Source organism: Camellia sinensis, chromosome 13 (assembly GCF_055761805.1).
Source record: "Camellia sinensis isolate YWXY chromosome 13, ASM5576180v1, whole genome shotgun sequence".
NCBI classification, from domain to species: Eukaryota; Viridiplantae; Streptophyta; class Magnoliopsida; order Ericales; family Theaceae; genus Camellia; species Camellia sinensis.
Genome location: NC_138973.1, coordinates 123,461,272 through 123,605,450, shown reverse-complemented (window position 1 = coordinate 123,605,450; position 144,179 = coordinate 123,461,272). Strand labels below are relative to the sequence as shown.

Below are 144,179 nucleotides of genomic sequence, written 5' to 3'. Positions count from 1 at the left end.
TTCAGAGTGTGTAATTCAGTACATGTTCACTTTGTAACTGTGTAGGTTACACGCTGCAAGACGTCTGACTTGCCATTCCGTCTGTGTTGCCTTGAAGCCATCTGTTAATTGTGACTAATAACTTTGTAAAGCTATGTTCAACATATAAGTATTTTCTGAATGATATAAGATGATTTGCTTTCTAAAATATTATTTTTTTGTATGAATGAATGGTTGTTCAATGTTTCTAAAATGTGCTCGTGGCATCATTAGCTTCAGATGACATCTGTTATCTGTTCTATTATGCCCAATTATGGGCCAACTATATGTCTCATGAGCCAACAGTACCGTCTCCGTACACGTGAGTCAACTGTGTGCCTTTATGGCCATCCCTTTATGGGTCAACTGGTTCTGTTAGGGCTAATGAATGTACCACGTATGATCATCTGCAAATTCTGATATTATGTATGAAACTGAATCTGTTTCTGTTATGAACTCTGATTTCTGAACATGATCATGAACCTATTTCTATTAACTACTGATTTCTGTTTTCTGTAACTGTTTTGGACAGCATTCATTAAAACCCTTTACTTGGTTATTATTCACTAGGCTCCTACTCACCATTTATATTATGTATGTAAGTAATTAGGCACGCGACCAGACCCAGGGTTGATGGCCTAGAATCCTATTTTGTCATCCACCTTTTACGCCTCCCGAGGATGTTCCCGCTCAAGTCAAGCCATGTGGCGATGTTTTATGAACATGTAAAACCTTGTTTACTTTTAGGTTGTGAATAGTTTTTATTTGGTGATCTGTACATGGAGTGGCATTTAATTACTGTATCTATGCAACGTCACATATACATTTTTAAAAGCTTATAAAAATTATTTTTGTCCCATGTATGCCTGCACAGCTCAATGGACGTTGTACTTTGTATATTGCTTCCTCAACCCCTAATTATATGTTATTCTATCCAGAGGCCTTTGGTAATCCAAGGATTACTGGCCGGTTACGACGCTAAACTCATAGAGGCGGGTTTGGGTCGTGACAGAGTGGTATCAGAGCACGTGTTATATCGCACACACGAGCCCATACGAGCTATAGGATGTTCTAGAAAAGACTTATGGACATTTCATCTGCATACTAATGTCTGTAAATATGGAAATTGAATCTGACCTTGAATACATGAAATAGAAATGAATGGACCGTGATTGGATGATCTAAACATAGTGAAAAGAATTATTGGCCTATGTTTATTATTTCTTTGTTTACCTACAGCAATATGGAGAATGCAAGGGGAAATGACACAAGTGAATCTTCTGAGGCTCGAATGAGCCAGATGGAACAAATGCTCGTATCCCTGACTGATGTATTGATCAACAACAAAGGCAACAACCTTTGATCCCTCCACTTCCATCAGTACAGCATGAGTCAGATAACAATGATATGATCAACCTGACACAGAAATTCATGAAGATGAAACCACTAACTTTCCTCGGTGGTATTGAACCACTCAAAGCTGAGACATGGTTGTTAGAAATGGAGAAATTATTCAAAGTATTTCCCTGTTCTGAGAATCAGAAAGTTCTTTTAGCCACCTATACACTAAAAGATGAAGCCCGGAGATGGTGGTTTTTTACCTGAAATAGCAATGAGAACATGACATGGGCTCAATTTAATGTGATCTTCTATGACAAGTACTTCCCTCAATGCTTTCGGGACAGAAAGGTTTCAGAATTTTAGGAACTCAAGCAAGGCAACATGTCCGTCACCGAGTACAAGGCTAAATTTACTGAATTGGCTTGCTTTGCTCCTCACATGGTAGATGCGGACTACAAGAAAGCACGAAAATTTGAAGGAGGATTGGAGTTGGATGTATTTGATCGGGTAGACGTCTTGAAGCTGTCCACATATGTAGACGTACTTGATAAAGCTCTTATGGTTGAAGCGAACCTAACTGCAAAGAAGCAGGCAAAAACTTCAACAACTGAATGGAAAGGGAAAAGACCTAGATTCAATTTCAAGAAGGGTCATTCATTTGCTATGAATAATAAACAAAACACGGGATCTTCTAGCAGCTCAAGTCAAAGCAGTGGCTCTGCACCTGTGTGTACTCAATGTGGAAGAAGACATAGAGGAGTTTTCCATCAAGTATCAGGTGCTTGTTTTCGATGTGCAAGACGGGTCACATGATAAGGGATTGTCCAATCGGGTCTGAGAATACCAACCGTCCTATAGCAAGTTTAGCAGGATCTGCTTCTGGATCAAGAACAAATACTTGAACTAATATGGGAAAAGAACCCTTGAGATATGGTATAGTTTTTGCACTTGTGTCTGGCGACGTACAGAATACCGAATCCGTAGTGTCAGATATAATTTCTATCTGTGCTCAAAATGCTTATGTGTTGATAGACTCTAGTTCCACGCATTCCTTTGTGTCGCATGCTTTTTCTCAGAAATTAACTAGACCATTAGAACCTAAGAACTGTTTATTATCTGTGTCTACACCATCTACAGTCTCTATGGTATGTACTTATGTATATCCGCATGTGATGTAATGATTGGTGATACGATATTGTATGCTAATCTGCTACCATTGAGTATTGCTTATTTTGATTGTATTTTGGGAATGGATTGGTTGACGAAATACTGTGCCACCATTGATTGTGTGAGTAAATCTATCATGTTTAGACCACCTAGCATGCCTGTGTTTGTTTTCACTGGGAATGGGATAGTTCCCCTACCATACTTGATTTCATTTATGAAAACTAGAAAATTGTTAAGAACAGGTTGTCGGAGCTCCTTGTGTAGTGTATTGACTGAGTTTTCGGATAGTGCCAATGTGGAAATTATTCCTGTGGTTTGTGACTTTCCTGATGTGTTTCCTAACGACTTACCTGGGGAGTTAATTGATAGGAAAATTGAGTTCACCATTGATGTTGTACCTAAGACAGCCGATATCTAAAACTCCATACAGAATGTCCACTATTGAACTAAAAGAATTGAAAGTCCAACTCCAAGAACTTTTAGATAAGAAGTTCATCCACCCGAGCACATCACCTTGGGGTGCTCCAGTTTTGTTTGTAAAGAAGAAGGATGGGTCGTTGAGATTATGTATAGATTACCGTGAATTGAACAAAGTAACTATGAAGAACAAATACCCCTTACCCCAAATAGATGACCTATTCGACCAACTCCAGGGAGCCCAAATGTTATCTAAAATTGACCTTAGATCCGGGTATCACCAACTAAAGGTCAAAGCAGAAGATGTTAAGAAAACCGCTTTTCGAACTAGATATGGGCATTATGAATTCCTAGTCATGCCATTTGGGGTAACTAATGCACCTGCAACACTCATTGACTTAATGAACAGGGTTTAAACAATTCCTTGATGAGTTTATTGTTGTGTTCATAGATGATATATTGTTTTATTCTAAAAACAGGGAAGAACATGAGAATCATCTGAGAATTGCTTTACAGATCTTAAGGGAAAGGAAATTATACGCCAAATTCTCCAAATGTGAATTCTGGTTTGACAGTGTGGCATTTTTGGGACATATAATCAACAAGGACGGTATCTCTGTTGACCCTCAAAAAATTGAAGCTATTGTGGACTAGCCAAGACTAACTAATGTGTTAGAAGTTAGAAGTTTTCTGGGACTTGCAGGTTACTACAGAAGATTTATAAAAGACTTCTCAAAACTGGCTATGCCACTGACCCAATTGACACGGAAGAATGTACCATTTGATTGGAATAATCAGCGGGAATCGGCTTTTCAAGAATTAAAAACCAGATTAGTGACTACACCAATTTTAACTTTGCCTAATAGTATTGATGGGTTCCAAATTTACAGTGATGCTTCCTATAAAGGCTTGAGGTGTGTCTTAATGTAAAATGGGAAAGTGATTGCTTATGCTTCTTGGCAACTCCGACCTTATGAAAAGAACTATCTAACCCATGACCTTGAATTAGCCGCTGTAATTTTTGCTTTAAAAATTTGGCACCATTATCTGTATGGAGTGACTTGTGAAGTATACACAGATCATAAAAGTTTAAAATACTTCTTTACCCAAAAGGAACTGAACATGAGACAAAGAATGTGGCTAGAATTGATCAAAGACTATGACCTGCAAATTTTGTATCATCCAGGGAAGGCAAATACCGTTGCAAATGCGTTGAGCTGAAAATCCATTAGGAATTTGTCATGTTTGCTCACTGGCCAGAAAGAATTATTATGTGTGACAACCCTTACTTCTAATTAGTGCTAATCTATGATTAAACATGATAAGTAACTGATAAGAATGAAATTCTAAACTGATTGTATGAGTGTATTGTTTTGAATACATTTCTATCTGTTTGATTTCTGAATGAATCTGTTCATGTTTTAACTTTGGACTGCGAATTGAAGGCCTTATCGGTGACCGAATCTGAAATTGATTAGTGTTATATGCTAATTAGGATTTATGTGATTTTATCGTAGGTTTAATTAAATGTCAATTTGGAATAATTAAATTGGATTAAATAAAGTTAAATTATATTAGTTTGCATTTACTACCAATTTGCCATTGAGTGGATTATGCTAGGCCACTACTTCTCTCACCCTTTACATTGTTTAGCATCTTTCTTCACTTCATCTTCTTGAGACCAAAACCGAGAGAGAGGGAGGCTTGGAAGAAAAATTGTTTTCAACAAGAATTAGCTTGGAGATTTAGAGGAATTGAAGGAGATTGCAAAAATTGAGCTTCCATACCTAGAATTCAAGGCCTAAGGTAGGAAAATCATCTTCTTAATTGTGAATTCAAGTTATCTCTTGCATGTTTCATGGAAATTTGGAGTTAAAGTCAAGAATTGGTCTAAAGAGTGGAATTAAGTAGTAATTCATGCATGCATGTACATATCATAGCATTTTGAAGTTGTTTTTCATGAAGTTCTTACATGCAAGTTCATATTTTAGCTGTAGCCCATGAATTCATCATGTCTCTCTATCAAATTGCCAATTTAATCTTGGTTTGAAGTGCTGAAATTCAAGGGAGATCATGCATGTTGCATTTAAGTTTTATTCTTGGAATTTCTTTGAAATTGGTGTTCAATTGGCTTACCTTTGGGCTTGATTTTACAAATTGATCTTCAAAAACATGTTGTAGTATGAGTTTGCAAGTGTTTTCCAGAAACTTGGCCCAAAAGGTTGAGTTTTGATGTGTTGAATGCTTGGTTTGAGCTTTGAAGACAAATCTGGAAATTCCAGATTTGGCTTCTACGCTCGAGCGAAGGATTCCACGCTCGAGCGACCATCGTTTTGTTCAGAGCTCCGCTCGACCGACGGAATGCTGGCTCGAGCGTAGATTGCAAGCTCTTAGGTTTTTGGTGCACGCAGACGCACGCTCGAGCGACGAGACCTACACTCGAGTGAAGAGCTATGTCTCACGCTCAAGCGAGCATCGAGCGGGGATTTTCAACATCCAGTACTTTTGCATTTTTACAGACCGCTCGAGCGAGGAAGTCTACGCTCGAGCGACCCCTCTGTTTTGGCAAGCTCGCTCGAGCGAAGAAAGCCACGCTCGAGCGAGACCCCTGTTTTCAGCAAAATTTGAAAAGTGTTTTAAAGTGCATTTTGGCATCCTCATTCCATCCTAGGCATTCCTAGGCCAAGTTTAAGGCATCTTAATGTGGATAATGTTATAGAACCACACCAAGTCTAGATAAGGGGCTAAGTTATTGATTCCCTAGTGCGTAACTTGGTGTGTGTTCGTTCTGTAACTATGTAGGGTTAGCATCCGAGGACGCTCATTAGCCTATCTGTAGCCCAGTGCTCTTCGAGTAATAATGTTGTAAAGATATGTTCAATTATGATTATTTTTTGAATGATCAACTGTACTGCTTACTGAAATGCTATTGTTCAATGAATGAATGTTTGTCCTATTTGTAAAATGTACTCGTGGCATCCATAGCAACCTACTGTTACTGTTACTGCTACTGTTATAGAGATCTCTGTCAGTTTCCATGTTGGAACTACTACTGTTTACCGCTATGATGGCCATCAACTGACTGTTCGGTCTGTTAAGACTTACTGTACTATTTTGCTATTGGATGTACCACATATGACTGCTTTGGTTTCTAAATGACTGATATAACTGTTTAATTACTGAAAGGATATTCATTCTTAACCTCTTTACATAGCTATTATTCACTGGGCTTCAGCTCACTGTTTATATTTATATGTAGGTGTCCAGGCACCGGACCGATGTTAGGAGCGTCAAGTTAAGCTCCCGTTTGGTCAAGCCAACCACCATGCCTCACCTCGAGGTTCCGAGTCTGTTCAAGCTAAGGCTATTTTGGGGTGTCTCAGTTTCACCCTTTTGTTTCTGATCTGTAATAAATGTTTAAGCCTTGACTGCACAGTTATAGTTAGGGATTTGGTCCCTGACATGGATGTTTGTGTGTATGTCACATGTACATATATTTTGGTTATCAGGTGTGGCATGTTTATAAAAAGTCTTTTTGCATCCAGATTGTCACAGCTCATTGGGTATCTTTTATTTACTGTTTTGGCTTCCGCCAGCCCCTTTACTCTGTATTACTGTCATTACTGTTAAGCAGGCCTTCGGTAATCACGGATTACTAGCCGGTTACGGTGCTAAACCCATAGGGGCGAGTTTGGGTCGTGACATTATGTGACCTGGAAAAGAATGAAATTGAGATTGTGATGCGTGAACAGGGTGAAATTTTAGCTTCTATCTCCGTCCAGCCTGCAATCATTGAAGAAATTAAGGAGAAACAACCGCAAGATGAATTCCTGAAAAAGATCATGGATGAAATTGACTCAAAGCCAAGGCCTGGGTTCATACTTCAAAACAATGTGTTGAAATTTCAGGGTTGCCTTTATGTACCAGACTATGATGATTTGAGGAAACGTGTACTGACTGAGGCCCATAATTCCAAATTTGCTATGTATCCGGGAAACACAAAGATGTATCATGACTTGAAACAAAATTTCTAGTGGCCTGGGATGAAAAAGTGCATTGCAGACTTTGTGGCTAGATGTTTGCGTTGCCAACAAGTTAAAGCTGAACATCAGTAACCCGCCGGATTACTTCAGCCGCTCCGAATACCAGAATGGAAATGGGAGCACATCACGATGGACTTTATCATCGGATTGCCTTGCTCATCCCGAGGTATGGATTCTATCTGGGTCATTATTGATCGTTTAACTAAGTTTGTCTATTTTCTGCCTGTTAAAACTATTTATAATGTGGACAAGCTAGCTAACATGTATATGAATGAAATTGTGAGATTACATGGTGTACTAGTATCTATCGTATCTAACAGAGATTCGAAGTTTACATCAAGATTCTGGTAGAGTTTGCAACAGGCTTTGGGAACCGAATTGCAATTGAGTAGTGCCTACCACCCACACACAGACGGTCAATCCGAAAGAACCAATCAGACTTTAGAAGATATGCTGTGGATGTGTGTGTTGGACTTCCAAGGGAATTGAGAGACTTATCTTCCTTTTGCCGAGTTTGTCTACAATAGCAGCTATCATTCAAGCATCGGAATGGCTCCATATGAAGCTCTGTATGAAAGGAAATGCCATTCTCCTATCTGTTGGGCTAAGGTAGGTGACAGACCATTATTAGGCCCAGAACTTGTACAAGAAACAACTGAAAATGTGAAATTGATTCAACAGAGGTTGCAAATTGCACAAAGTTGCCAAAAGAGCTATGCAGATATCCGACGACGAGATAGAGAGTATGAAGTCGGGGATCATGTGTTTATAAAAGTGACTCCTATGAAAGGGCAAACACAGTTTGGGGTAAAAGGCAAGTTGGCACAAAGAAACATTGGGCCATATAAAATCCTTGAGAAGATTAATTCAGTAACATACCGGGTAAGCTTACCTCCGATGATGGAAAATATGCACAACGTTTTTCATGTCTCAATGCTTCGAGATTATTTACGAGATCCACTCCATGTAATTGAACTGGCTCAGGTGCTTTTGAAAGATGATTATACGTACGAAGAGAGGCCAATACAGATCATTAACCGCCGAATCAAGAGATTGAGAAACAAGGAAATTCCATTAGTAAAAGTCGATTGGCAGAATCATGGAGGGACCTAAGCAACTTGGGAGATAGAGGAAGATATAAAGAAAAGATGGCGTGAACTGTTTCCTTTGGACCCGGTATTCTTCCAGAGTGAAGGTAATTCGAGTTTGGAGGACCAAACTCTTTAAGAGGGGAAGACTGTAATAACCCCAACCTATGATAAACACTAATCCATGCTTAATTATGCCTAGTAAGTGATTAAAGTGAATTTCTGAATTATCTGCTGCCTTATTTGAGTTTATATCTGTTTAACGTAGAATGATCTGTTCATGTTTCCGTTCTGTTCTACAAATTGAAGGCCTTATCGGCATGCGATCATGAAATTAACTCAAGTTATGTGTTATTTGGAATTTTTAGAATATTATGGTGGGTTTAATTAAAATTCGATTCGGAACGAATTAATTAGAATAAATTCATGCCAAATTGATTAACTTAAGCCAAGTTTAATTAGAGCTCCTTAATCAAGCCTATATAAGGCATATGAGACCTCTAGGCTTTATTTTACACACTCACTTTCTCATCTTTGGAGTCTTCAAACGTGTGAGAAAAGGAGAGCAAGGGGGAGACTTGAGATCAACTAGAGAAATGAGTAATTACAAGTAAATTGTGGAGAAATTAGAGAAACCAAGCTAGGCTTGCTAAAATCCAAAGGAATTGCCCATTTTAGGTAAGAATTCAGCTCTAGACTTGTGACATTGAGTTAGTAACATGTGAATTCCATAGAATTGTAGGATTACATACAAGAATCAAACCCAAATAATGGAATTAGGCATGATTCATGCATACATGTGCATTTCATTACATTTGGAGTATGTCTTTCTAAGAAATTCCCTCATGCATGCACTAACTTAAGCTTAGTTGTGGGAATTCATCATGTTTTACATCCTCTTATCTCATTTGATCATGTTTTGAAGGGTTTGAATCCAAGTCAATACATGTATGGTATATATACGTTTTCTAAATTTCAAAGTTGAATTTAAACCAAATGACGATGCTTTTGGACTTAATTTTGTGAAATGATTTAGAATTCTCAATGTTTTATGATTTAGAATTCTCAATGTTTTCCAAGTTCACAGATGATTCCTCAGGTTTTTGGCCCAAATGGATGAGTTTTGTAACTTTGAAGTTGAGTTTTGGACTTGAGAGTACAATCTGGAAATTCCAGAAATTCCACCCTCCGCTCGAGCGACAGAACCTGCGCTCGAGCGACCACTCTGTGTCTCACATCTCCGCTCGAATGACCAAAGGACCGCTCGAGCATTAAATGCCTGCTCCCAGAAGTTTGCATGTTTTGCAGACCGCTCAAGCGACAATAGTTGCGCTCAAGCGAGGGCATGAGTCTTACGCTCGAGCGAGTGTCGAGCGAGCATCGAGCGGAGAAATTTAACAACCAATACTTTTGCAGATCGCTCGAGCGACCACTCACATTTTGCATGTCCGCTCAAGCGAAGGAAGTTGCGCTCAAGCGAGGACCCCTGTTTTCAGCATTTTGACTAAATGTTTTCAAATGTATTTTTGCATCCTCATTCCATCCTAGGCATTCCTAGGCCAAGATTAAGACACCATAAAAATGATAAGAAATAGAAACATGCCAAGATAAGAAAGAATTAAGTTAATGTTTCCGGGTGTGTAATTCAGTACGTGTTCACTTTGTAATTGTGTAGGTCACACGCTGCAAGATGTCTGACTTGTCATTCCGTCTGTGTTGCCTTGAAGCCATCTGTTAATTGTGACTAATAACTTTGTAAAGCTATGTTCAACATATAAGTATTTTCTAAATGATATAAGATGATCTGTTTTCTGAAATATTATTTTTTTGTATGAATGAATAGTTGTTCAATGTTTCTGAAATGTACTTGTGGCATCATTAGCTTCAGATGACATCTGTTATCTGTTCTATTATGTCCCAATTATGGGTGAACTGTACGTCTCATGAGCTAACTGTTATGGATCCTTCTGTATACGTCCCATTTATGGGCCAACTGTACGTCTCATGAGCCAACTGTACTGTCTCTGTGTACGTGAGTCAACTGTATGCCTTTATAGCCGTCCCTTTATGGGTCAACTAGTTCTATTAGGGCTAATGAATGTACCACGTATGATCATTTGCAAATTCCACTATTGAGTATGAAACTGAATCTGTTTCTGTTATGAACTCTGATTTCTGAACATGACCATGAACCTATTTCTATTAACTACTAAATTCTGTTTTGCATAACTGTTTTGGACAACATTCATTAAAATCCTTTACTTGGTTATTATTCACTGGGCTCCCGCTCACCATTTATATTATGTATGTAGGTGATCAAGCACGCGACAAGACCTAGGGTTGATGGCCTAAAATCCCGTTTTGTCAGCCACCTTTTGCGCCTCCCAAGGAGGTTCCCGATCAAGTCAAGCCATGTGGTAATGTTTTATGAGCATGTAAAACCTTGTTTACTTTTGGGTTGTGAATAGTTTTTATTTGGTGATCTATACATGGAGTGGCGAATAATTACTGTATCTATGCGACGTCACATATACGTTTGTAAAAGCTTATGAAAATTATTTTTGTCCCATGTATGTCTGCACGGCTTGATGGACGTTGTACTTTGTATATTTGCTTCCTCAGCCCCTAATTATATGTTATTTTGTCTAAAGGCCTTTGGTAATCCAAGGATTACTGGCCGGTTACGACGCTAAACCCATAGTGGCGGGTTTGGGTCGTGACATTTAGGACTTTAATTTGACTAATTTTTCTGGTATATATGTACTCTCCTTCCCCTCAATGAAACATTTAATCATAGGCGCGGATTATACTAGTAGTCCCTATAGTTTGGAGTGTATCACTTTGGTCTTGATTTTTTATTCGTGATATATTTAACCTTGAATTTTGAATCTTATTTCAAACAATGACAATAAAATATATTTCATTTGCAAACGGTTCATTTCAAAGGCAAAGTTGTTATACAACTTATTTTGTGTTGGTTAATTTGTATATTGTTTGAAATGTAAAGGCTTTTTTTTAATGAATGATGTTGGAACTTTCTTGGGTATAAAGTTCTATTTTGTTTGGTTTTTAGAATCTATTTTGAGAAATTTTTTCTAAGAAACTAAAAATTAAATTGGTGAAATTTTTTTTTAAAACACATCATTCTTATATAATTTTATCTTTTGGAAAGATAAAAATAATTTTTTAAAATATTTTTTATTTTATTTTTGTTAAATTAATTTTTATTTTTCCAAAAGTCAAACATGGTAACAACTTTAATGTCATTATTAAATCAATCCATTACATCAAAAAATCTAAAACAAAAAACATTTCATATATTAAACATATGGATTACACATTAAAAACTTAATAACCATCCATTACATAATAACCATCCAAAATTATTTATTAACAAATACAACCATCTATTACATGATAACTATCTAAAAATATCAACAAAAACAACCCCTCATTATATGATCATCATCCAAACACATATTAAAAACTAATTTGGTAAAAAAATAAAAATATAAAAGATTTATTATTTTTATGTAATTTTATCTTTAGTAGAAAAAAACCATTTTAAAAATTTAAAAATAATTTTTTGACATTTATTTTTGTCAAACTAGTTTATATTTTATTAAATTGAAAACTTTGCCCTTGAAATGAAGTAACAGTGTCTTTAATTATCCTTATTTAGAATTAGATTCGAAATTAATGGTCAAATATATTATAATTTGAAATGTCAGAAATCAAAGTGAAACAATTTCAAATTACAAAAACCATTAGTGTAATTCGTTTAATCATAATATTTATTTATTTTTGAGGTTGACGCATACTCCCAGTTAGTTTACCAGTAAATCAAGATGTCCATTTAGAGAGAGAGAGAGACAGAAAAAAAATTAAAACCGGTATTACGCAACCACCAAGGATCCTCTAAAGTATTTTTTTCCTAAAGTTTTCTAAAGTGATGTATTGTGTGGTTGAGATTTAGTGCTGAAAAATTGATGTGACTTGTCATTAAATCTCAACCACACAATGCACTACTCTAGAAAACTTTAAGAAAAAAAAACTTTAGAAGATCTTTGCTCTTATGCAACACCAGCATCACCATGACAACAACAAAAACAAATATTTATGCAGATACAAACACTTCTTGCGAGGATTTATCTTTCTGACTTTTATTTAAAGAAGTTCTTATATTTCCTTAAAATAAAAATAAAAATAAAAAAACTTCAATTGCTTGCGCAAATGTTGCAATAACTAACATACATAAAATTGAAAGACAAAAATAATGTATTCGAATTCATCATAAGTTTCCCTTAAACCTAAATATTGAGGAATATTATGCGTGACTGAGAGGGTAATTTGAGCCGTATAAATGAGCCGAGCTAAGTTTGCGTGGATCTTAGCTTTGGGCTGTGCAAATGAGCTGGGCTAAGTTTGCGTGCAAAGTGAGCCCAGCTAAGTTTGAGCCGAACTAAGTGGACTTTGTCTAGTTCTGTATGTCGTTCTAAGTTGACATGGCTTTGGGACCGTGCTAAGTTTGGAAGACTGGACAACAGTTGACAGGTTATGACAGCAAAGTTGACCACATGACTGAGCCGAACAAATGAGCTAGGTCTTACAGTTAGCACGGCGTTACGCGTTGCTCGACAGTCTTAAAGGCAAGCCTTCAGTACGGTTACTCGGTCCTTAACTAACCGGAATAACTTTCTTAGCTTGGTGGCCGAGCTAAGAGTTGTGTTATTTTACTTGCGCTTTGGAGATAAGGGTGTTGAAGGATAGACACTATCCTTTAAGAGGTAGACTCTTGATAAGACTCTACGAAGAGGACTTAGACTCCTACTAAGATTGTACCTTGCGGAATATAAAAAAGTTCAGAGATAAACTCTAGAGAGGTAATGCAATTTCATTCACAAAATACCTGAGAGTTTTTTCCATATTGATCTTAAAAACTAACTGAAGTATCGGAGAAGTTTTCTGGCATACATTCGCCATTAGCTCACTGAAGTTGTTTTGCAAGAAGAGTGTCACTGTTCGTTGGAGATTCAAGGTTGATCACAAAGAGTACACATGACGAATATTTCGTGACCGTACACTGATGATAAAGATGAACAAGCATACAAATATTTCTATTACCATATCTTCAGGAGTAAGGGAAGCTGGAGAAGGATCTCAAGTGGCTTAGTGTTTGTTACTCCTATTCAAGGATCTGGAGTGAATATTTTTGTTCTTAAAGCCCCCCTCATTCATCTTTGTTAAAAAAACAAAATCATTGAAAAGTTAGGAAACACGAGTCGTTTAATTTAAAAGTGTTCTCTAAAAAATGAAGATGTTTCATAGAACACTTTTTGGAAATAGTATTTTTGTAAAACAATTTTCCAAACGAATTAATTAAAGGAGGAAATTACATCAAAGTGCCTTCATAACAACATCCCCACAAAATGTAGCAAAATCAAGGACCCGAACTACATCTAAATATAGTAGTCAAAGAGTTCTCTATGCCATCGGCCACTGTCATCCATTGTCAAAAGAGAATAAGGTAGAACTTGAAGCTGGAATATATCAGAAAAGTCGACAAAATGAGCAAGCTTAAAGGCATTTCTTAACTGAGATCTGTAATGAAGAGAAAATTTGCAAGAGTGAAATAGTTGGGTAATATGACATACATAAAAAAATTCAAGGTGCAATGATGGTCAAGAGCCCATTTCAAGGCAATCTTAATAGCAGCAAGAGGAGCAACATTTTGATTCACAACCAGTTAATGAAAAAAAGTTCCAACTAGAGTGAAATGAGATGAATGAGGACCTCTAATTGTATGTTGTTCACAGTAGCGGGTTAAGGATTTTTGACGCCTTAGGTTAAACGCTAAAATGTGACCTTATTCGATTGTGACTGTTAAAATCTGAGGCCTTTGACAATAAGAATATTTTGATTTTTTTTTTTTTTTTGTGGGTCTTAGATGATTGACTAAGTGGTTCGTTGGTTGAGCCGCCTCTAGTTGTTCTAGGTATATAAATGATCAAGTAATTACAACAACATCATGGGGAAAGTTCCAAAATTTGGGTGTGCTCTTGTATGTCTGTTTTCAAAAAAAAATTTTATTTTTTTTTCTAGAAATAAAAATAATGTAAAGAGCACAAATACGATCACTTTTATATCAATTTGATTTTTGATTCAAATATTTTTTTAATACTTTTTAAAAATTAAAACTATTTTATAAAAAGGAAAATTATAGAAAAATGACATTCATGAAAAAAAAAATTACAAAATATATGAGAATAGTTCATAATTATAACAAGGCGTGATTTTGACTAGGGGTGCTTGTGGGTGAGAATCGATGAGTTTAGATAGAGAAAATCTCATCAGTAGTTGACACTCATGGTTTCGAAATTGACTAAGCGGGTTGAATAGATTGGTGAATGGATACTTATTGGATTGGCGGATTGAACAAATCTTAATTTTATAACAAAAAATCTAAATTTTTACTGAACAAATTATTTTTCAAAAAAGTAATAATTTTTTTAACTGAATAATGAGGAATGAGCTTTATGGTTTTATGAAAAGTAAAAAATATTCCTTTTAAGTTTCAATATATTATTTATTGAATAAATAAATAATATTATATATAAATATATATCAGAATTCCTAATTCCATTATCCGTGTGGTTGGGTTTTGTTTTGTGAAAATTTGTATCACCAAACTAAGGCTTGGTCTGACATATTTGAAAAAAGTCAAAAAGTTAAAAAGAATCTCGTTTGGAAATAGGTTAATTTAGTAATTTTTTAGCTATTTGGTTAAAATATGAGCTTAAAAAAGCTAGTATGTTTGGAATGACTTTTTGACTTTTTATGAAAAGATGTGCAAAAAGTAGGGAGAAAAGAAAATCTTTGACTTTTTTGTATGGATTGTTGACTTTTTGGTTTTTTTAGTGATTTTTTGGCTTTTTGGTTAAACAGGTCGCTTCCCAAACAAGGCCCTAAGTCTCATTATCTTATTTAAGTCACATCACCTCTTTAGCAATGTTTTCAAAACCGGACCGGTGAGCGAATCGGAAAAGGGACCGGCTGGACGAGTCACTGGTTCAACTGTCGGGTCAAAGCGGTCGAACTGTGACGTCATAATTAATATTATATAATTAAAAAATATAACTATAAATTATAAATAAATAAAAATATATATAAATAATCAAATAAAAATAAAAATTGTTGCATAGTATTTATTAATAATATTTAATAAAGTCATAATTGATAATAAAAAAAAAAGTCACTTATTTTAAAGAAATTAAATTTTTTAAACATTCCCTCCAAATAAATTGATTGAATGCTAGATTTAATTTTGGAGGGAAATGAAATTTTTAACTCTCCCTCCAATCAATATGTTTCAAATAATTTGATTAAATCTCACATAGAATTTTGTGCATTCTCTTTGAAAAATCTTTTCTTATAAATAGGAATAGACTTTCATAATCTTCTTAAGCTTTTAATGAGACTCTTCCTTATGAGAGGAGACTCTTGAAATAAGAATTTTTAGTCAAAATTTTGAAATATATTTATATATATAAATATATAAGAAAGAAAGAATAAATAATAAAAAAAAAAGAGACCGATCTAACCCTCTCGACCCGATCCGGTTCACCGGTTCTACCGGTTCGACAACTGGGTCACCTGTTTTTTCCGATTTTGGCCCCACTCCGAGTTTAGGAGGTTGATTGGACCAGAACAAGGCCCGGTTCCCGGACCAACAGGTCTGACCGGCCGGTCCGGTCCGGGTTTGAAAACATTACTCTCTAACACATCATTTCAAACCCAATCCAAATCCAACTCATATTTCATAAAAAGTCAAAAAATACATTTATTTAGATCATCCCAAACAACCCCTAAAACTCAACTTTTTTGGAAGTGTTAAATCCATATCTGTTCTTTTATTACATCGAAACTATTCATTTAAAATTAAATTGACTAGATATTTACCGAACAATAATTTTGATAAATAATTATAAAACCATAACTTTTCCGTTCCCTCCCCTCTCCTTTTTTTTTACTCCACCATTAGGATTTTTTATAATAATTTTTTAAAACACTCTTAAGTCACCTTTATAAGATTATTGCACCAAAATTATTACAAAAAAATTCTAATCCCATTAACAACCCTTACCTCATGGCGGACCATCTCTGACCTTTTCCCCCACCAAAATCTTGGGACAAGCTAGAAAAGGCAAATGTGTGATGTCAAAAATTCATTATCACCTGCTGAGGTTTTGACTTTGGACTAAGTTTCTTTTCGGTTCTTAAATAAATTGAAGAGGTATTTTTAGGTTTATTGGGTTTATTTTTAGATTTTATTTTAATAATTCGAACTGTTTGTATTTTAAGATTCATAAAGTATATTATTTCTGTAAAAAATAAATCGATTGAATAATGACAATCACGTGTTCGAATCAGTTTTGTATGAACTGTTTATTTTTTAACTATTTATTTCTTTTTTTTCTATACAAAACTGATTTAAACATGTGGTTATTGTTATTCGAACATGTATGATGTACTCAATGAATTCTAAAAATATTAACGGTTTGAATTATAGAAAAGGGACACAATAGTGGGCCCAATAAGCCCAATAACACCTCTTTAGTCCAATTAAAGACGAGAGATAAGCGCAATCCTTTGTCTTTATATCTGTTATCATTAATTCATATATAACAATTTAATTTGATATTTTATATATAAAAAAAATTAGGCTCCGTTAGTTTTGACCTAAATATTTATTCATTTTTTATTATTTGGTTGAACAAAAAGCAAATAAAACTTTCATCATTTTCTCAAAAATGACTTACCTTTAAAAATTTCGGAAATTAATTTTTATAAAGTTGACTCTTAACATTTTTAAATAAGTATCTTGACTCGTTAAAAAGTTATAAATAATATTTTATTAAATCAAAATTTCTTTTTTAGACAATAAGATATTTTTATTTCAACTATAAATCAAACTCCGAAAAACAAAAACAAAAATATTTTTTTGTATGTAAAATATTTTATGTCAACAAATGGAGCCCTTAAAAAAAATTATATTTGCACATTAAAATAATATTATGAAAATATAAATGGAGAATTTTAAAAAATAACGATAACGTGGTTGTCAGAAACCCAATTCACACACAGTAGCAGCGGCGCGAGCTGTTCTTGCGTTTTCAGACCGAGAGAGAGAGAGAGAGACGCTGTCGATTCTATCAAATCTTTACAGCATCGGACAAGTTCTCTCGGAGGCTGTTCGTATGAACATTTCTCATTTTCTATCCTCTGCATCAATTGTGTATATGTATGCATATATAGCTCTGATTCACTTCATATGTAGTTCGTAGAATTGCTCTGGTTTGCCTCATCAAATTATGGGTTTTGATTGTGGAACCCGTTTTGTTATCGTTTTAGCCAATTGGAATGTGGTTTTATATTGTCGTGGAGTTTAAATTAGGGGATCACTTGCAAGATTTTGATTAAAGCCTCATGATTTTTTAGGATTTATTTGTCAAATTAGTCATTTAAATCATGATTTCGAAGTGTTGTTAGGGTTTCGTTTGGTCTCTACAATCATCACTCGTCAGTGTGGATTCTCATGATTACCCGCCAACTGACTTTCAAAAACCTCCACAGAATACTCACACAACGGTCAAACCCATTCAAAAACTTTCACTCATATCAACATGAACACCAACCGTTCGATAAAATTACTCACCAAAAGTTCGTCTCCTTCCACCACTCCATGCTCACCTGTTTGCACAAAAAATGTCATTTCAAAGCCCTCGCCATCTTCAAGAAAAAGCTCGAGGAAGGTTTCGATAGCAACATTGATGAAGCTGCTGTTGCCATCGCTCTCAAGTCTTGCCGAGGAGACCCAAAACTCGGGTGCCAAATCCACAGCTTTGCCACGATTTCTGGGTTGGTTTCGCATCTTAGTGTCTCGAATTCTTTGATGAGCATGTATTGTAAGGCTGGTCTATTTGATCAGGCTTTGTGTGTTTTTGAGAAATTGACGAACCCCGACGTTGTTTCTTGGAACACAGTGCTTTCTGGTTTTGAAAATGTTAAGGATGCGTTGAGTTTTGCTTGTCGGATGAAATGTGTTGGAATTGTTTTTGATGCTGTGACTTATACTACTGTTCTTGCCCATTGTGCTGATCATGAAGAGTTTCTTTTTGGAATTCAATTGCACTCTCTTATACTGAAGTGCGGATTAGGTTGTGAAGTTTACATTGGGAATGCCCTTATAACAATGTATTCTAAATGGGGCCTTATAGTGGAAGCTGAAAGAGTGTTTGATGAAATGGTCCAAAAAGATTTGGTTTCATGGAATGCGATGCTCTCTGGGTACACTCAGGAGGGAAATTATGGACTAGAAGCTATTTGGGCATTTATGGAAATGGTGAGAAAAGGTATGAAACTTGATCATGTCTCTTTTACTAGTGTAGTTTCAGCTTGTGGACAAGAAAGAAAGCTGGAGCTCGGGAGACAGATACATACTTTGACCGTTAAAAAGGGATATGTGATGAATGTTTCGGTTTGTAATGTTTTGATCTCAATGTATTCCAAGTGTGAGCTTGTCAAAGATGCAACATTGGTTTTTGAGAGCATGATTGATCGCAATGTGATCTCTTGGACTACTATGCTCTCTATAAATGGAGAAAATGCTATGTCTCTATTTAATGAGATGAGGTTGGATGGAGTTTACCCAAACCATGTTACATTTGTTGGATTAATTCATGCCATAACAACCAAGAATTTGGTGGAAGAAGGTCGAATGGTTCATGGGTTTTGTTTAAAATCTAGCTTTTTGTCAGAATTGAATGTTGCTAATAGCTTTATTACCATGTATGCTAAATTTCAGTCCATGAATGACTCGAAAAATATTTTTGAGGAGCTTAAGTACAGAGTGATTGTATCATGGAATGCTTTAATTTCAGGGTATGCCCAAAATGGCTTGGGCCAAGAAGCTCTACAGAGATTCTTGTCAGCAATAATGGAGTCGGTTCCTAATCAATTCACATTTGGCAGTCTCTTAAGTGCAATTGGAGCAGCCGAGGACATATCTTTAAAACATGGCCAACGATGCCACTCGTATTTAACAAAGCTCGGATTAAACACTGACCCAATTGTTTCAGGCGCCCTCCTCGACATGTATGCAAAGCGTGGGAGCATTTCTGAATCTCTTAGTGTTTTTGGTGAGATATCTGAAAGAAGCCAAGTTGCTTGGACAGCAATAATCTCTGCTCATGCAAGGCATGGAGACTATGAATCAGTGATGAGTTTGTTCGAGGAGATGGCAAGGAGAGGTGTCAGGCCTGACACGATCACCTTCCTATCTGTACTAACTGCATGTGGTCGAAAGGGGATGGTTGATATGGGCCGCCAAGTTTTTGACTCAATGGTGAAGGAACATTTGATTGAACCATCTGCAGAGCATTATTCTTGCATGGTAGACTTGTTGGGCCGTGCAGGGAGGCTGAATGAGGCAGAAGAGTTTGTTGGTCACATTCCAGGAGGGCCGGGATTGTCTGTGCTGCAGAGCTTACTTGGTTCTTGTAGGATACATGGGAATGTGGAAATGGGTAAGAGGGTAGCCAATGCTTTGATGAAGATGGAACCGCAGGAGTCAGGTTCTTATGTATTGATCTCCAACTTGTATGCCGAGAAGGGGGATTGGGAAAAGGTGGCGAAAATAAGGAGAGGGATGAGAGATAAGGGGGTGAGAAAGGAAGTAGGATTCAGTTGGGTGGATGTGGGTGATGCTAGTGGTTCCTTGTATTTGCACGGGTTCTCATCGGATGATAAATCACATCCACAGTTTGAGGACATATACAGGATGGCAGAATACATGGGATCAGAAATGAAATTTTGGAGAGAGACGCAGAAACAGAGAGGAGAGAGTTCGTAACATTTGAAGTCAAGAGATAAAAGTACTTTTGTTTTCTTGTGTGACATTGTTGAAAAGGAGGTCATATTTTTTCATTAGAAATCCCCACCAAGAGGGTGATTCATGGCTTTCTGCTCCACTCTTCTATTACAGACAATTTTATTCCTAAACTACCGTAAAATGTGGTTAGCAATCACGTTTTTACGGCAAAGTTTTTTACTTATTATTTGATGCAGTAAACTGCCTTTTTGCACTCTATTTTACCACAAAGCACATTTAAGTTGAAGACATAGTTAGCAATGGTGATTTTCAAGAAAAAAATGTGATTGCTAACCCCAGTAATTTGAGAATAAAGTTTGCTACACTATTTATTTAATTTTGAATTTAAAGAAGAAGAAAAATACATAAAATGGTTAAAACCCCACAAAACAGTATACAAAAACAGCAGTGGGATGTAAGAGGTTGCATATATGTATATGTGTTTGCGTGTGATATTTACATATGTGTATGACATGTCAGTCATTGTTAACCTTCATTAGTGCCCTTTTTGAGCTGTTTGTAGTTGGCAGCTTGTTGAAAAAGGTCCAATATGGTTTTTGTTAGCTGCCCATCGGCCAGAGGGTATGCTTTAAGGTTTACTGCTTTGCCTATTTGCACGTATACATACACAACAAACATCGCAGATCATATATACATACATATGCATATATTGCAACTGACAAATCTTAATATGGAGAATTGAAAACAAATTTCAAACACCATTCTTTGTTTAAACTTTAGTATGTGAAATATCATATGGCATAAACTCTGAATTCCCTCTCAAACCTTGATAGTTAGTTCCTTAATTTCCTTGGTTTTCATTTTGATGAGAATGGCAGATGGTAGCCAATTATTGTTGGAAAAAATGATTTTTGGGGACTTTAATTAAATATTAAAGTGGGTCCTAACCATTTTTTGTGTTGGGTCCAAGTGAGCCAAAAACCATTGGGTTTTGAATAAGAAATTGCCAAGAAATTGTTTCATGATGTTAGATTCATGAATAGAATTTTAAAGAGTATTTATCTTTTTTCTTGGCTAAAGGGGGTGAATCCTTTGGGCATCCATACTTTTCATTTTGTAGAAAGGGGCTATGGATGCTTGGTGTTTTAATGACTAGCCTTAAAGGCTGGATGCTTTTCCTCTCTCCCCTATACATGTATAAATTGAGACCTTCCTGTCAAGTTTCTATATAGAAATTTTTGCTTCCATTTTACAAGTCAGTTTGCTTGATAGTTCCTATTGTGAGAGAGTGCTGCCATTGTTTTGTTCGCTAAGCTAGACAGATAGTGCTTCTGCCGTAGCTGGTTTTGACCGTCGTATCCTAGGAGACAGACGCCGGGTTTCCTCAAGCACTCGACCCGTGAGGCAGCGAAATCTGTTTTAAGGAAACTGCTTCCGTGCAGGTTTCGGTTTTGTCTCTTTACCCTTTATTGTTTTTTATGTATTTCTGTTGAAATTTAGTTGTAATTATCAGCATATGTTCTTGGTATATAATTTGTTTTCTTCATAAATCTATTTATTTAATTTCACAATTTTGAACAACAATTATTCCAAATTAAATTTCACTAGGGGAAAAAAATATATGTTCAAAACACTACGGCTGTGTTTGTTTGTGTTTTCAAATTAAGTTTCAACACGTGAACTCCCGCTTCACGTTTGGATAGCACGTTCAAAATATAATTCCGCGATATAATTCAAACTACAGTTTGAAAACCCGTTTGGTAGCTTATACTTCAGTTCTCCACTTTCAACGTTTCTGCCTTCTTCTTTTGATCTGAAAAGCTTCCATGTCCATCTCCATCGTCTCTGAAAATTTCACTTTCACGTGAACCTCATCTTTCTTTCTCTGTATCAAACATCAGTACTCAAGATTTGTCACAAGTAGGCTTCACTCAGACTCATTTTATAAATAATGACTCCTGTGAACCCGCTCCCTACCATCTTCCACAAATCGACTGACTTACAATTTGTGCGTTGTGGAAGATTCTTATTACGGGCAACCAAATAACGACAAGTGCGAGGTAATGATGCTCACAAATTTATTTACATATTTTGTTATAGGGAAATGATTTGAAAAATTCATCCCTAATTTTATTCAAAAAAAATTTTTTCAGATCAAATTTATCAAATCTATTGTCGAATCAGACGAGCAAAGAGTGTCACATTCAGTCAGTATACACATTCCATCACCGGCGATAACTATTCAACTCCCACTAATCTGGTAAATAAGTCATTCATCTGATATGTGCAAATGATTTCAGACGAGTCGAAATCAGTTCTGAAATGATTTTTGATAAGTGTAGCCGAGTATTTTTTTAGTTTCAGATCTGTTCTGATTTGTCTGAACTGTTTCAACCTTTTGCCAAGAAGAATAGCCACTAATCTAGTAAATAAATCCATATCTGTTATGTGCAAATGATTTCAGAGAAGTGGAAATCAGTTCTCAAATGATTTCTGAGAATTTGTAGATGAGTATTTTTTTTTTTTCAGATCTGTTGTGATAAATTCTAAACTGTTTGAACCCTTTGCGAGGAAGAGAAGTTGAGCTGGTTTACCTGGGACATCCGGCCGGTCGTCTCCTGGGTCATCCGGCTAGTCGACCGGCCGGTCGACCAATCTGTCATTCCCTTCGGCCCGTGCTTCTTCTGCTTATTTCTTCCTTACTTCTTCTTCTACTGGTTTTTTTTTTTTTTACTATTTAAAGAGAATGTTACCTGATTTTTTTATTTATTTGTGATTATATTTCTACTATTTAAATTCAAATAATCTGGTACGTATTGTTTTCCTTGAAATAAAATCATCTGCTTTTTATTTTTTATATGTGTTCTCCTTCAAACCATTTTGCTCTGTTATTCTTGTATATCCACCCCAGACTAGTTCAAATAAAATTTGTATGTTTATAGATGGACGGAAATAATTCCGATGACAATCAAGATACAAAAATGTGGACGCCCAGAATTGAAACGAAATTAATAAACATGTTGAGAGATGAGGTTAGAAAAAATCAAACAACGAGCCATACTACTTCATGGACAATTAGGCATTGGAATCATTATGCAAATCAGTTGCACGACATGTATGGATTTCGGTATACAGGAAAGCAGGTGCGACAAAAATATCAGCGATTGAAAGCTGATTACCAGACATTTAAGCGACTCCAGGCGCAGACTGGTCTGGGATGGGATCCCATTGTAGGCACTGTTGTTGCACCCGATGAATTTTGGGATAAGGTTTTTCATTAATCTGTACTACTTTGAAATTTTATTTTAAACATTTCATGATACATACAATGCTTAATTCTATATTTGTAATTGTTGTAGGTTAACAGAAATGTGAAGAAGTTTAGGACAAAAAGATTTGAATATTTCCAAGAAATGGCAGAAATTGTTGAAAATTGTTGTGCCACAGGGGCATTGTCTCGTGTATCCACACAAGGAGCCCTTGACTCAGAAGAAGAAGATGAAATGTTAAATAAATTTTGGAACCCTGATGTTGGTGGGAGTAATGTTGCTGAGGCCATTCCTGTTGACTTATTCGGAGATGAGTATATGGATCCTGCAAAGGGAAAAGGTCACAAGAGGGGCCCTACAACCAGCCAGACTGACAATGGTCGTTCCAAAAAGTCACGGTCAAGTGGGTTTGATGATGTGTGCGCAACTTTTAGATCCTATGTACAAGCAAAAACAGGACATTCACGTGCACGAGAAAATAAGACAGAGGTTGTAAGTGCAGGTGGTGATGATTATTCCCTTGATGCATGTCAAGATGCATTGCTAGAGCTTGGAGACATACCACCGTTACAATACGTTAGGGCACTGACACTGTTCAAGGATAAGGAATGGCGAAGGTTTTTTATGCGCACTCCTACCCATTTGCACGTAGCCATGATCCTCGCTTTGCAGTGAAGTGAGAAGTTATGTTTTGCTTGTGTTAGCAAATCTCCTTGTCTAAACTGTTTGATGATTTCATTATTCCTGATTTGGTTTTTATTCTTTTTTTTCATTCCATGATATCCTCTTTCCTTTTCTATCTTCGTATGTTTTTTTTTTGTTGAACTTTTAAGTAATTTCTGTTTTATTAAAAATATGTTGTGTTATTACAATATGACCACGTATTAAATAAATTTTGTTCTCGTATGAATTTTACTGTACGCTGGTAAATGACTACGGCCGACAATTCATATACTCACTTTTTAAATATGTTTCACCAATCATGCTAAGTGTTATAGCATGAATAACATATTTTATAATTATGTTTTTACTATGATGTAGACAAAACCATTTGTCATCCGACAGAGAAAACAATACAATGGAGATCTCATCAGAGGAGGATGAGGTTATTGATAATTTCATGGATTTTTTGATGATTGCTTTCATGCATGACCATATTAACGCGTCAAGTAGTCGCCGATCGCAACGAACGTGTCCATTCAAAGGTGATGATTACATCTTCGGCCTATTAAATGGCCATCCAGAAACAATGATGAACATTTTGTGAATGGATGCACACGCATTCATTTTATTGAAAGACACTTTACTCCAAAATGGCTTTATCGATACTGAACATATACATATCAGTGTGGAGGAATTGCTTGGAATTTTTTTATACACTTTTGCACAAAATGATCGCCATCGACTACTGGCAGATAGATTTCTACACTTCACGGAAACAATTTGTCGGCACATAAAAATTGTTATGCGGGCATTGTGCAAGCTTGCATCAACGGTTATCAAACCAAGTAACCAAGACGACATACTGGCAAAAATTTTAAATGACAGGAGGTTTTTTTCCTGGTTCAAGGTACGAACAATATGATTGTCCTGTAAGTTGTACATATCAATAAGGGTTAATAAATATTTTTTTTTATTATAAAAGTAATATCCAAGTTTGTTTCGCTTTTAATGTCAAACAAATATCTGTCAATTAGGATTGTGTCGGTACTATCGATGGCACATTGGCGGATGCATGGGTCCCTGCTTCAAGAAAAATACTTTCCGCGGTCGGAAATCAACGGTATCGCAAAACGTACTCGCAGCTTGCGACTTCGATATGTTGTTCACATTTATTAATTCTGGATGGGAAGGTAGCGCTCACGACAACGCTATTTTGGTTGACTCTATTACACGAGCTGATCTACAGTTCCCACACCCACCCAATGGTGACTGTCCCTAAATAACATACGGTACATTTTTTTCCTTGTCTTTTTTTGTACATATCAATTGACAGAACTGTGTATTTATTATTTGCATGTAGGCAAGTACTATTTAGTTTATGCTAGTTTCACGAACACGACTGGATTTCTTGCCTTATTTCGGTCTCAACGGTATCACTTGCAAGAGTTTCGTGGCCGTCATTATTCAGGACCTAAGGAATTGTTTAATCATCGACATTCGTCGTTATGCAATGTCATAGAAAGAACATTTGGTGTTCTGAAGAAGCGCTTCCCAATATTGCGGTCCATGCCAAATTACAAGTCTACAAGACAAGGGCCTCTCGTGATTGCATGTTGTGTAGTGCACAATTGGATCCGTTTTCATGCAGCTATGGACCCATTATTTATGGAAGCTGATAATGAAATGGTCGCAGAAGCAGAAGCAGACGGGCTTGTTGGAGACCAAGCTGACTATGTTGACATGTCACAACATGGGTTAACGTACCAATCGAACGTTAGGGATGTAATTGTTACTGCTATGTGGCAAAATCATGTTGGCCATGGATAGAAAAGTGATGTCAACAAGGCAAGTGAATATCGTACTGACTAATGGTTTTAAATGTGTAATTATTTTACTAATTTCAATCATTATGACACCTTTACTACATAACTTCACCCACTTTATATAACTGTGATTTACTGACTTCTTTTATCTTTTTGTAGGATAACTAATACTGAGGACAACGATTGGGCTAAATGCCAATGAAACGAAAGGAAACACAAAGATCATCACATGGGCAATGAAGATAATGGTTTTCTTAATAACGAAGACAATTAAATATGTTGTTCATGCAATGTGTAATATGCAATTTTATGTATAGTCTAGCAAAGACAATTAAATATGTTGTTATTAATATGCAATGTGTAATGGTTTTCTTAGTAACGAAGATAATTAAATATGTTGTTATTAAATATAGTGGGTGGTGGTGGCAGGTGAGTGCTGGGTGGTGGTGGTTGGTGGTGGCAGGTGGGTGGGTGGTGGTGGGGGGTGGTGGCAGGTGGGTGGTGGGTGGTGGTGATAGTAGCAGGTGTGTGGTGGCTGGTGGGTGGCTGGTGGGCGAAGTTATGTAATAAATGTGTCATAATGACTGAAATTAGTAAAATAATTACACCTTATTCATATCCGTCTTTTTGACTTTTTGTTAAATTGTAAATAATTTGAAGGTTTTGTTATTAATTCGGTTTATGAATTTAAAATATTTTGTTCTTTTTAACTTTCTATACACAAGTATATATTAACTTTTTTTTTTTTCCTTTTCATTAAAAAAAAGAATTTTTATTATTAATTTGTAACTTGTTTTATTTCATTTCAGAACATTAATTTAATTTTTTGTATTAATTGATACAGACAAATTATTTTTTAATTGTTTAATTTTCATTCATTTTATTGAAATGAAGGATTTGTTAGACATTTATTAAGTTCTTTTTATTAATTTTTGTACAAATAATTTTTCAATGCATAATCTAACTCACAGATTGTTATAACATTGTGACTGGTTAATTTTACAATGCAGGAAAAAAAAACACTATTTGTTATTCATTACATGAATACAAAAGTTTATTACAAAATAACAAAATCAAACAATCACAAGAAAATGAGGAAACAAATAACCAAAACAAAAAAAAAAAAAAAAAAAAAAAAAATGTAATCACTACATCTGTGAACCATTTAAACTGATTTTGGAACAAGTTAAGCATCATTGTCAGGTGGTGTTGGAGGTGGAGGGAAATAGTGATGGTACAACGAAGTGACTCGATGGCCAATCTGATCAATGCGGTTCCTTGTCACTTCATCATGTCTCCCTAAGTCTACACGAAACTCACCAAATTGTTAAATTAGTGAGTTCTGAGCGGCGAAAAATTCATCGAACCGAGTACCCAATGTATTGAGCTGATTAGCCATTTGTTGTTCCCATTGTAGACGCTGATTGTACCGTTCTTGTTTCAAGGCTAAATAATCAGTCCAGTAATGGGGTTGTTCATTTGGTGGCATGGCATTGTCATTGGGTTCTTCCTCATCAGGTATTGGTTCATTTTCAATATTAATAGAGCCTATCAAGGTGTCAGCACCACCAGCTCGGGTCAGTGTGTACTTAGAAATTGGTGAAGTGATTCTGACATATCCTTCACCTTCAAGGTTGACATCATGTGCTTTGAAAATTATGGTTAACAAAGCTCCAAAAGGTAGTGACCGGCCACTCAGAGTATCCAATTTTGCAACCATCATTTCTTTCAGTAATATGAAGCATAAATCTAATTTTTGTCCAATTTCAAACAATATAACAAATAAGCATTAAAACATGAAACAGTATCATAATGTCCTTTTTTGGGAGTGACATTTTCAACTATCCATCGATGAAGAATACGAAGGCGGGGTTTTAAATGTCTGGCTTGTAAATTAGTGCTGCTGAATCGGTTGTCACAAATTGTGGTATAAATCTGAGTGACATCATCAACAATTTTTTCTAAGGCAGACTCATTTTGAAAATAGCATTGTAAATCTCCTGTTTCAACTCCAATAATATGTGCGAAAGCACGGAGAGAGAGTGCGATTCTTTTCCCTTTAACATAAGAGGTAAGACTAAATGGTTCATTTTGTTGGTCACCAGGTGTCAAGTGAACATAAAATAATTGTACAAGACGGGAATATACCTTATTTGGTAAATTAGTTAATGGTAACCATCCCATTGTATCTAATTTGCCAAGTAAGAGTGGATCATATTGAGAAGGTAGTTTTACGTTTCTTCCCGTAACAATTGGTCGATTAATGAAATGTGAATAGGCTTGTTCATGATGATATGTGAAAAAATCATTAGTTGGATAGTCATGATGTTGTTGCTGTGGTGGTGGTACAGGGTTTGAGGATTCACCACGTTCGAGTCTGGTTCGTTTTGTTCTTGGCATGATGACTGCAAAAGTGAAAGAAAAATGTATGAAAAATGTATACTAAAACATATAAGGTAAGAAAAATGTATGAAAAATATATCAAACATTATGATGTTGGTGTGAAAAAATTGGAACAGATATGAAAAAAATTAACAGATCAAAATGGAATAGATATAAAAAAAATTAACAGATCGATAACAGATACGGAAACTGAATGCGAAGGGGGTATGGTTCCTGGGCCGGGATGACTGGCCGGTTGTCTTGGTGCTCCTCTTCGTCTTCCCTACATTCTGAAGCTAATATGAAATGTGAAGCTAAGATAAACTGGCATGAAAACTAACCTGTAATTGAATTCTTCCTTCACACGGATATACTGTATTTAATTAATGTTGTTCTCTGATGGAACTTGAGAAGGTGTTGTAATGAGATGGTGAAGTTGGTGTGGTTAAAGGAATGCAGATTCAGATTTTATAGAAGGCTGAGGTTCAAAAGGTTCAAAAGGCTGAGGTTCAAAAGGTTCAAAAGGTTGTAGTCCAGATTTTCTTATTTACTTTTCATTTCTTATCTATTTTTTTTTTTTATCCAATTTAATTCTTTAATTTAATTACATCCGTATAAGATGTTTTTTTTGCAGGTTTCTGGCATCATCTGCATCGTCTTCCTTTTTTTTTGGCCCACCACAATGTTAAACAGACAGCTACAATAGAATAGGCGGTAGGTATTGGATAAGTGAAATTACTATATTACCATTTTTATTTTGTTCTTAGGTAACAACTTCTAATTTAAATCAACAGGGGCAAAATAGTCATTTTGCACACCAATATCACCCCCAATTATATGAGCTTCACGGGTGGGAACCTTCTGCGAAGTACAATAATACATGTGAATGACTGTTACGTTTCTTTTACTAAATTAATAAAATGTAATAAATGAAAAAAAAAATTGATAATGTTTTGTAAGGTTTATGTTATGATTTGTATTTTAAAATATTAAACAGACCTATTTATGTTAATTTTTATTAATATGTATTCTTAAAAGTTGTTGACATTAACAAAATTTTAGAAAAAAAAAATATGTATTATACAAGATGTTTGTACAGGCCTAAAAAATGAATTGATAGAAAAGTTAATTGACCCAAAATAATTGACATAAAAATAAGTTAAAATGAAAAAATTATTTGAAAAAAAAATTATTCAAAAAAATTACTGAAAAACAATTAATTGAAAAAAAAATCAATTTTTAATTTCAGTATTTAAAAAATAGTTTGGTTATTACTGTTGATAAAAAATACGGATATCGATATATGAATTGTGCGTTTTATTATAAATTATTGATTGAGTTAAGTTTTGAAAACTATTTTCAAAACTCATCACCAAACAAATTTTCTTAGTTCACATGTCACATCAAACTTTCAAAACATAATTCAAAATACATCTTCAAAACACAATTCAACACTCTATTTAAAAACCATAATCAAACAAATTTTCTACACTCAAATCATAATTCCACAACTCACAAACTCAAAATACAACTCATACTCTCAAATCACATTTACAAAACTCTACCAAACGCTACCTACATTTAGAAATCTGTACTGTGTAGTGAAATCATAAGTGTATATGGAAGTTTGTTGATCTTATTTGATTTATGGATTTATAATATGGATTGGCATGTTATGTTGATTATTGCAACAATATGACTGCATTCAACTCTCTTACAACAATTCATTCACAGGTTAAATTGACTCCTCTGGTCTTTCTTAAGATTTTACTTGGCTATTGACCGACTCATTGGTGACATTTCCTAAACTTCAACCTTTAGTGTAGATTTTGGGGCGTTACAGTGATGAAACCAAAACTGCCCAAATGAAAAGAATAACAGAGTCGAACTAGCTTACCACCAACAGATCAGGAACATATCAAGAATGCATCAAGAACAGGTTGCAAACTACAAAATTTCAACAAGGAAATTGAATCGATCGCAACAATTTAGGTCCAATGTTCTTATTGCGAAATCATTTTTGAATTCAAGTCACAGAATTAGATCACAGTTATAAGTCTATCTTTGCAATCCAAGAACAACATCGTTCAAGGAACTTTGAAGTCCCACAAGGGTTGCAACCAAGAGTCGAGTTTGTGTTCACAAATTCAAAGATAGGTGTGATTTTGCAATGAAGAAATTATGTAACGCCCCCAAATAAATGACACGATAATAAAAATTCTGGTTAATCCCATTCAATCAAAATGATCTCAATTCAATAGGTTAAATCTCTATTTTTGTATTTTATATCATGTAAGAGATTTATAAAAGGAATCCACGTGCAATACATATTCAATCTTCTTAAAGTGTGAATCCATAACATGTGAGATAATTAGTACAAAGAACTAACACAAAAGAATGTCCCAAGGGCTACAAATTCCGAGGCTTAGGCCCGGTTATACAAAAGATGGTTATCAAATCTATATATATAAAGCTCGTGGCTTGCAAAAAAAAAATATAAATAAATAAATACAAGAAAAGAAAAGAGAAAGAGCCTCGTGCTCTCAAAAGATTTCCCACGTCTCTAATTAAGCGGAATCACCACATTCTTTCCTGCACAAATCCATTAGGAGTGAGCATAAAACCCAGTAGAAAGATCTCAACAAAGTATATAAGTTTAAACAGCCTTATATATATGACATGCAATGCAATGTCATGCTTCAAAATCACAAGTTCTATTATTTTGAAATTCATATCCAATGTTCCTTTCGAAAAGCTCATTATCTCAATGAAGTTCAAATATAAATACGGGGTGGTAAATAGGACTCGTGTAATCGTTAGACTGGTGCTTTTGTGCCAAAAATAATGGGTCGTGGAAATGTCAATTTTAGTAAATTTGTTTAATTCAGTTTCTTGTCTCATATATATTTCTTTGTGTATGATCATCGACTTTAAAACATAAGGTATGTACAAGATGTACAACTGTGGATATCATGAAAAAATAAAATCAATAATTGATTGCATAGAAGACTTAAAAAACAACTTGTGGACGATATGGAGTTCTCAATTAATTTTTTTGAATGTACCATAAATTATAATTTTATTTTGAGATATAATCTGTGAAAAAACATAGAGTGTATTAAGAGTAAATTATAACTCTAAATATCTTATAGTATTGAGTACCCTAAATATATTAGTTAACAAAACTTAAAACAAATTATACATTATAAATGCATTTAGTAATTATTGTTATTATTTTTTAATTTGGGCTTGAAAATACCTAAGACTATGAGCCATACATGTTCGGCCCAACATACCCAGATTCTATTGGGCTCAACCAGTAAACGTGAGGGGTCCAACCCCAAAACCTGGGTCGTAGACTCATAGCCCAACCCAACCGCTCTAACTCCAGTTACTATATAGGGAGCTTTTTTGATAAATCCACTTTCTAAGAGTTTTATTCCATTCAACCCATATTCTTTTTGACTATTCCATTAGGTCCTATTTGAGATAAGAAGACCAAAATACCCTTTTCATCTACTTATGTTCAATTTATTTCACATTATTTTCTTATGTTTTAATAAGTCCTATGGGTGACATAATTACCAAAATACCCTTAATGTGAATGTTCACACTGTCAATGTGAATGTTCATATCGTCAATGTGTAGGGCCCGGCCCATGTCGATCCTCGTGGGAGCCCAGAAAAATTCAAGTCGGGCCGGGGCGGGCCCGACCCATTGACGATGTGAATATTCACATTGATATGTTAACATTCACATTAATAGGAGTGTAAAATTGGCCCGCGTCCCGTGGCGGTGCGAAACCCGCCCGCGGCCCATGGGCGGACCGGGACGGGCCCGGTCCGGCCCGTTGACAATGTGAATATTCACATTGACATATTAACATTCACATTGATAAGAGTATAAAATTGGCCCGCGGCCCATGAGCAGCCAAAAGCCCGGCTCGTTAACAATGTGAATATTCACATTAACATGTTAACATTCACATTGATAGGAGTGTAAAATTAGCCCGCGCCCCGTGGCTGTCCGAAACCCGCCCACGGCCCTTGGGATGCCGGGGCGGGCCCGGCCCGGCCTATTGACAATGTGAATATTTACATTGACACGTTAACATTCACATTGATAAGAGTATAAAATTGGCTAGCGGCCCAGGGCTGCCTGGCCCGGCCCGGCCCGTTGACAATGTGAATATTCACATTGATATGTTAACATTCACATTGATAGGAGTATAAAATTAGCCCGTGCCTCGTGGCTGTCCGAAACCCGCCCACGGCCCGTGGGCGGCCCGGGGCGGGCCTGGCCATTTTTTTTTTAATTCTTTTTAATTTTTTCTACCAAAATTTTATTATTTTTCACAAAAAAGACACTAGGCCTTTGCGCGGGCCGAGCCTCGGACCGAGCCTTGAATGGGCCTTAACCGGGCCGATGGGCCGGGTCGGGCTTCAAAGTGATGGCCCCGGCCCTAGCCTAGGGTCTCGGACTAGGCTCGAGCCTGGGCCCAAACGAGCCTTTCCCGGGCCCGGTCGGGCCGGCCGACAGGCCAAAAAATTAGGCCCAGGCCCTAGCCCTGGCACAAGAGTATTCGAGCTTTGAACGGGCCGATGGATTGAGCCTCGGGTTGGGCTGGTGGGCCTAGGCCTAGCCTCGAGCTTAGGTCGGGCTTGGACGGGCCTGGCCATTTTTTTTTTTAATTCTTTTTAATTTTTTCTACCAAAATTTTATTATTTTCCACAAAAAAATACATTGCGCCTCGGGGCAGGCTGGGCCTCGGACCGAGCCTTGAATGGGCCTTAAGCGGGCCGATAGGCCGGGCTTCAAAGTGATAACCTAGGCCTTAACTTAGGGTCTCGGACATGCTCGGGCCCGGACCGAAACAAGCCTGCCTCGGGCCGTGGGCGGGCTTCGGGCAGCCCACGGGCCGCGGGCCAATTCTACATTCCTATCAATGTGCATTTTAACATGTCAATGTGAATATTCACATTGTCAACGGGCCTGGCCAGGCCTACCCCGGGCCGCGGGCAAGCATCGGGCAGCGGGCAAATTTTACACTCCTATCAATGTTAATGTTAACATGTCAATGTGAATATTCATATTGTCACGGGTCGAGCCAAGCCTGCCTCGGGCTGCGATCGGGCTTCAGGCCGCCCACGGGCTGCGGGCTAATTTTACACTCTTATCAATGTGAATGTTAACATGTCAATGTGAATATTCACATTGTCAATGGGCCGGGTTGGGCCCACCCTGGGCCGCTGACCAATTTTATTCTCTTATCAATGTGAATGTTAACATGTCAATATGAATATTCACATTGTCAACCGGTCGGGCTGGGCCCGCCCCGGGCCGCCCATGGGTCATAGGCTGGTTTCGGACAGCCACAAGGCGCGGGCTAATTTTACACTCCTATTAATGTGAATATTAACGTGTCAATGTGAATATTCACATTATCAACAGGCAGGGCCGGGCCCGCCCCAGGCGACAGGCGGGCTTTTGGCCGCCCATGGGCCGCGGGCCAATTTTATACTCTTATCAATGTGAATGTTAACATGTCAATGTGAATATTCACATTGTCAACAGGCCGGGCCGGAGCCGTGCCCGGGCCGCCCATGGGCCGTGGGTGGGTTTCGGGCAGCCACGAGGCGCGGGCTAATTTTACACTCTTATCAATGTGAATGTTAACATGTCAATGTGAATATTCACATTGTCAACGGGACGGGCCGGGTCGGGCCCGCCCTGGGCCGTTGGCCAATTTTATACTTTTATCAATGTGAATGTTAACATGTCAATGTGAATATTCACATTGTCAACGGGCCGGGTCGGGCTCGCCCTAGGCCACTGGCCAATTTTATACTCCTGTCAATGTGAATGTTAACATGTCAATGTGAATATTCACATTGTCAACGGGCCGGGTCGAGCCCCCCTTGGGCCGCTGGCCAATTTTATACTCCTATCAATGTGAATGTTAACATGTCAGTGTGAATATTCACATTGTCAACGGGCCGGGTCTGGCCCGCCGTAGGCCGCTGGCCAATATTATACTCTTATCAATGTGAATATTAACATGTTAATGTGAATATTCACGTTGTCAACAGGCCTGGCCGGGCCCGCCCCAGGCCGCCCATGGGCCGTGGGCGGGTTTCCGGCAGCCACGAGGCGCGGGCTAATTTTACACTCCTATCAATGTGAATGTTAACATGTCAATGTGAATATTCACATTGTCAACGGGCCGGGCCGGGCCCACCCAGGGCGACGGGCGGGCTTTTGGCTAGCCATGAGCTGCGGGCCAATTTTATACTCTTATCATTGTGAATGTTAACATGTCAATGTGAATATTCACATTGTCAACGGGCCGGACCGGGCCCGTCCCGGGCCGCTCCATGGGCCGCGGGCGGGTTTCGCGCTGCCACGGGACGCGGGCCAATTTTACACTCCCATTAATGTGAATGTTAACATGTCAATGTGAATATTCACATTGTCAACAGGCCGAGCCCGCCCCAGCTCGCGGGCGGGTTTCGGGCTGCTCACGGGCCAATTTTACATTCCTACCAATGTGAATTTTAAAATATGAATATTCACATCATAAAATTACTAACTGTTCAAAAAATATTTATAAGGGTATCAAAATTAAATATAAGGGCATAAGTGTCCAAGAAAATAGTGTAAATCAAGAAAAAAGACTTTATGGAATAAAACTATACATACATGAGACTAAATGGGTTAAAAAATTTCTTCGTGAATTTCTTGGGTTAAAACACTTCTAAATGGGATTTATCAATAATTTACCCTACTATATATATATATACACACACATCCAGCAAAACCCTAACCCAAGAATTCTCAACATCTTGTCTGCTCTCTCTCTCTCTCTCTCTATATCGCACGAAGCCTCCAGTCGAAGAAACAGCACAAGCATGGGTGAGCTCAAAATCACCGTTTCCAATCTAGGGTTTCGAATTTGTAACTTAAAAGCTATATATCTCAATCTGGATTTGATGATTTTGCAGGTAAGGTTCACGGATCGCTAGCTCGTGCCGGTAAGGTGAGAGGCCAAACTCCAAAAGTAGCCAAGCAGGACAAGAAGAAGAAGCCCCGCGGCCGTGCTCACAAGCGTATGCAGTACAATCGCCGCTTCGTCACCGCCGGTAACTTCCCTCATTCTCTCTCTCTCTCTCTCTCTCTCTCTCTCTCTCTCTACAAGTATTATAGATATATCATGTTATGAACCGCTTCAATTTTTATCGTTATGTTCGGTGATTTTAGATCTGCTAGTAGATCTGAAGTTCTCCGAAATAAGGAGCGTTTGGGTGCTGAGAAAGACCGGGAAAAATTCTCTTAATTGTGTCTGTAAATTTGTTGAGAACAAAATCAAATGATAGCATTGGCTGAGTCAGGGTTGAGAAAGTGTAGCAAAAAAAAAAAAAGAACTTTGAACAAAGGGTAAATTTTAATATAAGCTTGAAGAAAGGACAATGATAATAAGGAAAATAATAAATTTATATCAGTTGTTTCTTAATACTAATTTGAATTATTTGACAAATTTTGAGTTATACAATTAGGATATTAGCCATTTGAAGTCATTTTGTTAATTGATACAAATAAAAATTTGATCTTTATGAATAATCTAGAAAATAATTAAATTGATACTATGATATAATAAACAAATGTTTCGGGTTCGTTATTCCATATACAATATAAATTTTTTCATAAAATATGGGGTTGCCTAGATAATTTTGAAATTTTAGGGGCAGCTAACTCCTGCTAACTTTGTCCTTGGGTTAAGTGGAACTTTGTAATCTAAAACCCAAAATGTTGAAAATTTGAGATTGAATTTTATTATTACACACATATATATATGTATATATATATATATATATATATTCCCTATTCAACTCTTTTCTTCTCAGCAACAATCAGTGTTATAATTTGCTAGCCTTTAGTTTCAGCTTGGACGCTTGACTGATGACTTATGTACTTCTTGTTTGCAGTTGTTGGCTTTGGAAAGAAGAGGGGACCCAACTCTTCTGAGAAGTAAGCTCACTGTAATGAGAATTAAGCTCAAGACATGTGTACTTAATGAACTATTGGTTATTAATATGTGATAATGTTCTTAATTCCCAACTTTTGCTATTGTTGCAATTTTCTATTTTTAGGCTCCATTTGGAAAGAAAAAAGCCAGGTTTTTTTTTGGCTAAAATAGCCACAAAAAACAAAATAGGTTTTTTAACCCAATAAGACAATATCACATCCAACCTATAATCATTACATTATTTCTCTCATAAAAAAGTCAAAAGCCCTTCTCAAACAAGGCTTTTTAGTCCCAGGTTAAAATTACCAAAAAAATTAAAAAGTCAATCCATTTCCCAAACGAATCCGAATTATATTGAATTTATTATTACCTTATTAGGTAAAAAAAATTGAAATTTTGTGTTTCATTGTGTTTCAAGTTGAAGTTTTCAACGGGTTTGATCCTTCTTGATTATGTTTGTCTCAATGGAACAATTTTGAAAATTAAATTTGCCTTGGTCAATACGTGTTATCTGTAGTCACTAATGATCTTGAGAATGCAATGACGGTGGAGGACCTTTCCCATTTCTTGTTCAGGAGTTAAATATATCTCACTTCCAATATGCCTGAAAAATAGTGGCAAGTTGAGAGACAATGTGGCCTTGAAGTTCATTTGTGAGTTTGGGGATTGTGCACCAGTATTTTGGGTTGCTCATGTTTTCTGCTACCAAATGCAACAAATTCATCACAGCACCTCTTCAACTAAAATTATGAACAACAAAGTTCTTAAGAAAACAATTGGGACTTGAGTTCTTATTGACGTTGCCTATTGAAAATTTAGGAGCTTTGATTAGTGATGCATTGTGTGTTTGTGTGTGTGAAACAAGCCCAATGACTTGTAGTCTGATTTAATGTCTTTTATGTGGGAATTGACCGGAAAGGGTTTATTATAAGTTGCTAGCTGGTTGTTGCATGACAACTGTGGATGGATTATATAATTAGGGCAAGTTACAAGTTTTATATGTATGTTTAATTTTGGGCTGTTGTCATTTCAATTTCAACATTTTGTTAGGAAAATGGTGGAAAATGACTTTTTGAGTTGTGGGCACATATTTCATGTTGCTTGTCTTTTCATAACAAAATGGTAGCAAAAGTTTAGATTGAAACAAATCAAAAGATTATAAATATAAAACTTAGCAATTTTTAGTTGAAGGGAAGAAGTAACAATGGCTCATTGTTGATGGTTGTATGTGTAGTTTTTACTTATAATTACATCCATAAAAAAAAGAAAAAAGTGAATATTTGAAGTTTCTTGCTAGTAGGGAATTCAGGACCTGAATACAAGCATTGTTGTGACTAGTGTTTTAAAAGGCGCACCGAATCGCTTGCTTATGCACAAGGCTCATCGAGGCTCACCTGAGACGCCTCAGGCAGTTTGAGGCAAGATGTAGTAGGAAAGGTGCATTTGAGGTGCGTGCCTTAGGCTTAGGCGTGCGCCTCGCTTCATACAACTTGAGGCTTCATACAGCTTGAGGCGCGTAGTATTCTTTGTGTGTGTAACCTTATGGAATTACAATCCCTTTAATATAAAATGTAAACACATGTTTTGATCCCCATTTTCATATCAAAAAAAGCTCTAGACATTAAGCAAAAGCTTTGGGATTGCAAGATAGGTATATGGCTTTAGGATTCCTTTCAATGTAGTAAATTACAATAGTTTCGGGCCAATGATTGAAGCTAGGAGGCAATTTGGTTCCGATTTAAAATTAAAATCACTAAGATATTATATGATGTAAGTTCCTTGTCTAAAAATAATTGAAGCTATCAGACAATTTGATCCTGATTTAAAATTAAAATCACAAAGGTATTATATGATGTGAATTCCTTATCTAAAAAAAGAAATGAATCATGTTAATAAATTAATAAAGAAAGATAAATAGTATACGGTAAAGTAAAATTGAATGTTATTTTTGAAATTTTTTTGAAACATTGAATGCTATCTTTCATGATTTATGAAATATTGAATGTCGTTCTATTATTTATTTATTTATAACTTTAAAAATATTTATTTTATGTTAAAAACTTTGTCTATATTAATATTTTGGTTATCTTCAACAACTTGTGCCTTGCTTCGGTGAGACACGCGCCTAGCCTTGTGCCTCATGCTTAAGCTCCAAGAGATCTTAGCATCTCAATGCGTTATGTACTTGGTGTTGCAGTCATTAGTCATGCTCTAGATTGTCATTTAATGGGAGTCACTGTGTAAATAATTACTTTCTTTGTTTCCATTTCTGATTCATGTTTGTGGATTATAAATTAGAAAATGCCAATATTGACCTCTTTATCCAGTAGAATCACAAACAACATAACACTAATAGGAAGTGCAAGTAGCAAAATGATTTTGTTTTGTAGAGTGAAGCCTCTGCAAATTTGTTTGCATATATATAAATAAATTTGAGGAGTATAAATTGCAGATTATATAGTCTGATATACTAGGGGGAAAGGTGATTAAGTTTTTGGAACTTCTTGTTTTATATATTTTTTTGAAAAATTAAAAAATAATTTGACAAAAATAAACACAATAAGAATTTATGTTTTTAAATATTTTTTTCATGAATCTAATTTTTGAAATGTGTCTAGAAAATCAAAAAAAAATGTTTATTAAAAATAAATTCTAAAAACTGAATGGAAGAGAGCCCTTGGCTTTGACTTGACCAAAAGACATTTCTAAGGTTAAATGGCAAGAAAATGTCTACTGCAATTAGGAGTGTAAAAATAGCCCGCGGCCCGTGGGTGGTCCGAAGCCCTCTCGCGGCCCAGGGCGGGCTCGACCCGTTTAGGCTCGTTTGGGCCCGAGCCCTTAGGCTTGGGCCTGGGCCATCATTTTGAGGCCCGTGGGCCTGGGCTCGGCTCGTGGCCCAATCCATCGACCCGCTTAAGCCCATTCAAGGGCTCGGCCCTACCGAGACCTAGTGTTTTTTTAATGGAAAATAATAAAAGTTTGGTAGAAAAATTAAAAAAAAAAAAATTGGTTAGGCCCACCCAAGCTCGAGGCCAGGCTTAGGTCCACCAGCCCAGCCCAAGGTCCGAATACCCCTAGGCTTGTGCTTGGGCCTGAGCCTCATTTTTTGGCCCATAGGCCAGCCCGGCCTTGCCCGAATTTTGGCGAGAGCGCGCAAGGCCCGATATGGGCCAGCCTGGGCTTGGGCCCGAGCTCGAGCCCGAGTGGGCCGGACCAGATTTACACCCCTACTCAACCTCAAGTTGTGGACCTAGCAAGGTGTAATCATCAGAGGTTCTGAACATCGGTGACGCAGAAGCTCTGGAGGTACTTAACATGTTGCAAGTTGACAGAGCTAAGAACCAAAGAAAAAGATAAGGGGAACATGAGAATGGATTCGAGTTACTTGTCGAAGAAAAAAACTAGCCGCGGTGATGGTGGGAAGTTGCCGAAGAAGAACTATAACTATTATAGCGAAATGAATGAAGAGAAGAGAAACGAGAAACTGATATCTGTCATTAGGTATTGCAAGGATTCAAAATGTCGGGTTAGTGAACATCAGTCGCAATTGCACGATGCAGTAGAAATTTCAAAATATGAAAATCTTGAAGCACCATCGTGTGGTTGGATGGACATTGGGGACACAGGTTTTGAGAGACAGAAGATCCCGTGTCTGAGTGAAAAAAACTATGGGATGATCCAAATCAGGAATAGAGAGGACTGTGAATTTGAATTTAGATGGATATGACTTACATGAGTTGAAGAAGGCTAGCATTGAATCTTAAAAAGTTCGATTCGTTTTCTGATTCTTTTTGCTTGTGAGAGATTTAAATTATGTATGCTTCTAGAGAAGAAAGTTAACAAAGATGGTTGTATAGAAGCATACATAATTTAGAAAACGAATGCTTCTAAAAGTTAAATTATGTATGCTTTTGATTCGGTTTCTTATTCTTTTTGCTTGTGAGGGATCTTTGTTAAATTTCTTCTCTAGAAGCATACATAATTTAAATCTCTCAGAAGCAAAAAGAATCAGAAAACAAATCAAGTTCTTTAAGATTCAATGCTACCCTTCTTCAACTCATGTAAGCCATACCTATCTAGATTCAAATTCAGAGTCCTCTTTGTTCCTAATTTGGATCATCCCATAGTTTTTTCACTCGGACACGGGATCTTCTGTCTCTTAAAACCCGTGTCCTCAATACCTTTCTAGCCGCACGATGGTGCTTCAAAATTTTCGTATTTTTAAATTTCTACTGCATCGTGCAATTGCGACTGATGTTCACTTACCTAGCATTTTAAATCCTTGCAGTACCTAATGGCAGATATTAGTTTTTCATTCCTCTCCTCTTCATTCATTTCATTATAATAGTAACAGTTCTTTTTCGGCAACTTCTCATCATCACCGCGGCTAGTTTTCTTCTCTGATAAGTAACACGAATCCATTCTCATCTTTCCCTTATCTTTTTCTTTGGTTCCTGGCTTTGTCAACTTGCAACATGTCAAGTACCTCTTGAGTTTCCATGTCACCGATGTCCAGAACCTCTAATGATTACACCTTGCTAGGTCCACAAGTTAAGGTTGAGGAATAGATGAAACAGAGCCATTTGTGGGTTTGTGTGATGAGTTTGAATTTGAGGGCTTCACGGAGGGGAGAGAGAGCAGAGGGGTGTGAAGATTCAAAAAAAAGTTGCTCTCTAATATGCAATGATGTGTGTACGTTTTGGTGGTTTAAGTAAAGCTTGGAATTAATTTTTTTTCTTCTTTAATTTTGATCTTTCAAGGCTATAAATACGTATGTTTTTATGTATACAAGCTTCTTTGCCAAAATGGTGTATGTTTCTATGTATACAAGCATCATTAACCAAAAGACATTTCTAGGGTTAAATGGCAAGAAAATGTCGACTGCAATTAGGAGTGTAAAAATGGCCCGTTGCTCGTGGGCAGTCGAAGCCCGCCTGCGACCCAGGGTGGGCGAGCCCAACCCGTTTATGCGCGTTTGGGCTCCAGCTCGAGTCCAACCAAAGCCCTTGGGCTTGGGTCTGGGCCATCATTTTCAGGCCTGTGAACCTGGGCTTGGGCTCGTGGCCCAGTCCATCGGCCTGCTTAAACCCACTCAAGGCCCGGCCCGCCTGAGGCCTAGTGTCTTTTTTTAGTGGAAAAAAATAAAATTTTGGTACAAAAATTTTTTTTAAAAAAAATTTGGTCAGGCTCACTCGAGGCCTAGCCCACCAACCCGCCCAATGTCCGAATACCCCTGGGCTTATGCCTGGGCCTCAGCCTTATTTTTTGGCTCGTGGGCCGACTCGGCCCGGTCTGAATTTTGGCGGGAGCACGCAAGGCCCGACATAGATCAGCCCGACTAGGCTGGGCCAAATTCATACCCCATACTCAACCTCAACTTGTGGACCTAGCAAGATGTAATCACCAAAGGTTCTGGACATCGGTGACGCGGAAGCTTAAGAGGTACTTGACATGTTGCAAGCTGACAAAGTCGGGAACCAAAGAAAATGATAAGGGGAAGATAAGAATGGATTCGTGTTGCTTGTCGGAGAAGAAAACTAGCTACGGTGATTATGGGAAGTTATCGAAGAAGAATTGTAACTATTCTAGCGAAATGAATGAAGATGAGAGGAATGAGAAGTTGATATCAGCCATTAGGTATTTCAAGGATTCAAAATGCCAAGTTAGTGAACATCAGTCGCAATTGCACAATGCAGTAGAAATTTCAAAACATGAAAATCTTGAAGCACCATCGTGGGGCTGGAAGGGTATTGGGGACACAGGTTTTAAGAGACAAAAGATCCCGTGTTCGAGTGAAAAAAACTATAGGATGATCCAAATCAGGAACAGAGAGGACTGTGAATTTGAATTTGGATGGATATGGCTTACATGAGTTGAAAAAGGCTAGCATTGAATCTTAAAGAGTTTGATTCGTTTTCTGATTCTTTTTGCTTATGAGGGATTTAAGTTATGTATGCTTCTAAAGAAGAAAGTTAATAAAGATGGTTGTATAGAAGCATACATAATTCAGAAAACGAATGCTTCTGAAAGTTAAATTATATGTTTCTGATTCGTTTTTTGATTCTTTTTGCTTGTGAGGGATCTTTGTTAACTTTCTTCTCTAGAAGCATACATAATTTAAATTCCTCACAAGCAAAACGAATAAAAAAACGAATCAAACTCTTTAAGATTCAATGCTAGCCTTTTTCAACTCATGTAATACCCATCTAGATTCAAATTCACAGTCCTCTTTGTTCCTGATCTGGATCATCCCATAGTTTTTTTCACTCGGATACGGGATCTTCTGTCTCTCAAAACTCTTGTCCCCAATACCATTCCAGCCGCACAATGGTGGTTCAAGATTTTCGTATTTTGAAATTTCTTCTGCATCATGCAATTGCGACTGATGTTCACTAACCCAGCATTTTAAATCCTTGCAGTATCTAACAACAAATATCAGCTTCTCATTCCTCTCCTCTTCATTCATTTTGCTATAATAGTAACAGTTCTTCAGCAACTTCCCACCATCACCGCAGCTAGTTTTCTTCTTCGACAAATAACACGAATCCATTTTCATCTTCCCTTTATCTTTTTTTTTGGTTTCTGACTCTGTCAGCTTGCAACACGTTAAGCACTTCTTGAGCTTTCACGTCACCGATGTCCAGAACCTCTAGTATTATACCTTGCTAGGTCCACAAGTTGAGGTTGAGACATAGATGAAACAGAGCCATTTGTGGTTTAAGTTGCTCTCTAATATGCAATGATGTGTGTACGTTTTGGTGGTTTGAGGAAAGCTTGAAATTAATTTTTTCTTCTTTAATCTTGATCCTTCAAGGTTATAAATACGTATGTTTCTATGTATACAAGCTTCCTTGCCAAAATGGTGTATGTTTCTATGTATACAAGCTTCTTTGCCAAAAGTGGTTGGGGTTAAAACTTTTCAATAGGACATACATAACTTACCATGAGAGAGAAAGAGAATGGCCATGATAGCAGAACTTTCCTAATTGGCTTGCTCTATTATGTCCTGCTCTGGGAAAGGGAATAAAGAGTTTTCACAGTAATCTAGAAAACTACAAATTCAATTAATTGGGTTATTTAAATTTGCTAGAATATTTGCACTTCACTAAGAGGTCAAGGATTCAAGTTTTCGCTCACCAAACTAAAAAGCTATAGCTTCCCATGTAACAAAAATAATAAATAATGACAATAATAAGACAAATTCTTGAGGGAGATGAAGAGGAAGGAGGAGAAATAGAGATTGCACCTATGCTGTAGACCGGGCTGAGCTTAGGCTATGGGTCAAGCCCATCTTGAAAGAGTGCCTGTAGCTCTTGTGTATTTTTGGATCCGTCTAGACTCTTCTTGTCCAGTTCTCTGGTGAGTAAGGACTTTTATGGCCATGCCCAAAGAGGGTTCATATATGTTGGTTGCCCCTTTATATCCGTTTTATCCAACAAAAAGGAACCCTTATAGCTCACTAGAAACGAACCCAAATTACAACCTCTGATGTAATGAGAGAGAGAGAGAGAGAGAGTAGCCACTTGTATTGACCCCCATGCTTTCCCTTCATAATTGAAATGGGGATGAAGCATTCTGTTTTATCAAACTAAGGTGTTGTTTTCTTCCTACCTTGTTAAAACACAAAGGTTCTATGTTTCACTACTTCAAGTTGGGCAAAAATTGATAGTGTAAAAGATTGACACCAAAAACTAAAAACTTTGGAATCTAAATATATATATATATATATATATATAACAATACAAAACATATATGCCTTGCCAAAATGACTAATTAAAATCTAACCCCCCCAACCGGGGCGATTTCTGGTCTCAAATCTATGTATACATACAATTTGAGAATCAAACAACCTTACAATTCATCACGAGAGCTTCCCTTAGATGAAGCAGACTTGGGTTGTTAATATTCAAGGAGGTATCTTGTACCCAATGATGCATGAAATGCATCACCATATGGAAGTACATCTTCATTTACAGTGAAGTACAGAGAGTGCCCTGGTTCAAGCTGGCCTTAAGTCTCATTTTGCATTCCAACCATGTAGAAGTATCCCGTGCCTATCTCTGCAAAAAACGAGATGTCTTCTGCCCCCATCAATGGTTGCATCTCTAAAATGTTTTTCTCGCGTAGCATATCCCTTGCAACATTTCCAAAGTACCGATGCAACTTTTTGTTGTTTACGGTTGAGGGGTAAAGGGGCTTGTCATCGAAGTTGACAGTCGCGTTGCACCTTTGCACAGTCGCTTGTTTCGTGATGACTTGTCAATGGGCTGTGCAAAATACCGCCCAATCCGCTAAAACCGCACCAATCCGCACCACTCTAACCGCTAACCGCGGTTTAAACTTTAAAAGTTATAATCCGCCAACCGAACCACTCCGCTATAGTAAATACGTATATATTTTTTAACTTCTAATGAAATATCAATGCAAAAATGAGCGTAAGAGAGATTTACGATATGAAATTTATTACAAATTAGTGGGGATATATATGAAACATATTATGTAAAATTACTGTGTTATATATCTAAAAAATATTATACAAATTAGTGTTATATATTATGCAAATGTGTGATAATCAGTTAGAATATTCTTCAATCCGCCAATCCGCCAAAAATCGCCCAAACCGCAATTTGTCAATCCGCCAATCTGCTAACCCGCCATTCGGTTTGTAATTTTACTCTCAAACTGCTCGAACCGCACCGCGCACACCCCTACTTGTCATTTGCATTTATTTGTAATGAGATGCTATACCGAAAATAGAAAATAGAAAAAAAATAAAAAACAAACAAAAATGAATAACCAATCTTGATTTTAATTTCTCAATGATTATTTTGGTGGTCTTTATTTTGGGCTGATTCATCTTGTTCTATATTGATCAGAAGCATCCTAGAGTGCCACACCAGTTTAGAATTCGATTCTAAGAGCTAAGGCTCCCCTAATCCCCCCCTTCCCCTATGGTGTGTGGACTTGGCCTTACAGGTCCTTCACTTGTATGAAATCTTCACTCCTCATTCCTTGCTCATTAGCTTAGGGGGGTAGGGGAATTTTTTTCCTGATACATAATAAATAAGATGGATTTCTGGACGTCCGTATCACGGTGAAGGTAATGCTATGATTCTTGCTCAATCTTCCAACTACGAAAAATAAAGTGCATGTAAGTTGGCGGTTTTTAACAACTGTACCTCCTCAATTCGTTGTTTAAGTTGCATCAAACTTTCTTTTGAAAATGCCCTGAATGTTCCGCCAATTGTAACTGAATCGGGAATTACATTGAATGCAAATGCACCACCTCCTTGGAATTTTTCCACTGTCACTACCTGCAAGATGAATAAGCACACATGTGATGGTTGAAAAAAAGTAAAAGATGTGTAATTTGTGCACAAAATACTTCTCTCCTTTTTTCTTTTTTTTCTTTTTTTTTTTGTGTGTGTATGTGTATGTGTGTGCGCGCGCGTGTGCGAGGGAATAGAAAATTTGGTTTTGGTTTTGTAATTTTTGAAGTGAAGCTTGGATGCAGCATAGAAAGTAAAAGATTTCATAACTTCATATCTAAATAAAAAGACTAAACATGAAAAATCTTTACCTTAACACCGAGAGATGAAAAAGTAGATAAGAAATTACAAATATTCTTCAATGAGTGAAAGAGATATAGGTCTGTCAACCATTGAAAAAGATATAAAACTAGTTAGGTGAATTGTTTTTGAAAGGAAATACCAAAAAAGTTGTCTTCAAAATTTCAAAATACTATTTACGCACAAGAAATGAAAATGATATAAAAACAATGAGAGTTTATGAACATTTCATTGGTCTTGTTTTTGAAAACATGAAAATGAAAATGTAGAAAACAAAAACACATGCAATTCTGTTCTATATATATAATTTTTAGAAATATTCTAACCATGATGACTATGATTCAGAAAAGTGAAAAATTTGAAAACTTTGCACCTTTTAAGGAAGAAGGGTTTTGGGAATTTGACTCTTGATTTATTTTGATTCAACTATTTCAACGCATAAGAAAAACCTTCTTAGGGGTTGGGATCACACACGCATGCACATACGCATAGAGAGAGAGAGAGACTTGTGAATCCAAGGAATCGGCTTCATGCGAAACCAGATGTTGCAAACTAACAATTATATTGGCAGCTACTAAGATTGGGTCGATTGTATGTTGGGGAATGGCAACATGTCCCCTTTTCCCACTTATCACAGCCTCAAAGAAACCGCTCCCGGCCAAGATAGGACCACTCTTGCTGGGAACTATACCAATAGGAAATCTAGATAAGACGTGCAGCCCAAAGATGGCGTCAACATTCTCCAATATCCCTGCTTCTAACATCATGTTTGCTTCTCTGCCTCCTTCCTTTGCTGGTTGGAAAACCAGAATCACAGTTCCCTATTCACCCCCCAAAATGTAAGTTGTACAATTTTTCTTGTGATTATGCATATACAAGTTCACAGATACAACAACATTATTAATATTACGACGTAAGCAACAATAATTATGACTCTTTGAGAGGAAAAAAATTATAATTGAGCTTTTAATGTGAAATGGTGGACATGGGATCTCTTGTCCTACAAAAGGTGTCTATCCCCTTGTCCCATGCATTCATGGCTATGCTGTATGATTTTTAATTTAAAAGAATCAATTGGTGTAGTTGTGAGTGATTAGGCATAAGGACAAACCTTTTTGGGAACAGAGGATCATGCCCAAAAAAAGTTGTTTTATGAAACGAAATGTCACACCTGCATTATTAGATGGTGAGGCACAACTTATTGACAATGAACATCTCTCTCTCTCTCCCTCTCCCCAATTTATCACATACAACTGCAGATATATATTTATTATCTTTCTCATTTTGTTGATTGTAGATTTTATTTTGTTTCATTCAACCTCCACAGGATCCTCTATCCCTAAATCCCTTTATCTCTCTATCCCAATGTATTTTTATCTGTATGATCATGTTTCGAGATTCTCACCGCATCATGCGGTTAAGAGTGCATTGAGACATATGGACATAAAGATTTAGGGATAAAGAATGACTGGCCTATTCAACCAATTTGTATGCACGTGTATTCTATTATATATATAAAAAGTGTTAGTATTGACTAGGGGTGTTCAAGCAACCGAATCACTTGATTAAACTGACCGGACCCGACTGACCCGAAGACATTATAGACAGTTTCGAGCTTCTATTTGGTCGGGGACGAGCCTATTTTCATTTATAATTTCGGATCTCGGTTGGTTTTTGGTCTTAATCATAAAAATTCACCAAACCCGAACCGACCGAATATATTACTCATGATGCAAAATTCTAGCTCCATTACCACGTGTATTTACCTAATTGCTTTGCTAGATTACACACAACTTCCAAGGCCATATCTCTTCCCCTTTTTCATAGTCACAGATTTCAAATATATCTTTGTATCTCAAAAAACTCAATAGATAGATGATAATGAGTCTCACCAACCCCCTTTTTGTGTCTCTCCCTCTCTCACTCGGTCACATTTCAAACCATCTTTGTATCTCAAAAAAATCAAACGACAGTCTACAAATGATGATGATGATGAGCACCCACCTACCTCTTTCATCTCTCTCTCTCTCTATATATATATATATATAGTCCTCCTACTTTCTTCAGAAATCTCACAGTTGCCTTGCCTTATCTTCTCTCATCTAATGGTCTCCCAAGTTCTCATCTCTCTCTCTCTCTCTCTTTCATGAATCCTCTGTCTTTGTCTTTGAAACCCTAATGCATCATAGATTCTCTGATAGTCTCATCTCACCCATACAAAAATGAAAAATGAGTTGTTTGGGCCAATTTCCAAAACAAAACAGAACCTAATTACAAAAATGCGTTGTTTGGATGTTAAATGGGTTAAAAATAATAATAATTCATGAAGGCCCAAAACCAAAGGCCCAACCCGTTCACCCGATCCGAACCCGACTGTGGAACTGAAAATCATCAACGGGCAGTTTCGACAACCAATCCGGTCGGCAGCGGTTGAGTTTTCATTCACCCGAATTATTACGGTTTGGCAGCGGATCAGGGTCTAACCCAACCCGTGTACACCTATTGACTTTTTTTGTCACAAATGTTTTATTCCCAGATTACCTTCTGTAACTAACAATTCAGGTATAGATCTTTCTGTAATTGCCAATTCAATCTGTAACTTCTCAAGCCACATGAAAATTTCTACCACACTCCTGTGAGCGCGCACAACAGCTAGTAATATATCCATTTCCAAAGGATGTTCACAAGTGCTTGAGCAAGGTGGAACATAGATAAAATTGTTGAAAATTATACAGTGATGAACAATTATGCTATAACAAGCTTTTCAATATATAAAAAGGATTTAGAAATTCATAATCAAGTTACTAAAGATTCAGAAAAGAGATAATTGAACCTACAAATCATGACGATGCTCTTGAAGCAATTTTGTTGCACCAAGAAGCATCGCGATGTGGGCATCATGGCCATAACCATGCATCTTTTCTGGAATTTTACTCTTGTGCTCCCATTCTACACTCTGTTGCAATCATCAAAACTCTTTATTTTATTATTATTTTTAAATTTCAACAGATCTTTTTTCTTTTTGGTACAATTTAATTTCAACATAGTATTTAAACAAGATTCACATAAGAATTAGTGTTAATTGCTAGGTTCTAACATTGAACAACACCATTGCAAAATTTCAATCATCATTCTATATACTCAAATCAAAAGGGAATGAATTGCCTTCACATGAAGCCCAAAGAGTTAATTTTACTTTTGGCCCCTAAACTATCGTCATTTTAAAAAAAAAAAATTCAACCTTAAACTATTGGTTTCATGTATTTAATCCCTAGAGTTTGTTTTGTTTTTGTTTTTGATTTTTTGTTTTGTTTTGTGCGGTTTATATAGTCCAATTGAAGATATCATGTCTAAATTTGTGAGTAAACCTAACTTATTAGTACGCAAAAAGGTAATTTTACAATTTGGAAAATCTAAATTATATGGCCAAACACTCAACTTCTTATTCACACTGTATTATACCATACACCCATTTTTTTCTCGACCCCTCGTCTCAATTAGTGAATAAAAAAAATGAGTGTTTTGTTGTATGTGTCATAACCTGCTCCCCATACCCAAGGGTTAAGGATCGTAATGGCCAGTAACTGATGTTACTTTCGGCCAATTCTTAAACAAATTAATAAACGCGAGCGGAAATAATATTCAAGTGAGAGTACCTAATCATTGGAGCTTCTATTTTTATAACAAAATATATTGACCAAAAAGGCCGCTATTTACATATAAACATATCCATAAAAGTGTTGTGTGTGTCTATTCTGCAGCCCCGCATCTAAGACTTCCCAAAAGCTATTTCTGAATTACATTGTTTCTTGAAAATTGGTAAATAACTATAAGAACATGACAGAGTGAGAAATATTATGCCAAGAGTATAAGGGACACAAAATAACCATAAATAGTTATGTAACTAAAATATTTAAGATAACTTAGTCTGAACAAATAATCATTTAAGTAGCAAAACTGAAATTATGTAAATAAATAACCATAACCACGGTACCAAACAGAACAGATGTATGGACTTAAGAGGTGGCTCGTACGAACTTTAGAGGTGGCTCCCACAATAGTGTAGCACTTAGCTCCGTACAACACTTTGCTCCACACCAGAAATCAGAGTGTCAATGGATCTATGATAGACAGAGGGTCACAAAGTGACCAAACAGAGGGTCAATGGTTATTTAAGTCTCCCAAGGCATGGGACCTCCATGGTGGTACTTATAAAATAATTACTCAAAACACATTTTAATAAACAGTTATATTCATGGATTTTTCTTATTATATAAAACAAGGTTCATAAATTAAAAATGATAATATAATTTATAAAACACAAATTGCGTAAAATAAATTATGGTAACTCAAAACATACATAAAACATATAATGGTAACTGAAGGTATAATATAACTCGCCTTTATATTAACACTTAGCCTTTACTTTTCATTATCACAAACCTCCTTACTTCTTAGTTTCCTATCTCCACTACCCTTGCATTTTTCTTCTCTTTTCTTTTTTTTTTTTTTTTTTTTTTTTTTTCCTTTTCTTCTTCTTTGATCTTGATCTCCTCCCCATTTATAGGGAGGCATGCCTTTCCATTACCCTCCACGTGTCCATAACAATCTTCCTTAGATTTGGATTAAAATCTTTTTAGATCTATAGTTATCTTATTAACTTGAGGTAATTATATTTTGGCCCCAATTCTTTAAAATAATTATATTCCCCCTTCGTTTGATAAAAACACAAACTAATTCCTAATTAAATTACACTTCATCGTATACCAACAGAAAATTAATTATTTATTTTACTATCACACCCATTATTATTATTATGATTATCGTCGTTGTTGCTGTTGTTATTTTTATTTTTAATAATATATCATCACATACAACCATAATACTAGTATAAAATTTAAGGGATAACTTAAATTTTCGAATTGTTATAGTATGATTTAAGTTATTCAAATTTCAAAATGACTATTTTGTCTATCAAATTAGACTTTAATGCTTACGAATTTGGACAATTATCTCTTCTTGAACCACATTAACTGAGATTAGAAACTCTAATACTAAATAGATGAAATTGATGGAGTAGTTTAATGATGATATAGAAAAATGACGATGGTTTAGGGCATGAAAGTAAAATTAACTCAATCCCCAAAAGCATTTACCTAATACAAGCAACTACAAATTAGCAAACATGCATGTAAACCAATATGCATATATATATATATATATATACATACACGTGGTTGCACATTTATGATACGTGTGCTTTAAAATCTACAATTGAATTAATTAGAGAGCTTTTAAGAAAAAAATTAAAAGTAATTTTGTATGACATAATTGCTCTTGTGTGGGCATTCTCTACCAACTTGATTGTAAGCTATGTTAGCTGGATGTGATATGCCACATGTTTTAAAATGTGGTATGATAGAATAGACTTACATAATTTACACTATAAGAATTTAAAGTACTTATAGTCTAGAGAATTTTTTTTTAACAATTAGGCATCTAATAAAATTTAGATTTTGTTTTTTCTAAATTAATCATATGTTTTAATGGTAAAACTTTGGCCTAATAACCTTGAAGTTATAGGTTCAAGTTTCGGAGCAACCATTTTGTGCACTATACTAAAGGTGGTGTTTATCCGATTTTTCTCCTCCAAAACACACATTAATGTGTACTATTTGAGCATTTTTTCCCCTATCATATGTCAACATATTTTTATGCACAATATCACTCCTTTTTTATGTTTTGTTAAAATGTTGCAAATATTTATTTTTTATAAATAAATAGAATTGGTATTGAAAATGTAAAATTGAATGGTTGTTGACATAAATGGTGGAGAAGAATATGTATTATCACTCACCTATGAAATTTTGAATAAATTATCCGTCATGGGATTTTAATATCTGTTTAAAAATATCTGTATTGGGCTATCGGCGATGGATAGCTATGATTGTTGTAGAAATTATATGAGGATTAGGTGAATTGAAACTAATCTCTTGTTGGTTGTCATTGAATATGACTGTATTTTAAATACATTGTATATGTATGATATTTGGAAGGAGAAATGGAATGTACTCCATGTTTAGGAGGAGATAAGGGATGAACTCTATTGAATTAAATTAGCTTGTGTATCCAAAGTGAAAGTCCCGAAACTGCGCGTATACATGGGTGCCGATTCTTGCAGACGAAATTTCTGTAAAATGGCAAATTAAAGTGTTAATGCATGTGTTGTGTTAATTAGAGAACCACTGAGTTGTAGTCTCAGTTGGGCTATCTGGAAAATAATGAAATAGGCTCATAAGTCGAGACGAAATGAATTAACTTGAAATGAACTGAAGAACAATGGACCGAGATATAAAAATGTGATACTTTGTGATCTTGCGGAATATGAATGATTTGTCATAGGCATTGTATATGCACACTGTACTTATACATTTGTTAAGATTTATATATTGTGATAGATTGTTTCTACCAGGTTTTGGCTCATCCTATTTGGAAAAAACTGTTTTCAGGTATTGGTGATATGCCTCCGCCAAGGCAGTGGCTTAGAGGGATTTGGAGCAAGAGCTTCTATTTTTGTTGTATCTATTTTGTATAGCCAAGTGTCACGACCCAAACCCGGCCTTATGGGTTTAGCACCGTAACTGGCCAGTAATCCGAGATTACCGAAGGCCTGTAAAACAGTAGTATAGTAAAACAGAGTACAGGGCCTGGCGGAAGCCAAAACAGTAAATAAATAATGTCCATTGAGCTGTGACAGTCTGTATGCCAAAAAGATTTTTCAAGCATTCACATATACAAACAGTACAGTCTATACAAAATTTACAGTCACACAGTACAGGGACCAAATCCCTTGATAACAGTACAGTTAGTGGCTGACAGTCTATACAGTAAACCAAACAGTACGGAGACAGACGGGGGAAAAACAAGACACCCCAAAGCCATAGCATGGCAACTCGGAACCTCGCAGTGAGGCACATAGGCTGGCTTGACAAAACTGGAGTCTAACCCGCGCTCCTAGCTCCGATCTGGTGGCTGAGCACCTACATATATATATAAACAGTGAGCTAAAGCCCAGTGAATAACATAATGTGTAAGGAGGTTAAGAATGAAATGTCCTTACAGTAATGAAATCAGTTCATTAAACAATATTTCAGTCTTTCAGTCAGAACAGTTATTCAATCATATGTGGTACATCCATTAGCATAGCAGTAAACAGTAGGTCTTAAAGACCGAACAGTAATGATGGCCATCAATCAGTAAACAGTAATGGTTCCACGAGGGAACCGACAGAGATCTCTGTAACAGTAACAGTCAGTAACAGTAGTTGCTAAGGATGCCACAATACAGTTCAGAATAGAGGACATACATTCATTCAATTAACAGTAACAGTTCAGAAAGCAGTACAGTTCAATTGTTCAGAAGATAATCATTTTGAACATATCTTTACACAGTTGTTACTCACAGAGTTTGGGCTACAATATGCTAGAGCGCGCCTTCCCAGTCGCCAACCCTACACAGTTAACAGATTGAACACACACTAAGCTACACAGTTGGGAGATAACATAATTTAACCCCTAATGCCTCGGTGTGTTCTACATCTATCCTCAACAAGATGTCTTAAACTAGGCCTAAGAATGCCTAGAATGGAATGAGGATGCAAAGATGTGATCAGAAGACTATTTCAAGATTTTCAGAAAAACAGAGTCCCGCTCGAGCGCAGGTTTCCCCGCTCGAGCGGTCATGCAACAAAGGTACACGCTCGAGCGTCAACTTTCCCGCTCGAGCGTACTGTAAAAGTACTGGATGGGTGAAATCTCCGCTCGACGCCCGCTCGAGCTTGAGACATGACTCCGCTCGAGCGCCCAATCCTCCGCTCGGGCGGACTGTAAAACAGTGCAGAGATACTGGATGCTCGGATTCCACGCTCGAGCGGCACTTCCCCCGCTCGAGCGGAAGTGCAGAATCTGGGAATTCCAGATTGCACCTCCAAGCTCAAACTGACATTCAAATGCATCAAAACCAATCCTCTTGGGCCCATTTTCTGGAAAACATTTATAAACACATAGAATATCCTAGTTCAAAGCTCAATTTTGAGAAATCAAGGCCCAATGGTGTTTAATTCAAACTCAATTTCAAACCAATTTCATGAACAATATGAACACGCAAACATGCATGAATTCAAATCATTTGGAAGTTCTAATCTGATGCTCTAAGGAGCCAATTGATCCAAAAACAAGTTGAAAACATGGACCATTACAAAATTATGAACATGCATGTTCCATTTCACCATGGATTCAACTCAAAACTCATCAATTCAAACATGCATACATGAATTATGTTCTAATCCTACATGTATGAACTAAAACATGGCTTAACTCTACAAATGAAGCATGAATCATGCAAGAATCAAGTCTATGACAACAACAAGAAGATGAATGTCCTACCTTAGTCTTGTGTTCAAGGTTTAGGTGTCCAATTTGACAATTTGCACTTCAATTCCAAGCAATTTAAGCCAATTCACTAGAACAATTCAACTCTCTCCCTTCCTCTCTCTCTAAGGCCGGTTGAACAAGGAGAAGGAACTAATGAAATGTTTTGATTCATGATTCAAGCATGCAAGGGCTCTAATGTGTTATATTGAGTGGGCCACTAAGGGTGGCAATTTGGTAATAAGTCCAGTTCATGTAATTTAACACCATTAATCTAATTTAATCATACCTAATCAGTTTTCAGATAATTATACCATAAAATCACATTAATTATGAGGATCCTAAAACATCAATCAATTCCCGGTTCGGCCGCCGACAAGGCCTTCAATTAGCAGTTTAAACGTAAAACACGAACAGATCAAATAATCAATCAAACAGATAGATGCACAATTAAACAGATAGACTCAGTTAATTAATTCCAGATTCCAATCAGTCAGTTCAGTACTTTAATCAGTCCAATTATCAGTCATAATCAGTCATTAATCGGTAAACAGTATGAGGGTTGTTACACCAAGGGCTTTAAGTTATATTGAGCTAGACTCATTTTGTTGTGACCAAGGAATGACTTGGAAAGATGTAAGCCATTAGAACATTTAAATATCTGTTCAACTCTCATTTTTTGATTATTAGTAACACATGTTATAGATTCATGATAGGACATTTATAAATGTATATCACATGTGTCACCTTTTGTATATTAAACTCTGATAAATGAAACTATATTGCTTCTATTATTCTTCTGCTTATGAGTTGGGATTCATTGTATTTATATGGGATGTTACAACTTGGTATCAAAGCGTACCGGGTTTGAAAACTTTGGATACGTGGGAAGTGGTTAATATCACACTCAGTTTTCTCGCTTGATAGAGACTTTAGTAAGAATGATGTGTGCTTATATGATAACATGTTTATGTGATTATACGGGTATGAGATTTAATTTCTAGGATGTTGATTGAGTTTACGGGTTCCTAGAAGTCCTATTAGAAGAGCATTTGATCATTGCTGCTTCTAACCGGAATTCTAGCAACGCCGCAGGACGATTATTATCCGGAAATGAAATTCGTATGTAGTTACGTGGTTACGTGCTTATGTGGAGTGAATTACCGTTGTCCACCGTTTTAATACGTGAGTGAATTAGCTTCGGCATATTTGTAAATATACTAATCTCTTTTGTTACCTTCATTAGGATGTCTGGACATGGATGTGATGGTAGGTGTGGTAGGCCTAGATGACAGGAGATGCCGTTACCGGATGATATTCCCGCACAGGAGGAGGGTGTTGGTCAGGCTAATGTGGCCGAACTAGTTGGTCAACAGGCCATGGGCGCCTTAGCCCGCGAAATGGTCAGAGCATTGCGGAAATCTATGGACATTCTTAGGGCTAAGAATCAAGTCCAGACCCAAGTAACTGAAGCAAGGTCGTCTTTCTTGAAGAGAGAGTTTTTTCGTTCAAATTCGGACGAGTTTTTGGGTGATCCCAAAGAGCCACTAAAGGTAGATGAGTGGCTAGATCGCATAGTAAAGATGTTTGAGATGCTTGGCATCAAGGACAACCAGCTGAGGGTGACCCTGGCATCTTTCCAACTGAAAGGAGATGTAGGTCATTAGTGAAGTATGCGCGTGGGCTCATTAGGGTAACTTGGGAAGCATTCGTTAACGCCTTCCAAGACAAGTTTTTGCCTCCAACAGTTAGGGAGATGTTGAGAGACCAGCTCTCTAAGTTGGTACAGTTGAACACACCAGTGGCCAAGTTTGAGGCCACCTTCACTAGCTTGTCTAGGTTTGCACCTGAGCTTGTGGTGACTGAGGAGTGCCGTTGCTTGGAGTTTGAGAAGAGATTGAGGATTGGGTTCATGTTCAGAGTGGCCGAATCCATGATTAGAGATTATGGGCGCCTTGTGGAGGCAGCGGCCCATCTTGAGACCATTATGCAGATAGAGTAGGAAAGAATAAGGGGCCCCAAGAGGAGTCAGGACAGTCAAGAGGACAGTAAGAGACAAACCCAGTCGCCCTAGGGAACTAAGTCGAGGTCTACTTTTCCAGTACCGAGTTCAGGTTCTGGGAGGAGTGGTTAGAGAGATGTTACTTGTTACAAGTGTGGTCAACTGGGCCATAAGTCTCCAGTTTGCCCGCAGAGAGAAGAAGGGCAACGGTCTGCATCGTCTTCGGCTTGTTCACAGGGCCAGAGTCAGGAGAGAAGGCAGCCGCTCACTTGTTATCAGTGTGGGCAGGTAGGGCATTTGAAGAGATTTTGCCCACAGTTGGGTGGCACACCCGGTGCGTCTGGTTCGAGACAAACACAGAGCCATTAGCCTGTATAGTCAACACAGGTCTTGAGGGCCAATCAGGGAGCCTCTTCAGCTCAATCAGTACATCAAGCTTATGCTCCGAGCGGTGAGCAGGTTGAGCAAAGACCTACGGGGCGTGTGTGTGCTGTTACCTAGTACTAGCGCCTTTTGTTGTGAGAGGTACCTTCTTGTATTACAATTCAGTTGCTAATGTGTTAATTGATACGAGTGCATCCCATTCATTTATCTCGTCTGCATTTGCATCGATTTTGGGGTTAGAGTTGGCTCAGTTAGCATCTCCTATCTGTGTAGAGTCACCTATTGGTGGTGAGGTTGTTTTGAAGCAGGGGTGTTGGGGTTACGACATAGAGGTTGCCGGTCGCCGACTCCCTTTTGCATTTGTGTTGATTGATATGTCTAGTTTTGACATTATTTTGGGTATGGACTAGTTGTCATCATATCGGGCTGTTATAGACTGCTACTGCCAGAGGGTTACTGTATGTACCTTGAGCGGTGATTACTTTTATTTCATAGGGGGCTGGGTGGATAGAGTCTTATCACTAGTGTATAACCCACGTGGGTGGAGTGAGCTTAGTTGTCGTCTTGCCAACTTCTTGAGTAGTGAGTGTGATGAAGTCTGAGTCGAGTTGAGTTGCCAAGGGTAGTTTGAGAATACTCGGATGTTTTTCTCAAGGATCTTACTAGTTTACCACCTCATTGAGAGATCGAGTTCTCTATTGATTTAGTGCGTGGTACGGCACCGATTTCCATAGCACTGTATAGATTTTGAGTGAGTTAAAGATTTAACTCCAGGAATTGTTAGATAATGGTTTCATCCGCCCTAGTACTTCACCTTGGGGAGCACCGGCTCTTTTTGCCAAAAAAATGATGGTGCGTTACGACTTTGTATAGATTACCAGAAGTTAAACCTGGTAACTGTCAAGAACAAATACCCAATGCCTCAGATGATTTGTTTGATTAGTTGAAGGGATCTTATTGCTTTTCTAAGATAGACCTGAGATCGGGTTATCACCAATTGAGAGTGAGGGAAGAGGATATCTCGAAGACGACATTTTGTACGCGGTATGGCCATTACGAGTTTCTAGTGATGCCTTTTGGGCTAACCAATGCCCCAGCTGTGTTTATGGATTCGATGATCCGGATCTTCCGTAAGTTCCTAGATCATTTTGTGGTCGTCTTTGTGGACGACATCTTGATTTCCTCATCCTCTGAGGAGGAGCACGAGGAACACCTGCAAGTGGTGGTTGAGTTGCTTCAAGCCCACCAATTGTATGTCAAGTGTACTTTGTCCCCCCTTACTTCTTCAATCCTCTAGTCAGTTGGAAATCGCAACAGTTGGTGTAGTGTGGAGGGAACAACCCTCATTGCATGCAACTAAGGTCGTCCCAAAATGATGTTGTACAGGGAGGGAGTATCTATCACAGTGAACTCCGTTGTTATCTTTTTGCTCCCTGCTTGCACCTCTAAATTCGTGGCTCCGAGAGGCTATGTCAGCGTCCCATTGAATCCGACTATAGGGCTGTCAGATTGCTCTAAATCATCCTAGTAGAGGTCGAGCTCCTTGTAACATTTGACATACATGATGTCACAAGAGCTACCTTGGTCAATTAGTATGTGCCTCACCTGACAATCTCCAATCTTCAATGTTACCACCAGGGCATCATTGTGCGGATGCTGCACCATATCCAAGTCAGCCTCAGTAAAAGAAATCATCAGTCCCTAGTATTCATTTGTTCTGGGTTTCTTTTGTTGGACCTGATATACATGTTATAGGTGCCTTACTCTCTAGGTCTCCCCTCGAACTTCATTCTCATTAACCTTCGAGTGAATCACATTGATTACTCGAGGTTCTTCTGCTTGCTGTGGCGATGGTGGTAGAGGTGCTGCTGCTGGTGCCTGGGGTAGGCTCGCATGCTCTTCCCTTGTCTTTACCTCATCCACTAGGTTTCTCAGGTGACCCTATCTGACCAGATCCTTCAAGTGTGACTTCAGCGCCCGGCATCCTTGAGTCAGGTATCCATCCTCATTATGATAGACACAATGCTTCCTAGTGCTCCTGCCATGAACTTGCCAGGGATCTTCTCCGACGCTCTGTAGTATGGCTGGTTCCTGATAGGGGTGCAACTCGAACAGGTTGAGAGGTTGTCCAAGCCCAACCCAGCCCAAGTTGTATTGAGACCTGTCCAGGCCCGTCCAGACCCGAATTGTAACCCGAGGTCACCTGCCCAAGCCCGACCCAAGTTAAACCCGAATTGCCCAAGTTGCCCCGAATTGTAAATGAATTTTAGTCTTTTTTTTCTTTTCTTTTTTTTTGCAGCTACATTATTAAATTATTAAAATTTGACTCTATTTACATTTTTATTTATTTATAGAAAATCATTAATACCATCAAAATAAATAATTTATATAGAGTAAGAGAGATGCCACTATAGTAGTTTTTACAATTTATGAGTGAAAATTAAAAAAGTAAGATTTTATGTTATTTGTATATATAATACATATTCAATATGGTTTAATAATCTAAATTACTTTAATATCATGTAATGGCTAATAATTTATATTTATATTTAATATTTTTTATATATCTATATATGTATAATTCGGGTTTCGTGTTGCTCGGGTTGTTTGACGTCTTTGCCCAAGCCCGCCCAAATTTAATTCAGGCTTCTAAATTTTCACTCAAGCCTATACCGAATTTGTAAATATCTTGTCCAAGCCCTAAAAAAATTCATCCTGGGTTCGGGTTGCTCGGGTTGAGCTTGCCCAAGTTGCACCCTTAGTTCCTAATCCTCTCCAAGACTTTATAGATTAGGATCCGGAATACCGTACTGACTGGCTGCATAGCCCTCGCTCTTGTTTCCTACATGTCAACACTGGCATTTCCCCGGCCTCGCTTCGGCGAGCCATTTCTCCTTTCTTGTTTTGGAGTCCTCGCTTCTTGTGTGTCTTCCTCTACTGTGGAATATTTCTCAATCCGTGCCATGAGCTCTTCTATGTTCTTCGAAAGGGTTTTTGCAAGTGATTTCCGAAGCGAGCATTTATCATCCAGGCCATTCTTGAAAGACACGGCTGTCAGCTCCTGGTTATAAGCCAGAATCCAGTTGTACACCTCATAGTATCTCTTGGCGTAAGCCATGAGGCCTTCGCCATCACTAATCTTCATAGCCAATAAGGAATCTACTCTTAGTGGCTACGACTTGTTCGTAACAAACCTGGTCACAAACATCTCGGCCAGGCCTTCCCAACTCTTCACAGTTCCTTTCAGCAACTTATGGAACCAATCCGATGCTATCTCCTCAAAGGATGAGGGGAATACCTTGCATAGCAGCTGTGCATTCCCGCTCCATAAAGCCATTGAATTTAAATACAAACCAACATGAAAGTTTAGATCAGACTTACCATCCTAGATCTGAAACATCGGCATGTTGAATCTCTTTGAGGCCTCAAACGTATCCAACTCCACCGAGGATGGTGTCCTCGGCTTGATAGTAAATGTGATCTCGGCGTAAAGTCTCTTTTTCTGGATATAGTCTCTCAAATCCTCATTCGTTCTACCTAGAGCTTGTCTATCAATAGATTTTAGCTTCTTTGGTGTACTGCTCCCAGTGGAATTGTGCGTCCTCTTAGACTTCCTTTTGAGCATCAGTTTTGGCTGCTGGTGCCGGCGTGTCCTGCAACAGGAATGATGGTTGCATCACGTTGTTTTGCATCATAAAGTTGACTAGTGACTGTAGGTCTGCTAACTTGTTTGCCATTCCTTTTATCTCTCTATCCCTCTTCAGACATCTATTATTCCATACTTGGTGGTCGCTTTCATTGTAATATTTATCTCGGTCTCCCTTCTTCGGGACGTTACACTCTTTGTCGACATCTTTTTCCTTAGGACTCTGTTCCTGTACTCCTTCATTACGATTTTCTCCTATGGCATTAGGATACACATGTTCCTTTCCCTCACTGTGGATGTCGTCCCCAAAATTTTCTTCCTACCCGTTGTTGGCCATCTATACTCCTTAAGTTCTAACAGACGGGGCGTCAAATTGTGGGTGTTGATTTCCGACCACATAACCTGTCACGACCCAAACCCGCCCCTATAGGTTTAGCATCGTAACCGACCAGTAATCCTTGGATTACCATAGGCCTCTGAACAAATTAACACATAATCAGGGGTTGCGAAAGCCAATATAGAAACATACATAGTCCATAGAGCTGTGCAGACATACATGGGACATATAATTTAAAGCCTTGTATAAATATATATATATATATATACATACATATATGATGTCATAGACATCCATTCAACCTTTTCATTATACACAAAATAGAACAAAATAACTGGTCACAAAACAACAAAAGTCTCAAGCTTATGTCATGGTTTTCAAAACTCGACTGTTGAACTTTTTCCGGAACCTCCTCGGGAGGCACAATGGTTGGTCGACAAAATAGAGACTCCAGGTCATCAACTATAAGCCTGGTCACGCGTCTGGTCGCCTACAAACATAATATATATAGTGAGCGAAGCCTAGTGAGTAATAATAGAGTATAGATTTTTAATGAATGATGTCCAATTTCGTATCATATAAATAAGAGAGATAAGCATAGTCATATAAAAAAAGAGTCATGTTCATATTCATATTCAAAGCATGCGTGTTACTTCCATTAGCATTAACATATCACTTTTGTCAAGCGTATCAAGTTCCATAATGGAACTTCCGATACCGGGTAACATATCTCATACATAGGTCATGATATTGTTTTCCCCGGGCAAGAGCCTGTGCCACGGTATTGTTTCCCCCGGGTAAGGGCATCATGACCATAAGCCACAATATTATGTCCCTTGGGCGAGGGCCTCTGTTAAGAATATTACAAATACATTTCAAAGATATAGATCATCATTCATGGAATCATAAAATAGCCTTTTGTATCATTCAGAGACAATTCATATCATATCATAATGTTTAGAAAGTATTTCATATCAAACATAACTTTACTAAGTTATTACTCACAAATAATTGCACAGACAGCTTTGATAGCAACTAATGGACCAACAGCTCACGGTACGCGACCTACACAAACACAACAGATACATATACTGAAACACACGCTTAGACCGAACTTAACTTATTTCATTTTGTTCTTCGTGTGTTTCTAAGTCTTATTCTCTTTATTGTGTCTTAATCATGGCTTAAGAATGCCTAGGATGCAATGACGATGCTAAAATATTTTGAAAACACTTGGTCAGTTATGCTGAAAACAAGGGTCTCGCTCGAACGCAACTTTACTCGCACGAGCGGATGTCCAAACATGTGAGTGGTCGCTCGATTGCAGCCTCCTTTGCTCGAGGGCTCTGTAAACTTTGAAAAAGTACTGGTTGCTTGATTTTTTCGCTCGACGCACGCTCCACGGTTGCTTGAGCGTGAGACTAAGGTCTTCGCTCGAGCGCAACTCTTGTAGCTCGAGTGGTCTGCAAAACATGGAAACTTCTGAGAGCATGCAATTTATGCTTGAGCCAACTTTTGGTCGCTCGAACGGAGGTGCAAAACACAAAGTGGTCGCTTGAGCATAGGATCTATCGCTCGAGCAGAGGAACAGAATTTTGGAATTTCCAGATTTGCTCCTAAGCTCAAAATTCGACTCCAAAGCTGCAACTCATGATCTTTTGGGCCAAAAACTTATGGAAACTTAGATAAACTTGTCAAACTTCATGAATTCAAAACCATTTCGCAAAATCAAGGTCCAAAGGTATGCCAATTGTGCAAACTCAAACTTAGAATTCAAGAACATAGCATGTATGAATTTATCTTGGCTTCAAAGCTTTCAATACATGAGTTATTGAGGTAATTTGGTATGAAACTTCATGAATTCTTCAAACAAAGCCAAGATGAACAGATGCATGTGGAAATTCTTTGAAATCAAACTCAAAACTTCATGAATTATGCATGCATGCAATGACTCTTCCCAAATTCCTTGATCGAAGCTCAAATCTCATGGTTAGCCATCTAAATTCTTGAATTCTCTCTTATATGTCTAGAATGCAAAGTTTAGGGACAAGATTCTTACCTAGAGTTTTAAATTCACAAGTGTAGAAGCTTAAACTCCCAAATTCTCTAACAATTCCTAGCAATTCTCCCTTTTCTAGCTTTTGATCTCAATTTTCTTCCTTCTCTCTCTCTCTCCCCCCCACATTTTGATCTTAAAGAGTATGGAATGAAGGTGCAAAATGAACTAATAGAGTCAAATGAATCGTATATAGGGCTAATTAAGGAGGCTTAATTAAATTTGACTTAGGTTAATCAAATTGACATTAATTATTCTAATTTAATTCGTTCTGAATTGGATTTCATTTTAACCTACCATAAAAATCTAAAAATTCCAAATAACACATAAACCAAGTCAATTTCGTGATCAGATGCCGATAAGGCCTTCAATTCACAGAACAAAATGGAAACACAAACAGATATTTCTATGATAAACAAATAAAAACACAATTAATGCAACACACATGCAATGAATTCATAATTTAATCTTAATTACTTATTAGGCATCCTTAATCATGGTTTAACAATTAATCATAGGTCGGCGTTCTTACAGTCTTTCCCCCTTAAAGAGTTTAGTCCTCCAAACTCGAATTACCTTCATTTTGGAAGAATATCAGATCCAATGGAAACAAGTCAAGGTATCTCTTCATCATATCCTCTTCCGTCTCCTATGTTGCATATGTCCCTCCGTGATTTTGCCAATCAATTTTTACAATCTGAATTGGCCTCTCTTTGTATGTATAGTCATCTTTCAGAAGGACATGGGTTGGCTCAATCACATGGAATGGATGTTGTAAAGATTCTCGAAGCATTGAAACATGAAAAACATTATGCATATGTTCCATAATCGAAGATAAAGTTACCTGATATGTCACTGGATTGATCTTCTCAAGGATTTCGTATGGCCCAACATATCTCGGTACCAGTTTCCCTTTCACACCAAGCCGAGTTTGCCCTTTTATTGGAGTCACTTTGATAAACACATGATCCTCGACTTCATATTCTCGCTCTCTTCTTCAGATATCCGCATAACTCTTTTGACGACTTTGTGCAGTTTTCAATCTTTGTTGAATCAATTTCATATTTTCTGTCATTTCTTGCACAAGTTCCAGTCCCAACAAAGGTCTGTCACCTACCTCGGCCCAACAGGTCAGAGAACGACATTTTCTACCATACAAAGCTTCATAAGGAGCCATACCAATACTCGAATGGTAGCTGTTGTTATACACAAATTCCGCCAATGGTAAGTAGGTCTCCCAATTGCCTTGAAAGTCTAACACACACATCCGTAACATGTCTTCCAATGTTTGAATAGTCGATTCCTATTGGCCGTCTGCCTATGGGTGATAAGCACTGCTTAGTCTCAGTTCAGTCCCTACAGCCTGTTGTAAACTCTGCTAGAATCTCGAAGTAAACTTGGGATCTCTGTCAGATACTATGGACACTAGAACTCCATGAAATTTCACAATCTCATTGATATACAAATTAGCCAACTTATCCACATTATACAAAGATTTGATAGGCAAAAAGTTGGTAGATTTAGTTAAACGATCAACAATTACCCAGATAGAGTCTATACCTAGGGAAGAGCGAGACAACTCCACAATGAAATCCATGGTAATATGCTCCCATTTCCATTCTGGTATGGGAAGCGGCTGAAGTAGTCCGGCGGGTTGTTGATATTCAGCTTTAACTTATTGGCACTGCAAACATCTAGCTTCAAAGTCAGCAATACACTTTTTCATTCTAGGCTACCAAAAATTTTGTTTCAAATCCTTGTGCATTTTCGTGTTTCCTGGGTGCATAGCAAATTTAGAGTTGTGAGCTTCAATCATGATACGTTTCCTCAAGTCAAAACAATCCGGCACACAAAGTCAATTCTGAAGTTTCAACACATTATTGTCAAGCACAAATCCCGGCCTCGGTTTTGAGTCAATCGCATCAACAATTTTCTTCAAGAACTCGTCTTCAAGTTATTTCTCTCTAATTTCTTCAATGATTGTAGGCTGAGCATAAGTGGCAACTAAGACTCCACCTTGTTCACATAACACAATTTCGATTCCATCTCTTTCCAAGTCATATAACAGTTCTTTCTAACCGGTGAGTAAACATGAAAAATTGGCAACGGATTTTTGACTCAAAGCATCTGCTACTGTATTTGCCTTTCTTGGATGATACAAGATCTACAAATCATAGTTTTTATTAATTCAAGCCACCGTCTCTGTATCATTTCAATTCTTTATGCGTAAAGAAATATTTCAAACTTTTATGGTCAGTATACACCTCGCAAGTCACACTGTACAGATAGTGTCGCCAAATTTTTAGAGCAAACACCATAGCTGCTAATTCAAGATCATGTGTTAGATAGTTCTTTTCATGCGATCGGAGTTGTCGAGAAGCATACGCAATTACCTTCTCATTCCGCATTAACACACACCCTAAAGGCATTATTATAAATCTGAAACCTGTCGGTTCCGTTGGGCAATGTCAGAATTAGTGCAGTTACCAGTCTAGTTTTCAATTCTTGGAAGGCTGATTCCCGTTAATCAGTCCAATCAAATGGTACATTTTTCTAGGTCAATTGTGTCAATGGCATGGCAAGCTTAGAGAAGTCTCTCACAAATCTACGATAGTAGCCAGCAAGCCGCAAAAAACTTCTGATTTCTGACACATTGATTGGTCTTGGCCAATCTACAATGGCCTCAATTTTCTGCGGGTCTACTGATATGCCGTCTTTGTTGATTACATGTTCCAAAAATGCTACACTGTCAAGCCAAAATTCACATTTTGAAAGTTTTGCATACAACTTCTTTTCCCGTAAAATTTATAAAGTAGTTCTCAGATGATTTTCATGTTCTTCTTTGCTTTTGGAGTAAATCAGTATATCATCAATAAATACAACGATAAATTCGTCAAGAAATTGTTTAAAAACCCGATTCATTAGGTCCATAAACGTTGCAGTGCATTTGTTACCCCAAATGGCATTACCAAAATTTCGTGGTGCCCGTATCTAGTTCTGAATGCAGTTTTCTATATGTCTTCTACCTTAACCTTTAACTGGTGATACCCGGATCTAAGGTCTATCTTCGAGAACACTTGTGCTCTCTGGAGTTGGTCAAAGAGATCATTTATTTGAGGTAGTAGGTATTTATTCTTGATAGTTACTTTGTTCAATTCCCGATAGTCTATACAAAGACTCAAAGATCCATCTTTCTTTTTGACAAACAAAACTGGAGCATCCCATGGTGAAGTGCTCGAGCGAATAAACTTCTTGTCTAACAGTTCCTAAAGTTAAGTTTTCAATTCTTTTAGTTTAGAAGTCAATATTCTATATGGGGTTTTAGAAATTGGTTGTGTTCCAGGTACAACATCAATAGTAAACTTAATTTTCCTATTAATTAGATCTCTGGGCAATTCATTTGGAAATACATTAGGAAATTCATTTACTACAGAGATGTTCTCTACAGTAGAACTATCAAAAGTCACAATCAAAACACAACACATATACCCTTTATATCCCTTCCTAAGTAGTTTAACAGCTGTCATGGCAAAAATCAAGTATAGGGGAGGAACTACCTTATCCTAGTAAACACAAACTTAGGTAATCCAAGTGGACGAAATACAACAGATTTATTCACACAGTCAATAGTTGCGCAGTACTTCGTTAACCAGTCCATATCCAATATGCAGTGAAAATGGTCAATTTCCAAAGGCAATAAATCAACATGCAACGTCACATTAACGATCACAATATCACATGCTGGATAAACATATGCACATACTATAGAACCCTTATATGACGTAGATACAGACAGTAAATAATTCATGGGTTCTAAGGGTCTAGTTAATTTTCGAGAAAAAGGCATGCGACACAAATGAGTGGGTATAACCGAAATCTATCAAGACATGCATTTTGGGCACAGATGGAAATTATACCTGACACTACAGATTCGGTGTTCTGTACATCCCCTGGTACCAATATGAATACTCTTCCTTGCCTCAATGTTTCATTTCCAGTATTACCTCTGGCATTAGTTCATGTATTTGACCTCGTTACAGAGGCAGATCCAGTTGAACTTGTCACAGGGCGATTGGTATTTTCGAACCCAAATGGACAATTCTTCATTATATGGCCAATTTTGCCACACCAATAACAGGTACCAGATGCACGATAACACACTCATCTATGCTTTCTTCCACAATCAGGACAGTTTGGAATAGATCCATTACTCTAAATAGAGCTACTAGAGGATCCTATGTTTTGCTTCTTTGAAAATAACCGACCCTTCTTGAAATTGAATCCGGATCTTTTACCCTTCCATTCAGTTGTTGGAGCTTTAACTTGTTTCTTTGTTGCTAGAATGACTTCTACCATCAATGCTCTACCAAGTAATTCCACATATGTAGGCAACTTCTGGACGCCTACTCGATCAAATACATCCAAATCTAATCCCCCCTTAAATTTTTGAGCCTTCTTATGGTCCGTATCCACTATATGAGGAGCAAATCGAGCTAATTCCGTGAATTTAGCCTCATACTCGGCTATAAACACGTTGCCTTGCTTGAGTTGTTGGAATTTAGAAACCTTTTGGTCCCGGAAGTACTGAGGAAAGTATTTATCGTAGAAGATCTTGTTAAATTGAGTCCATGTCATGTTCCCATTATTAGTTCGGATTAACAACCACCACCTTCGAGCTTCATCTTTTAAGGTATAGGTGGCCAATAGAACTTTCTAAGTCTCGGAGCAGGAAAACACTTCAAATAGTTTCTCCATTTCAAGCAACCATGTCTCTACCTTTAAGGGTTCAAAACCACCCAAGAAAGTCGGCAGTTTCATCTTCATGAACTTCTGAGTTAAATTTATAATATCATTGTTATCCGGCTCAACTTGGATCGGAGGGGGCGAAGAAGACGGAGGTTGTTGTTTTTGCTACTGTATCATTGCTTCAGTTAAGGCAGCGAGCATTTGTTTCATTCGGCTCATTCGAGCCTTAGAAGATTTAATTGTTCCATCATTTCTTGTATTTTCCATTGCTATAGGTAAAGAGGACAATAATAAACATAGGCAAATAGTTTTTTTCGCAGTATTAGGCACATTCATTCCTAGTTTATTCATTTCAATTTCTTGTGTTCATATTCAAATTCAATTTCCACATTTACAGAAATTAACACACGCACACACACTCGCACATGCAAATGAAATGTCCCTATTTTTTTTCTAGGACATCCTATAGCTCCTATGGACTTGTGTACGCAGTATAACACGCGCTCTGATATCACTCTGTCACGATCCAAACCCGCCCCTATAGGTTAGCATCGTAACCGGCTAGTAATCCTTGGATTACCAAAAGCCTCTGAACAGATTAACACATAATCAGGGGCTGAGGAAGCCAATATAGAAATATACATAGTCCATAGAGCTGTGCAGACGTATATGAGACAAATAATTTAAAGCCTTGTATACATATATACACACATATATGACATCATAGACATCCGTTTAACCTTGTCATTATACACAAAATAGAACAAAAGAATAGGTTACAAAACAACAAAAGTCTAAAGCTTATGTCATACTTTACAAAACTCGACTGTTGAACTCTTTTCGGAACCTTCTCGGGAGGTACAATGGTTGGCCAACAAAACAAAGACTCCAGGTGATCAACTCTGAGCCTGGTTATATACATAATATATACAGTGAGTAAAGCCCAGTAAGTAATAACAAAGTGAAGATTTTTAATGAATGATGTCCAGTTTCGTATCATTTCAATCAAAGAGATAAGCATAGTCATATAAAAAACAGAGTCATGTTCATATTCGTATTCAAAGCATGTGTGGTACTTCCATTAGCATTAACATATCATTTTGGTCAAGCGTATTCCATAATGGAACCTCTGGTACCGGGTAACATATCTCATACGTGGGCCATGGTATTGTTTCCTCCGAGTAAGGGCCTGTGCCATGGTATTGTTTCCCTCGGTCAAGGGCCTCATGACCATAAGTCACAGTATTATGTCCCCTGGCAAGGGCCTCTGCTAAGGATACCACAAATATATTTCAAAGATATAGATCATCATTCATGGAATCACAAAATAGCCTTTTGTATCATTCAGAGACAATTCATATCATATCATAATGTTTAAATCAAACATAACTTTACTAAGTTATTACTCACAGATAATTGCACAAATAGCTTTGATAGCAACCAATGGATCAACAGCTCATGGCGCGCGACCTACACAAATATAACAGATACATATACTGAAATACACGCTTAGACCGAACTTAACTTATTTCATTTCGTTCTTCGAGTGTTTCTAAGTTTTATTTTCTTTATTGTGTCTTAATCATGGCTTAAAAATGCCTAGGATGCAATGAGGATGCTAAAATATTTTGAAAACACTTAGTTAGTTATGTTGAAAACAAGGGTCTCGCTAGAATACAACTTCATGCACTCAAGCGAATGTCCAAACATATGAGTGGTCGCTCGAGCACAACCTCTTGATTTTTTCGCCCGATGCACGCTCGACGGTCGCTCGAGCATGAGCGTGAGGCTGAGGTCTTCGCTCAAGTGGTCTACAAAACATGGAAACTTTTGGGAGCATGCAATTTACGCTCGAGCCAACTTTTGGTCGCTCAAGCGGAGGTGCAAAACACAGAGTGGTTGCTCGAGCGCAGGATTTGTCACTTGAGCAGAAGAGCAGAATTTTGGAATTTCTAGATTTGCTCCTAAGCTCAAAATTCGACTCCAAAGCTGCAACTCATGATCTTTTGGGCCAAAAACTTAAGGAAACTTATATAAACTTGTCAAACGTCATGAATTCAAAACCATTTCGCAAAATCAAGGCCCAAAGGTATGCCAATTGTGCAAACTCAAACTTAGAATTCAAGAACATAGCATGTATGAATTTGTCTTGGCTTCAAAGCTTTCAATACATGAGTTATTGAGGTAATTTGATATTAAACTTCATGAATTCTCAAAACAAAGGCAAGATGAATACATGCATATGGAGATTCTTTGAAATTAAACTCAAAACTTCATGAATTATGCATGCATGCAATGACTCATCCCAAATTCCTTAATCTATCTCAATTCTCATGTTTAGCCATCTAAATTCTTGAACTCTCTCTTGTATGTCTAGAATGCAAAGTTTAGGGACAAGATTCTTACCTAGAGTCCTAAATTCACAAGTGTAGAAACTTAAGCTCTCAAATTCTCCAACAATTCTTAGCAATTCTCTCTTCCCTTGCTTTTGATCTCAATTTTCTTCCTTCTCTCTCTCTTTCTCCCCCACGTTTTGAGCTTAAAGAGTATGGAATGAAGGTGCAAAATCAACTAATGGAGTCAAATTAGCCTTATATAGGCCCAATTAAGGAGACTTAATTAAACTTGACTTAGACTAATCAAATTGACATTAATTATTCTAATTTAATTCGTTCTGGGTTGGATTTCATTTCAACCTACCATAAAATTCTAAAAATTTCAAATAACACATAAACCAAGTCAATTTCGTGATCAGATGCCAATAAGGCCTTCAATTCGTAGAACAAAACAAAAACACAAACAAATATTTCTACGATAAACAGATATAAACACAATTAATGCGACACACATGCGATGAATTCAAAATTTAATCTTAATTACTTATTAGGCATCCTTAATCGTGGTTTAACAGTTAATTATATGTCGGGGTTGTTACACAACTAAACGGGAAACTCAGCTGGAAATAGAATGAGCCAACTACCTGCCAACAAGAAAAACAGAATTTCGCGGTTGTTTGTCCACCTGGGGGCACTCCGACAATTAAATCAGTAAACTTTATTTCTCACAAATAGTAAATAGTACTTAGACTCACAAGAAAAAACTTACTTCAAATCCACTAAGGTGTCTCACTTTTATAATCAGCATTGACCATATCACCTATAAGCCTTACTCCATTGGACTTAGGCTTAATGCTCATCCTGGATTCTCGGCTACATAGCGATAAACTCTTCAGGAGCCTTATCCTTATCCAGACTGAGATCCTCCCCCGCTTGGTGACTCTTGTCTCTTATCTGGATACCTCGGCATTTTGGCATTACCGCAGAACATCTCGGCAATGCTATGATCATCTCGGCAATATGACTTATCCACATGGCACCTTAGCCAACATCCCAGGCTCTCTCGGCCACGTGGCGTAATTCGTAAAGTACTTCTCCACAATAACTTACTAATTATGTCTTATTGCATAGTGTCAAAATTCCTAACTTTTACAATGCCCTGTGTGGTAGAAATATATATATATTTTTTTTGAAGCTAAAATCTGATAATTATAAAGGAGAAGTTAAAAACATCATCAACTTTTGTATAATCAACATTTTCTAACTTACTTAAATTATCTTTATTTAATAAATTATAAATAAAAATTACATCAAACGATCTAATACAACCCCAAATATATCTTAATTGTGACCTTAGTTGCAGTCTGACCCGCTTGATGTATCTCACCTTCTGCTAGCTTTTTTTTTTTATGAGTGCCACTTGTCAAATATTGGGTCTTACAATTGGTTTTTAACAATATTTTTATTTTTATTTTTCTTCATTTTTAGTAATAATTTTCTTAAAAAATTTATTTTTCGATTTTACTTAGACTAAATAAACTTGAAAAGTAATAAATAAATAAATAAAGGTCTATTACCCCAAAAAAAAAAAAAAAAAAAATTGGTTATAATTTTTTTGGCATTCATGCAAGATGTTTACTCCTAAAATTATTGGGTTAATAAGTCAAAACTTAAATTTTTTTGACCAAAAAAGTATTATCTGTCCAAAAAGACATCTATCTATCCAAAAGCTTTCTATCTATCTATCTATTTGTTTAAATGTCATCTATCGGAGTTGGGGATGTTGCTGTACCATAAGGCACAACAACTTGCTATGAGTGTCCATGGTAGCTTGTACCGAGTCAATTTTGGTGATCCGAACCGTTCATATTATAGGATTCATTAAGTATATTATTTATACAAAAAATCAATTAATTAAACATTTGTAACGGCATAACAAGATCATTTTTTTTTATAAAAATAAATAGTTAATATAATTTTAATAATATTTTAAAAAATAATAAGGACTTGATCACAAGACTACAAATTTTTTATTGACTTGATTTTTTTTTCATGAATAATATATTCAACAAATTCTACATTATGAACAGTTCATATTGTAGGGTTGCCTCATATCCATCACTTATCTGTTCAAATATTAACTATTTGTACACGTGTCACTTATATATCTAATTATCTATCCAAATGTTACCTACTTATTTATCTATCTATTTAATATCATATATTTATCTAACTCACCCCGTCCAGCTGCCAACACCAAATGACTTTTTTGATAATTTTTCAACGTATGTCTTTATAATCATAAAAAATTAAACATTAGACACAACATATAGTCCCATAAGTATAAATTTTTCACCAATTAGTTATATATATATATATTTATTTATTTATTTTTCTCAAGTAAATTTGTTTTGATTTTCTTAAACAATTCCGCTACAGACCCCCAGTGACATGGCAATCTCCAGTGATATGGCGACCCCCAGTGACATGGCGATGAGGTGGCAGCTGATGTGTAAACACAGCTGAAAAAAAAAAAGAAAAAAAAAGGAAAATTATAACCAATTGAGTTCTCTTTCTTCTCATCTCTGCACACTCTTCATCATCTTTCTCTCTCACACGACCCTCTCTGCAACAACTTTCTCTCTCTATAGCTCACCTCCGAAGGCAACTCTAGCCCCAACCCTCAACTTCTGGGGAGTCCTCTACGAATCCAAACGAATGAAACACAGTGATGATGGAGAACAGAGTCAGCTTACTCGAGAGCAACAATGGCGAAGGCATCCCTCGAAAGGCTCGGGTGACACTCATCGGCTCTTTGATCTTCCTATTCAACCTCCTAATCAGAACAATCATCAGAGCACTGCGATCAAGATCGAGAGCACTGCCATCAACCAATTTCCTTCCTCTCCTCCATCTCCGGCGTGTAAACACAGCTGGACAAAAAAAAAAAAAAGAAAAAAGAAAAACAAAATCTGGAAAAAGAATTTTTGATCATTGAAAGAGTTTTTGTGGACAAGATCAAGAGAGAGCACTGCGATCAACCAATTTCCTTCCTCTCCTCCATCTCCGGCGTCTCTCTCTCCATCTCCGGCGACTTCCTCCATCTCTGGTTTCTCTCCTCCATCTCCGGCGACTTCCATGGTGGTGGCCGTGGGTCTCGGACCTTCATCGGAGTCAAGGGAGAGAGAGGGAAAGAGAGAGAGAACCGCGTGTCCTTCGTCGGAGTCAAGAATGGAGGGAGAGAGAGATGAGAGACCTGTAATGAAACAAAAATGCTTTACAGCTCTAATATAGGAGCTCTAATAGCTCTAATGGGAAGGTGGGTCCCACCTTGATGTGATGTTTGTGCCTTGTTTTGTTTTGTTTTTTTTTTTTTTTTTTTTGCTTTGACACATCATTAGAGCTCAAATTAGAGTTCTATATTTAGAGTTCTCTATCATTTCTCGTAATGAAATTAGATTTTGAATGACTTCTGAATGATGAGAGAGAAAGTGAAGGTGCATGTGCTGAAGGTGGACGTGAAAATCACGTGTTGTCCACGTCAGCTGAGGGTGAGTGGGGGTCGGCCTAACTGGGGGTCCGAAGCATTTTTGTTTCTTAAAATATATTTACTTTTAATTTTTTAAGGGAAAAAAAAAAATTTAGTATTTTTTACTTGACGAAGAGTTTGTACTGGTACCAAAGCCATTCACTAGATATAAATAGATAGACGGAACCACAACTCACCTCACTCGCATTTTGACATTAGCAGCGGCGTGAGCTGTTCTTACGTTTCAGACCGAGAGAGAGAGAGAGAGAGAGAATGGGGTGGATCGGAGAAACCGTCGATTCCATCAAATCTCTACAGATCAGACAAGTCCTCTCGCAAGCTGTTAGTCTTGGTTCGTATCTTATCAACGTTTCTCAATTATATATATATATATATATATCTGAATCAATTCATGTATAGTTCGTTGAATTGCTCTTGTTCGCCTCATCAAATTGTTGGTTTTGATTTATATTCTTCAAGTCAATTGGAAGGTGTGTTTTTTTTTTTTTTTTTTTTTTTGTTTTATATATATATATATATATTGTCATGGAGTTTAAATTAGGGTATCAATTTCAAAATTGTAAATCTCAAGGCCCCAAAGGTTATTGATTAGTGAAATAAATTTCCCAGGCATTTGATTTTTGCAGCATAAAAGTAGCACATGCATTCTTTATAGTAAGATTTTGTGAAATTTAGTCATAAAAAATGATGACTACTTTGTATTGCGTTTCAATTCAATTGTCATTGTCTTGTTAAATTACTTCCAATTTTTATTCTCTGTTGTAGAGTTTGTAAGTTCTATTACATTTAATGCCTTCCCTCATTTTATCAAATAATTAGTAAAGATTTAGCCTTTAATTGTTTCCTTCATCCTATCATTTTCCCTATATCTTTTTGATGTCTCCTTTAGTGCACTTGATCTGATCCAAATCACTATTTTTCTTTATCCTTTATGCTAGTGAAGTTGTATGCGCCTGTTTTCTTGTCCGATGTATCTAATTTATAACACTAAGGCCATGTTTGTTTGGGTGGACTGGATTAACATTCCCATGACTAACAATCCTGGGATTACGAATCTGTTGGATTATGTATCCTATCTTTACTAAAAGTCAAGTTTAAAATAATTAGTCCGTACTTCAATTGTTTAACCAAACATCGAATTAATAATTTTATTGGACTATTAGTCCAATCCCAAGCTCATGTCCACCCAAACAAACATGACCTAAGTGCAATGCATTGTCAACTTCACCCATGAAATTGAGATCATTGAAATGGATCCTGAATTCCAAGTGTTGATATTTTGGTTTCTTTACTGTCAATTTATATTTGTCTAATCTTCCTCTTATCACGTGGCTCTTATCCCAACTTACATTTTGAACCTTCTTATACCACCACCAAATTCTAATCATATTGGTCCATTACCTTTCAATTATCATACATAACATTGTTTCTGGCATCTGGTTCTATTTTATCCATCTGTCGTTCTTCCTAAAAAAATTATCATTTTTCTGTATATTCATTTTCTTTTCCATCTTGAGCTATATCTAACACCACCTCATATGGTGCATCATTTGGGTTTGTCTTATTCTAATTTTGCTTGCATGATCTTAATCTATGTTGCAAAGAAGAAAGTCCACTGTTATTTGTAGAAAGTAGTGACCAGGGGGGTCGTGAAAAAGTGGCAAAATATGCATTAGAGGCAAAAGGGGAATCTGGGTAAGAGAGAAAGAAGCCCAGAGAGAGAGAGAGGCAGTGGAGAGCCATGGGATCTCGGAGAGAATACAAAGCCTCCAAAAAAGAATGGGTCTTCCAAATTTGATGTTGTAGTAGATTCTTCTATCTATAGAGGGCTGGTCATGTGAATATGCCAGAGAATATTTTTAAATCTTGTTGGAATATATGCAAGTGAATATGACAAACCGTATCCATTCAATTAGGATCAAGCTCGATTTCTAACATTTGGTACATGAGCATGGTGGCTTGGTCTCTCTCTCAGTGGATTGGCCAAGGGCAGCTCATAGCGCTGCGACAAAACCTTTAGCTTTAGCCACCAAGTCACAAGATCCCAGAGCCATGCAGTGCATACCAAAGACTTTGACGCACCTAGACCTAGCTTATTGGCCTAGGTACATTTACAACACTATGGTAATGAGTAGTGCGGTTTGACCACAGTAATAATGAGGCTCGTGGTTTAATCATTGTAGTACTAAGGCGTGCAATTTGACCACTGCAACATGCCTTACTAGCAGGAAACTTCTACAGGGGCCTTGCTCCTCGCTTTGGCACCCACTCCTGCTGTTGCTTCCAACCTTTAACTTTTCTATGGGGCCTCACTCCCCCATCCCCACTCCTGTTCTTGCTATGTGCGATTTGACCACTATAGCAAAGGGTTGCACAACAAAACCACTTGATGATGAGATGTGTGAATGTTTTTAAAGGCGAAAGCACAAGGTAAGGCGTAAGCCTTGAGGCGTCGAGTCGTAAGCCTTTTGAAAATTTATTTTTATTTTTATAAAATATAAAATTAAATAAATATGGCATAAAAGAGTATAAAATAAGAACAACAATGCTAGAGGGCCACAATTTTTGTGGCCACAATGGCTCAAAACTGCCAAAACGTCGTTTTGGCAGTTTTGAGCCATTGTGGCCACAAAAATTGTGGCCCTCAAACATTTTCCAAATAAGAAATAGGAAATAAATTCATAAAAACTATTTATGCCTAAACTTAAATTGAATTAATATGTTAACCAATAAGCAAGAAAATAACGCTCTTAAAAATATTTTTAAAAAAAAATTATTTTGCAATAAATACAAAGAGTCCAACTAAAAATCATTCAGCCATAACAACCATCAGTCATTCAACCACAACACTTTTTAAAAAAAATATTTTTATTATACAATAAATAATAGAGTCCAACCCAAAAGTCATTCAGTCAATATATATATATATATATATAGAGAGAGAGAGAGAGAGAGAGAGAGAGAAACATGAAAAAGCCCTAAATTGTTGTTGAAAAAGACCTGACGTTGAGCCGAAGTTGTTTGGATATGAAGAAGATCAATTGTTTGTAGCTCTGCATCTACAGTATTTATATCTTCTTCTTATTCGAAGTCGTATGCCTCATTCTTAATGCGTGAAAAGCACAAAAATTGTGTTTGATGCAAAAGCCTTTGAGGTTGAGGCTTACACATAGCTGCTGATTCGCCTACAAATCAACGCATAGGTGCATTTTTATCACGCCTCACCTTAAGGTGTGCCCCAAGAATGCCTTTGAAAACTTTGTGTGTGAGAACATTGAAATCCTGAGATTGCCTAAATTCTTAGATTCGTGTGATGTCATGTAGACAAACTTTATAATTATGAAGTTTGGGACTTGGGCACACACAATGCCATGAGTTAAGCCTGTTCGACATGACCGAACATGTGACTATACACAAGCCCCCTAAAGGATAACACATGCATGCATATACATACCAACGTGTGAGGCATGGATCATCTGTGTGTTTATAGAACACGTGGCAGATAAGGAGGTACCTATGTTATTATTATAAGAAGTATGAACATGGACACGTGACATAACACAGACATGAGGACACAAATTTTTAAAAAATGTAAAACACGACACACGGGCGGCACGTGTAAAATATAAAACTATATAAGGTTATTATATGTCAAATATTTTTTCTTATCAATTTTATTAATCTTGGGTATGTTACTCGTGTAAAAAAAAATAGAAATTTAAAAAAGTGGGACAGTGTATCCCCAATGTGCATGTCCTATCCGATTGACAAAAAAAATCTGACACTTTCTCCAACATGTCCAGAGTGTATCCGACTACATTCTGGACATGCTGGAGAAAGTGATCTCCGAAGAGGTGCCTGTTCTTCGTAGCTATTATTTAATTCACTTTTAAATGTCATGGAATGTTCATTCCTTCCTTTGAAGCATATAGTTGTTATCAGAAGATTACAGTCCCGGTTTATCATTATTTCTTTCTGAGTTGATGGTCATTGGAAGTCATATTCTTTGGGAATGTTTCCAACCAAAACACTCGTTCAAATAAATTTAACTTTGCTTGTCATGAGTGCACAAAAAACGTAGAGATCAGATGCCATTTTGTTGTGTAGAATGACCACATTACAAAAAAATGTGATAACCATCACTGACTACACTTAATCTCCTCCACCATAAAATAAATGGATTCTAGTGATCATTACAAGTCATTTTTGAATTTTTTTGTTTATAAAAAAAATAAACTTTGGATTAAAGATTTTTTTTTTCCCCCTTGTTGAAATAAATAACAATCCATCAAAAAATTTCTCAACTTTGTATTATAAATTATAATATATAGGAAGGCAAGAATTTTTTTTCCTTTAAATATATTTTTATACAATTGTTTCAATGACGTGTTTCATGCTATAGCATTGCAATGAAAAATAACTAACAATAGGAATCTCTAATTGCAACTTAGAAATTAGGTAAAATGCATGTTGAAAAATGCCATATAGTTTCGGAATTTTATGGACTAGCACCATTGTTGGCAAATCGCAAATCGAATCGTGAATCATTTTACTAAAATAGTGAATCGTGAATCGCAAGATTCAATTTATTTAATAGGATATATAATTTTATCTATTTATATACATTTAAAAATACATACAGTGTTTAAAATAAAATAAATTATCAATATGGCTAGATTATATATATGTATACATATAAAATCACGTTTATCAATATAACTAATTAATCTCTATATATATTCATAGTTTGGCAAAAATGACGACGTTTCATGCACTATGTAAACAAAAATAGAAATAGAACTTAATTGCAGTGAATCGCAATGAATTGTAAATTGAATCGTACAATTCACTCAATTTCCGGTTCAATAACACGATTCAAATCATTTTTGTTATAGCTCGTATTGAATTGTATGAATAAAATCATGAATCATACGATTCTAACAACCATGACTAGAGCCTTATACACACGTAGTTGTGCCAAAAAGATTAATGACCATTTGATTTTTCTTGTTCAACAATAGTTTCTGTGCTGCAAATTAGGTGTTTCCTTGTAGCTTTTTTGTTATATTTTTAGATAGCGGTTTTGGGTTTCTTTCCAATATGATATAATTTAATTGCATATCATGCATCTATGTTCACCTTGCTATAAAGTAAAAACTGTTGGTATCCATATTTAGACATTGTTACATTTCTCTAAACATTGAGAATTTTTGTTTAAATTTAGGTATGATTGTCACGTCAGCCCTGATAATATGGAAAGGATTAATGTGTGTAACTGGTAGCGAATCACCTGTTGTTGTTGTGCTTTCTGGAAGCATGGAACCTGGCTTCAAAAGGGTGAGTCCTTTTGCAGATAACTTGAATTAAGGGAGTTGCTCAGTGGGTTTGGAATAGCCTGCAATTGATATTATGAATTCAAAGGTGTCCCTTTTTTAGCCAGTGGTTTATCTAACTAAAGTAATTAACTTGTAGTGTTAATGTATACATGTCACATTACTTGTAATTTTTTCAGTTTCTTTTCATTTTGATCTGATCTAGACATCTTCAATTGCTGAATTTTGCCACTTTAGATTCTGCATCCTGCCACCCCCAACTTTACCCATTGCTCATGTCCATGCAAGTTTATTTGCTTCAATGTCCAAATTGGAGTTATTGTTGATTGACTGCCCATCTTAGTTGCACAAAGTTTCTAGTGTTGGGGGCTCCTATGCGACCTTGCTTATATTTTATATATTAAATATATAAATGTATTTTAGCAATTATTTTTTCCTGCTTAGTTGTAATATGTGTTAAAATATGAATAAATATTTGAAATTCATGCCAACTACAAATTGGCTTTGTTAACTATAAATAAATATTATATAAAAAGAAAGTATTATAATAAGTTTAAGTTGTTTTTTCTTTTGTTTCTTTGAGATTTGTATGTTCAAGGGTTTCTATCTCAGTTGGGAGAGAGTTTCTTACAGGTTTCTTACTTGAGAGTGCAAAAATGCGGTTTTGAGTCATAGATACAAATGATGGTGGTTTTGTGCTTATACATTTTATGGACATTAGTGAAGCAGTTATTAATTTGCATTGAAGAATTTATTTTTATTTTTCCTTTACTTGTTTCTTGTTTTAACATGGGGTTCTTGGAAAAAAAAATATGGGGTTCTTGGAAAGACAATAAAATAGTATGAATTTACAACTAGTTTTGGTTTTTAAACATGCTCCATCTTTTTTTTTTTTTTTGCATGATGAATGTTAAAATTATGTAGTGTGCAATTGTTTGGTTGTAATTACGCCAATTTGATTTATTTTTTAATCTTTTTAAATGATTTATAATGTTAAATGAAAACTTGTTTCAACACTGATCGTTGTCGAATTGTCTGGAATTACAGAATCCATGCTTCTTGCCTCTTGAGGCATATTCTTCTACCTCAAATGTTTTAACTCTATATTTCAAGCACAACTCTAAATTGACATTGGAAAACATTGTATACAAGTACTCCCTAAGGTTTTATCTATTCTGTTCTGTACTTCACAATGCAACAGAACAAAATTCAATCGTTTGCTTCAAAATTAGCCTGAGGAAATTATGTTGATAAATGGTTTCATTAGTTTGCATGACATGGTGGCATGTTGCTTGCAAATTTTCATTGATCTACCAAATTTTCTGTCATTCTTTATTGTTTAAAAGTTTCTATTAATAGGAGTGCCAAAAAGGAGGCAAACCCTTTTTTGTTTAAAACTTTTTATTAATAAAATTGCCAAAAAGGGAGCGAATCATGTATACTCAAAAAGCATGGAATATATATATATATATATATATCCACAGGCCATGCCTATGTTACATGGACTAGGGTACGGGTGTCGGGTACGAGTATGTATCTAGAGGTCGGACTCGTCAAACCATAAATTTAAGGATACGCGGACTTGGCAAAAAAAATCATATTTTTATATTTTTAATCAAGTATGTAAGATAAAATGGTACTATATGTAACTTATAGTGTCAAAAAGACATTTCTAGCAATTATACAACAATATGTACATATAATAATAGTGTTATATACAATTATATAAGAAGTGTCTGTTGAAAAATATCCGACACATATCCCATACCCTTATCCAAGTGTCGGGTGTCCGATACGGGCATTTGATTTATTTTGAAGAGGCCGTGTAACATAGGGTCATGCACAAAACTCCAATAAACTGTACAACAATGATTTGTTATTCTACCATGCCAGTATGCCACATGTATATTCATATAGATGGTTTGTTACTATTCCGTGCAGCAATTGCACAGAGCGGTATCACATTCCTGTTTTTATACTTATATGCCTTTGCCAAAGCCCCCCTTTGTTTTTTGCATTTTCATTTTTCGGTTGTGAAGCTTTACATTTTATTTGCTTTGCCTGCTAATTTCAGCCAAGTTACTTTGCTAACTTCATATGTCGAAACTTCAGTCTGCTTTTCTTCTGTGTGATTGGCTAACCTTTTATTCTATTTCTTTTACAGGGTGACATTTTGTTCTTGCATATGAGCAAGGATCCTATTCGTGCAGGAGAAATTGTCGTGTTTAATGTTGATGTAGGTTCCTTATTTCCAGGCTGCTATTGATTTACTATTTAATAGCTCTTGGTTATTTCATTTCCTTCATTTTGGATATTCTTAATTTTATTTTGGCTTCTATAGCATAATCTGTTTGTTTTTAGTCAACTTATTTTGATGGATTTAAATATCTAAATTCAGTATCTTGTCTAATTTGGTTTTGGAGTTACATGCTGGTAAACATACAGCTGTCGTAAATTTAGTCAGTCTTCATCTTGTACTGGGTTTACTGATTTTTTTTTATGATGAGTTTCCTTCGACTACCTGAGCAATGCTTACACTAAATTAACTAGATTTCTTAACAATATTATTTGCAGAAAAATAATCTGTTCAAACAATAGACCTATTCACTGGTTGCCAATTCCTCAAAAACAATCTCGTTTTCTATGATTGACAAGCAAATGAGCATGAGGGTTTTTTTTTATTTTGTTTTATTTTTTTATACAAGAATCTTTCCTTTTGGTTTTTTTATTTCAGTTTGACTATGTATCATCTTTTTGGCTCATTTTTTAAAAGACCTACATTAGTATAGTATGCATTTACCTGGAAGCCAATTTTTTTTTTTTTTTAATGACTTGTTTAAAGTGAAGAAATTCAGCTAAATGACATAAATGATGTGTGAATTACATTATAGTTATATTCTTATAAATATTAGATAGATTTGGACAGTCAATTTTTGGTTGATACCTTTTGCTGCATGCATTGCATGTAATGTGATGTACGAGTGTGTTCTATTGTTTTAGGTGATTATCTCACTCATTACAAGTCTATTCCCATTGATTATTTTTTTTACCTTAATCTGTGTTTCTAATGGAACTTTTCCTTATTATTGTGTAGGGACGTGAAATTCCTATTGTCCACCGAGTAATTAAGGTAACACTTTTTTCTGCAAATTTTTTTGCTTCCCGTTCATTTCAATATGGTACTGAGTGACAATTGAGAAATTTCTAGATTGCCTTTTGTGTTGGTGAACCAAGAATGGATAAAGAAAGTCAAACTAGGGAAGAAGAATATTTGTCTATGGAATTAGAAACTCTGACAAGCATTACACTATTTAAAGTCACAATAATCTTTAACATTATGGTGGTGTTTGGGAAGCAAGTTCCCAAATTTTTTTCTCATTTTTTCCACTAAAAGACAAAAGTTTTGCAAAACCAAAAAAAACACATCCAAACAAAATATCACATCCAACCCCATAATCATTTCACTTTTTCTCTCACAAACATCACATCCAACCACATAAAAACCCAACTATCTTCCCAAACACCAAAAATTTTTTATCTCATAAAAACCTACATCTACTAAAATCTACATAAAAACTCACTTCCCAAACACCATCTATATCTTTTCATTACACTTATTTTGTTAGTTTGCCTTTCATCTGTGTGTGTGTGTGTGTGTGTGTGTGTGTGTGTGTGTGTGTGTGTGGGGCATGTGGGAATCTAAATGATTCGACAGTGAAAGGAAGGCCCTGAAACTCTTAACCTCACCTCACCTGCTCTCTATCCAGAGACTAGAATTTTGGATGTATCCTGTGTACAAAAGGCTGTTCTAATAGCCCAAACACTCGGTTATCAAAAGGCTGTTCTAATGGCAGTCATTGGACTTCATACAGTTAAGATAGTAAAACCAACCCATTAATTTTGGTGAAAAAAAAAAAGAAGGAAGAAAAGGCAAAACCCATGAAGGATCCAAAAAGCTTCTGAAAATAAACTGAAAGAGGATTCTGAGACAGTTTTAGTCAGAAAAGTTAAGTCTTAACTAAAAGAACCTAGTACATCTTTAAAATTTTATGTCACTGTCCATATATCACGAGGGAGTCTACCCCGAAAATTATATTCCCTGAAATTAGCCCTATCAAATGAAGAGCTAATTCTGGAAACATCCCAGGCATGAAGAAGTGAAAATTTCCATGCATTCCAATTGCCAAGCTACCTAACAATATTACATGTTCCACCCACTTTGTGGTCATTCTCCTGCATTGCTCAGTTAAATTATTCCGGCTTTACCAGTTTTCTTAAAATTTGGGCATCTTTGCTTCAATAACTCTATACTTGTGTTTTGTAGGTTCATGAGCGTCAAGATACTGGAGAAGTTGACGTCCTCACAAAAGGTATTACCATGCCTAATTCTGAAGTTAGTCAATTGAAGATATGTTACTGTCCCTACACACGGGCCATATAGCATTTATCCTAGTAGAACTCCTATGAACATGAATTTGAACTTTGAGGCTCTGTTTGGATCTTGAATTTTGGGAAAGATTTGTGGAGGGAAAGTAGGGAGGGGAAATGTGAAAGTAAATAAATAAAATAGTAGTTTATTTTTTAGTCACATTTTTCCTTCTTTGTTCTTTTCTCTCTACAAATCAAAGATCCAAACATAGCTTTAAAGGACTCATGAAAAGAAAGGGATGGTTGGATGTCAGTATAAAATCTGTGATTCTCACATACAATAGCATTGCATAATGATTTTAGATCTTGAAATACTTCTATTTCTTCATCCATTGTTTTGTCAAAAATTTTCTTTTCTGCCTTTTTAGTTTCTAAACAATTTCCACTCATGTGGTACACTAATTTTCACCATTCAATTGATTGACTTCATCAGGGGATAATAATTTTGGGGATGATAGGCTTCTGTACGCGCAAGGCCAGCTCTGGTTGCATAGACACCATATCATGGGGAGAGCTGTTGGGTAATTCACATTTTGAACTGTTCACGTGATACTTCTTTATCAGACTTTATATTAGGTTTAAAACATATATAGGACATAATATTTTTGAGTTTTATTTGACATGCATTTCTGCATATAATTTGCATTTTAATTTATTGTGTAAACATATATAATGATCATATAATTCTACTTGTCAATATATATATAATAATAATATAATCAGCTGGCTCAGATTTTGAAATTCCTTGAGGGCATGGGTTCCCATGCTCAAATGCAATTGTAATGGTCTATGATTTCTTTTTTTATGTTTTGCTCTTTTTTTCCCCATTCCTCTGCAGGTTCTTACCTTACGTTGGTTGGGTGACTATTATCATGACTGAGAAACCTATCATCAAGGTTAGATTTGTTATAAAAAAAAAAAAAAAAAAAATCAGATGTTTTTTAGAGTTTATGTTTTACAAGACAATAAATCAGACGGTAAAAATTGCTATTGATCAAATGTTTCTGAGGAAATAGTTGATGTATACAGAAGTGAAGACATTTTGAAAAAGGAACATATACTGAAAAAATAAAAGATCATTTTGTTTAATTGCTATCTCATCTCAAATTGGAAAGGCTTGTATTATGATCAAAATTCTTACTCATGTTGTTGTTCTTGCAGTATATACTTATAGGTGCACTGGGACTGCTGGTCATAACATCAAAGGAGTAGGAAATCAAGTTAATCCCTTGATATTAACCAGAAAACATTTACATCTATGCAGATTTCTCTCTCTCTCTCTCTCTCTCTCTCTCTCTCTAACAGTTTGTAAACTGGTGCTTTAGAATATATTTACCATCTCTGGTTTTTATAGACTGGTAATTAGCATAGATGGAATATATTGATGGACAAATTTTCTATCTTGTGATGCGGGTTTTGCATGAGCAATTATTGGAGTATTGTTGGCCGTTCAACTATGGTTACGTAAGAGCATTGGCAATGCAAAATGTCACATTTAGCATTTATTGTCAAATTTTAGCAATGTAAGTACTAAAATTTGGCAACATTACTCCAATGCTTGTGTAAAATCATCATTTCTTGTTTTCAACTACTGTGGGATTTTAATAAAGTACATCTAACTGTTGATAGGAATGTTAAAATTTGGTAATCTATTGGAACTTGTGTCCAATTTGGTACCGAAGATGGCAATGTAGAAATTTTGGTAATTCCCATTTTGGGTATCGTACCAAAAAAAATAATTCAGAGTATTTTCATATTATTCGTTAACTGGTCAATAACAATGGTAACTAAGTGATCAAATTTAAAAGTAGAGTTAGTGCTTGTGGTGATGTAAGTAGAGTTTCTTCCAATGGTAAGTATAGTCAATTTTAGTGTCCATTAGAATCATTTTGTGTACCAGTTCCCTTAAGTGGCTCGAATTGAAGGCCCCCTAATGGCCCAAATGTGTTGGTAGGGCTTCTAGTCTTTGGCCCAATTGATCAAACCTGTGTGAAATCATGCGTTTGCAAAACAAGAAAGAGAGGAGAGAGGACGATGAATATGTTGCCTCTAGTGGAACTGGTTGAATCACAGTCACTGAACACCGACTTGGGCGACCACCGACGACCACCAAGACAGAGGAATGTGTAATTATCAATCCTCATACAATACGTTTTCTCTTGAAACAATCATCTACAGAAGAGAGAGAGAGAGAGAGAGAATTGATGATGGTTGAAGGTAAAATCGTAAGAGGGAAAATGAAAAACCCCAAAACCTTTTTTTTTCAATGGAGAGCTCTATTGACGGACCCAACGATTCTTCTCGTCACACTATCAGTACTACTACTATCTATAAGCATAACCATCCCAAAGCTCTTTCACACTTCCACTTTCCAACTTTTCCTTTTCTTCATCTTCTTCATTACTTTCTCATATCTCCTCTGCCTCTAATTTCTACCCTGTAACCTAACCCCTCTATCATTTGTATATGCATGGGTTGGTGTTTTAGCCTTCTGGATCTCTCTCTTTTTGGTCAGTGAAGATTACCCACAAAGCCCTTCAAAAAATTTTGCAGATTTTCTTATATTTTTTTATTACTGGGTGTGTGATGGTTTTAGGTATTTAAGGTTCTATAAAGCTTTTGTTTTCTTAGATACCCATTGAGAAAATATTTTCTATTTTGACATATTTTGTTTTCTATTTTTTTTTTTTTTTTCGTGGGTTGGTGATGATATGCTTGTAATGCTCAGAATTTTGATTTGGATATTTCACAAAGCTTGAGTTTGTTGGGTCTTTAAATTGTCACTTGTTTCAACCATTTGGGTCTATTTCTTTTTTGCTTGTTGAAAACATCCAGAAAGCAAATTGATCAGTGATTTCAGAACAATTGGGGCATCATCACTGTGTGTTTGGTGATTCAAGGCTTGGATTGTAATTAATACTCCCTCCGTTCCTAAAATAATGATTCTTTTTGAGAAATTTAACTTTTTTTATAGTACAATTATTACACTTAAAAAATTGATTTTTCAAAATTACCCATTGATAGTACATTTTTTGGATAATATTAATATTATAATTATACTTTTTATGTTAATGAATTTAAAAAAAGGGCAAAATAAGAAATTTATATTAATTTTGTACTTGATTTATGAAAAGTGACTAATATTTTGAGATAATGAAAAATAGAATAAGGGACTAATATTTTGGGACGGTGGGAGTAGTAGATTTGAGGTTGAAGATTTGACATTTAAAGGAAATTTCTTGAGTTAGTAATGGTCAAAAAGTGTAGGTGAAATTGATGAATGTAGGGTGGAGAACGTGAGATTTTGGGTTGATTCAATGTTTTTGTTTTGGTCGGCGAGAGGAGTCAGCTCCGATGTGAGAGGAGTTTTTTCGACGTCATTTTGTTTTGGAGAGGAGCCAGCTCCAGTATGAGAGGAGTTTCTTTACGCTTTCAGAGAGACGAGAAGGATGAGAGATGAGCGAGAGGGTTTTGAAGAGATGAGAGAAATAACAATTACGTTTGGGTCTGAGAAAGAGAGAAATAGAGAGGAGGGAGAGAAAAGGCATTACGTGTGAGCCCAAAAGAGAGATTGACTGCCAACACATTCGGGTAATTCAGGCGGCCTTTATTCGAACTACCAATCTTTATTATTTGTGTAATAAGTGACTCAATTCAAATGACAAATATAGTTACATTGTGTAATAGTGGCATATTGAAGGACAAGAAGTGACGAGTAAAACAATGAAAAGCAATTTATTATTCTTCTTATTTTGAAAAACCCACCGTATTAAGAGTAATTTTGGGGTGTAAGACCCTTCTTTTCTTTTTGTTTCTTTTCTGTTTCTTGGAGAAAGTCACCCAAAAACTTTTTTCTACCAGACTCACATTGGCAGTTGGGTATCCGTCCAATCATTGTGCATGATATACACTATTTGGGAAAATATTTTTAACAAAATATTTATTTTTACACACATGCCTTGCTTGTTTGTAGCTAAATGTGCAAACAAGCAAAATGTAGAACCCAAAACAATAGTAACTTATTTACATAACAATTCAATCTAAAAACATTTTTATTACCAAATCAGCATCAACTAGTTTGATTTTTTATTCAATGCATATAATCTTATCAAAGCCAAGTAGCACATAGAAACAGCTAAGTGGATTGAGATGTGGAAATGTCAGCAACATATGGTGTTTATAATATGGACGTTTTTTTACATAAATAAAAATAAATAAATAAACAAACTTGGTGAATAGGCTTTCTAGAAAGCAAGCTCAGAGAGAATGGGTATGAGAGGTCGGGGGTTTGCTTATTGTCACTGGAGAGGTTGGGTGGCACAGTGGTAGCCCTCTTTTAGCTTATATCTGCACAACTCGTCATCCGTTGCAACCGCTGCTCGGCGGCTCTCTTGCCACCACACCCTTAGGAATAGACTACAAAAGATAAACTGTATTTGGAATCTTCTAAAATTTGGAGAACCCAGTTCACTGGGGTAAAAGGTTACTGCCCTCATAAGATCAAGTTCATTAAAAAAAAGTCATAAATATGCTGGAGAATCTAGCTTACAGGAGCAAATGGTTACCCTCATTAGATCATCAACTTCATGACACAGCATTACACTGCCAAAGTGCTCTTTCAACATGGCACATCATGAACAACTCACAAAAGAAAAGGGAAGACAGTTTGAACTAGCATCAGCCAACACATGCACACACAAACTCAAGAATGTGAAACCAATTATGTCATAGGATCACTCCAACACAAAGCCAACCTCACACAACCAATTAAATGATGTACCATCATGTACCTTATAAAAGGTATCAAATGCATACAAGCTACAGGTTATCATAAAGAAAAAGGTAAATTACAAATACACCGCCTGAAATTTGATTAAAATACAAATCGCCTCTAGTAATTCTGAAAATTACATTCCATCCCTTAAGGTTTCTAATTTCATAACAAATCGCCCATTTTATTAAAAAATTATCAAGTCAATTAATAGTTTTTAATAATATTATAAATATGTTTTAATTAATAATTTAAGTAATCTTATAATTGTATTAGAGAACAATTATTAATTTCTTTTTTTTAATTAATTATGTTAAATAAAAAATTTTAACAAGAGAGTATTTGTAATTTTTCAAACTGCAGAGGGCAATATGTACTTTAAGCAAATCTCAGAGGGTGTATTTGTAATTTACCCTAATTTCCTTTCTATAGAAAACACAACAGTACCAGTACATATAACTATATATATATGAATTAGGTTTTTCTGGGAGGGTTCATGTCATGGAAATTGCTACAGCAATTGCAACCAGAGTCGGGATTAGAGAATTCTATGGAAAATTCACAGTACAAATATAATCCACCAGAAGTTTGAAATATTATACAGACTTCGCTCATGTTCAATCAAAAGATGATATCCACATTCAACGAAAATACTTCCAAAATCGCAACACTAAGCATCCTCCATGTCCTCAGAGCAAATTCTTAACTGTCCCCAAATTCTTCAAAATGATAACGATGAACTTAACTGTCCCGAAATTCTTCAAAATGATAACGATGAACTGCCCAAACAATCTGCAACAGATAAAAAAAATATAACTCTAAACAAGTGCCTCGTAATTTGTTTGTCTAACACAAATATTATAAGAAAGGAATCAGCCTTTTTTAATCCAAAAAACCAACATATAACAGGGATTGGAACAAGCCTGCATATGGTATATAATAAGTAATTTACAATTTCTACCGCCAGTTCATAGGTTGACAACATCAGCCCGAGGGCACATATATGGTTCTCAAGTAACTAACGAAGACATATAAGTATTCAACACCACAGCAGAGTTTTAATAGGCTTTATCGAGGTTTGCCTTAAGGTGAGACTAAGGTAAAATGCATCAAGGATTTTATTTGTAGGCTACATACTCTCCAAAGGCTTGTGCATCATAGTCCGAGGCATGCACCTTAAATACGCCTTGTACCTACGTTACACAGACTCAAGTGTGGGTATCGGGTGCGGGTGCGGGTGCATATCTAGAGATCGGACACTTCAAAACAAAAAATTAAGGATACGTTGATATGAATCCAAATTTGGATACGGGTATGGGGATATGCTAAATAGTTAATTGTTTAAATATATTTATTACAATTAAAAAAATAAAAAATAAAAATTATATTAGCTATAAAATAAAGTATATTATATATATATATATATCATTTAATGTGATAAATTATATAAATTATTGAAGTCCTAATTTAATATGAACCATTGGTATATAATTATACTAGCCTATCACCCGTGCTATGCACGGGATAATTATAGATATTTATATTTATTTTAAATTTTTTTTAATATATAAATTATGTTTTTTAAGATTTTTTATAAAAATAATTTAACAATCTTATCACTAACCATAATGTATGGGAGAAGTTGAAAAGGGTACTGCAGTAACTATACACGGATTGTATTTATAATTATTTGTATGAGTAGATTTTAAATGCTGATCAGGAGATTTTGACCAAATCAATAAATGCAAGCATGTGGAAAGATATGTGGATTAAAAAAAAGTTAATAAATGCTGATCAAGGGATTTTGATCAGATCAATAAATGCTGAGTTTTTTTTTTAAATAAAAAATTTAAAAAATTCAGATTGGGATATTAAAGCTCCCACAGGCCTTGGGATTAAAAACCCCCTTTTGCTTAATATATAGCCGCCCTGTTTGGTGTGGCTGTTAAAACAACTTATAGATTATAGCTTAACAGATTATAGATTATGACTTTAATCAGAATTTGTTAATCTATTTGGTGTAACTGTTGGATTATAGATTTAAGTTGCTGAGTAGTGTTTGTTAAATAAGCTGTGGAATAATTTTTTCAATTAAATTTTATTTTTTGTTTATCTACATTTCTCATAAAAAATAATAATAATAATCTATAGTCCATTTGGATCTTTTTCTATTTTTAAAAAAAAATAAAAACTAAAAAAATCTAAGAGTATAACCATAAATTAACATGTCCACAGTAGAAACTGATAATCAGAAGCAAGGGATGAGCAGCTTCTCAGAATCAGCTTTTTTGAATTAAAATAAGCTGTTAGAATCAGAAGCTGTTTGAAATAAGTTTAACCAAACAGTCCTAAATAACTTTTTCAAAGCTAAAAGCCATAAGTTAGCTTTAAAAAGCTAAAACAAACACCCCCAGTATAGATTATTATACAACTTTAGTGATAGGATTTGAGACTTTTTGTATGATATGTTATTGAGAGAGAGAGAGAGATAGATGAAGACATCGAACATGAGAGGAGAGAGACGAAGAGAACGATCGAGAGAGACGAAGAGATAGAAGAAGACAAATCGAGATTCGAGAGACAAGAAAAGGAGATCGAGACAGAGCAAAATCGAGTGAGAGAGAAAGAGAGGGAGATCAAAAAAGATGAGATCGAAACCCTAATATCCATTTTTGTAGGCCTCATCACAGGTATGCCATCTTTCTTTTTTGTATGACGTATCCACTTTCTCCATGTTGTATCTCGTACCCGTGTCGTGTCGACAAGGGTACTTCACCAAATCTAATGAGTCTGTGTAACATAGCCTTGCACGCATATGAAGAGTTTATCTTGGGCTCTTGTTAAACTTAATCTAATAGATGATTAAAACATAAAAATAAAAAATAAAAAAACCCTTTTGCAACTATATTTTATAAGAAAAATTAAGTAAATAACCAATAAAGAAAAAATACATACTTAATGCTCAAGTAAGAAGCTTGATCACTAAACCTAAGAATCTCAATTTAGGTTCAATAAGTGAAAGCTTTCTTTTCTGCATTACAATGTTTGACACCTCCAGAAGAAATGTATTTACACTTTTATATTAAAATTTTAATATTTGTTTACTGTTTTAAAATATCAAAATTTATTTAATAAATATAAAGTTTTAAAATTCAAAATGCTTACACCTCAATACCTTAAAGAGGTAAAACGCATTGCGTTATGCATTCGCCTTTAATAAAAAACAACCTAAGTTTGCAGCAACATGATTTGTACATGCCCCTAGTTGCAATTTAAATCATGAAAACTTACTATTAACCTGGAACAATTGAATGCATCACAGCCAGCCCTCCCTTTAGGCCATTTAGGTGTTTTCCCAAGAAGTTATTGGGCGGTCTTGGGGTATTGCCATGTGGTGCTCCAAATTGCAGGTGATTGGTTGAGAAGAGACAATGGGCTCCATCACTTTTGTGTTGGATTTTGGGAGACAAGATGAGAGGTAGCAAATTATGAATGGTGTGTGGAGCAATGATCCAAGACCACCAATAATTTTTCTTGCCTAAGACCTCCAATTTTCCCACATCCCCAAATTTTTAACACCTTTGTCCAAAGGCATTCTTAAAGCTCATTTGGCAAAAACTCATTTGCAGCTCATTACAAAAAAAAAAAAAAAAAAAAAAAAAAAAAAAAAAAAAAAAAAAGAAGAAGAAGAGAGAAAAAAGAAAAAAGAAAAAAAAAATTATTTCTCAAAACAGCTTAAACTTCAAAAACCAAAAACAAAAACAAAAACAAAAACAAAAGAAAGTAAGCTCAAAAAGCTAACATTTTAAGTACAACTAAAGAATCGAATTTTAAATTTTAAGCTAAATAAACTACAAATAAATTTGACTGAATTAGTCTACTCTGGAACACATAAAACCAACCTCCACAGAAAACAGAAATTAGATTTTAGACTGAACTCAATCCACATATAACAAGAAAAGATGAGGAAAATTCAACCCGAAATTATGAAACCCACCCAATTACACCCATTTAAAACCCATTTAAGCCCATCCAAACTCACAAACAGATTTAAATTGGTTCATTTTGTAAACCCAATTAAAATTGGGCTTAATGGGTTGGTCATGGTTACCCGTTTAAATACCTCCTCTACTGCACCACTACAATTAACACCGCCACAACTCCACCACCAACACCACCCCACCAACACCAACACCAACACCAACACCACCACCACCACTGCTAGAATAAGGATCCAAGTTGCAAGAACCCACATGCTCTAGTTCAATCTGCAACACTGAATCAAATTTCTGAACATGAGATAACAAGTAGTTTCCAGTTGGAGCTTAATGGCAGATATGTATTGAAGGCTTCCCCCACGAGGAGACATCCTGCGCTACATCCAACAGCATCTAGCTCATCTTTGTGAACATAGCCAGGTACTTTCCACATGACAAAATTAATACACATAGGGCTGTTTTGGCAACACCATAAAAAAGCCAAAAACCACTACAAAAAAAATCAACTCCTCTCTAGTTTTTTCATATCTTTTCGTAAAAAGTCAAAAAACCAACTAAAATATCTATTTCCCAAAACAATCTAGAGTTTCAATTTGTGCATTGCCCTGCCAGACCTATGCCAAGTAGAATCAACACCGCCACTCCACCACATCCACCACCACCACCATTATTGTTGCCAATTTGTTACCACCACCTCTACCACACTTGCACCACTACAAATTACAATCTATTGGGGAAAAAAAATTAATATAGTAAAAGGATTGATCAGATTCATTTGTCCGAAATGAATCCATTTCAACCCAACCAGTTTATTAATGGATGGGTATGGGTTGAGTTGTTTTAAAGGCATAACCCATTTTAGCCTGCCCAAACCCCCCATTTGCCACCTCTAAACAAGGGCAGCACAGCAAAAGCACGAGCAAACCTTGGCACATTTTTGTTCAATTTTCCCACTTTTTAACTAGCAATGTATATAGTTATTTTCTACATAACCAACTAAGCCTAGCTTAGTTGGCCACCATGATTCTCCTAAGGGTTTAGTCCCAAGGGAGAGATCATGACTTCAACTCTCCCTAAGGGGGGAGTAGAATTAAGAGGCAAGCACTTTGTGCTTTGCAAGGGTGGAGAGGCTTATTCCCATAAGTGCTAATCTAACAATTAACAACTGACTTTCGCCGATCAAAAAAAAAATTATTTTCTAAATTAATTTTTTTGTTTATAATAACTACTCAAATGATATCTTTTTGCCTGAGTAGAGCTCCTACATTTCCCTATATAAGATTTATATACAAAAGAAAAAAGCAGGCATCATACATATCAAAAAGAATGAAAGAAAGAAAAAAGCAGGCTCTACTACCAAAGCACGCAATGGACTAAGCACAAGGAACAGCTGGTCATATGGTCTAGTCAGAATCAATCCACTATCCCCCTCTCAAGTGCAGGTGCACTAATGTGCATTCACACAATCACATATCAAAATCATTAAGCAAGCATCACCACATTCTTCATAAACTTCGTGAACAACAACTAGGAATTCTATCATAAATTTCAACCACAATTTGTTTCTAAAAGGTACTTAAAAGTTAAAAGTTTCTCCTTTCAGAGTACTAATCATTATTGTAAAGTCATTTAGTAGTGTAGTTCTCAGGCTACAGCAGAGTAAGACTTTAACGATTAAAGGTGATATTTTTGCAGCATTGCTTTTAATGATTGAAATAATACAGAACTACAATATGGTCAGACAAATGAAACATTTAACTATCATATGATCAACAATTTAATTAACAACTTCAAAACACATGCACTTCTATTGCTACCAGTATGACAATTCTATAGTATTTATTTATTCGTTACTAGCATCATGGTACATATAACTAAAACTAATGCAGAATTATTCTCAAACAAAATCTATAAGTTCCATCTGCAAAATTCAAGTTTATCCAACAAGCACTTATGAATGTATGCAACTAGTCAACAAATATTCCATAGTATAAGTAAAATGCCGCATTTGAAACAGTCACAAAAATATATAAAAGTAGAAAAGGAAACATAAGAACCCGATGTGGACCTTGGATCAAGTCATCAGGTCACCATCTGAAACTGCTTCAGTGAGTCACAATGCGGTGTTTCGCGTACTATCCCCCATTGGAAACGCTGCAACTCAAGCCGACAATTATGTGAAAGAACCGAAACATAATCTCTCTCCACCTGTCCTTCAAGCCTCACGCGTTCAGGGCTATTAGGAGGGTAATCCTGCTCAAACCTCGCCGACTTAACATAAAAATTAACATCCTTTTGAGTAGTAAACCGATGTTCATAAGGATATGATCGATAAAGCGCATATATGGGATCAGATGATGGCATAAAGCTCAAGAACAGAATCAGAAGCACAGGCAACAACTGAATTAAAGTCCTAACCCATCCAGGAGACCCATTGTTGTGCATTCTCACACCCATCCCTGGACCAAAGCTAAAGGTACCGAATTGCGCAGACATAGCGGGATTCATCCCACCAAAGAAGTTCCTAAATATCTCCTCAGCATCAATGTCAGCCTCATAAAGCCCATGAAACCCTTGTCCCTGACGCTGACGCCTCCTTTCATACACGGGTTCTTCTGATCCAACAAGATCATACCTTTTCCTACTCTCCCCATCACTCAAACACTGAAACGCCTTCGAAACAGACTTGAAGGCTTCCTCGGCACCCGGAGCAGTGTTCTTATCGGGATGAACCTTCAATGAAAGTTTTCGATAGGCCTTGCGAACATCATCAACAGAACAACCCTTCTCTAACCCCAATATCTCATAGTAATCCTTTTTCCTCTTAATCTCTCTCACAATTGAGATCTGTTCCTCCGTATAGGCCACCGAGGTCGTCGAAGAAGACGATGACGAAGACCCAGATGCCGAAACCCTACGCCCAGCACCAGAATTGCTGTTGGTGTTACTGTCCGGTACCTTTGATGAAGCTGGTGATGATTCGTTGGTGGGTTCTTCCTCGATCTTGGAGAGGAGATCGTGGATGGGAAGAGAAGGATCGAGACGACGAGCTTTGCTGATGAATTTCAAGGCACGGGTTCGATCGCCGGCTTCGAAAGCATCGCGGCCGATCTTGAAGCATTTCAAAGCTTCGTCTTTGTTTCCGTCCATGTCAATTGAGAAGAAAAACCCCAGAAAATCTAGCAATACATGTAGAGATGGAGTGGAAAGTGTGATGTGATGTATGGGCTATATGTGTATATTGATTGGGGATTCGAAAGTTGGGGATTTAGGAATCAGAGTTTTGGGTGGGTTGAAATCTAATTAGGGTTTGGGAGGGATTGAATTGGATTTGGATCTGAGGTATGGCTCTTTCTTGAGTTGAGGCAATAGAAGACAGAGAGAGAGAGAGAATAGAAGAGGGTGTGAGAAATTTCGCATAGCAAGTCGTCTCTTTTTGGTTTTTTTGTTTATTGTTTGGAAAATATTTGGGCTCGTTTGATTTGAATATGGAATTGTATTTTTAAGTTTTGAATTTTTAAATTATAATTAAAGTATGAAATTATGTTTTGAGTTTTGAAATTTTGAATCATAATTTAGAAAAAATTTATTTGATTATCGGTTTTCAAAATAATTTTGAAATGATTTATAAATTTTTTTAATTGATTAATATATAGAATGTAAAAAAATTTGATAGTGGAGATGAGAGAAAAAAATGTGATTGATTGTTTAATTAATAATAATTTAAAAAAAAAGAGAAGAGAGAAATTTTAAAAATAATTTGAAATTATATTTAAAAACTATATTTAATTAACATTTTGCATCCAAATCTTGATTTACAAACAGAATTAAATTTTGAAAAATAAATCAAACGTTACCATTATATTTTTAGAATTTTATCATAATGTTTTTTTAAAAAAAAATATATGACTTTTGTGATTAACAGTGCTGACCGAATATTGGAAATTGAGTTTGTCGACACATTGAAAATTATATTTTCATAAGGAAAATGTTTGGTAGCTCAAATTTTTGCGGCTCAAATGGCTCAAATCTGTCAAAACGACGTCGTTTTACACTCAAAATCTGTCAAAACGACGTCGTTTTGACAGATTTGAGCCATTTGAGCCACAAAAATTTGAGCTACCTAGCATTGTCGTTTTCATAATCAGATTCATTCTTCTTATAAAGTTTGATGTATAAAATATTTATAACAGTGCTCGGGCAGTAAATGTAAATTTAAGTATTTGTTTGGCGTGTGTTATTTTAACACATCATCTTATTTGAGTTATAATTATCTTATTTGTATCATATCATTTTTTATTTGAGTCATAACAACTCTCTACAACATCAATTTAAACTCAACCCATATTTCATATTTTTCATAAAAAGTCAAAAAGTATACTAATTTAACATTTCCAAAACAACCCATAAATTTTCTTTATTCAAAAGGTTCATATGCTAAAATATTAGAGTGATTTTACTTATATCACTATTTTACCTCTTTACACCCTCTATCTCATTACACCACTAAAAAAAATGTGATTCTCATTACACCCCTAGTATATTACCAAAACTAACCCTAAATTAACTATTTCATTTCTTTATATCACTAATTTTTGGAAGGGAAAGAGAGAAACAGCAGAGGAAAAAAGAAAATATGGAATACGAGGGGTTCGGTGGTGCCCATAGTGAAGTGTCTGTTCGGTTACACAGTATTAGACAATTTACATTTTTCCGGTGTTAAGTTGCCGGGAAAAATAAATTTGTCCAGCATTTTGTTACTATACATTTACAAAGCCACTTTCTTCCAAACAATAATTTGGACCTGTTCGGTAATACAATGCTAACGAATTTGAATTCATCTAGTGTCATGTTACCAAACAAACTTTTTTTTCAAGCAATATGTTGTCGTTTGATTGGATGATAATAAGAAGTTAATTCTGATTAGTTGTGAAGTGCCTATTTGGTGATACATTGCTATACAAATTGGATTACTCTAATGTCATGTTGGCAAGCTATAATAGATTTGTCTATGCACTTGTCGCTATACATTGAAAGATTTACTTTTTCCTTCAAACATCCATAAATCAAACATGCATCCATACAACCATAGATAAAAAGTACCTATAAAATTATTCATTAAAAAATCAGTGTACGAATATCCATAAAATCTGTCATTGTTCGCATCTTTTAATCAAACATGTTATCACAATTCATCTATATTGATAGTTTCGGTAATTACTACATCAGAGGTGATAAGAGTACGAAATTGATGAATACAGATAGTATATGCTTTCTCTCATCCATTAGCATACAGGTGATGAAAACGAATCCAATTATTTGCTATCGGAGGTATTAGATGACCAGGTTGCAAATAAACCTATAACAAAGAAATCAATAAGTAGAATTACAAAATAAGACATGGTAATGATCAAAGTAGGCTCGGTAGTTACCTATACGAAATGGTTTCCATTTACAAATCCTATGCAGATATCTCTTCGATCAGGTGTTGCAATTGGTACTGCTCTAAGAGATAGAAATGTCAAGCATTGTTGCATAGATAAATGATAAAGAATAATTCGATAGTATGATGCTATCAAATGGCCTATGTTGGGCATAGTCATCCAATGATTAAATCCAAGGTCAAGTTTGGAGTAAGATAAGATAGAGGTAAGGTCATTAACTCTTTCTTGTGAGCCAAATAGTTACAAGTAGTGCATTACATTCGAATGTAGCTCAGTCAACAAGTATCGCCTAACTTGTTGCCAATCATCTTCACCTAAACCAATCAATCTAGCTATTGTCTTGAAACCACAATTGTCATCTGCTTGTGCATCTTTTATGTGACGGATATATGGTCTCAACTTCTCCGAAAATTGTTTGAAGTAAGAGATACGATTTGATTTAACCAATATATCTTCGCTTTAATGTAATCAACATCTCTTTTGGTCACACTATACTCTTTGGCATGTCAACTAATAACGATGTTTCCTCCTTAGATAATCTGCCAACAAATGAGTGCCCTTCAAGATGTTTAGCAGGCAGATGATTGTACACTCCGTATAAGACATGTCATACCCACAGTGATGTGTGTGTGTAAATAAAATGTATAAAATAAACAACAAAATAAAATAATTCAGAAAATAATTATATAAATTAAAATTCGAATTAAATGCTTATAGAAATTAAAGTCGAGGCTTGTGTTGGACACAATCTCCTTAAAGTAGATTTTGTCCTCGCTCCGGTGCTTCAAGTTTTAACAGCGTCTACTTTCCAAGATGCAACGACTAACACTTGAATTTGCAGCACTACAAAATCAAGTTTGGCGAACCAAACAATGTTGTAACTCTTTCTCTTTCTTTTCCTAAAAAATAAATGCAGAAACAGGAACAAAAGCAAAGGAGGATGAACAAAAGAAGAAATGAAAGAAATCTGGAAAAAAAAAAATTTGATTACCAGAATTGCTAGAATGCAGGCTTTATATAGAAGGAATTGTGGCTTTTTCGAATAGTTGCCAACAGATAGGAGCCTATTCGGACAGATTCAAAACCTGTTTGGACAGATTTGAATTCGGTTTGAATTTCAACAGGTAGAAAACCTGTTCAGGTGGAGGGTTCTGTTTGGGTGGAAAAAAACTAGAAAGATTTAATTTGAATTTTGAAAACGAAATTCAAAATTAAATAAATAAAATACAAATGTTTTTGGCCCAAAAAGATAAGTATTGGGCCGAACAAGCCCAACCCAACCTCACACCACGCACCCGCGCCTAAGCCCAGGTCCAGGCCTAGCCCAGTCCAGCCCGCCTGACCGATTGGATGAATGGTGGCACGCACGTGTGGTTTTTGTTTTGGGTCCAATGGGTCTAGCCCACTTTACCCATAACACCACCCTTCCACAAACTTGGGTACCCCTTGGGGCCCATCCCAAGTATCCCAAGTTAAGGTATATAAACCCATTCAAAACCTTAAGCCTTTCCAATGTGGGACAAGCATATTTCACAAATATGTAGGAAACCCACCTAAATCCATTTCCACGAACCCGAAAATGCGCGTTGAATTCTCATTCATCTGAAAATGATTTTGAGCAACAAGATACATGATGTTATTCACTACGCAGCATTAAATATGAACCCAATGAAAAACGTTAAAAATAACGCTTAGGTTCCACCTTAATTAATGCTCAAAGTTAGCAAATATAAGGTTTTTCTAAAGCCATTTTCCGACAATCCCCCACATAAATGAAATTCACGATAACGGACATGCAACGAGATGCAGACAAAGAAAGAGTACATTAAGAAGATACACCACATTGAGATAGGTAGCTTTTGGCTTTGAACCTCCTTTAGAGAAAGGTTATCGGACTTACTGGCTAACCAGTGGACGCGATGCCTTGAACTGTTCAGCTATTTGTGTAAGCCAAAACAAAAGACTACACATAGTGTATCTGCAAACACAGTTTGGTTATTACGGTTGTGTTCATTTTGGCCCTGAACAACGCCTGGTAATTCTTGAGTGCTTTAGAGAATTTAGCCTTCTCAATTCTCATAGAACCGGCCCAGTTGACACTCATTTAGATGACATCTTATTAAGAGTATCCTGCCATACTCCACTTGGATGTCCAAGCTATAAGAATCATTAAAAGCAAAGCTTATTCTACTTACGCTGCAGGTATCACTTTTCTTATCATAGAAATGGGTAGGAGTAAACCTCCTTAGTGATACGTGAAGTTATCCATAATTCAGTTGTTCCTTTGAACCTAGATCTTGGGATCTCCAGTCAACTAGGTTGGGTTGCCATTATGGCAACTTTTAAGTAATAGGCTTTTATCCCATTCCCCTCGATAAATGGTACACTTGCTCTCTGGCTAGCCCTTTAGTCAATGGATCCGCAATATTCTCCTTTGACTTTACATATTCTATGGAAAGTATTCCATGTGAGAGCAAATGCCTAACGGTAATATGTCTTCAACGAATGTGTCGAGACTTACCGTTATACATATGATTGTGTGCCCGTCCTATTGTTGCTTCACTATCACAGTGAATGCATATAGCTGGCGCAGGTTTAGGCCACATTGGAATGTCTTCTACAAAATTACGAAGCCATTCTGCTTCTTTTCCTGTTTTATCTAATGCGATAAACTCATATTCCATTATCGACCTAGCTATGCGTATCTGCTTGGAAGATTTTCAAGAAACTACAGCACCTCCCAGGGTAAAGACGTATCCACTAATGGATTTTGAGTCTTTAGTATCCAATATCCAATTTGTATCACTATACCCCTCAAGTACTGCTGGATATTTGATATAATGTAAGCCATAATTCTGGGTATGCCTTAGATACCTAAGTACCCTAATTCTCACTTTCCAATGATCGGACCTTGGATTACTTGTGTACCTACTCAATTTGCTTACAACATAGGCTATATCTGGCCTAATGCAATTCATTAAGTGCATCAAGTTTCTGATTATCCGAGAGTACTTTAATTGTGATATGCTTACACCTGTATTTTTTGACAAATGAAGACTAATGTCAATAGGTGTTTTAGCAGGACGGTCGTCATGCTTTTCAAATTTCTCTAGAATCTTCTCAACATAGTGAGATTGAAATAAAGCATATCCTTCAGATGTTCTAGCAATTTTTATTCTTAGAATTACATCTGCTACTCCTAGATCTTTCATGTCAAACTTTTTGTTCAACATTTTCTTTATGGATTTAATCATGTCATTATTGTTTCCAATAATGAGCATGTCATCTACATAAAGACAAACTATGACATAGCCTTTGTCTGTGCTTTTAACATAGACACATTTGTCACATTCGTTTATCTTAAAACTATTCGAAAGCATAGCATGATCAACTTTTTCATGCCATTGTTTCGGAGCTTGTTTTAATCCATAAAGGGATTTGACAAGTTTACAAATTTTTTTCTCTTGGCCGGAAACTTGAAACCCTTCCGGTTGTTCCATAGAGATTTCCTCATCTAACTTACCATTCAAAAAGGTTGTTTTAACATCCATTTGATTTATTTCCAGATTATACAAAGCTACAATCACAATCAACATGCAAATAGATATTATTTTTGTCACTGGTGAATATGTGTCAAAATAATCAAGGCCTTCCTTTTGCCTGTATCCCTTAACAACAAGCATAGCCTTGTATTTATCTATTGAACTATCTGCTTTCATTTGTCTCTTGAATATCCACTTATATCCAAGTGGTTTACATTTTGGTGGAAGATCCACCAGTTCCTAAATATGATTTTGCAGTATTGATTCAATTTCACTATTCGCAGCCTCTCTCCACAACGGAGCTTTGGGATTTTCTAATAAGTATGTCAGAAAATCTAGACCAAATGATTTAGAGATCCTAGCCCTCTTACTATGTTTAGGTTCATCTGCTTCATTATCGTTGTGGTCTTCACTGCCGTCCATAGCAGTATCAAAAGTTCTTTTATTTGAACTTTTCTCTTCAGTTTCCTTGCATGGAAAAATGTATTCAAAAAACGATGCATTCCTTGACTCAATAATAGTGTTTACATGTATATCAGGATTTTCAGATCTATGAACTAAAAATCTATATGCACTACTATTATTTGCATAACCAATGAACACATAATCAACGGTTTTTGGTCATATCTTAGTCATTTTAGGACTAGGGACTGCAACCTTGGTCAAACACCCCCACACTTTGCGGTAATTTTAGGTAGGTTGTCAACCTTTCCATAATTCATAAGGTGTTTGATAAAGTTTATTGTGGGGTACCCTGTTAAGGATAAAATTAGCAGACAAAATCGCCTCCTCCCACAAGTTTTGAGGTAACCCTAAACTAATCAACATGGTATTCATCATCTCTTTTAGAGTTCAATTCTTTCTCACAGCCTCTCTCCACAACGGAGCTTCGGGATTTTCTAATAGGTATGTCAGAAAATCTAGACCAAATGATTTAGAGATTCTAGCCCTCTTACTATGTCTAGGTTCATCTGCTTCATTATTGTTGTGGTCTTCATTGCTGTCCATAGCAGTATTAAAAGTTCTTTTATTTGAACTTTTCTCTTCAGTTTCCTTGCATGGAAAAATGTATTCAAAAACGACGCATTCCTTGACTCAATAATAGTGTTTACATGCATATCAGGATTTTCAAATTTATGAACTAAAAATGTCACGCCCCAAACTCGCCCCTAAAAGTTTGGGCATGACCTATTCAAAACCGGACACTTAACCTGATATACAAAATATATGGGACTTGAACGAAAGCATTTAACAACATAAGGTAATATAAATAAGAGAACTACATCCATTGAGCGACCACTATCATACCAGGATCACAAACAGAACATAAGGCAGATAAACATAGAGTGACGCGCATAAAAGAATCTAGCTATGTACATAAACATATATAGACCCAGCCCTCAAGATTGGGCGTATAATAAAGACATTGAAAGGAAGAAAGATCATATACACTTTAACCTTAGACAGACAAACAGGGTACAAAACCAAAAGCTTAGCATACTCCATAAAATGAGCTGCCTTCATTTAGGTGCCTGGACACTCTGAGGTTGACACAGGAGGAATGGATGCCATGGGTTAAGATTGACCTCCAGGTTGAGTGCCTACAGAAACAGACATAACATAAAGTGAGCCAAGCTCAGTGAATAATAGCACATAGACAATTCAATGCTCAACTTGAATTATAATATATATTCATGCATTTATAAATAAAGAGATCATATGGTTAATTTGTTTCTGTACCAATTTCAGAATGGCCTGGGGCCCAATCTTAAACAGAATGGCATGAAGCCCTTAAGTAGAGCAGCATGAAGCCCTTAACAGAATGGCACGAAGCCCTTAAGCAGAGTGGCATGAAGCCCTTAACAGAATGGCATTAAGCCCTTTCATGCATGTATGAATTCAAGAGGTGTCTCGTACGGATTCTAAAGGTGACTCGCATTGCAGCACTTAGTTTCGTACAACACTTTGTTTCATACCAGAAATACAGAATGGCCTCTGGCCTAATAGATCATACAAAATGGCCGTAAGCCCAGATTGGCTTTAAGCCTTCATATATGTATGGACTCAAGAGGTGTCTCACACGGATTCTAGAGGTGGCTCACAAGGTAGCACTTAGTTTCGAGCAGCACTTTGTTCCATACCAGAAATCAATAGGTCTTGCAGACCGAACAATTCATATCATGTCATATCATAAATGGAAACAAATTCATATATATTCTTAATTATGCTTGAATCATAAACAGAAATCAGAGTTCATGCTTGATTATACTTGGTACATCCAATAGCGCTAACAAACCAATATAGAGCATACTTGTTAGTTCCATAAAGGAACCTCCGGTACTAGGAACTTGTAACATACTTGAACCACGGTATTATTACCCCCAGGCAAGGGCCATATGACCACGGTATTGTTACCCCCGGGTTAGGGCCTTGTACTAAGGATGCCATGAATACTTTTATATATATATGGACAATCACTCATTGATTTGAAACATAACATATCAAAAAAATAGAGCATTTCTTGTCATATTATGTTATTACCGTACACTTAACAAAGATAGAATAATTCACCCCATAACGTGAATCATATAAAAATGCTATTGATATTCAATTCTAAGCAAATATCTATGTCATGAAACATGTGTCGAACCAAATAAGATTGTAGAAGTTCATGATAGGACATTCAATACATCATGTTCCCGTTAAGCGAGATCTACATTCATAATTCCTTCCCGTCAACTAATTGCATAGTATTACTAATTCGTATGTAATTCTTGTGCGGAGTTCATAGGTAATTTACAGGTTATAGCGCATTAATGATAACCATTTACCGTAAGCGAAATACAGAGCAGGTTTAGAGTCATACCGATGTACGCCAAAATCTTTTAACGTTCATATAACTTTACACCGATTTCCAATCAACAAAATGTTAACGTAACTACTTGTGAAGGGCAGAGCGTTAATAACAAGAATTATTAACGGTAAAGAAATGTGTGATTACAGTACTACTATTCACAGTGCTGTAACGGAGCGCTTGCCCCTCCCGGGTTATGACCTACACATATGCACAATTTATACATTAGTTCCTTTTCTTTCTTAATTCATTTCCTGCTTTATCTTACTTCGAACGAATTTACAGGCATTTTAAGGACATCAAACACAGATTTCAAAAATACTAGAGGGTTAATCACGCAAAACGGCGCAAACAAAAATTTTGCAGCTTGGGCCGCACGTGCGACTGTGAGCCCCGCACGTGCGGTAAGGCCTCTCGTACGTGCGGCCATGACCCCCGCACATGCGGCGATCGGCACAACTTGCAGTTCGAAATTTCCAACAAAATTCAGTTTTTAGCAAGCTTTCACAAGACTCTAATTAGGTCCTTTAATTAATGAAACATGGTTCAAAAATCATGTACAAAGATATTTCCAGCATACAACAATTTTAATATGAATTGATTCCTCAATTCCTTGCAATTCACAAATATAAATTAAACACTTTGAATCCCTACCATAAAATTCCCAAATATATATACAATCACCCAAATTCATAAATGAGTTCAAACATGCAAAGATAGAATGGAATTCTTCTCCATATAACTTAACTTAACCCCAAATCAATTCAATGAGAACACATCTTTTTAATTCAACCATTACCACAAACACAACTCCAATACACACTCTAATTTGTATGATTAACAAAAGAAATCTTACTTATGTCCAAGAGAGGAATGATTCTAAGTATAACACACCTACCTTGAGCTTTTGAATCCTACAATCCCTCTTAACTTCCCAATCTTCTTCTTGATGAACTTCTCTCAACCCCTCTCCTTTCCTAATTTCTCTCTCTCTTAGGAGATTCCCTTGCAATGGCTCTTAAGTTAAGTATGTAAAGAATATATGCATATATATCTCAAAGTGAGTAAAAACAAAATTTAATCAGTTTAGTCATTCCTAATTGAAATTTCACAGAGAATTATACTATGACCTAAAAATCATGTTGATCTTAAATGTAAAATCAATTTCAGATAATTAAGCTTCTAAGGCCTTCAATTCCTGATTCAAACACTAGAATTGTAACAGATATTTCTCATATTAAACAGATATGCATCCATAATCATAGGATTCACTTAATTAAATTTAATTTCACATAAAATTTCACTGTAAGCATTTAAATGCTCAGAATAAGGGACTGACAATATACCAGAAGCAGATACGAGGGTCGAGTTATTACAAAAAATCTATATGCACTACTATTATTTGCATAACCAATGAACACATAATCAACGGTTTTTGGTCCTATCTTAGTCGTTTTAGGACTAGGGACTGCCACCTTGGTCAAACACGCCCACACTTTGAGGTAATTTTAGGTAGGTCGTCGACCTTTCCATAATTCATAAGGTGTTTGATAAAGTTTCTTGTGGGGTACCCTGTTAAGGATAAAGTTAGTAGACAAAATCGCCTCCTCCCATAAGTTTTGAGGTAACCCTGAACTAATCAACATGGCATTCATCATCTCTTTTAGAGTTTGATTCTTTCTCTCAGCAACTCCATTTGACTGAAGAGAATATGGTGTAGTGGTTTGATGAATAATACCATGTTCAAACCAAAATTCCTCAAATGATGCATCATACTCATCACTTCTGTTACTTCTCACTATCTTAATAGTTTTGCTAAGTTGATTTTCAACCTCAAGTTTATATTGCTTAAAAGCTTCTAGGGCTTCATCTTTACTTTTTAATAAGTAAACATAGTAATATCGAGTGCAATCATCAATAAAAGTAATAAAATACTTCTTACCTCCTCTAGTTTGAACAAATTTTAAATCACAAATATTTGTATGAATTAAACTTAGAGGTTTAGTACTTCTTTCTACTTTATTAAATGATGCCTTAGTGAGTTTTGCCTCAACACAAATCTCACAATTATGATTAGGATCAAACCCTAAGTTTGGTAAACATTCTAAGGAAACAAGTCTACGCAAAGAATTAAAATTAACATGTTCTAATCTACCATGCCATAAAAAAGAAGACTTAACAATATAAACAGAAGATGTGTTCTTATTATTACTAGCCAAATTAGGTACAACAGTATTTACATAGAGCTTAAAAAGCCCATCACTCATATAACCTCGCCCCACATACGTGCCACTCTTAGAGAGTACAACCTTGCCAGATTCAAAGACTAATTGAAAGCCATTCTTGATCAACAATGACTCAGAAATCAAATTTTTGTGAATCTCTAGCACATGAAGTACATTGTTGAGTGTGAGTTCTTTCTCCGAGGTCATTTTCAGCATGATCTTTCATTGTCCTTCTACAGTTGAAGTGGAGGGGTTTCCCATAAAAAGTTGTTCCCCATTTTCCACCACTTTGTAGGTTGTAAACATCTTCTTATCTTTACAGATATGGCGAGTTGCTCCAATATCCACCCACTACTCCTTGAGATTGCCCACCAAATTTGCTTCAGAGACTACTTTAGCAAGATTGATGTCTATCATTCCATCGGAAAGATAAAAATCCTCGGCTATGTTGGCTTGTGCTGGCTTCTTGCTTGAGCTCCCTCCGTCCTTGTGAACGTGACAATCCTTAGCGCAATGTCCATCTTTGTCGCACACAAAACACTTGCCTTTGAACCTCTTGTTGAACCCGTTGTTGATCCTTTTGATCTTACTTATGAATCCTTGTTTGGGACCATTGCCATCATGCTTCCATTTTTTGTTGTTGAACTTTGACCCATGTTCATGTTCCACAACATTTGTTGTAGCCTGCATGACATGGTTTCCTGACTTCTTGTCGGAACCAAGGTTGTCCTTCTCAATTTCTGAGCTGCATTATTAGTTCCTCCAATTTCATTTCCTTGCGCTTATGCTTCAGATAATTCTTAAATTCTTTCTAGGATGGTAGCAATTTTTAAATTATTGCCACTACTTGGAAAGATTCACTGAGAATCATCCCTTCCGCATGTATGTCATGGAGAATTAATTGGAAATCTTGAACCTGACTAATAACCGTTTTGAAATCCATCATTTTAAAATCCAGAAAACGACCGACCACAAATTTCTTTGTTCCGGCATCCTCTGTCTTATACTTATGATCTAGAGATTCCCACAGTCTTTAGCAGTGCTTTTGACACTATACACATTATACAGTGTATTATACAACCCATTGAGGATATAATTTCGACACCGAAAATCACCATGTTTCCATGCATCGATTGTGACAACCACTTGTCGGTCAATTTCTTCCTCGTTCAGTGCTGGAGCTTTTTCATGGGTGAAGCGAGCCAAATTCAATGTGGAAAGATAAAACATCATTTTTTGTTACCATCTTTTAAAATCATTTCCATTGAATTTTTCTGGCTTCTCCCAATGATTTACAAGTACTGTCGGAGTCATCACTGACACAACAGGTGTGGGGTCGGAGTAATAACAGTCTCATTACTGTTAGTAGTCATATTTCTAACGAAATAAAAATGTACCAATCACAAATTTATACAAAAAAGAATTTACACACAAAATAAACAGAATAATATTTTGTAACAAAATTCTAATGATAAACAGTATATTACTACTATGTTATCAAAGAAATCATTAAATAGTATATTACTACTATTTAAGAAATTAAACAGTATATGACAACTATTTAATTTTCCGAAACAAAATATTCATCTGTCTAACACAGAAATAAATAAAAAAAGAAAATCTACTTTAAGATTGTTATATCCACAGTGGTGTGTGTGTGTAAATTAAATGTATAAAATAAATAACAAAATAAAATAATTCAAAAAATAATTATATAAATTAAATTCCAAATTAAATGTTTACAGAAATTAAAGTCGAGGCTTGAAGTAGATTTCGCCCTTGCTTCAATGCTTCAAGTTTTAACGGCGTCTACTTCCCAGGATGCAACGACTAACACTTGAATTTGCAGCACTACAAAATCAAGTCTGACGAACCAAACGATGCTATAACTCTTTTTCTTTCTTTTCCTAAAAAATAAATGCAAAAGAGGAAGAACAGAAGAAGAAATGGAAGAAGTCTGGAAAAAAAATTTCAATTACCAGAATTGCTGGAATGCATACTTTATATAGAAGGAATGGTGGCTTTTCCTAACAGGTGCCAACAGATAGGAACCTATTCGGACACATTCAAAACCTGTTTGGATAGATTTGAATTCGGTTTGAATTTCAATAGGTAAAAAACCTGTTTGGGTAGAGGGCTCTGTTAGGGCGGAAAAAAATTGGACAGATTTAATTTGAATTTTGAAAACGAAATTCAAAATTAAATAAATAAAATACAAATGTTTTCGGCCCAAAAAGATAAGTATTAGGTCAGATAAGCCCAACCCAACCTCACACCACGTACCCGCACCCAAGCCCAGCCCGCTCGACCGACCGACCGGATAGACGACGACAGTGGCGCGCGCGTATGTTTTTTGTTTTGGGTCCAATGGGTTTAACCCACTTTACCCATAATCTCACCCTTCCACAAACTTGGGTATCCCTTGGGGCCTATCACAAGTATCCCAAGCTAAGGTATATAAACTCATTCAAAACCTTCAGTCTTTTCAATGTGGGACAAGCACATTTTACAAATGTGTAGGAAACCCTCTAAATTCATTTCCATGAATCCGAAAATGCGCATTGAATTCATTCATCCGGAAATGGTTTTGAGCAACTAAATACACGATGTTATTCACTGCGTGACATTCAATATGAACCTAATGAAAAACGTTAAAAATAACGCTTGGGTCCCATCTTAATTAATGCTCAAAGTTAGCAAAAAATAAAGTTTTTACAAAGCCATTTTCCAACAAGACATGCAACATCCACGCATTATTTGTAGGTAATTTTTTCCCCTTTAATAGAAATGGACATCCACACTTTTTAGAACCTATCAACCTTAATCGTTTCCCCTTAACCTTTCTGTTGTCTCTATAGTAATCACTTTTTTCACAAGCAAGTGTAAGTCTTGATTTTCTGCTTTTACCTCTCGCATCTGATGTCTTTATAACAATGACAAATCCAGTCTTCTTCCCAACGTTAGAAGCCCATTTAATCAATGTTTGACGACTACTAAAAATTTAAATATAATAAATACATTTATGCATCAAATTATTAATAAAACTCAATACAAATTAAAAAGAAGAAAAAATTGTATTCATAAAAACACTTAACAAACCTCATCTGTAATGAATTCATGACTAGAGTCCACTAATAATGCAATACTTGCGTTGTTGCAATGAGTATAAGTATAATCCTTCCAAACAAACAAATAAAAAATAAAACTGAAAATACATGGTAATAAGTAGTCGAACAAATTTAAAAAATTTGGCCTTAGGTTATCAGAAATGTATCTTTTATTCCACATTTGGTTATCAGACTAATATTTTTTGTTCGGTAATGTGATGCTGGATTATTTTATTTTGTTTGATTTCGAAACACCGAACAAAATTCGAAGAACAGTTTAGAAAAACGAAACAAAAACCTACTAAACAAATAAAAAAAACTCATAATTTCACTTTTTTAATTGTTCTTCACCACCATTTCTTCATCCATTGCTTTCTTTGATGATCAAAACACTATAATTCTTACTTTTTGAAAAGAGATGTGTAAAAGAAAAGAAAAATAGATAAAGGAAAAAAAAGAATAGGAATTGAAGACCAATGGATGTAAGGAGATAATAAAATATATTTAATTTTAGTTTTTTGTGTTTAGAAGTAATTTCACACGTGGATAAAATTGAAAGAAAAAAAAAAACACATATAGAGGCTGTAAAAAGGTAAAGTAGTGGCATAAGTAGAATCACCTAAATATTGTATTCCGAAGGACATGTTATGGGGAAATGACCAAAATACTCATTATCAATTTACTGAATACCCATTATCTGTGCAACATAACTCTCAATCTCTCTCTCTCTCTCTCTCTCTCTCTCTCTCTCTCTCTCTCCCTTCTATCTTTTTTTTTTCTCTCTCTATTTATCTTTCTCTTTTTCTCATTCTCCTCCTCATCTCTCTTTCCTCTCTGCAACTTTTCTCTGCTCTCTATATCTTGTCTTCTCCAAACAGCTGCAATGGTCCAGCCCCACCACGACTCTGAGGCCCAACCTCACCATGCCTATCTCTTAGAGTTGTAGTGGTACCTTCATCAGCGATGGTAGCAGATACGTCGCCGCCACCGGTTTCAAGGAGTCCAGCAGACCTTTCAAGCACCACAACTTTTCTGTTCAACTTATTTGTTCAACCACTCGGATATGAGATTGCGGCCAACGAACAGTGGTGAGCTCTGGTGGCAGTGAGGGAATCAGAAGGGGAATTTTTGAACCAAGTAAGCAGATCTAGGGCATCATCCACCGCCAGTATCTATAAGGTCCGCAATGTTCTCTCTAGCTTTGTTTGTCCTCTCTCTCTATACATATATAATTTGTTACAGTGTTGATTTGATAATTGATTGATTGAATTGCGTCATGCCATTTTGGGATGAAGAGGGAGAGAGAGATTGGTGCTGCCACTGTTGGAGTCGGAATCGAAGATGGATAAGAGCCAGGCCACATCGACGGCGGAGGAATCGAGGAGGGATGAAACCTTATGGTGGTCAGCGGCGGCGACGATGGCTATGTTTTGAGTTTGCAGGGTGCTCTTGCAGTAATGGCTCCACTCCACCCCACACTTTGTTCTACTCTCATCTCTCTCTTTATAAAACCTAGCTCTCTTCACATTTTCACTTCTATTTCTTTAACAGTTATGGTTTTTTGCAAACTAGTTTCTTTTTAGCCACTGTAAATCTGAAGAAATTGCCTAGAAAATAATATGTACACACCTATATTAGTGTAGCGTTTTTGAGCTAAAATCAAACCTAAAAGAGTTATCATCATCATTTTCCATGTACTAGTTCTTTTTGGTTTGTATATATCTTTCTAAGTAGTTCAATCAATCCCATTGATGGTTCAATGTCTAAAGATGAAGTTGGATCATCACCATCTACCATCAGTAGTGTTGGTTGAAGAGATGAAAGTGGATCTGAAGAGGAGTATAAATTCAACAGATAAGGGAAATATGCTTGGTAAATTTCAACAAAAAAAAAAAAAAACTTGATGAATTTTAATAGATAGAATTTCAACAGATAATTTGAACAGATAGATTTTTTGAACTAATAAATTTCAACAAATAGATTTTTTGAACAGAAAATTTTAACAAATAGGATTTTTAACATATACACTCTTTGAACAATTTGAACAGATAGATTAAAAAAAATAAAACATGAAAGGGAAAAATTGGAAAGAAAATGTCTTGTAAAACAACAAATAGTACTTTTCACTACAATATTTTAAAAAGTGTGTATTTATCACCAAAAAATAAATAAATAAATTATCCAGTGGACCCAATGCCTCAAGCAAACCTTAGATTGGATTTATCACTAATTTTCTATATTTATAAAAGAAATAAATTGATTTAATAATACTAAGCACATAAATTATCAATTTTGACTTTAAAAAATAAAAGTTTTATTTTTAAAATTATACTTATATTCATTTTTTAAGATAAATAAAATGGCTACAATTATTAAATCGATATATATATATATATATATATTTTTTTTTTTCAAATGATCTATATAAAAAGTGAGAGGGAGATTTTGACTGAGCTACTTTAGGCCGACCAAACCCAAGGAGTTGATTTAGTCTTGGCCCATGAATTTAAGGCCTAGCAAAATATAACTAGGTCCAACTCCTTGAGCGGACAGTAGGAGCAACCGGACATACTCTGAACGGCTAGGGCATCGTTGCTTTGCTTGGCTGACCAAGCTAAATAGCAATTGATCGAGTTGGAAATAAGCTTGGTTCCTTAGTTAGAGGTTCAAACAATACCGTATTGGGACTAGTCAAGAACTTGGGTAGTATTAGTGTTGGTCAGGGTGAACAGAAGAGCCCGGTCCGATCTAGCTTACAGGTGTCATGGTAAGAAACCTATATGGTTGGGGGATGTGTAAAGATAAGAATTATCTTTAATGAATAGAGTTCTAATGAATTACAAGCATCTCTATTGGTTAGAGACGTACTAAAACTCTACTACATCATTTGATGATTATAAAAGGAGCAGGGCATGCCCTAGTCAAGGTATCAAATTTACAAATCCTAGATCTTGTGCCTTCTTTTTCGTAATTATTGATCCTAAATCTGACTTAGGCATCATAGGGGGGGGGGGGTTTGACACACACCCGCTAATAGACTCATCCATTCTGTTTTGCAGAAGAAATAATATTGTTAGCCAAGTAAGGGAGTTAGTCACACATTGTTCATGTGCAGAGAAATTTAGGGTCTCTACAAAAGGCTTAAATGATAAATAAATAGGATTATTGAAACAAAACTTATGATAACCTCACATATTCAAGCTATGTTTGGAAGTAGTTAAAATGCCTAAATAAGTATAAAAAGGCAAAATACGCTAATTTAGCCAATAGAAGATAGTAAAAAGTCACTTTTGGGCTTTAACGTATTTAGCTTTTAACCAACTTCTCAAAATGTCACATTCAAATCATAATCATTTCATTTTTTCTCTTACAATCATCACATCCAAATCAAAGAAAAACCAAAAATTCTTCCCAACCAGAATTAATTTAGCCATGCTAATTAGCCAAAAAACTAAAAATATCATTGTCCAATTCATTGTCGTGGGTTAGAGACAATCCTAACCCTATGTTAAACTTGGCCATGAAATAAGAGTGGGCATAGGTTTTTCACACTTTCTTTTACTTCATACGTTTTTTTTTCTCCAATTTTTTTATTTGCACAAAACATGCGTCTCACCAGTATCTATTTTTTTTTTTTTTCAATTCTAAAAATGAATATACAAATAAGTTACTTTACATATTTGTCAGGAAGTATTATCCTTCAATATTACACAATAATTTGTAAAAACTCCTACTACATCTATGTCGAGGCCAAAAAAATAGATTTAACCCTACCAAGGAGCTAGAGAGAGTTGAACCCAAATATTAAGACACCGTTTGGATGGAGGAGTTTGGTGAGAAAAGAAAAGAAATAATAAGAGTATGAAACCCTTTCTAGGGATGGCAATTTGAACCCGGCCCGACGGGGACCCTATCCTCCAACCCCGAATTGAGCGGTTTTTTCCCGAAAAATACCCTCGACGGGCCGGGGATGGTATTTAAAAATAAATCTTCGATGATGTTCGGGCCGGGGACGGGGATACATTTTCCAACCCCGGACCCGATCCCACCCCCGCCCCGTTCGGCCCCCCGATTCTGTTCATATATGTATAAATATATGTATGTTGCGTGTTTATATATATATATATATATATGTGTGTGTGTGTGTGTGTGTGTGTGTGTGTGTGTGGTGTGTGTGTTTGGTACAACAAACATAACACATAATATATTATATATATGAGTGTGGTGTGTGAGTTGGCACGCATCATCTGGCCCCTATCTCTTTCTTTTCTCTCTCTCTCTCTCTCTCTCTCTCTCTCACACTCTCACTCTCACTCTCACTCTCTAACACACAACGCAGCTTCTCCGGTTCCCTCCCTACCGGCTCTTTCTCCGATTCTCACCGGTAGCTTCTCACCGCCGATTCATCTCCCTCTCACGGTATCTCTGTCTCTCTGTCTCTCTCTCTCTCTCTCTTTTGTTTTTTGCTTTTGTTCTTCAGATCTGGAAAATGGTGGAGATGAGGATGAAGATGAAGATGAAGATGAAGATGAAGATGTTGATGAAGATCGTTGCTGATGAAAATGATGAAAATATTTTTTGATCTGTTAGATCTGTTAGGGCTCAGATGTTTGATTTGTTAGATTTTTTTGATTTTAGATCTGTTGATGTTGTTGTCGTTGTTGATGAATTCGTTTTCTGGAGCTGTTCTTTTTTTTTTGTTTTTTTGGTCGGGGATTTTCGAGGTCGGGGTAACCCGATCCCCGTTAGGGGGCGAGGGTGGGGGCGGTAGTGGGTTCCCCATCAGGGATCGGGGCCGGGGACGGGGGAGTTTCCACCATCGGGGATTGGGGGCAGGGAGGGTGATCCCCAGCCCCGCCTCGCCCCGTTGCCATTCCTAACTCTTTCACTTGTTTGGATGGTTAAGTAGGTGAGAGATAGTGAGAAAATGATTCTCACAAAACTTATATTTTGTTTCTCACCAAAAGTGGTGAGATTTGGTGAGAACGGAATTGTGCTTAATGAAAATTTTCTAAAATACCAAAATTACCCTTATGAAAAACACAACTTATTAATATGGAATGTTATTTTGGTAAAATGAAATACAATGTTTTCTTTTCTTTTCTTTTCTTTTATTTACTCAATTCAAATAAGTTAGGTGAAAAATCACATTTTTTTTCTTTTATTCATCCAAACATGATGACGAAAAACTATAATCATATATTTTTTCCTCACTTAGGCGAAAAATCATAATAAATTCTTTTCTCAACTTACCACATGATGAGAAAATTTGAACTTTTACAACTGGAACCAACCGCTCGATATAGCATAGTATATTACAATCATGCAATCACTAAGACTTTAATATTGAACAATCATAATTTTGTTATAAAAAGAAAGTAAAAAATTAATAATGCAATGTACTTGAAATAAAATTACTCGTTTTTGAAATGTGTATTACAGGCAAATTATGACAATTTATAATGTTGATAGTTTTGAAATGTGTATTACATACAAATTACGATAATTTATATTGTTGATATTTTTGAAATGTGTATTACATACAAATTACGATAATTTATAGTGTTGATAGCATAGATGTCATTAGAGATGTAAGAAAAATCGAAAAAATCTATCAAACTTGTCGAATCAAACCGAACCAATTATATTTGGTCATTTTTTTAATATAAATCGGTATGTGCGATTTTTAAAATTAATTATTTTCAATTTTCAGTTTGGTATCAGTTTAGGCACCTTATATATCGAATTAAATCGAAATCGACCGAAAGTAATATATATTAAAATATATATTGAAATTCGTTAGTATAGTTGATTCACTTAATAGTTTATTTTTTCTTAAATATTCTAAGTTTGATAATAGATATTGGCAATATGATAAGTTGTTAGTTTGCCACTCATATGTATTTGAGTCAATTTTTGTTACTACTATACTTATATAGCTATAGCAGATCACTACAAGAATTAACACTTTTGCCGACCAAAAAATTGGTCGCTAAAAGCCCATTTTTGGTCGGCAAAAGTTATCCGTGACCAATTTTTTTGGTCACTACTTTGGTCGCCAATTGAGGGTCGGTAAAAGTAATTCGCGACCAAAATTTTGGTTGGTCGGGAAAAGTTAGATTTGCCTACTAATTTTTTGGTCACTAAATATATCATTACCGCGATTAATTCATTTAGTCGCTAAAACACTTTGGTCGTGAAAAGTGATATTTTCCCAACCAAATATGTTTGTCGCCAAAAGCAAAAAATCGGCGACCAACTGTTTTCGTTGCCAAAAGTTGAGAAATCACCAACTAATAATTTAGTCGCCAAAAGGTAAGAAATTGCCGACCAATGATTTTTGTCGCAAAAGTGTAGAATTTGGCGACCAATTATTTAGTCGCCAAAAGACATTAAACAATCAACGACTAATTAGTTAGTCGCCAAATCTCGTTTTTTTTTTTTTTTTTTTTTTTTTTTTTTTTTTTTTAACAATGAATTTTTGTTTATAAACATTCAATCCAATATTGAACAAAATTCATTCAACCCAACCCAAATATAACATTAAAATTCATCATATTTTCCTACTCAATCCCAAACTTTACAATCATTCCATTCAAAATATTAATTGAGACAAGTTTTAAACATCCATCCATTGAAAACAAATAAGTAATTGAATAAAAATTAAAAGGAAAATCAATGAAGGAATCCAAAAAAAATCCTAAAACTGGAAGGAATATATATGGTTTTGAAGCATCAGCCTTGTGCTTGATCAAGCAAAGAAACCTTTTCCCATACTCCCCATGTCCATTGCAATTACCAGTTACGAACGCTATCCAATATCTTCCAATGCTCTGACCATTAATCCATACTTGACCTTTTCCCATACTCCCCATGTCCAAAGCCAGAGGCTCGTCTCCGTCAGGTGCATTGAAATAAGCCTGCAGTGTTGGAAGACAGATTAAACTCGTAATGCCAATGAATCATTTCCCTGTACATACTTAAATTGAGTCTTTCTGAAATTTATTTTAAATTTTATATTCTTTATATACCTTATGCCATGTTAATAGAAACAAATAAAATAGTTTTAAATAAACTAATTAGTATCAAAGGAACAATAAAATAGAAACAAATACAATCCCAAGTTTATAGTTTTTATTCTTCCCACCTCCAACATCTTATTAATCTTGCATGCAAGCATGGACGCACACATGGCATAGATAACTAATACAATTTTAATTTAGTTTATTATGCAATCGTTTGATGAATAAAATATAATGAAAATGCATAATCGATCAATTAATTAAGACATGCATACGTACCAATGAAGCAAAGGTGTTGGCATCATGTTCCTCGTAGCCAAGTGATCCAGGCATCTTTTTGTCACAAGTCAATGTCCTGAAAACAATAATACATAAATGGAACAATTTACAAGCTAGGGAATCCTTTTATTTGCATCAATAATACTCTTTCTTTTTGCTGATCAAAAAAAGAGAGAAGATATTGATAACATATGTTGGATTAAAGAATTAGTTATGATGAGTGAGGTTTTAGGACTATAAATATGAGTGAGGTTTTAGGACTATAAATAATCAGCTCTCATAAATTTTACAAATTACTGACATATGTTATCTTTGATGATCTATAATTTGTCAAATTCGAACTGTCAGTTAACTCTGTTACCCCACATCAGCATAAATCCCAATCTTGAGCCCTTTGCTGTGGACATAATCTGCTAGAGTCTTCATACCAGATGGAAAAATTTGGTACCAAGTTTCCTTGCATATATATATATATATATATAAGACAAATGCTACCAGATGGAAAAATTGTAGCATTTGGTACCAAGTTTCCCTGCATATATATATATATAAGACAAATGCGGCCCAACATTGATATACGTATTATAGATGTATGTATTTCAATCTTCTTCTAGTATATATTAGTGCATCTATATATATGTATGTGTGTATGTGTGTGGGTGAGAGAGAGAAATTAATTTAATCAGACCATCAAAATTTTTTGATACGTATATATATTTGAGATGCTTGATCAGAGTGAATTGTTGAGCATACACTTATGCTTGCTAGAGGCCATAGTTTTAGTTCCAACACCATCTAAACCACCAAGTCCTTTTGTTTTTAAAATTTTCTTATTTCTACTTACAATGAGACCCACCACCAACAGTGAGTATGGGGATGAAAAGTTAATCATTTCTCATATAAGTATTTTTAATTAGTTATTAAATACTCAGGATGTTATATAAGTATTTGTTCTTGCTATTTAATCATGCATATATAGATATGTATAATATAAATGTACAAATCATAATTGATGCAAAAGACTTTATATGGATTATTGATTTGTACCTTAGAGTCTCTGTTCAGTTCAGCCCAACAGTCGTCTGTTTAATTAAAATTCAGACGCACAAATTAACAAAAGACGTTAATACTTGTTGGATTATATGAATTAATTTTACTTTCTTTCAAAATTCAGAAGAAAAAAAAAACCCAAAAAAACTTGCCCAAATTAATGTACTCATATCCCAAGGCTGCTAGCCCAGTAGAAACCATTGCATCCGCTGTGAAAGAAGAAAAATCATAGAGTTTGATAACAATTCCTCAATATATAGAGGTATATATTGGAAGTCCAAAAAAATGAAAAATAAAACTAAAAACAGTGAGACCGAATTCATATATATATATATATATGTATCATTGTATATATTTTACCAGTCTGGCGAATTAGTTGGTTGCTGAGCTTGCATGGGAAGTGGTTATAACTGTTCCATCTGCAGTGCGTACCGTAATATTCATTATTGCCACACAAGTATGAATGAATGATTCTGAATATATAATCTCATGTTTAAATTTATATGCATATATAGAGTTGAGTATATTGGACTTCATCTTTATACTGCAATATATTTTGTTTGCTCTCTTAAATTCCCAGCCTAAGGTGTTTAAAAATTTATTTGAGGGGTCACAAATGACAATCCAAACAGGCTAATTAATGTGTACAAATTTTGTTTAGGAAGTGACAAATGGCACAACATATGTTATTTTTTTGAGAAAGAACCATTCAAGGTAGGTAGGATCATGATTCTCTGTAGTAGATGGCTCTCCAATAGTTTTGCTGTGTAATCCAGCAATTTATGTTTAAAGTTTAAATAAAATTAAATCATTTTAGAGTGTAGTATTAAGGTCATTTTATTGAGCAATTCTTCCATGCAAGAAGACTAAGGACACATAACCACACCCATAGAACTAACTAACTAAAATATTCTGATTATACATATCAGATGGTGGGACCTATTATAAAAACATTATAGTTTCACTCAGATTATTTCATGTATATATGTTTTATGTAGTTGATTCCATGGTCCATTATAAGTTCATAGACTTTTAGTTTTTCCATGCAAGGAGGAGATGGTCAAGGCAGTGCCTTCCTCCATTTTGATTGATTTTGAATGTGGAGTCTATCAATTTGTGTAGGGGGTGTATGGGAGACAAGAGAGGTGCTGATGATTAGTAATTGGTGTAACCTCACGTGATATCTTCTTGACATTTAAGATTTTTTTTTTCATTTTCTTCTAATTTTAACTAATCATTGCATTATATACTTGGTTAACGTGTTTTATTATGATAAAAAAACACAATAATATTGTTGTAGAAAAATCATAGCTGAGAAATAGACTCAACTAAGGATAGAAAACATCAACAATCATTTGCAAAATTACTAATATTAAATACGACTGTGTCAATTCCAAAGGGGTGTCAAACTTGCAATATATAGCCGTACGATTCATCACATGACAAAACCTTTACTACTAGAAGTAATGGTATACAAATTAAAACCAGCTGAATTGTTTCTCCAATTATATTATTCGATGAAGTCCTGTTTTAAATTCTGAAATTTTATCTTTGTGTGTCACATCTATTAGTATTTTTTTTTAAATTATTAATTTATTTGGCATTAGCTTGTTATAAGTGGACAACCATGAAAGGTAATTCCACCAGGGAAGTGAGGGGTTGGGGTTGGCAAATAGCTGGGTATTGGTCGGTCCAAAAAAGTCTAGGTGAGTGTGTGTGACGTAATTAAGGACTTAGTATCCTCTCTAAGCTGAAAATTTATTTTTTTTTGTTCCGTATGGTAGAGTGACCTAAGAAACAATATCAAGATCGGTCGAGGCCATATTTAGGGTCATTTTTCCCTTCTCTAATCCCTTTTAATTGTATTTGCCAAATAAACCACTATACTTCTGTAAAAAAAATTTGCTAAAATAACTAAGGGGGCAGATGAAAGTGTTTTCATTTTTGAATTGGTACAGATATCCATCATTTCAGCACATATCAGTTTGAAAGGGCGGCATGTGACTAGATACACTTCTAAAATGAAATTATTTGGCAATGTACCTGAAAGTTGTCCATTTATGAACACATGCAGAGCATGCCCTGTTGACTGCATTATGAGAGTAGGCAGTTCACCAGCACGCAAGAATGATTCAGATGAACCGATATCAACATCATTGCATAGAGTCTGCAACCAATAGAATAGCACTTAAATTCAAGCAAAGAGACAGGTATAAAAAAAACAGAACACAGGGTAGAAATTCTTTATGGAATGAAAGATCATTTGTTCTGTTAGAGGTAATAAAAAGTGATAAGGCGCTATGCTGACAATAGAAAGCAAATTAAACACGTCCATATCATCAAATCTTGAACTCCTATAACAACCAAATAGGTAATGAGTTAATGACTTCTATTAAAGGAAAGTGATAAATCCTGGAAAAGCAACATATAGCTCTTGGACATGCAAGTAACCATCAGCCATGACTGAATCAAAGCATAAAAGCATAAAACTCCTCTCCATTTGGATGTACATGGATCCCCCTTATTCCAATTATTCAGATGGTTTATAGGATCAACTAAATTGCTCTTGATCGCTATTAATGCAGAGACTGCAAAGAGAACAAATCATCAGCTAATTCTCATCATAAACTAATTTACAAATAGAAGGTCCAAATATCTCCACAGCAAGCATGAAAATGGGAAGTAGATGGTATCAGTCCCATTCCTTGTTAAATGCACAAATAATGTGAGACACACACACTCATCAAAATATAATTAATTTTAAAACCTATTATCCCTAATATAACACACAAACATGTATACACAACATGTAATTGCTTCAATTATCAATATGTTTTAAAGGAAAAAATATAGAATGATTCTCAGTTCTATTTTGGCACTAGAAGTGAAAAAATAATAAATTAGATGCAATGACCTTTTCGCATGTATTAAAATCAAAAGAAGTGGATGAAGAAGTCAAGGCTTGTAATCTACATCAGTGCATGCTTGCGAATTAACTTATGTAGCTGGTTCAAATCATGGGAAACAATAGTTATCTAGAAAATTCTTGTGTGACCGCAAAGTCCATAACCCGCTATCAGAGAGGGATACAAACCATATCCCATTTAACCAAGTGAAAAGCTTCTCTAACCTATTCACCACCGAGATAAGAATGGTCAAGAGAGGGACAAAATAAGAAGGAAAACTACATAAAGTACTCTTAATCAGAGTTAGCCTTCATCCCTTTGAAGAAATGAACCCAAATGGAATCAATCCACCATATGTCTGGCACAACCCACTAAACCCTTCACTCTCAGCAATAGTCAATCAAGAAATGGACCAAATCCCTCTCTCCGTACTAAAATTCACCGTACTATATATATATAGAGAGAGAGAGAGCGAGGGAGAGAGACAGAGAGAGACCGAGGGCAAAGGCTAGAGAGGGAGAGAGTGAGAAACAGAGAGAAACAGACAGACAGACCGAGAGTGAGAGAGAACCTGTGAGGATGCGGCGGCGGCGGCAGCGGTGGCGGTGGCGGTAGCGCTAGCAGTGGCATGCGACGCTGGTCAGCGATGAGGTGAGATTGGGTGAGGATCCCCCAGAAATGAGGAGTCCATTAGACAGAGAGCGAGGGCGATGGTGATGGCGAAGTGCAACGGACGTTCGCAATGGTGGTAAGGGACTTCGATGAGCTAGAGAGAGTGGGCACCGATTGGGAGAGAGAACACAGAGAGAGGGAGAGGGCGGATCAACATACTACAGAGAGAGCAAGTTGGAGACAAAGAGGAGATCAGGACCTTTTTTAATTTTTTTTTTTCTGTTTTCCAGGTACAAAACGACGTCGTTTTTTGATTGCCGACCAAATTTTTTTTGTCGCCAAAAATTTCATTTCCCCCTCCATGTTTGAAATTTCCCTCCCAAACTTTTGGCGACCAAAATACCATATTAGTCGCAAAAAAGGTACCTTCGCCAACAAAAATTTTTTAGTCGCCAAATCTCAATCAACGGCGACTAAAATATTAGTCGCTAAAAGTACAAATTTGGCGACTAATTTTTTTTGGTCGCCAAAATGTAACCTTCCGCGACCAAATATGTAGTTGGTCGCCAAAAGCATACCAATTTCTGCGACTAACTCATTTTTGGTCGCCAAAATGTGACCTTCTGCGACCAACTCATATTTGGTCGCCAAAAATATTGATCATTCGCGACTAATTAATATTTGGTCGCCAAATGTCATTTTTTTGAGACCAAAATTTTTTTGGTCGGCAAATGTGTAAATTCTTGTAGTGGATGTTTTTGTCGTTTTCAATTTTTTGTTTTGACTCTACTTGATAGACTTGTGATTTAGCCTTATGGGATGATGGTTTTAAACTTTGGTTTTGCTTTAGTATCAAGACTTTGATTTTCATATTATATTTTGTTTCTAATTCTACTTCAAAATTTTTATATAAATTATTTACGATATTACAAATTTAAGAAGTAATTCAAATTTGAAAGGTCCTACACTGATTAAACCGCACCAAGTGGAACCGTTTGAGGTTTGGTACGGTTTAGTGAAAAATTCGATCTGTATCGGTTCTCAATATAACAGAACCGTCATTATCGATTCGGTGTAAAATTTTACCTAAACACTGATCATCCCAAACTGATTACATCCCTAGATGTCATAACTAAATAACTTGTATAACTTAGAACAAACACAATGAATGGATCATAACCAAATACTACTTGAAACATAATCAAAAAAATAATCACAATAGATCATAATTAACACCACAACAAAGTCATAATCAAGGATAACCAACACCAAATGAATGGTAATCAAACACCACTTGAGAAATAATCAAAAATTTCTTTGATCATAATCATTTCAATCATAACCGAAATAACAATAACAATAGGTCATAACTATGTTATAACTAATATTCATAATTAAATCATAATAAATACCATAATTAATTATAACTAAAAATTACAAAAATTGTATAATAAATACCATAATAAATATATAATACACTATTTTCGCATATGTATCATAAAATTTTCTCTTGGTAAATACTTTATCATGAATGTATTGGGTACTCCACTCACCGTACTAAATTTTCAAGTTGTCATCGTCTACACCCATTCGAACAAGAAGGGAAATATGCTCCTACAATCAAACACTGTCGAAGAAATAATTTAAACATGGAAAATTAGTATGCACCCAAAAAAAAAAAAAAAAAAATTTGTTGGCGCATACACATCAGCCTCAATAAATTTTAAGTCAAATTATAATTAAAATTTTATTTTTTTATTCAGTTAGTATTTTTTGTATGTACACTGTATCAAATTCTCTATTTTAAAATTAAATTTGATAAAATATTCATTTTGTATTGTTAAAAAACAGCCAAAATGATATAAAAGAAGTTAATTTTTATTATATATATATATATATATACAATTTCATATTAAAAAAAATATATATAAAAAAATAATGTGCCAGTAGCCGGTTGTCCGGTTGAACAACCAACCATAGTAGAAATAGATAGGTGTTGGGCCATTTTAATATATTTATTTATTTATTTTTAATATGACATTTTGTCTTGTTCATGAATCTCATTTTGTTTAGTGAATTGAGATTTATTTGTTTTTGATGACCTTTTGTTTTGTTCATGAATGAAGATTAATTGGAAGGCCATAGACTTGGTGGTGAGTTAATGGTCATTCTTTTTTTTTTGGGTGTAATTTGTAAGGTCCTAGTGGGTCATAAATTGTTTCTCTCATTTACTCTTTTCAATACCAACTATTTTTCTATACTTGAGAGATTACTAGCAAAAAAAAGTGTTTTTTCTTAGTGGAGCTTTGAGTTCACCATCTTGTGCAGAGTTGGCCTGAACCATACGACAAGTGGTTGGGTTGTTGTATTCTGAAGGGGACAAGCCATAGTTTAGTGACTACTGCATCGGTATTTGGGTTCTTTCTACCATAGTGGGTTTGATCTCCTTAAAGAAAACGAGATATCTGTGCTTCAGCCTGATCTATTTGTATCTTATTTTCTTTGTATTATTTTATCAATAAAATATAATTCTTCTAGTATTTTCACCAACAATTTTAAGGAGATCAAATGGAACAAGTACAAAAAAAAAAAAAAAAAAAAAATCAATGACAGAATTTGAGATCTCAACAAGCCTTTCAAGTTTAAGAGAGTTCATTTTAAGAGGTGGAAAGGAAAAATTCTTTTTTGCCTCAGCCTTTTGAAAGTTGCATATGTTCTTACCGAAAAGAACCCAAACAAAATCTCAACCGAGGAGATGAATGATGAAGACTACGAGGCACATGAAGCAAAAGTGGCTTCATACAATACATATGAGTATAAATGTCATTTTTATCTCTTAAATTGCCTTACTGATCAATTTTATGATTACTATGACACCACTTATACTTCCGCAAAGAAAATTTGGAAAGCTTTACACACTAAGTATGATATTGAAGAGGCAAAAGTAAAAAAGTATACAGCTAGCCGATTTTTTCGCTTCCAAATAGAGGATGGAAAATCTGTTGTGGAGCGAGCACAAGATTTCCAAATGGTAGTTGCAAAAATAAGATCTGAAAGCATCAAGATTGGTGACAACTTGATAGCTACAGGACTTGTTAACAAGTTACCGCCATCTTGGAGAGAATTCCAAAAAAGCATGTGCCACAAACAAAAGGAGACTTCCTTAGAGGCGTTGGTCACTCGCATTCGAGTCAAAGAGGAGGCTAGAGGCCAAGATGCATTAATATCACACTAAGTATGATATTGAAGAGGCAAAAGTAAAAAAGTATACAGCTAGCCGATTTTTTCGCTTCCAAATAGAGGATGGAAAATCTGTTGTGGAGCGAGCACAAGATTTCCAAATGGTAGTTGCAAAAATAAGATCTGAAAGCATCAAGATTGGTGACAACTTGATAGCTACAGGACTTGTTAACAAGTTACCGCCATCTTGGAGAGAATTCCAAAAAAGCATGTGCCACAAACAAAAGGAGACTTCCTTAGAGGCGTTGGTCACTCGCATTCGAGTCAAAGAGGAGGCTAGAGGCCAAGATGCATTAATAACACAAGAGGGTAATGACAATTCTACTACAAAGGTAAACTTTGTTTCAGCAAATAATAACTTACCCAAATGTCACAATTCCAAGAATGCTTATTTGAAGCCTTATAAAAAGAATATGAAGAACTATGGTAAACCTCACAATAAATGGATTGATCCAAATAAGAACCAAGGTCCACCACCTCTACAAAATTTTACATGCTTTGTTTTTGGAAAAAGTGGGCATATTGCTCAAACTTGTAAATTCCGAAAACGTGTATCTGTCCCAAAGGCTAACGTTGTCGAGGAGCCATTTGTAGCGATGATTACAGACATTTGCATGTTAATTATGTAGATGGTTGGTGGGCAGATTTTGGTGCTAATAGACATCTTTGTTATGATAAAGCTTGGTTCAAGGTGTATACTCCCTTTGATGATGAGAAAACAATTATGCTTGGTGACTCTAGTCAAACTAAGATACTTGAGAGTGGTGAGGTTGACCTTAAGTTCACCTCTAGACGTGTGCTTACTTTAAAAGATGTGCTTTATACACCGTCCATGAGGAAGAATTTGATGTCAAGTTATTTGTTGAATAAGATTGGCTTCAAGCAAACTATGGAATCTGATTAATATGTGATTATCAAGAAGGGTATTTCTGTGGATAAGGGTTATGCTTGTGATAGGATGTTCAAACTGAATGTTGAGATTAATAAACCATCTACCAATTCGGTTTATGTGTTGTCTTCTATTAATTTTTGGCATGCTCGCTTGTGTTATATTAACAGTAAATATGTGGGTATCATGAGTAGTTTAGGATTAATTCCTAAAGTGACAAAAAAATTTGAGAAATATGAAGTTTGCAGTAAAGAAAAAATTACCAAGAGGTCTCATGAAAGTGTTGAAAAAAACTTAAACCGGATGGAACTATAGATAAATATAAAGTGAGGTTTGTGCTAAAGGTTTTAAGCAACAAGTTGATCTTGATTTCTTTGATATTTTTTTGTCGGTTACTAGAGTTACATCCATTAGACTATGGATAGTAGTGGCTGCAATTCATGATTTAAAAATTCATCAAATGGATGTGAAAATAACATTTTTAAATGAAGATCTAGATAAGGAGATTTACATGCACCAACCCAAGGGCTTTGTGGAGCCTATCCAAGAAAGCAAGGTGTGTAAGCTAACTAAATCTCTTTATGGTTTAAAACAAGCTCTTAAACAGTGACATGAGAAATTTGATTATTGCATGCTTGAGAATGGCTATAAGACTAATGAATGTGATAAGTGCATATATTATAAAACTTGTGAGAATGCACATGTGATTATTAGCCTATATGTGGATGATCTACTTATCTTTGGCTATAATTTGCATATTATAAATGAGACTAAAAATATGCTTAATAGTCACTTTGATGTAAAAGATCTTGGTAAAGCCAATTTTATTTTGATAATTAAAATTACCAAGACTAATGATGTCATTTTTCTTGATCAGTCGCATTATGTTGAAATTTTTTTAAAGAAATATAACTTTCTAGACTATAAATATATTGCTACTTCTTTTTATGCAAGCATACATTTATCTGTTATAACAAATGAAAATGAAGTGATTAATCAAAAGGAATATGCTAACATGATTGGTAGTTTAAGATATGCTACTGACTGTATTAGACTTGACATTGCATATGCTGTTGGAGTACTTAGTAGATTTGCTAGCAAACCAAGTCGAGATCATTGGCTAGCCATGGAAAGAATTATGAGATATTTATCTGGTACCAAAAATTATGGTTTGTTTTATAACAAGTATCCTGCGGTACTTGAAGGATATAGTGATGCCGATTGGAACACTTTGTTAGGTGATTCTCTCTCTACCTCGGGTTTTATTTTTACCTTGGGTGGTGGTGCTATATGTTGGAAGTCTAAAAAATAGACTATAATTGCTAATTCTACAGTGGAAGCTGAGCTTATAACGTTAGCTTCAGCATGTGAGGAAGTGAATTGGTTGAGAGATTTGTTACATAAAATCCCTTTTTGGGAAAAACTAATTCTTTCTGTGTTAATTCATTGTGATAGCACTGCTACTGTTGGTAAAGTGAACAACCATTTTTATAATGGTAAATCTAGACCTATTCGAAGGAAACACAATAATGTAAGATCCTATTTGAGTAATAGCATCATAATTGTGAATTATGTAAAATCTTGTGATAATCTTGCGGATCCGTTAACCAAGGCCTTGGCGAGAGATAGGGTCTGGAATACATTGACAGTGATGGGTTTGAAGCCTATAAAATCATAAACCATGTATGAGGATACCCAACCTGGGGACTAAAGATCCTATAACTAGGTTCAATGAAAAGAACGAATCATATGGGGGTTGGAAAAAAATGCACTCCTTAATATTTTGTTATCTATTCCTATGATGTAAGTGCATTTGTCTTGTAATGTTGGAGGGTTAAGTTTTTATACTCTTAGGCCATGTTTGTTTGGGTGGACATGAGCTTGGGATTGGACTAATAGTCCAATAAAATTATTAATCCGATGTTTGGTTAAACAATTGAAGTAGGGACTAATTATTTTAAACTTGACTATTAGTTAAGATAGGATACATAATCCAACGAATTCGTAGTCCTAGGACTATTAGTCATGGGAATACTAATCCAGTCTGCCCAAACAAACATGGCCTTAGGGTGTATTTGTTTTGAAGGATTAGGGGGTGGGATTGGACTATTAGTCCCACCGGACTAATAGTCCATTGTTTGTTTCATTTTTTTTGCTCTCAACTAATAGTCCCCCCGGACTATTAGTCCCATAAATATGGGACTATCATATCCCATGGAGGGGGTGGGATAGAAACTATGAGATTGGTATCCCATGAGATTATTTTGTGAAATGTCCATTTTACCCTCTATGCTATTACTTAGCAAACAATTAAAAAATGATAAAATAGTCTTTTGAACATTTATAAATTATTTTTTTATTGTTGTTAATTTAAAATTATATATTAAATAAAAAATTTAAATTATAAATTAAATTTAATTAAAAATAATAAATGATAAATTATGGCCTTATAAATTAAATTTTTTTAGTGCTGTTAAAAAATTAAATTTACATATTAAATTAAAAAAAAATTAGTGTTGTTAATTTAAAATTATATATTAAATAAAAAATATAAATTATAAATTAAATTTATTTAAAAATAATAAATTATAAATTATGGCCTTATAAATTAAATTTTCAAAAAATTTAATTTATAAATTAAATAAAATTATTTTTTATTGTCGTTAATTTAAAATTATATATTAAATAAAAAATATAAATTATAAATTTAATTTAATTGAAAATAATAAATTAAAATAATTAAAATATTGTGCAAAAAATAAAATAAAATAAATTTTTATTTAATCTAGCTAAAAATAATTAAAATATTAAAGCTATGTTTAATATTGTTATTACTTAGTAAATAATTGAAAAGGATAAAACAGTCATTTGAGCAATTATCCTTCTCTATAATATCCCAAACAAACATTGGATAACTAAAAATAATCCAATCAAGACATCTAATCTCATAACTAAACAAAAATAGGATACAAATTTAGTCCAACCAAATAGTCCCGAGACAATGTAAGTCAGGACTAATAGTCCGATGGATTACAATCCTCCCTTATTCAGTCCGTCCAAACAAAAACACCCTTAATGAAATTCTATAGTTCTTGTTGAGTGGGGTGTGTAAATTACAGGAACATCCTTGACAGATTTTACCTCTGTGAGCATGAAAGTGGGGTTGCTTTCTATGAGAACATGACTTATTCTCAAATATATTCATGAAAACTAGGACAGGCACAAGGCCATAAAGTGTTGGCTATTAAAAGCTCATGTCAACACCTGTATTATTATGTGTGAACAGTAATACTTTATTTCCTCTAAATAGTCATAGTTCAAGTCTGAGACCACTACTGACTCTAGAGTAGAGGTTGCTATTTTACTAATGAAGGTTCAATGCATAGCACACTTTCATGATGCATATCAGTCTATCTTTGTTTGGTAATCTTTCTTTTCCTTGTTGATATTAAAATGAGTGGAGGATTGTTGGGCTATTTTAATATCTTTAAGGAGATTAAGTCCACTGCGGTAGGAAGAACCCAAATACCGATGCAACAATCACTAAACTATGATTTGTCCCCTCCAAGATACAACTAGGCCCGGCCCTGAGGGTAGGCCGAAGAGGCCTGCGCCTTGGGCCCCCAGATTTGGGTTGAAAATAGGGCCCCAAAATATGATTTTATGTTTTAGATATATAAAAAAAATCCAAATACTATAAGCCTAATTGTATATGGGGCTAAAAAAAACAAAATATATCATGACAGATTAGAGGCCCAACTGACGTGGGCCCAAAAACAAGAAACACATTACATTTTATAATACCCACTGAGGCTAAGAACGTGGGTCACCGAAAGAAAATAAACATTAGAAAATTAGAAAATTTCTGGAAGTATATTAGAAAATTTCTGGAAGTATAAACATTAGAAATTTTCTGAAAATTAGAAAATTTGTTGATTTGTGATTATATAGAGTAGTCATGCCTCCTAGGAAGTATATTTTTGGATGTGAAAAAAGGAAAAAGAAGCAAAAATTAGAAAATTTTATTTAATCTCAATTGGGAGCGCTTGATAAATTTTTTTGGTAGCAAGAAACAAATAGAAAGTTCATGTTTGGTTGATGAAGAAGTTGTTGTAAGTAAATTTTTTTGTGACTACAAATAAATAAAAACGTTGTTGTAACTTATCACTTTATCCATCAACTTTTTTTTTTTTTAATGTAAGAAAGGCCCAATTTCCGAAGGTCGCCTTGGGCCCCTAAATCTCAGGGCCGACCCTGGATACAACACCCCGACCACTTGTCATATGGTTCAAGCCAATTCTGTATAAGATGGTGAACAGAAAGCTTCACAAAGAAAAAACATCCTTCTTTGGCTAGTAATCTCTCGAGTATAGAAAAACAGTTGGTGTAGAAAAGAGTAGATGAGAGGAACAATTTATAGGCCACTAGGACCTTACAAATTACACCAAAAAATTCATCAATAAAATATAATTCTTTTGGTATTTTTACCAACAATAGGCACAATTTCACATTCCTCAAATATATATATATATGTGTGTGTGTGTGTATGTGTGTGAAGCAGTTAGTCGTCTGGTAGGATATCCGGTCACTCTTATATAAACTGTGAACAATATATCACTACATGTACTGTAACAAAGCTTTCCTTCATTAAAAGACCAAATTTAAAATATATAAAAATATATGTATGATAAAAATAATCTCAATTAAAATTTCATTAGCCTTCTCTCCCATCACTTCACACTATTCTTGTAAATGGAAATAGTTAGAACAGTGAACCAAATCATACCCAAACTGAATCTTTTTTTTTTTTTTTAAGTTTTGGCTTTTGTCCAATTCTATAGGTGTCAATAGTTTAGTCTAGTTCTCAAAATTCCAAAATCATTAGGATAATTTGAATATATTTTAGAATTCATTAAAATTTTAAATCAAATTCGAACAACTCACTGCTTAGCTTGGATCGATTATATGTACAATAAAAAATCAAATCAAATTGATATAAACCTAGTATAAACACATTTTAAAATTCGTTAAATTTTCAAATCAAGTTTAAATATGAAAGACTTACGTATGACTCCTAATAGGTAGACCTAGGCCAAGTTTGGAAAGACTAAAAAAGTGCACTTTTTGTCTTTTTGGACTAAAAAATTGAGGTTGAAAATATGGATGTTTGGGTTAACTTTTTGACTTTTTATTGAAAAATGTATAATAAAAAATTGTAAAAATTGATTTGTAGGGAAAAATTTGAATTGGGAGTTGTGCAGCCGTAATTGTTGACTTTTTGTGAATAGTGTTAACTTTTTAGCTTTTTGAGTAACTTTTTGGCTTTTTGGCTTTTTTGGATCTTCCCAAACTTGCCCCTATTATCCAATAAGACATATGATAATTAATGATATTTTTCATCAAATACTATTAAAAACCGTCACTAATTATTAATTTTTAGCACCGTGTATTTAACCCCAACAGTGCAAAAGAAGTCATTTCTACAAGAAAAATGCCATATTGACCAATTGCATTTACCATTTAACACATAACACTCCATAATGCGTGTGACTAGGGAAAAAAAAAAAAAAATGCACATACAATATGTGTGCGACTCAAAAAAAAAAATATATATATAATATAAGAATAATGACAATTAAAAAAAAAAAGGCTCATATAATGTTTTGCTCAAGTGACGAGTTTCATTATTAAGCACAAGGCTATGGGTTCGAAACCTGTCATGCTCTTTGCATACCTTTTACAAAAACTCTAAATAAAGGGGTATTTTGGAAAAGAAAATTGTGAGACAAAAAATGTCAACACCACCAACAACCTTCACTTTATATATTACTATATTAGAATAGATATATGTAAGACCTGTTGTATCAATGCTAGTGAAATTGTATCAAGGACGGTAAAATGTGCCACATCACATATGATAAATGCACATAGTCAAACCAAATGTAAGTATAGCATTGTCGATACATCCAATCAATCAAAAGAACAACATGCCTAGTCGTTTGCAACAAAATGCAGAGCCAAAGATGATAATAGACTCCCAACTTGGCCAACTCCCAGCAACTTCACTGGACTTCTGTTAATCATCATTGCCTTCAAACAGTAGACCAGAAGAATTACAGAGATATTCACCCAAAAAAAGAATTACAGAGAATTCTTGATCCACTTTCAAACCCAAGCCCCTAAATCACAAGTCAGGAAAGAACAATTCCAAATATCATAGCCCCATTAGTTGTTCAATACTGAGGTAATAGTCCATCTGTCGAACAAAATGAATGCCGCAAAGAATCACACTAGCACCGGCTATGCAGAAACAGCCTAGTGGACTGAGATGTCAACAACATAATGGTGTCTACAATCTGGTCATTTACATAGAAGAATAAGAAGAACTGAGTATTAAGGGGTGAAGATTTTTTACAAAGAAACCTCACTGAGAATGGGGAAGATGACTAAAACAATATTAGTCTTAAATATGCTGGACAACCTAGCTGAAGGGGCAACAGGTTGCCCTCATAAAATCAACTTCCTAACACTTGGCATTACACTGTAGAAGTGCTCTTTCACCATGGGACAAAAGAAAAAGGGAAGACAGATATTGAACTAGCTTCAGCCAACACATGCATGCCTGTGCACACACACATAAACCCAAGCATGTGAGACTGAGGTAAACTCACACACAATTATATGGCCTGACCTACCATCAATTACCTTCTAAAACGAAATTGTATGTGCGCACACGATAACCTTATGTATGACGGTTCAAACGCATAGAAGCTACATCTTATCATAAAGAAAATTATATAAAATAAAACATGACAGTAACATTACATATAACTACGTATAAGAATTAGGTTTTCCTGGGAGGGTCCGTGTGATGCAAATTGCTGCAGCAATTTCAAATATATGCCACCAGAAGTTTGAAACATCATACAGGCTAACTCATGCTCGATCAAGATGATATCTGTATTCAATGAAAATACTTCCGAAATCACAACTCAATGTATCCTTTATGTCCTCGGATCAAATTCTTAATAGCCCTGAAATTCTTCAATATGGGACCGATGAACTGCCCAACAATCTGCACCAGATGAAAAATTAACTCCAAACAAATGCCTCATAATTTGCTCATCTACAAATAAATATTATACAAAAGGAAATACACCTCTACTTGAAAAACCAACTTCATAAACAGATTTCCTCCACTGATATCAAGGATTGGAACAGGCTTCCATATGCAACAACATATAATAAGTTACAATGAGCACATATGGTTCTGAAGTAACTAACTATAGATTCAAGTACTTAACGCTATAGTCATTAACAAAGAATTATGTAATATGCAGCAACTTGACTTAGACATGCCCTTAATTGCAATTTAAATCATGAAAGTGTCGGCCCTCCCTTTAGGCCATTTAGGTGTTTGCCTAAGACCTCCAACTTTCCTATGGCCCCAAAATTTTACCCTCTTCGATCTTTGTCCAAAGGCATGCTTAAAGCCTGTTTGGCAAAACTTATTTACTGCTCAAAAAGAAGCTACCTTAGAAATAGCATCTCAAAACAACAGATTGAGCAAAATAATAATAATAATAATAATAATAATAAGTGTTTGGTTTTAGTTTTCTAGAAATTGAGATTTTTGTTTTTCGTGTTTTTTTGTTTTTAGTGAATATTTTTAAAATTTTAATTTTTTTTTTTAAACTTTTTAAATGCACCTTACTTAGATGTATCTAAATAGTAAAATATTTGTGAAAAAATATTTTAAAAAATTAACAAAATACACAAAAATACAAAAAATGTACTGAATTTTCGTATTTTTTTTAATGTATTTTTAGTATTTAGTGAATTTTTTTTAAAAAAAAAAATCACAAATATTATACTTTTTAAGTGTATTTATGTTATGTGTGTCTAAAAATTAAAAAAAAAAAAAAACGCTTAAGCTCAAAGAGAGTGAAATCAAACAATGAAAATAAAAAAAATACAGAAAACGACAAAAGTAAAATTTTTTGAAAAGTTAATTCTAAAAACTGAAATCAAACAGAGTGAATAAAACTCAAAATAAGCTCAAAGAGCTAACATATTCAAGTATATTATTAATAAATGGAATTTTAAATTTTAAGCTAAATAAATTGCAAATAAGTTTTGCCAAACGAGACCTTAGTATAGTCTGGGACATGTTATCAAGCTCCAAAGCCAAAACAGAAGTTAGATTTTAGACAGAACTCACTCTGGAGTCAGAATATAACAAGGCCAGCACAACAAAGCACAAGTAAATACATTTTTATTTTATTTTCCTACTTTTCAACTAGTGCTGTATATAATTATTTTCTACATTAATCTTTTAGTTTGCATTAACTACTTGGATGAGATTATAACTTGTAACCTAAGTAGCTGTTATTTGTTGCAAGATTGAAACTAGAGATGCCGCTGTCGCTCAATACCTCCAGGACAACATCATCTCCGGAAAGGCCAAGTTCGACAACGTCAATTCCCGCTTTTCAGACAGCAGCTCTGCCAAGTGTGTCGGCGATTATGTAGTTGATGATTGACCCGTTAGTATTGATTTGGGTAAGGAGACATGGATTCCTCATTGCTAGGGTTTGAGATTGCTTTGTATTCGGGACTTCATTTGTATGGTTTGCTTGCTGAACAGAGGATGCTCGGCATCTTAAAATCCTAGAAAATGCTTAAGGAGAGAGAGATATTGTTGATGATTGACTCGGTAGTATTAATTTGGGTAAAGAGACATGGATTCCTCATTGCTAGGGTTTGAGATTGCTTTGTATTCAGGACTTCATTTGTATGGTTCGCTTGCTGAACAGAGGATGCTCAGCATGGGAGAGAGAGAGAGCAAATCAGCGAAGGTGTTCTTCAATGAATTTCATGACCAATTGGCCATTACGGATGCTCAACTCTCTACCAACAAGAGGCCGAATGTGCTTCCCCGCCGGTCTACACGTCTTTGGGGACACCCAAAGGGTTAAACGGATTTAGAGTCAGATGCTAGCACAACAAATCTGAGTGGTTTTGTATGGGAATCCTGGAGCTTCACATTTGGGAGTGACCAAGGGGAGTAGCGATATGGAGATCTCAACTGAGCAATTGTCAAAGAAGTAGGACATTGGAGCTACTCAGATATCCAATGTCTAGAACACACCAAATAGAGTGCTAATTGACCTTGAGCAGTGGCCAAATTTGGCCATTGTGTGTATCTAGTGAAATGGTGAAGTCAAGAAGTAAATCTAGCTAAGTGCTGATAATCTAAGGGGAGATGTAATGGGCACCGGGCAACAGAAAGATGATGAAAATGTGGGAGCTTGTAGACATGGAGCTTCAGTTAAATTAGATATGACAAGCACACAATCTGGCAGAGGGCATTGTATTGATAGTGATAGTGATACACTAGCTATGTCGGTTAAGTCTCCACAATCTTGGAGTTCTTTAGTTAAAGATGAGATTAACAAGGTATCAAAAGCCAAGTTCACAATTAACACTTATAATATTGAGAACCTAGTAGATGGCATGTATAATGTGCCTATAGAGCTCTTAAAAAGGCTTTTTCCACCGGAAAAATGCCTTAGTTGGAGATTTTATAACTCGTGATTAAACCGGACCAACCCATCACATCCAATCTCCAAACTAAGGAAAAACATTTTGACATGGTGAAAACTTCTAAAACCTAGAGACACATATAGAGCTTGTTAGGTAAAATATATTTGCAGTTTTAAAAAACAAACTTAAGAAAAAGATCTCGATTGTAGTTTCAAAATAGTTAATTTTTTGAGTTTATTTTGAGTTTTTAAGTTGAAATAACAAATAAGTTAAAAACTTTTTAAAGTATTATCTACTTAAAAAATTATTATAAATTGCATTGATCTCTCTTTCTTTTAGTAAGACATTCTCTAACTAGGGACTTAAGTTTTTCTTAACAAGCAAACTTTAGTAATCTACTTGAATACCCTTAAGACTATGTTTCTCTTTCAGCCATTCTCAAAGCTCAAGCTTAGAGCATCTCCAATAGTGTTAGAATTATTGGAGATATTCAACCTAAAATTAATTGGTATCAGGAAAAAGACTCTTTAGATTAGATTAACCAAGTCATGGGTAAAATCACCTTTGGCCATCACCTCTTGTGATAGCCAACCAACTCTACAATGAAAATTTACAATCCACTCATTGTAAAGAGCACTCTAGAAAATTGTAAGAACAATGCATTAGCCCCCATAAAATGTCACGCACACAAGCTCTTGGTAAGGAGTTTCCCGCAAGGGCACCACGGTTAATTCAAGGGTTTTCTCCCAAGGAATTGTTAGCACCAAAGAGGTTTTGATCCCTAAACTTTGGAGGGAGCACACCCTCAAGACCCAAGGCCTTGCTACTAGTGCCAATAAAAAAAAAAAAAAAAAAAAAAATTGTATCTAATAGGTGCAAAATGAATAGTAGCATTTGGGGATGCAAGAATTGCTCCAGCAAGATTACTTTCGTCATCGATAAATTGCATTCGTTCTTTCTTTGAATTAGTCTCGAAAATAGAAAGATTTCTTTACAACTAGAGCTAAGCCCTCTGTAAGGTACTGCCCTTGCCATGATTCTCTTATCTGGAATCGACCCCTTTTTCGCATGTCTGCTCTTTGTTGTCTTTTTTGGTGAATTGCTTTCATTGCATCTTTCAATATTTCCCCCACCGTCCTAGAATCTCTCTGAAATGGTCTATTGGGGGTTAATTCTAGTGAATATGAGTCATCGGGAGAATCTGCATCTCCTATTTCTTCCCCACTCTCTTGCCATTAGCTAGGTTTTAGTGTTTTCAAATATTCAAAGTCTAATGTTAAGGGCCTTGGTTCAAAAACATCATCCACAATTACATTTGTAGTTTTTTTTATCTACCCCAGCCACCGCTCAAGGGTACCTCTGCTTCCCACCTAAGCAAAATGGAGCAAATTCAGTTGTGGACCCGGGAGCAAATTCAGTTGCTTGTTTAATTAATGCCTTCAGGGAATTTGTCCTTGTTTTTATCATCGGTATTGGCTTACAAAATTTCCTTCAAAATGTACCTTTCTTTCCTTGTCTACCATTCTACCTATGTGCCTATCCCTTGATTCTAGATATGTGATGCCCATCCATCTAGTCCTTTTTTACCACTGCTTTACCATTATTGGTTTTTGTCCTTTAGTATGATCTCCTTGCATGCCTTGTGCAGTCATATGTTCACCTTCACAGTCAACAACATTGGCTATTGGTCATCCATCCAATTTTATGCAAATCTATCCAATTTGAAAGTGGATAGATATATCCAACCTAGTAGATGGCATGTATAATGTATCTATTGAGATATCTCAAGAAGGCTTTTCCCACTGGAAAAATTACTTTGTTGGATACGTCATTGATAAAAGATTCTCATTCCATTATGTAAGACTTGGGCAAAAAAGCTTTGAAAAAATTCTCTTGAGGATGTTGCCTCCATTGATAATGGTTTCTTCTTTTTAAAAATAAAAAGTGAAGAGGCTATGGACAAAATTTTGGGAGATGATCCCTATTACGATGGTGCTACATTGATTGTTGTTAAAAAATGGCAGTATGTGGTGAAGTTGTACAATGTTCCTTTGGAGCTTTAGACTGAAGATGCCTTGGGTTACATTGCTACATCGTTTGAACGTCTCTCTATTTGGATAATTCGGCTTTCAACAAAAGCATGACTTACTTTTGTGAGAGTATTTATTTTGGAGTGCCATCAAATATAGAAATTCCCAAGTCTTTCAAAACAAATCTAGGTTATTGTGATCCGTATGAGATTAGAGTTGAGGCTCCATAGAAACCTCTCAAGTGTGATGTTTGTAAGGCATTTGGTCATACCACTAATTTGTGCCCTCACAAACCAAAGACATTGAATCCTCCCTCTTACAAACAAGAGTGGAGAGTCAAAAAGACTAAAACATAAAATCCAACAAAGTAGGAAATGGTGAAGAAGAAAAACGGAAAAGATCGTGTGCAAGTTTCAGTAATAGAGATAAACGACGAGAGATGGACAAGGTGCTCCGCCCCTTCTATATTCAATGTCTTTGAAATCCTCAAATCTTGTGGAATGGTGAATCAAGTTCTAATCAAGAGTTGCCATGCCAAATGAATGAATAAGTAAATGATAGAGGGAGCCTATCTCCAAGTGAAATGGTTGAGAAGGTTGTTACCGCCAATAATGGGGAGGCTACTAAGGAGGAAGATAGAAAAAAAAAAAAAAAAAACTCAGAAGAGAAACTTCATAACCTGAGAAGTGCTAGTGATGAAGTTTGAATCCCTCTTTTATAACCTAGGCTCTAGAGTTGTGAGAGATGTTTTTATTTCCTCTCTAGGCTAGGTTTTTGTGTCCCTTGGTAGGAGTAGTTGGTCCTTTGACTGTGCTTTTGCTCCCTTTGGGATGTGTGCTGAGCTTCATTGTATATTTTTCTTTTTTTGATTACAAAATACTTAGCAAAAAAAACCCTACTAGGATGATTTCTGTTTGTCAATGGAGAGCCCCTACATTTCCCTATATGAAAATTACAAAGAAAGAAAAAAGTGGGCTTTTTATATATCACAAAAAGACAAAAGAAAAAAGCAGGCTATACTTCCAAAGCACTTGATGGACTAAGCACAAGGAATAGCTGGTCACAAAGTCTAGTCAATATTGATAGCCCCCCACCACCAAAAAAATAAAAAATAAAAACCCACTCAAGAACACATGCACTGATGTGTGTAAACCTATGAAGTACGGGTACTTCGAAAATGTTGCCATACTCGTACCGGATACTTATCAGGTACTGGTACTCGTACCGATAGGGCTGCATGCGTACCGGGTACTCGAAATACATACCAGGTATTTTTTATACATTCTTTGGCAGTTGGATACTCCATGGGTACTTCATGGGTACGAGATTGGTACATTGAGAGTACACTGTTATGGAACATTAGTGGAGATGTTTTTAATTTATTAGAGAGTACTGATTTACTTGAAATTGCAGATTCTTTATTTGATGTGCCAAAGATAAAAGACGTATTATTCAATGAAGAAGTTGATGGAAGTGAAAACTGAAGTTTCAAGTTTTCAAATTTCACTTTCCTTGCTTTTGGAATGAAACTTTATTTTGTAATTTCTCCTATTTAATGGCATTAAAATAGCTTATAGACTTTGCTTTGGTATTGGTATTATTGAACTATGATTTCTCTTTTGAATTTGTAATTTCTCTTATTAGTTTTGCTATTGAACTTTCATTTGTAGATTGAATCTCAAATTATAAATTACAAAAAAAAAAAAAAAAAAAAAAAAAAATTATTGATGTACCCCAACCGTAGCCGTATCTTTTTTTTTTTTTTAGGCTTTGCTGTATCGGCGTACCCATATCGTACCCATACCAATATCCGTACCCGCACCTGTGCTTCACAGGTGTACACTATGCATATCAAAATCATTAAGCACCATTACATACTTCAGAAACTAATTAAACATAAACTAGAAAGTCTATCATAAATTTCAAACACAATTCATTTCTACAAGATACTTGCAGTTTCTCCTTTCCAAGTTATAATCATTCTTGTAATTGTGCTAAACAAAAGTTATTTGGTAATACAGTTCCCAGGCTACAGCAGAGCAAGTGCTTGAGTGATTAAATGTGATGTTTTTGGAGCATTGCTTTAAATGATTGAAATAATACACACACATGCAGAGTTCAGACAAATATAACATTTAACCAACTGTAATAAGATCAACAATTTGATTAAGAACTTCAAACCACATGCATACACGGCTGCAGCCAGTGGAAATTGCTATCGGTATGACACTTTTATTGTTTCATTTATTTATTGATTACTGGCATCACCATACATAAATCAAAAACTAGTGCAGAATTATTCTCAAACAAAATCTATAAGCTCTCCGCAAGATTCAAGTTTATCCCAGAAACACTTGTCAATCTATGTAACTAAGTCAACAAATAATCCAGAGTATACATAAAATGCCTGACTTGAAACTGTCAAGAAAACATATAAAAGTATGAAAGGAAACAAATGTGGACCTTGGATCAAGTCATCAGGTCACCATCTCAAACTGTTTCAGTGAGTCACAATGTGGTGTTTCTCGTTCCAAGCCCCATTGGAAACGCCGTAGCTCAAGCTGACAATTGTGTGCAAGAACCGAAACATAATCTTTCTCCACCAGTCCATCAAACCTCACGCGTTCAGGGCTATTAGGAGGGTAATCCTGCTCAAACCTTGTTGACTTCACATAAAAATTAACACCCTTTTGCGTAGAAAGCCGATGTTCATAAGGATACGATCGGTAAAGTGCATACATGGGATCAGATGATGGCATAAAGTTGAAGAGCAGAATCAAAAGCACAGGCACTAACTGAATTAAAGTCCTAACCCATCCAGAAGACCCATTGTTGCCCATTCTCACACCCATCCCTGGACCAAAGCTAAAGGTACCGAATTGGGCAGACGTCGCAGGATGCATTCCGCCAAAGAAATTCCTAAATATCTCCTCAGCATCGATGTCAGCTTCATATAACCCATTAAACCCTTGTCCCGGACGCCTGGGGGCTCGTCTTTCGTACACCGGTTCATCTGACCCAACAAGATCATACTTTTTCCTACTCTCCTTATCACTCAAACACTGAAACGCCTTCGAAACAGACTTGAAGGCTTCCTCGGCACCCGGAGCAGTGTTCTTATCGGGATGAACCTTCAATGAAAGTTTTCGATAGGCCTTGCGAACATCATCAACAGTGCAACCCTTCGCTAGCCCCAATATCTCATAGTAATCCTTTTTCCTCTTAATCTCTCTCACAATCGAGATCTGTTCCTCAGTATAGGCCACCGAGGTAGTCGAAGCCGATGGTGAAGGCCCAGGTGCCGAAACCCTACTCCGAGCACCGGAATTGGTGTTATTGGTGTTATCCGAAACCTTTGATGAAGCTGATTGGTTGGTGGGTCCATCGCCAGAGGGATTCTGAAGCTTGGAGAGGAGAACATCGACGGAGAGAGACGGATCGAGACGACAAGCTTTGGCGATGAATTTGGAGGCACGGGTTCGATCACCGGCTTCGATAGCATCGCGGCCGATCTTCAAGCATTTCAATGCCTCGTCTTTGTTTCCTTCCATCTCAAAACAAACCCTAAAACTGAACTTGAAAAACTAACAATATCTATGTGTGTGTGTATATAATGATGGATTGGGGAGGGAATTTATGGGTTTGTGAATTGGGGAATTGAAAGTTAGGATGGAATGGGATTGGAAATCAGAGTTTTGGGTGGGTTGAAATCTAATTAGGGTTTGGGAGGGTGGGATTGGATTGGATTGGATTGGAATGAATTGGAATTGGATGGGATGTAAGGTTGATTCTAGATAGAGTCCCTCCCAGAAGAAGAGCCAATAGAAGATAGGACTCCAGACTGGTGGGGGCGTGAGAATTGTCGCAGGAAAAGTCCTCTATGGTTTTTGTCCAAACCGGTGGTGGTGTGAGAATTGTCGCTGGCAAAGTGCTCTCGCTCTCTCTCTCTCTCTCTCTCTCTCTCTAGTTTTTTGTTTTTTTAATTTGGAAGGATTATAAGTAACTGTGGTTTAAAATGATATAAATAAATATATTTTTTAAATTTTTATAGAATATGTATTAAGTTTGAAGTGATATATTAGAATCCGGATCCTCCTAGCGCGTCCCTGTCGCCCTCCAAAACGACGTCGTTTTGGAGGTTTTTTTTTTTTTTTTTTTTTTTTTCCTTTTCTTTTCTTCTTCTTCTTTCTCTCTCACTGATAACTCTCTCTCACTGCGGCGCATCCCTCTTTGGGTCTGTACCTTAGCTCTCATGGTGGTATAGTAAACAATTGGTGGACATAGCTAGAAAGCCATAGAATTCACAACCCCCTCTCTCTCTCTCTCTGAGGAGGAAATGCAGAGAAGAGGTTTTTAAGAACAAAAAGGCATCAAGTCAAGAAGCATTTGAAGGGAATATGATAACTTTTTTGTGACATGAGCATGAGATGAGGAATCTAGAAGAGGCCTACCTTTCCAATGCCTAAGGAAAAAAATTCAAGAAACAAAAGAAAAGGCTCCATCGGTGATGGTGAATAACCATGATCCGCCATTAGAGCTTGCTTACTTGTTGCTCTTGATCTCTTCCTCAACATCAGTCTTCTCTGTTCATACCTAAAACAAATCATCAAAACCAAAACCCATCAAATATTCATACACACATAGATAGATAGATATATAGATATAGATATATATATATAGAGAGAGAGAGAGAGACTACAGACCAGAAAAGAAATGGGACTTTAGCTAGAAACCGCCATGAATTTGCAAGACCCACCTTGGAGTTCTATCAAAGAATAAAACCCAGAAATCAAAAAAATCAGAATAGGCAACCATGAATTCGATCTCTATCTTAATCTAAAAAACTGTGACCTCCACAGAGTCGACTTTTTCCCCGATTTTCTCGCACTTTATTTCTCTAGTTTATCAGCAAGAAACCCATTCTCATTCCCAATCTCTCACAACCGACATGGGAGCAAAGCTATCGCCGAGTCATGATCAGTACTAGACACACACACACACACACAAATAAACACAAACAAACAAACAAAAATCGAAAAAAGGGGTTGTATTTTAATCTGCTTTTTCGGTTTGCTTTATACGGTTTTGTTTGTATCCTTCACTGCTAGTAATAATAATAATATTTCAGCAAAATTGGTTTTTCTCTCTTCTTTTCTGTTCTTTTATCACCGTAGTTAAAGATTTCAAGAGCTTTCGATGCAGACAAGACCCATAAATTCAAAGGAACCTGAAAAACAAAACAAAACAAAAAGATGGGTTCACTGTATCGCACACTCTCTTTCTTTCTCCTCCCTCTTTTATCTCTTTGTGAGAAGTAGTGGGTATTCTTTTCTTCACTCCACTAGTCCTAAAAAATAGCAATGGAGTTGCAGAGGAAAACAGAGATGGAATCAGTAGAGAGAGAACGAAGAAGAAGAAAAGAAAAAAAAAAACAAAAAACCCTCCAAAACGACGTCGTTTTGGAGGGCGACAGGGAGCGCCGCAGGAAAGGGCGACGGAGGATCTGGATTCTGATATATTAGAGGGATGATCTCACTTAAATAGAATACTGATTTTTTGACCTTTTTAGAATATGTCAAATAAAGCCTAAATCATTAGATAAAAATAAAAATAATTATATAATATAGTAAAAAAAACATTATTGTTTATTTATTTATTTATTTTTGATCGGAAAAATATTAGTTCTTAGATTAGTATCTATAAGAGAAAATCACCTCACCTTTGACAAAGGGCTATTTTGAAAAGATGCTTATAATCAGTTTTTTTGGTTAAAAGCTGACAAAAAGCTAATCAGCTTTTTGTGAAAGAGGGAAGTGAGTTATAATCTGGGAAGTGGATTATAACCCACTTCCCAAAAGATCTCAAAGCACTTCAATACTTGCACTCCCTTAATTCAACTCCCGTTAAAGGAATTAAATTCATGATCTCCTTGAGAAATATTATAACACACACCCTTAAAATGGTGCGCACTAGGTGTGCTTTACAACTAAAAAGAAAAATAATATAATTTTAATTTTTTGAGTTGTAACAAAATATATATATATATATATAACTAAATATAAAATGAGATATAATTAAAAAACTCATGAGTCATAACTAAAATAATATCATAATTAAATAATAAAATTAGTCATAACTAAAGAACAAAATGACATAACTAGAGATATAATACACCCTTTTTAAGGATATGGAGATCCTGCTGTGCCTTTTGGCACAACAGGCTGCTATGCTCTCTTGTGGATTGTCGTCCCGAGTCTCTTTTGATAATGTGAACCGTTTATATTGTATGGTTGGTCGAGTAGATCATCCATGTAAAAAAATCAAGTTGATTGGATATCTACAGCCTTATAACCAAAGCACATTTGTTTTTATAAAAATTAACAGTTAACATAACTTTCATAAATTTTTAAAAATGATTAAGACCTAATTATGGGGTTATGAATATCCGATTAACTTTTTTTTTTACATGAATAATATTCTTAATGAACCTTACAGTATGAATAGTTCAGATCATCAAAAAATATTTGGGGCGAACTCCCACAAAGGGGCACAACAAGTTGCTGTGCCTTGAAGGTTTTAAAGGAGTGTATATTAGAATTTCTCTTTTGAATTTTATATCACTTAAAATACACATGTCATCCTACAATTGATTTAGAATCTAATTTAATCAAATTAAGGCTATGTTTGGCATGGCCTGCTTTGGCTATTTTAGCTACAAACAAACAAAATAGATTAAAAAGTTAATAAGATAAAATGTCACATTCAAACCATAATTATTTCATTTTTTCTTTAAAAAAAGTCAAAAAGCCAAAAAGCTCATCCCAAACGAGACTTTTTAGTCTCGGGCTAAAATAGCCAAAAAATTAAAAAGTTAAAAAACCAACCCACATCACAAACGAAGGCTAAATTAATTTTTAAAATTTTCTTAATTGATGTCAATAATATATATATATATATAGCTATGGAATGACGTTAATTTAATTCCATACTGGGGTCTTGTTTATGAATAGACTATTTTAATAATTTTTTGACTTTTTACAAAAAGATATATTGAAAAGTAGAGAGTTATGTGATAATTTTTAATGACTTTTTGATTTTTTTGACTAAAATTGAGAGTTACCAAATGAGGAGCATCAATATTTATGGAATGATATTTACTTTAATGAAAAGATTTTCATAATATAATTTCATGATATAATAATATAGATACAAATTCCATAATATCTATACTATTATAAACAAAAACATTATGACCTCTTTAAAGTTAGAAATGACAATCTATTTTTCTCCAATTTTGTTAATTGTATAACACTCAAAATACAAGTCCTTTTTTAATTGGTCCAAAATCTAATTTACATAAATTAAATTAATAGTATCAACAGTTATAGAATGATATTTGTTTCAATCAAAAGATTTTCGTAATATAATTCTATGATATAATAATATAGATACATTGCTTGCATATTTGAGCATGAGATATTTTGTAATTAATATCCATAGATCCACCATTAGCAGTACTTAGAGATTGAGCAGTTTTTTCAAAATATTTAAAAGGCACAAGACCTTCTCGAATACAATTGAGATGAGCATTGGAATCGACAAGTGCCATAGTGGTCAAAATAAAATCATGTATGACGACTTTGATATCTACATACCAATTTTGAAGTGTGATGCTATTTAGAAGTAAATCAATAGAATCATTAATAACTAATGGTTATTTTGTG

At 35.6% G+C, this 144,179-nt stretch overlaps 9 protein-coding genes, 1 long non-coding RNA gene, 1 other non-coding gene and 1 pseudogene across 12 annotated transcripts; 7 read left to right on the top strand and 5 right to left on the bottom strand.

Moving 5' to 3' along the window:
• The first annotated feature begins 1,740 nt into the window (after positions 1-1,740).
• LOC145805693 (uncharacterized) lies at positions 1,741-6,977 on the top strand. Its single transcript, XM_082900871.1, has 4 exons — positions 1,741-2,137; positions 3,353-3,553; positions 3,647-3,717; positions 6,696-6,977. The coding sequence occupies exons 1-4, from the start codon at positions 1,741-1,743 to the stop codon at positions 6,975-6,977; spliced, it is 951 nt and encodes a 316-aa protein (XP_082756997.1).
• Positions 6,978-7,535: 558 nt separating this feature from the next.
• On the top strand, positions 7,536-8,099 carry LOC114273598 (uncharacterized). The gene has a single exon (XM_028215404.2). The coding sequence runs from the start codon at positions 7,536-7,538 to the stop codon at positions 8,097-8,099; it is 564 nt and encodes a 187-aa protein (XP_028071205.2).
• A 9,092-nt stretch (positions 8,100-17,191) lies between these two features.
• Positions 17,192-20,219, top strand: LOC114273580 (Pentatricopeptide repeat (PPR) superfamily protein). Its single transcript, XM_028215388.2, has one exon. It carries the CDS (start codon positions 17,670-17,672, stop codon positions 19,983-19,985), a length of 2,316 nt encoding a protein of 771 aa, XP_028071189.2. The 5' UTR covers positions 17,192-17,669; the 3' UTR covers positions 19,986-20,219.
• Positions 20,220-23,077: 2,858 nt separating this feature from the next.
• LOC145805692 (uncharacterized) lies at positions 23,078-25,723 on the top strand. Its single transcript, XM_082900870.1, has 5 exons — positions 23,078-23,233; positions 23,324-23,850; positions 24,275-24,402; positions 25,087-25,161; positions 25,257-25,723. The coding sequence occupies exons 1-5, from the start codon at positions 23,078-23,080 to the stop codon at positions 25,721-25,723; spliced, it is 1,353 nt and encodes a 450-aa protein (XP_082756996.1).
• Positions 25,724-35,145: 9,422 nt separating this feature from the next.
• Positions 35,146-36,840, top strand: LOC114273581 (uncharacterized). The gene is made up of 3 exons (XR_014349532.1): positions 35,146-35,240; positions 36,084-36,126; positions 36,700-36,840. It is a non-coding gene; the product is annotated as an uncharacterized LOC114273581 (transcript).
• A 7,183-nt stretch (positions 36,841-44,023) lies between these two features.
• Positions 44,024-48,658, bottom strand: LOC145805691 (IAA-amino acid hydrolase ILR1-like 1; annotated as a pseudogene).
• A 16,442-nt stretch (positions 48,659-65,100) lies between these two features.
• On the bottom strand, positions 65,101-67,182 carry LOC114273599 (uncharacterized). The gene is made up of 3 exons (XM_082900869.1): positions 66,843-67,182; positions 66,105-66,288; positions 65,101-65,293 (listed from the first exon to the last, which is right to left on the bottom strand). The coding sequence occupies exons 1-3, from the start codon at positions 67,180-67,182 to the stop codon at positions 65,101-65,103; spliced, it is 717 nt and encodes a 238-aa protein (XP_082756995.1).
• A 6,126-nt stretch (positions 67,183-73,308) lies between these two features.
• Positions 73,309-84,340, top strand: LOC114273582 (uncharacterized). Its single transcript, XM_028215391.2, has 8 exons — positions 73,309-73,510; positions 78,404-78,516; positions 80,677-80,748; positions 81,607-81,642; positions 82,837-82,882; positions 83,374-83,461; positions 83,779-83,836; positions 84,102-84,340. Exons 1-8 carry the CDS (start codon positions 73,432-73,434, stop codon positions 84,150-84,152), a joined length of 543 nt encoding a protein of 180 aa, XP_028071192.1. The 5' UTR covers positions 73,309-73,431; the 3' UTR covers positions 84,153-84,340.
• Positions 84,341-88,155: 3,815 nt separating this feature from the next.
• On the bottom strand, positions 88,156-95,179 carry LOC114273583 (chaperone protein dnaJ 49). Of its 2 annotated transcripts, XR_014349531.1 has the most exons (3): positions 93,778-95,179; positions 88,464-88,503; positions 88,156-88,424 (listed from the first exon to the last, which is right to left on the bottom strand). XR_014349531.1 is itself a non-coding variant. In XM_028215392.2 (2 exons), exon 1 carries the CDS (start codon positions 94,857-94,859, stop codon positions 93,792-93,794), a length of 1,068 nt encoding a protein of 355 aa, XP_028071193.1. In that variant the 5' UTR covers positions 94,860-95,179; the 3' UTR covers positions 88,156-88,503; positions 93,778-93,791. The 2 variants fall into 2 exon arrangements, 1 of the variants encoding a protein (XP_028071193.1); XM_028215392.2 differs by having other exon boundaries at positions 88,156-88,503.
• A 28,912-nt stretch (positions 95,180-124,091) lies between these two features.
• Positions 124,092-124,894, top strand: LOC114271982 (uncharacterized). Its single transcript, XM_082900868.1, has 2 exons — positions 124,092-124,524; positions 124,620-124,894. Exons 1-2 carry the CDS (start codon positions 124,092-124,094, stop codon positions 124,892-124,894), a joined length of 708 nt encoding a protein of 235 aa, XP_082756994.1.
• A 6,763-nt stretch (positions 124,895-131,657) lies between these two features.
• On the bottom strand, positions 131,658-140,450 carry LOC114273584 (chaperone protein dnaJ 49). The gene is made up of 2 exons (XM_028215393.2): positions 138,919-140,450; positions 131,658-131,954 (listed from the first exon to the last, which is right to left on the bottom strand). The coding sequence occupies exon 1, from the start codon at positions 140,004-140,006 to the stop codon at positions 138,933-138,935; it is 1,074 nt and encodes a 357-aa protein (XP_028071194.2). The 5' UTR covers positions 140,007-140,450; the 3' UTR covers positions 131,658-131,954; positions 138,919-138,932.
• Positions 140,451-140,826: 376 nt separating this feature from the next.
• LOC145806420 (uncharacterized) lies at positions 140,827-141,287 on the bottom strand. Its single transcript, XR_014349530.1, has 2 exons — positions 141,159-141,287; positions 140,827-141,038 (listed from the first exon to the last, which is right to left on the bottom strand). It is a non-coding gene; the product is annotated as an uncharacterized LOC145806420 (long non-coding RNA).
• Positions 141,288-144,179: the final 2,892 nt, after the last annotated feature.

What these genes read in the sequence shown, in the direction of transcription:
- LOC145805693 (XM_082900871.1), top strand. Translation starts at nt 1,741, where the DNA reads ATGTCCGTCACCGAGTACAAGGCTAAATTTACTGAATTGGCTTGCTTT. An exon ending in AGTTTTCCATCAAGTATCAG is followed by an intron (nt 2,138 to 3,352) that starts GTGCTTGTTTTC and finishes CTTAATGAACAG; the next exon opens with GGTTTAAACAATTCCTTGAT. An exon ending in CCCAATTGACACGGAAGAAT is followed by an intron (nt 3,718 to 6,695) that starts GTACCATTTGAT and finishes ATGCGTGAACAG; the next exon opens with GGTGAAATTTTAGCTTCTAT.
- LOC114273598 (XM_028215404.2), top strand. Translation starts at nt 7,536, where the DNA reads ATGGCTCCATATGAAGCTCTGTATGAAAGGAAATGCCATTCTCCTATC.
- LOC114273580 (XM_028215388.2), top strand. Translation starts at nt 17,670, where the DNA reads ATGATTACCCGCCAACTGACTTTCAAAAACCTCCACAGAATACTCACA.
- LOC145805692 (XM_082900870.1), top strand. Translation starts at nt 23,078, where the DNA reads ATGTATGGATTTCGGTATACAGGAAAGCAGGTGCGACAAAAATATCAG. An exon ending in CCGATGAATTTTGGGATAAG is followed by an intron (nt 23,234 to 23,323) that starts GTTTTTCATTAA and finishes TAATTGTTGTAG; the next exon opens with GTTAACAGAAATGTGAAGAA. An exon ending in TGACCATATTAACGCGTCAA is followed by an intron (nt 24,403 to 25,086) that starts GTAGTCGCCGAT and finishes CTGGATGGGAAG; the next exon opens with GTAGCGCTCACGACAACGCT.
- LOC114273599 (XM_082900869.1), bottom strand. Translation starts at nt 67,182, where the DNA reads ATGACATGGACTCAATTTAACAAGATCTTCTACGATAAATACTTTCCT. An exon ending in TCCAACAACTGAATGGAAGG is followed by an intron (nt 66,289 to 66,842) that starts GTAAAAGATCCG and finishes ATGTTTATCCAG; the next exon opens with CATGTGATATTGTGATCGTT. An exon ending in TTTGTGTTTACTAGGATAAG is followed by an intron (nt 65,294 to 66,104) that starts GTAGTTCCTCCC and finishes TTGGCTTGACAG; the next exon opens with TGTAGCATTTTTGGAACATG.
- LOC114273582 (XM_028215391.2), top strand. Translation starts at nt 73,432, where the DNA reads ATGGGGTGGATCGGAGAAACCGTCGATTCCATCAAATCTCTACAGATC. An exon ending in CTCGCAAGCTGTTAGTCTTG is followed by an intron (nt 73,511 to 78,403) that starts GTTCGTATCTTA and finishes GTTTAAATTTAG; the next exon opens with GTATGATTGTCACGTCAGCC. An exon ending in TTGTCCACCGAGTAATTAAG is followed by an intron (nt 81,643 to 82,836) that starts GTAACACTTTTT and finishes TGTGTTTTGTAG; the next exon opens with GTTCATGAGCGTCAAGATAC.
- LOC114273583 (XM_028215392.2), bottom strand. Translation starts at nt 94,859, where the DNA reads ATGGACGGAAACAAAGACGAAGCTTTGAAATGCTTCAAGATCGGCCGC.
- LOC114271982 (XM_082900868.1), top strand. Translation starts at nt 124,092, where the DNA reads ATGGTAGTTGCAAAAATAAGATCTGAAAGCATCAAGATTGGTGACAAC. An exon ending in TGGGCATATTGCTCAAACTT is followed by an intron (nt 124,525 to 124,619) that starts GTAAATTCCGAA and finishes TTAATTATGTAG; the next exon opens with ATGGTTGGTGGGCAGATTTT.
- LOC114273584 (XM_028215393.2), bottom strand. Translation starts at nt 140,006, where the DNA reads ATGGAAGGAAACAAAGACGAGGCATTGAAATGCTTGAAGATCGGCCGC.